Source organism: Podarcis vaucheri (assembly GCF_965113315.1).
Source record: "Podarcis vaucheri genome assembly, chromosome: 11".
NCBI lineage: Eukaryota > Metazoa > Chordata > Lepidosauria > Squamata > Lacertidae > Podarcis > Podarcis vaucheri.
Window position 1 is genome coordinate 32,522,632 of NC_138749.1, and position 144,179 is coordinate 32,666,810.

The following is a 144,179-nucleotide window of genomic DNA, read 5'->3' on the forward strand; positions in this document are numbered from 1 at the left end:
TGTGTAATAGTTTTTCTGTTGCTCTGCAACCATATAGTCTGGAATATTATATACTGGCAAGTACCCCCAAACAGTTGTGTTAATATTTTTGCTAATGAGTTCTGACCTCTATAGGTAGTGCCTGATAATGTCTGTAATTAAAAGTCTTACAAGCCTCATCAACTAAATCCTTTTCTCCCTTGAGGCGTCTTCTAAATTGTTATTTGCATTTGGTTTTGTATTCCTACCCCCACCCCAAAGTTTTTAGGTCAAGGTGCTTGCCAGGCTTTTCAGACAATCTGCAGAAAATCAAGGAAGTATTTAAGTCAGACAACAACCCACTATGCATCTACCCCAGAGCAATCTCATGATGTTAGGTGGTACTACTCTAGTATTGTGGTATTTGTGTATTTTTCATTTGCTACTCTTCTAACTTTCTTATTTACTTGTTTGCACAATATTTTCATGGTCATCCCGGGCTGCTAACATTCAGCTTTAATCCAACTGAGTAGATTGGCTGCAGAATGAATTGATAGTTGGGTCAAGATATTAGCTAAATGTGTTTGGGCTTGCCATTAGGAAAGCTTGCCAACAATTTGTGAATAGCTATTCGAAGCCCTAGGAGACTTTAGAAGTGGCAAAAATAGATATCATTTTATTACATAGGATAAATTGCTCTGTATGTACTATAGATTCATCAGATTAATGTGAACTGTAGGAAACTTGTGTTGTGGGTATGTAAAACTAAAGAGAAATTTATTTCAGTAATGTAATATTTATTGAATCAGTGACTTTACAATAATACAAATAAAAATATATGGACTGGAAAAAACAGATTTGCTGTATTTTAAGATTTAAAAGCAACTTTCTGATGAAAAGAACCTGAAGCAGTGTACAGTCGAAGCACAAATGTTGCATGATGTGATGAAAGACCAAATCTGAATATAGATGGACTCTGCCACAAACTCTGCTGGACCTCCACATCTAGCGGGAAATTACAGCTTTCAGAGACAGGAAGCTAACTACTCTCTGACAGCAACAAAAGTGAAGTCTAAGCCAGTGAATTAAACGTTCTTGAAAATGTGATGGGCAGTCCTATTGTCATATTATGCTGGGGTGAAGATACATTGCCACTAACACCAGCAGAACAGTTGCCAAAGCCTATACTCACCCTGTGGGGGTAGGGGATCTAAAAGTGAAGGGAAAAACACCCACCTCATCCCTGGAAACTTTGCCAGTCCACTCCAGCAAGGGGCACAGTCAGAAATGATGCCTACATGCCACACAGACGAGGCGAGAGTCAATCTGTACAAACCAATCTGAGCAAATGGCTTTATGTCACAGCATTCCTAACACTCAAGAAACGCAGAGAATCAGGCAGAGGCAGCAGCTGTAGCCAAGGAAACTCTGTGGCATGCTGTGCTAAATCACAAATATGCAAGCACGCTCCAAGGATGGCTTGTTCAGATCTTACCATGGTTGAAATATTTAACTTCACCCCTCTCCCTACAGAACAAAATACATGGATGGCTCCAGTCAGCCAGCCTGGTTGCCTTTGGGCCGTCAATCTGGCCCTACCAGCTGACTCCTGCTCATCCCTCAATCTCATGATAATATAGCTTTGGGTGAGCAACACAGGAAAAATGGTGACCTTGGAAGCCAGCCAGCCTCTGTTGAGGCAGGGGCACATGCTCTTTGGGCAATTATGGACCCAAGTGGTACCATGCAGGCAGCAGAGCTTCCTCTGGTACATGCAAGTCCAGCCGCACTCTGTGATCATTGAGTGCCATAGGGCAAGGGTACCAGCTGTGACATCCAGGACCTTGGACTGGAATGGGCATTGTGCAGTGCTAGCCTAATGTGTGGCTGTGTGCTACTAGGTGGACTTTATCCTGCAGCTTCGGAGGGTGGCTTGTGGAAAGCAAAGGGAGACATACAGAGAGAGCAAGCAGTAAACAACTATCAGCGGCTAGTAGGCTCCAGAGCTGGATACACAATAGATATTTCTAAGTGAGGGAACAGGGGCAAGAGGAAGCGGTGTCACCTGAGAGATCAGTCAGTATCTAAGCATCCTCATATCTAAGCATCCTTCCTTTGGAGGGGAGAGGCTCCAGTCCCCCCCCCCTTGGAGGATGAAATTTGACTCTAGTAGCAGCTTGCTCTGCTCCATTCTCTTGTCCTGTGATGCTGTAATCTAACAGACCCTCAGCCATCAATCTTCAGTATAGGATTGCATCCTGACAGACTTTGCTATCGGAGATGGTCTTCAGCAAGCTACTTCCTGTTAACTGTGCTCTCTCTCTCTCTCTCTGTCTGTCACTCCCTATATGCAGAGACTAAACAGTAACCTATTTCACAGGGCTGTGGATGCTCAGATCTCTATTTAGTTAGGGACTTGTAGGATGACCTTGGGCAAGTCATTATCTCCGCTTGTATTTTGTATGAAATCATAATTACTTACTTTAGTCTTTCCAAGTGGAAGACTAAAAATAAAACAAAACTATACAGCACATTTACAAGACTGATGTGATTATAGCTATGCAATTCCGTTATGAAAATGGCTCCCTTTTTCTAGAAAGAAATAAAGTGGGCTCATTTTAATTTGGCCAGAGTTTTTCAGCATGACTGAGATAAGTACTGGTAATCTTGAGGCTTTGGGCATGGTGGTTCTGCTGTCCTGTGACCAACATTTTGTGAGATAAGCAGCCCCATATAACCAACATGCTTAAGTCTAATTAACACATAAAAGGGGTTAAAACTATAGTGTAAGCTGTCCTGCCACACTTAGCTATGTTCACTACCTCTCACATTGGAAGGCAATAGGACATGATGCCTTTGTTTTCTCTTCAGTTGACCTGAGAAGCTCAGTGTGTGAAGAACAACCAGCTTAGCCACAGGGCTCTCACAAGCTATGCTTGAGTTCCTATACCAATAATTTAGAAAATTTCACCACTGCAACTAAGCCTAGTTTTACTGCATTTGCAAGCTTTTCTGAATGCTGTATGGGAAAAGCACATGAATCTGATCTTTAGAGAATTTGTTAGTAAACCATTTTTAACTTAACAAATGTGGTCTTTTTCTATGCTGGGGAAGTGGAAACGTTGGAAAGAAACATTTTAAGAGGACATTTTGGAAATCATTTTAAAGGGCACATTTTTAGGTTTTACTGTTGATATTTCCACGGTTTACTTTGCTGCATATTTTGTAATTTTAAATCTCTGCTGGATTTCTCTCACTGAGTGCTTGCCCCAAACTTGGATCTTGGCATCCAGGAATTCTCCTTTTATACCTATTTTCCCCCTTGAACCAACACATTTCATGTGTATGTATTTGCTTGCCATCTGCTCAGTAGACACAGCACAAATCTCCTGTCTTTTTCCAACAGAAATTGCCTTATAGTTGTTGACTCACTGGTTTCCCTCTGCTCAGTAAAGGATGTCAAAACAATAAAAATGACATTTGATTCCAGGTGTAGGAGAGGATCAAGGACCACTCTAAATACCCTCAATGCTTTGTATACAGACTTTTCCTCTTAAATAGATGATGCCTACTCACAGAATGTACACCTACTGTTAGACAAGGGGTCGGCAAGGTTTTACCTGCCTGGGCTGGTCAAGAGATCTCTCTTTGGGCTGGATCACGCATGTGTGTGCGATTTCCGGTGTCTGGGCATGCACAGACACAATTTCTGGCATCCGGGAATGTGCAGACGCGATTTCCGGTGTCTGCGCGTGCACACACACGATTTCCGGCGCCGCAGAAGCAAGTCCCTACACTGTGCTGGTTTAGTGCAGTGCGCAAGGACTTGCTGAGTGGGTGGTTTGGTTCAGTGGCGGCTGGTTAAACTGCCCCTGTGGGCTGCTTACGGCCCATGGGCCGCAGGTTGCCGACCCGTGTTAGATAAACTGTGAATGGTAAATTGGTCCTGTTACACCTTTCCTCTAGGAAGATTATCAGATCTTCACACACACAACTGTAAAATAGTATGCTCAAGTTTTCAGCACTGATTTATTGAATAATTATCATTGAGGATTCCATTAACAATTATTGAGGATTTCAGTCATTTCCGCATGACTTGTAGACAAGGGATAAAACATTCATTCAGATTACCGTATGTGCGTTTTTTTAATTTAGGAAATTTGTATTTTGTACCCCAGCAAGAGATCTCAATGTGTTTTTCATAAAAAGTACACTAAAAATTATGACGTATTTAACTACAGTATTGGAAAACAACAACAGGTAATGTAGGTAAAATCCCACAAAGATGAATGTGAACCATGTGGAGAAAACATTTTTATTTCAAGTTTCATTGGGGGGGGGGTCTCACCCACATCACATGTTTTAAGTACTTTTATACCACTTTAACTGTCATGGCTCCACCAAGAATATTGGAAACTGTAGTTTGTTATGGGTGCTGAAAGTTATTAGGAGACCCTTCACATAGCTACAATTTTCATCATCCTCAACAAATTACAGTTTTCAGGATTATTGAGGGGAAGCCATGACAGTTAAAGTGGTCTAAGAGTGCTTTTACCATATGGTGTTGATGGGATTGACAACAGCTGGATTTTGGCTAAGCATTTCACTTAAGTGTGTGTGTGTGTGTGTGTGTGTGTGTGTGTGTGTAATTAAAGTGGGTTGAAAAAGTCAGCTCTATCTTTCTCTACAGAGTTGGCAAGAAGTGAAAAATGAAACGGCTAATATTTAGGAACAAATCATATATCCAGACAAAGTCAGTGATGCAGAGGAATTTAGCCAACTCTACATCATTTATTTGACAGTACCACATGGCAAGCAATGGCAGAGTTGGCTTTAAAAGCTGAAGACAGATTGTTTCTTTAGTTTGTACTTTGGGTGAAGTATAACTGCGGCATAGTAAAGTATCAAACAGATAAAACATTCTGGGTATAATTACATAGTCAGCAACTTGTGATATCCACTGTAATGGAGTTGGTCTTAGAGAGGTCACTACGAAAGCTTATAACAAATGTTATGAAGCCTGATGATCAACAACCTCTTGGATCATGTTAAATTTACTTCCTTTTTGGCTTGAATATGTCACTAAATTTAGCTGTGCTTGTCGGTCATTGTTAACAAAAATCTTCTTCAAAATGCCCCACTGTGGGAGGGATTATGTCCAGCACCTTGAAAGAGGCAGTGGTGCAGACCTTCCTGAAGATCCTCCTTGGATCTAGAGGTTTTAGAAAACTACCACCTAGTCTTTAATATTCCCTTCCTGAGCAACATCATTGTGTGTGTGCGCGTGGCCAGTAAGTGGCAGAAAGGAAGCAGATTGTCTACACACTCTGGTTTTAGCATCAAAACATCTTTGGTTACTCTGATAGATGACTTTTATTGGGAGAGACAAGAGGGAGTGTGGCCATGTTGGTTCTTCTCAGCCTCTCAGCAGTTTTCAGCATCATTGATCAGGATGTCCTTCTGGACTCAGTCAGTGTGGTTAGAGCTGGTGGTGTCACTCCTATTTGCATGGTTGGTACCAGAAAGTAATACTAGGCAACTGTTGCTTAGATCTGTGGCTTTTGAGCTGTGGGGTCCTGCAAGAGTATTTTCTGTTATTTCTGCTATTCAACATCTGTATTAAAGTATTGAGAGCTGTCACCTGGGGATTTCAAGCACAGTACCATCAGTATGCTGATGACATGCAGCTCTCTCTCCCCATCTGAATCAGTCCCTTAACACTATATTTTCCCATATATTTGAAATGCTTTCCTTGTATGTCCTTTGTACAATATGGCCAGTATTGTACTCAACACATAACTTAATTAATTCCAACAATAGGCACTATTTATAAGGTAGCTTGTAACAGCATTTTTCATCTTTGTGTCCTTATATTTATTTCCCATGATAGTGTTTGAATTTCCAAATATTACTTATAAAGTTACTTTACCATCTCCATTTAGTATACAATTATATAATCAATAATTATTTTAACAAATGGTGAAGAAAGGGTTATATATTCTATTTTGTAGTTTTGTATTATTATTTTTTAATAGAAGGGGTAGCAAATGGAATGTTGCAGCCACACCATACATTTAAAGCACTCTTAAACCACTTTAACAGTCGTCTCTCTCTCTCCCCCCCAATTCTAGGAACACCCATTAAAACTACTGTTGAGAGTTGTTAGGAGACCCCTAACAAGACCTACAATTTCAAGCATCTGTAACAAACCAGTTCCCATTATTCTTTGGAGGAAGTCACAACCTGTGGGTCCCCAGATGTTGTTGAACTACAACTCCCATCACGCCTAGCTAGCAAGGCCAGAGCTCAGGGTTGATGGGAGTTGTAGTGCAACATCTGGGGACCCATAAGTTGAGAATCGCTGGAAGGGGTCTTTAAACAGCCTTTAAAATTGTATAAGTTGTCTTTAAACTGAATTCAAATAATTTCCCCTTTGAATGGAGCTTCTTTCCGAACTATCCTATGCAATGCCCACACTATGTGCAAGATTGGTTCCCCTCTGAAGTACAGACAACTCCCCATTTACATGGGGGTTACATTTTGAGGCACCATACATTTAAGTGAAGTCGTTTCTATTGGGAACACCATTGGAAAAAGCCTGCAAACACCCTCCCTTTGGAAACGCTTGGGGGTGGGGGAACCCCCCAAACTCCACCACAGTTGCTCTCTCCAGGCTTCCTTGCTCAAACTCCAACTCTCCCCAGGCCTCAAAGGTCAGTGCAAAGGCTTGTGGGATTGCTATGTGCTATTTTTACAGTATTTTCGTGCTCTTTTAGGGCTCTACTTCACTCTGCCTCATGGCCCCCAGAAAGTTACTTCGCTTCAAGGTTATTGGAACGAGGAAGGCTGCCTTCTGCCAAGTTCTCACCAAGACTAAGAGATTTCAGCAAAACATTTTACAATTCTGGATGAGGTGAGTCAGAGCAACAAACTGCAGGGACTGGCAACGTTCCCGCCAACTCTCAGAACTTTATCTCGCCTCATCGCTTTGGTGAAGTTAGCCAGCGCTCATTTTTTTTGCAGGCTGCTAGGAGAGGGAGCAGCAGGTTGTGTACTGTGAACCCTTATTTGCTCCAACAGAAGGTAGGAATTTTGGGAAGGAAAAATATTGCCACTTTGTAAACGCGGAAATCAAGCGGGAACAATTCCAGCTGCCTCATCGTTAGCAACACACTTTTTTTTTTTAAAGGGAAAAAGGTGGACTTGGGAGGACCTTCACGTTAAACGCTGCCAACCCTGAAACAACGCGTATCACCCGTTCCCAACACAACACTTTCCCTCTTTAACCGCCCCCCTTGCATACAGACGCGCATGCGTCGGACTAGCACATGCGCTTTCGAGGTGCGGGTCCCGAGACTCTTCCCGGAGCCCGAGAGCGGAGAGAGGGACAGGAAAGGAAACCGCGCGGGTGCTTCTGCGCTTGCGCTCCTCCGCGCGCTTCCCCCCCTCCCCCGAGCTCCTCCCACAAGAAAGGAAGAGACGGAGCCTTGTGCGCATCCGTCAGAAATTGGCGGGAGGCGGAGAAGGTGAGCGAAGGGGGGAGCCGAGGCGATGAGGGAGGATGGAAAGGAAGAGGCGGTCGCAGGGCGCTCGGGTGCCGCCGGCAGCCTCAGCCTGGCAGAAGGCGCCGAGGCTGTTTCCCCCCCGAGGGGCTTCCCGTCGCTCTTTGCCAGCCAGCTTCGCCTCAGAGGCGCGGTTTGGAAACTCCCGCCCTGGTCACCGGCCTCCGTTTGAAACTGCCATTGCCCACAGCCCCCTCAGTGTACGCTGTTTCTCCCCCCCCCCAACCGTAAACAGGAATGCCATAGGGGTGTGTGTGTAATGATAAACCTTTATTGTCACTACACCACCTGTGTGCAGTGAAATTAAACGGGGGGGGGGAATTGTTGTGCTGCCTTACTGCTTGTTTTTCAGGGGGATTTCCACCCCACAGTACACAGATCTCTTCTTGTCCATACAAACATGCCGAAAGCAGGAGTGGTTTTACAGGCGAGGAGGAAGGGCGCTGGTGGCGCTGTGGGTTAAACCACAGAGCCTAGGACTTGCAGAACAGAAGGTTGGCAGTTCGAATTCCCTCGACGGGGTGAGCTCCCGTTGCTCGGTCCCTGCTCCTGCCAACCTAGCAGTTCGAAAGCACGTTAGAAAGTGCAAGTAGATAAATAGGTACCGCTCCAGTGGGAAGGTAAACGGCATTCCTGTGTGCTGCTGTGGTTCGCCAGAAGCGGCTTAGTCATGCTAGCCACATGACCCGGAAGCTGTACACTGCTCCCTCGGCCAATAAAGCGAGATGAGTGCCGCAACCCCAGAGTCGGTCACGACTGGACCAAATGGTCAGGGGTCCCTTTACCTTTACCTAGGAAGGAGAAACAGGCTTGCAATTTGAATGGCAAACTGTGCCTTGGCACAGCCTGGTCCCCTGGGACAACAAGTTTCAGGCCATTTGAAAACAACAACAACAAGGCACGTTTTCATTTGGGAGCCCTGCTACCTCCCCGTTGCTCCTGGCTCAGCCAAATGAGGGAAATGTGAGCTGTGGAAAGGTGCACATGTTTGTGCTGGTCATTGGTCACCACAGCAGCCCATTTGGGTAGTTGGAACTAAGCAGCATCTGAAACGTAGGGAGCGGAGAGGTTTGTAAACACAGCAAAAGACACCTGTGCTTTCTGAAACTTAGAGCCAGTTGGAGATGTACTAAATATTCCTGGCCAGTGTTCTCTGGTGTGTGCATAAGGAGGAACCCTGCTGGCTCAGATCAGTGGTTCATCTAGTCCAGCATCCTGTTTCTTACAGTAACCAATCAGGAGCCTATGTAGCCCTGAAGGGGGATGCTGCTTGTTATTCTGCAGCAATTGGTGTTCAGAGGCACAGGCAGGATCTACAATGAAAGGTTCCAGTGCTTAATGTTCCTGCTCACTGTTCCATTCAGTCAATCATGCCCTCTTCCATGATACTGTAACTTATTAGGTGCTGGGCGAAAATGTTATATGAGATGACCATCAGGGTCCTTTCCAACCCTACAATTCTTTGATTCTAACAAGGCCTTCGGCTGACTGAACAATTTATGGCCTTTTAATTGTGTTTGTGAGAAGGGCATTATCAGTTTGTTTTTTGGTGTGTATTTTGTGTTCTCATTTTGTATTTTTATGCTGTAAATTTCCTAATAATACTAATAATACTAATAATAATAATAATAAAAATAAAATTTATACCCCACCTATCTGGCTGGTTTTCCCCAGCCACTCTGGGTGGCTCCCAACAGAATTAATGCTGATGATGCTGATGATAGTAATAATGATAATAATAATAATTAATAATACAGTGGTACCTCTGGATGTGAACGGGATCCGTTCCGGAGCCCCATTCGCATCTTGAGCAGAACGCTACCCGCCTCTGCACGGGTCGCGATTCGCCGTTTCTGCGCATGCACTGACATCATTTTTAGTGCATGCGCGAGCGGCGAAACCCGGAAGTAACCCATTCCGTTACTTCCAGGTCACCGCGGAACGCAACCTGAAAATGCTCAGTTTGAAGCATATTTAACCCAAGGTAGGACTGTAAAGCGATAAAACATCAGACATTAAAAACTTCCCTGAACTCTGTGATCATATCTATCTATTCCATCCCCCTTCCTAGCTGATCTTCTGTTTCCACCTCATCTTTCAGCACTGCAGCTTCTGAGTATTCCTAGTCCTCACTGCTTTTGGAGTTTCTTTAGGCTATTTTTTTTATAAAAAAGGTTTTTTTGTACTGTATTTACGAAATTTGAGGATACCTCTGTCCCTCTTGTATGTGGGTGCTGGTGTTTTTGCTACAAAAGCAATGACACTGATATCTGAACAATGAAGATAAAGGAAACAATGTTATGTGTTTCTGGGGGAAGCCTTTGAAAGTCTCACTTAGGCAGGATACATTGAGACTTTTGTGATGTTTTGGGGTCATTTCCAGGTTTGATGTGATGTGTATATGTGCAGTCACACACATATTGAACATGTGTAAGTGGGGGTTGTCTGTACTTTAAATGCATCAGTTAAAGCTTGCATATTACACCAAGATGAATCTGAAAACAATAATGTATTTTGGATTTTCAGGCACTCTGTCTCTCCCCTCCCCACTCCCTCAATTTTTAAGTCTAAGGCAGGTATTAGACTGGAAAGATCTACCAAGTGTTTGGTAAAATACCACACTTGTCTCATGGGCTTCATTCAACATGAGAGACAAGTTGTGCAGCACTGCTATAGGATCCTTAATTCTGAAAACCAAACATAAAGGAAGATTGGTACTGTTACAAGGTATAAGAGCAGACTAAATTCTCATGGGTGCTTCAGAATTTAGCAAGCTTCTTATATGTGCATTTAATAAAATAACTGGCCAATTATTTCCTCTTATAATGATTTTATTGTACGAGTATGGGGAAAGAAGCAATACTGCATTATAATTTTCACTTTCTCTGTTATGCCTACATCTGCTCATTTGCTAAAAACAGGTGGTTCTATTTAAAGTGTGTGTGAAGACTACAGTATTTTTACCTGCACTGTGTTGATTACAATTTCACATCTGATAACTGCATCGGGAGATGTAGTAATTACTGACATTTTCCCCAAACTTGGAAACTTCCCAGTTCCTTGTAATCCAGAGTGGTGGTGATATTTGATCCTACTCATACTGTCAATAATCCATGTAAAACTGAGAGATACAAATGGCAGAATGTTCACCTATATCAGCATTTCAATCCTTGAAAGTGGTCTGCTTGTCCAAGCTCTGCTCATTTTATTAAAGCATATTGTCTGACAGAATGCATTACAGGTTGAAGTGTAAAAAACAGTACCCATTCTGGAGAGGCTTCTGCCTTTGGAAAAGTATACTAGAATTGTAGAATTAGAAGGGACCCTGAAAGTCATGTAGGTCAACCCCCTGCAATTCAGGAATCGTTAGCTCAGGGATGGGAAGTCTTTAGCTTTCCAGATGTTATTAGATTATAGCTACCAACCACTGGTCATGTTGGTTTAGGCTGATGGCAGTTGGAGTCCAGCAACATCTGAAGGGATGTAGATTTGAAATTCCTGCATTAGCTTAATGGCCCATCAAACTGTCCAGGGAATAAGTTACTATAGAAATATTATACCATCAAGTAATGACATGAAATCATTGTCCATAAGTAGAAAGTTCATCTGAAAGCAAGGGATTGGGCAGTAGCCCAATTCCTATTGTTTGTTGATCTCTTGTATTGCTTCCTGTTCCTTTGGGAGAGCTATATATTCTATTTAAACAATATCTGCCAATACTAACACTTTGTTTTTTTTAAATAGATGTCACTTAACTTGTGTGGTGAAGATTTCTTTCTGGAAGAGAATAAATTCAAGCAATATTGTGCAGAATTTATCAAACATTCTCAACAAGTAGGAGACAATTGGCAGTGGAGGATTGTAAAGGTATGTGCCAGATTTTAATCTCTAGCCAAAACACTGTGTTGCTAGTTTTGTCTCAAATTTTATAGGCCAGGGATGTTTTTTAATGTCCAGGAAGGCTTGCCTAGTGCCTTCATTGCATATCTTTAAATGCCAGGCAAAAACATTCATTTTCTTCCAGGCCTTTCTTTTGGCCAATTAAACAATCTATGACCTTTTAAACTGGGTGGTGGATGGTTTTGATGCTATGTTATGTATTTTTGTGTTTTTTATATTGCAAATTACTTGTGATATTTGGATGAAGGGCAGAATAGAAATTTAATAATAATGAATGAATCTGTACTTCTGTTTTACTTTGTTACCTTTTCTACACTATGGTTCCTTCAAATCGAAAAGTAGTTTGGGGATTCAATGTGTGTTTAAATATTTTTTCAGGTGTTTTTAAAACATGGAATTATCAGAAATATTGTATAGTTTTGGAAATATTTACAAAAGTTACCAATACACACACACACACACACACACACACACACACACACTTTTGTGTTCACAACTGGCATTAGTATTTATAGAACATAAATTGTGCTTTGAATGATATTCTGATTAACAACAGTTTTCCTACCTAATTGCTGAGAGGGGAGTCTTTTTTGCCACAATTGACCAAGAAAATGGCTGTTTGTAGTCTGACCATAAAAATGAGGTAAATTGACAATTTTGAATTAAAATAAAGATTGTTTTTTCTGCACATGTGGTGTTCTATTTAAAAGTATCTTAGAAAAATATATGTCACATAAGTAATATTTTGTGGCAAAAATAGTCAGGTTTGGGAGTTAAATGTCAAGGCTAAGTGATTGTTGTGTGTGAGGGTTTTGTTTCATAGCGAATCTGATCTTGATTGCAAAATTTCAGTGCTATAGTCGATTGTTCTACTAATTTATTTTACTCCTTCCCTTCCTCAAATGTGGTCAGGGTATTGTATATGGTTGTGTCTCCCTCTCCCCATCCAATTTTGTCTTTACAACAACTTGGTAACATATCAGGTTGAGCTTGGGACCGGATTACCTATGAGATCACCTTATCGCATATGTGCCCACTCAGCCATTTTGATTGGTGGAATTGGCACTACTACAGGTGCCACATAATATCCGTGGCACATTTGTAAGAACTCAGTTGTTTAGTATGAGAGCAACAGCACTTTGGAATTCCCTGCCTATTGAGATCAAGCAGGTGATTTCACTCTACTCTTTCTGGCACCTACTAAAAACACGCTTGGTTAGGCAAGCCTACCCAGATGCTTGGAAAGTTGAGGTAATTTTAATTTGTGTTAGTATTTTAACTTTTGTATGTTTTTAAGTATGGCTGTGAATTTTTTCTTGTTTTCACATTTTATAAACTGCTTTAAGGTTGTTTTTTTTAAAAAACAACAACAACCAATAACAATCAAGTGGGACAGGGATTTGACCTTAGGTTTCCTTGGTCCTGGGCAGACCCTAGGCCTCTGTGCAGTATTATGCTACTATAGGAAACTGGAACCTGTCTATACAGATTATGTTGAGCATAGCTCATGGCTTTAGTTTCAGTTCGCGTGCCTTGCCTGCAAACAGTGCCAGGTTAAATCCCTGGCATCTCCAGCAGGGCTTGGGAACTATCTCATTTTTAAATCCTGAACAACCACTACCAACCATAGGCAATACTGAGCTAGATGGACCAGTGATTTGACTTGGTATTGGGCTGCTTCCTATGGTTTTGTGATCATACTTTAGTTCCATTAAAATTACAGAGGCATACAGATGAAGGGTAGTATGCAAATTTATTTAATAATAATAACAATAAGTGCATGTTGCATGAGAGTCGCAGTGGATACAATGCTATGCAGTAAGCCCTGCTATGATCAGTGGGATTTACCTACATGAAAATGTGACAAGAATTGCACCCAAATCCATTAATTTCAATTTGATTTGAGAATACCCCACTTCTGAATTGTAGCTAGCATTTAAGTTCAGAATTCCATAGCTACTGAATATGCTACTGAGATCTTTCTCTTCCTGGTAGATCCTAACCCCCCCTCCCCAATTGCTTAGATTTGAGTTCAGTTATTGTTCCTCATTGAACATTACAGCTGCATACGCAAAAAGAATTGGTTTGTTCTAGCACAGGTACGTTCTGAAATTGGCTCATTGTGTCTTAGTGGGAATATAAATAAAGCATCGCCACAAAAGCAACTCTAAGAACAAGGTAATTTTCTCTAAACTGATCTGTTCTGTGTTCAAATGTTTACTGACAGAAGCACACACTGATTTGTTTTAGGAGCAAACTTGATAAAAAGAAAGCGCTACAATAGCCCATGGCACTAGCCATACATAACACACACAGAGAGATATATGTATATATGTAATGCTACTTAAAAGACAGAACTAATGTGCTGGAGTTAGACACACATTGATTTAAAGATCAGAGCAAATGAAATAAACTCTGTCAGAAATGATAGATTAGTCAAAGAGTTAAATTTATAGTTAAATTTGCAGCCTTGTTGAGTAATTTAATGCTACATTAATGGGTTCTGTACAGAGACTTGTTTTGAATAGAATCCTTTTATATCAGATGTTGCACATATGCTTTCTGTGTGTGTTTGTCTAAAATAAAACTTAATGAAACAGCTAATAAAACCCCAATTTGTTTGTGCTTCCTTTGAGAAATAAGCTCTTAATATGCAGCTACCATTCATTATCAACTATGCAGTTTGGTTCCCTTTCAGCAGATATTCTTCCCAGCTATGCTTGCCACGTGATTCAATCAGTACTTAAACTTTTTTGGCAAGACTTATTTGTTGAGGACAGCATGCTTAATTTGCTTATTGGAGCTAGTATGGAGGAGGTTTATAATAAAGTTGGGGGTGACAGGGCACCTGCTTCAGGTGCAGTCTTTGCAGGGATGCAAAATGGACCCCAAAGGTTTTTTAATATATTTACAGTTAATAAATAAGGTTAAATTATGCAACATTTTCTGTTTGGGATAATTGGATATGTTTTCAAAGAGGTAGATGAAAAGCCAGATAATGGGTTTTCAGGAGGTTTTGTGAAGGCAGCAGCTATGGAGGGAGGCACACTTGCATATTCTTGCTGGCTCTGCGCCTGCTACCTAGCACTTACAGCTATTGGATATTGCTGGGAGGAGAAAGTGTTTCAGAGAAAGGAGATTCTGCTCAGTTAACTGTTGATTGGAAAGCAGCAACTGGCAGGTTTTGTACAAAGCCTTCCGAGCTGTCTTGATCTAGAGCCACAAACAGCAGGAATCTGTGCACTGAAAACCGAGCAGCATCCTTAAAGGTATGCAGCTGTTCTAGACTCACTTTAGATTTTATTAACCATTCACCTCAGGCACCAGGCCAAAAATAATTCCTGTTTTATTCTTTTGTACATATGTGCAAATATACATCTCCCATAGAAAAGGATGCTTCTTTAAATTTATGTGGTGCCAAGTATGAGGAAGGGGTCTGTCTGAGGTGCAAGGAGTCCCTTGAGAGAAAAATAGCATATTCAGGCAAAGTAATTTAGCATAGTTTAATTAAACTTGATGTTACAAGAGATTGGTTCAAAACAAAAATTTTGTATCACATCCCTATTTGACATGAAAATTACTTAAAGTTGAAGAAATGAAACATCTGGTTTTCTTCTGTGAAATTTCAATGAAGCTATATTCCCAAAGAGGTAAACAGTTTTGCTGAAAAATATTGATGTTCCTTTCAGTCTCCCCCAGGAACAAATGTTTTCTCTAAAAGTCGTCCATGTTGCCATCTAGCTAACAAAAAGTTGTTGGTGTGAACAGCTTACATTTAGTTAATAAAATGTTGTTGGAGTGATCTGAACAAGAAAGAGACATTTATAGACTAATTCAGTTCATTCCAGGTGAACATAATAATTGGAAAATAATACTTAATATATAATATTGCATATGTCTGCACATTTGCAGATATGGTTAACCTGGTAGCTTCTTAGCTTCTTGCTAGTGGGAGGAAGGCAGTGTAAGCTTTCAGAGACGGAGAATGACACACTGGGGTGGGGGTGCATCTCCTTGGGGTTTCATTGTAAGGTAGCAGGTTTGCTGATTGCTGGGAGTTCATAAGCTGCTTGCCTCAATTTGTGCTCTACTATATCTGTAAATAAACCAAATATTACAAAATATTTCCTCAAAGGAAAACCAAACCCTGAGTAGCACTGTCCTTAGAACTTATTACTTCTTGAAATACTGTATATTGGTGAGGGCACTATAATACATTTCCTTCTGTTAAACTTCCCTGGCTAGCTTTGATTAGCTAAGATGGGCAAGAGTTGAGAGTGCATGTGGATGGTTGCATGCTAGCAAGCAGCTTGTCTGTGTCCTTGGGCTACATCAACCAAAAATGATCTCAGAAAACTCAGTTAGATGCAACATTGATGCCCTCATCTGGACTTGCTGTAATAACAGTATCAAGGTCACTGTGGAGACAAGCAATTTTACCCTCAACATGCTTTGCAGACAAGTTACAGTGGGCAACCAAAGAATCAGTCACATAGAATAATGTTGGAAGGGACCACGAGGATCATCTAGTCAAACCCCCTGCAATACAGGAATGTGCAGCTGTCCTGTATGGGGATTGAACCTGCAACCTTGGTGTTATCAGCACCATTCTCTAACCAACCGAGCTAAAGCTTGATTAACTGAATGAAGGTTTCAGAGGCAGCTTTGCCTCTCAATACCAGTGATTGCTTGGAACAAGAGAAGATGGCTCTTGTTTTTATGTTCTGCCTTGGGCTTCGCAGAGGCCTCTGACTGGTTGCTGTGAGTGACACGATGCTGGCGAGTCCCTTTGGTCTGATCCATTAAGGCTCTTCTTAATCTGCAAGAAAGAAGATGTAAAGCAGCCATCCCCAGTCTGGGTCCTCATACAGACTACAGACTATAACTGCTGTCAGTCCCAGCCAACATTGCCAATGGTTGGGTGATGGGAGTTGCAGAGGATGCATGAGCTGAGGAAAGGAAAATAGGCAGGATCAGCTTAGTGGAGTACCAGAGTATAGGAAACAGGACAAGGGAATGGGGTGAGCAAGCTATTCCTAGGAAGGATAAAATAATGTACAGTATATTATAAGAAGGTGCCAGGAAAGATGAAGAATTAGAGACCAGGGAAAGGAAGTTGGAGAAAAGCCACCTGGGAACAAGAAAGCAAAGTTGCAGCTTACATTTGTCCACCTACCAGGTATCATCTACCTTTGCATCATTGATTCTGTACACATTTCACCAGTTGCTGCGGATCTGGCATTTTAAAAATCAAAAGCTTGTGTAGAAAGATTTAAAATATTTACTAATGAACTTCAGCTAATATTTGGCTGGTGAATATATTTATATATATATATTCCCACACACTGTCAGCAGACCTATCTCTTATGTGTCTTATTTTGTGTTGGCATTAATTTCCCTTTTTACCTTTATTTGCCCTGATAGCATCAGGTGGACTCTCTCACAGTGAACAAGTAGTCCTCACCACCATTCATCCCCCAAAATGTGTGAAAAGACCCACAGTGCTGCATTATTATACATCCGACTTTGTTTATACAACCTCTCATCACTTGTTTATTTTTGTGCCCATCTTGATTTTTTTCCTCTTCCAGCTTCCTAATGCATATATTATTTATGGTATGGCTTCATTGTCACAAGCATAGTAGATCATAAGATACATATTTGTTGTATCAATATCGTAATGGCCGTATAACTCCTATAAATGTAAACATATATTTGGGATCACATTTGCAAGAAATTTATTTATTTTCATAATTGATGTCATTTTAATATGTATCCATTACTTTTGTTCACTTGTTCTCTCACATGAAGTGCTCTTTTTCTGATTTGCATGCTTTCCTAGGTCTTAGGAATAATGTACAGTATTTTAGTTTTGTGATGTGAAATATGCAGGATTTTCTAACTTTCACAGACCTTAAATTTTGAAATTTAAGTTAGTGATTTCTAATGCTTTTGTTCTTACATGGCTCTTTAGTGTGAGTTTTCTGGGTGTGCATACTTTTAATGTTTAATTTTAGAAAGTGCTACTTCACATTTCCCTGATTTACAGATGGTAAATTTTCAACCACATTTTCAATGGCATATGGGAAGGATACATCCTCAATGCATCTATTGAAATATCTATTGAACGTTTGTGCCTTTTTGTCAGTATTTACAGGTTTACCGTATGTATCTAACTGAAAGTAGGTCAGCTGTTATGGCTTAAGGAATACCACCTTGTTTTATTTGGATTTTCCGATGTTTTTGAGATCTCTTTTCTGAATTTTACAGGTTATCTGTTGATCTATATTCATGGCCATTCCTCTGCCCCATATCTATTTTTATTTTCTCTCATTAACGCATACAGCTAATATAATATAAACATATATAATATTAAAAAGTATGTTAAAGGTGATTTTTTCCCCTTTTATTATGTGAAAATCATTCTTTCAATTCCTTTTGCAAATGATGCATTCCCTCCACCCTTACATTTTTGTGTATCCAATGATGTGTTCTTAGGATAAATCTCCATTCACCATCAACATTATTTATTTCAAAATTTTGTTTTTAGTTAGGTATGTTGACGACTATTTTAAGTATTTTAAAGTTTCATCCTTTTGTTTTTGAAAGAAATTGGCTGCCAGATCATGAACATGTCCTAATTAACTTATTTTCTATTTATTTCTCCTGGCCTATGTCTTATACATTACTCATTGCTATTGTAACTATTAATAAAGTGTATTTCTGTTGTACTAGATCCTGTAGTACTTGTCTTAACTTCAAAATATGAAAGTGAATTAGTATGCAATCCTATGGTTCCTAGGAGGACATCCTAGGAGCTATAGTTCAGAATGAATCTCTCCATGCAAAGGAGGGGTAAAGCTCCCCCTCTCTCCCCTCCAAAAAAAGAAAGAAGGGGGAAAGCAGAAACACTTTCTCCTACTCTCAATTTCTTGGTGTGAGCCTGGCAGGGCTTTGGACTTGATAGTTCTCTCTCTTTCCCCTGTAAGGTTGTCCTTGACTTGATAATGGCAGCTACTGTATTGGTAGCCCATTTTGTTTGGAAGTTGGGGAATAGAAATTCTGCTGGTGAGCCTATAAAATAAAAATGTTGATCTGAAAGGCTTAAATATAACTCCTGTAATGCAGTCTAGGGAAGGAAAGAGGTTGCATGTTGAGAATATAGAAATGATGGATAATTCTTTTAATATTGGGAAAGGAATGATGTACAAGATCAATAATTATATATTTTTTAAATAATTTTTTTATTTTTATTTTCTAATGCACAAAAAAGAAATAATAATAGGTGAAAGAGAGGAGATAAAAGCAAGACAGGAAAATAAAAGAAAGTATATGAGGAATATAGCAGTATGATTCCAGACAATTGACCTTCATAGGCATTTTACCCAAGAATGTTTTTCAAAAGGCGCCCATGAGAGCAGGGCAGCTGCCAATCATATTCCTTAACTTTAATGTATTCAGTAATCAGTCATTAGATTTAATAATTAACTGAGAAGCTACAGGATAGGCATGACATGAAGTATGCCTATGACATAATGAGTATGACTTGACATAAGTATGACATGACATAATGAGAAGTGCACTAGATTGAGGAACTAATGAAGGAAAACCAAAGGGTTAAATAATATACTTGTATTAGTATTTTAAATTTACCTTTGTTTGAGTAACCACAATAGCCTTCAGGTATAATTTTCTAGGTGAATTTATTTAAGATGAGTTGTGCCTTTTCGGTTTATTTTCTATTTTGATCATAAAACAAAACAAAAGTACCCCTGCTACTTGTTTCCATCAATCAAGAATAGTCTTTTTTCCATAAAGTTTGGGCATTTATATATATAGTCATATAAACAAAATACCTGGTGGAAAGAGGAGGAGGAAAAAGGGGAGAAACAGTAAAGGCAAAGGGATTTTTTATTTATTTAACAGTTTAAAAGGCAGAAGAGAGAAAGTAATACTAAATGGATCTTAAATTATTTTCATGGAATGTAAATGGACTTCATAATAAAATGAAGAGAAATATCACACATTGGCTAAATAGAAGTAGATAGGTAGCCGTGTTGGTCTGCCATAGTCAAAATAAAAACAATATCTGAAGAAGTGTGCATGCACACGAAAGCTCATACCAAGAACTAACTTAGTTGGTCTTTAAGGTGCTACTGGAAGGAATTTTTTTATTTTGGCTAAATAGAAATTAGATATTATTTGTTTGCAAGAGACACACATAAAAAGACAATATAGAAAATTACTAATAAATAAAGGACTAGGACAAGAGTTTATATCTTCAGATAAAACCAAAAAGAGAGTGGTAATAATGTGCGTCAATCCTAAATTGGATCCAAAATTAATCTTTAAAGATGAAGAGGACAGAATTATTGCCATCAAAGTGGAGGAGGGTTTCCACCACTGCCTGAGCCTCGAGGTAGTTCCACGAGTTTGTGTTCCATGTGATGGAAAACTTCAGCACAGCCTCTTTCTGGTCTTTCCGAAGCTTCAGGAGGTTCTTTTCTAAATCTTTTCCATTAGCCTCCTTAAGAATAGCAGGTCCAACTGCTTCCTCTGATCCCGTATCCAACTCCTGAAGCCCGTGCAAGCTCGACAGGGTGGTGGCTTCTTATTCGGTTTGGCGGCTGGCAGAGGCTGCCCCTCCACGGGTTTTTCAGCCCTGGCCATCGAGGTGGAGAAGGGGAAAGGGAAAGCGGGCACCGGTTGGGACGTGCTGGGGCTGGGCGCCACCATAGTGCACGCAAAGTATGCTGGGCCAGAAGGGGCTCGCCCATTCGAGGGGGAAGAAAAAAGAGGCTGAGAGTGGTTGTCAATGGCAACTCCAGTAGGCCGCTTCCTCTTTTCCTGTTTCCGCTGGAGTCCTCTTTTGCTTGCCACGCCTGCGGGCTCTCTTCCGGCCAACTCTGCCAATGACAGATCTTAAAAACTTGGGGTTGGTGAGATTCGGCAATCGCAGCAACTTGCGCCTGCTGGACCTCCTGAGTGGAGCGGGTTGTGTCTTGCTCCTCGTGAAGTAGGGTGAAATGTGAGGAGTGTTGCAAGCCGGTGTAGAGGCAGAAGGTTTGGCTGAGATGGTAGAGCATGGCTTCTCCGTCAGGGGCTTCTTCCTAACCCAGTAGAACACCAGCATCATACGCCTCTTAGATGGGTTGGACATGCTGAAGAAGGTGCTGGAGGCCCAAAGACCAGGGTGACTTCAAAGCGGAGGACGCAGAAGGCAGTTTCCTATCAATGGTGCCAAATCCAAGCAAATGTTAGCTCTGGTCCTGTTAAATCGATCCAGCAATTATGAACGTTAAATAAGCAATTAATTCCTCAGGCAGTATGAAAAGACTTTATGTGGCTTTTTAATAGCTGGGAGCCCCCAACTACTGCCACTGTTGACAGCCTCTTGCCCCTTCACTCTGCTTGAATGGGTTATGTCACAGTGGTTCCTTAAGCCTTCATCAGGAGTTTGTGAGCATGAAAATGCTGTTGGGAGTTTCAGCAATGAAAGCTCAGGCATAACATACTGTTTGAAAGTCTGAACATTTCCTCTTTTTTATTTAATAAAATTTATATACCACTTTTATAATTTATATACGAATTATTAGGAGAGTAAGTTAAAAATATACTGTAGTTTATTCACTTATAGGCTAGTTTACATACTTTATTTATAGGGCCATAGCTCAGTGGTAGAACATCTGCTTAGCATGCAGAAGGCATCTGGTTCAGTCCCCAGCATCTCCTCGTGGGACTGGGAGAGATCCTGCTTGAAATCTTTTATTATTATTATTATTATTTTATTAAAGATTTTCTTGTTTTACAGAAGTATGTGTAATGTCGTATTTTTTCCATGTAACATTTTTACAAATCAGTTTCATTTGTTGAGACATTAGGAGGGGAAAAAAGGTGTGCGTGGGGGGAAGATGGGTGGGGGTGGGATTGGGTGGCAATGTTTCTATTTTGCTTAATGTATGTAGGGTTTCGTGTCAGTGTTGCTCGTGCAGGTTCTCTGCTGTTCATTTGTGTTTCTTTGGTGGCGAGAGAGGTTGGGGTTGGCCTAGGGTATGGTTGTTTGTTTGTGATTGGCTGTGGTGATCTTTGTTTTCGTGTGTGAGTGGGGTGGGTGGGTGTTTTGGATCAGGTTAACCATATTGAGGCTCCTTTTTCTTTTTCTTTCTTTCTTTTTCTTCCTCTTTCCCTCTTTCTTTCTCCCTCTTCGCGTTAGCTCCACTGTCCTGGTTTTGGAGCTCCTCTGCGCTGTTGGGTGGGTGGCCGGGTGCCTTCCCGTCTCAATCAAGGTTGTGGGGGGGGCGCGTTTTGGCTCTTCTGATAGACGCACCGGGCACCCCCGATTCCTCTCCACTGATGGTGCTGACGGCAGCAGTCCTGGGAGCCCAGGAGTCAGCCGTTTACTCTGGCAGGCTTCAGGAGCTGTTTTCTGCCATTGCAGCCACCATGATGCCTCCATAAAAATGGTTTTTTTAAAACAACAACTGCACCACAATACCTGGTGGAAAGTATTGTGCAGGACACCGTTTGCAAGTAAAAAATACATAAAATAGAGTATTGAAGAATAATTGTGAATTCTGCTGAACATTTTTAACCATATCTCTTAAGAAATATATATAGGTTAAAGGTAAAGGGACCCCTGACCATTAGGTCCAGTCGTGGCTGACTCTGGGGTTGCGGTGCTCATCTCGCTTTATTGGCCGAGGGAGCCGGTGTACAGCTTCCGGGTCATGTGGCCTGCATGACTAAGCCGCTTCTGGCGAACCAGAACAGCACACGGAAACGCCGTTTACCTTCCCGCCAGAACGGTACCTGTTTATCTACTTGCACTTGACATGCTTTCGAACTGCTAGGTTGGCAGGAGCAGGGACCGAGCAATGGAAGCTCACCCCGTCGCGGGGATTCAAACCGCCGACCTTCTGATCGGCAAGTCCTAGGCTCTGTGGTTTAACCCACAGCGCCACCCGCATCCCTAATATAATATATTATATCGGTTACTAGTATATCGGTTAGGTAAAGGTAAAGGTACCCCTGCCCGAACGGGCCAGTCTTGACAGACTCTGGGGTTTGTGCGCCCATCTCACTCTATAGGCCGGGGGCCAGCGCTGTCCGGAGACACTTCCGGGTCACGTGGCCAGCGTGACAAAGCTGCATCTGGCGAGCCAGCGCAGCACACGGAACGCCGTTTACCTTCCCGTTGGTAAGCGGTACCTATTTATCTACTTGCACCCGGGGGTGCTTTCGAACTGCTAGGTTGGCAGGCGCTGGGACCGAGCAGCGGGAGCGCACCCCGCCACAGGGATTCGAACCGCCGACCTTTCGATCGGCAAGCCCAAGTATATCGGTTACTGAGACCTAAATGTTTCATTTATTGAATTGCTGAGGTTTCTGGTGAAAAGATAGCAATGCCATTTATTTCTTTTAAACACAGGACTCTGTTGATGATGGCTATATGACTAAAACACACTTTCAAGTGAAGGGTGGAAGTCTCACAGCAGACATAGAGGATATGGCTAGTGAGCGTGATGAAATAACCTTTGCACATATTGGGGTAAGTACAACCTAGACGATAAGTACCTATGTTATTGAAAACATTTTGATATTTTGCTGTTGAGCTCTGTGACAGTTCAGCAACTATTATCAGCAAGTTGCATAATCTTCATTGAAGTATATTTGCACTTTGAAGAGAGTCTAGAACTAGTTACACAAGAAGAGATATACACACATTGGAAGGGTTGCTGTTTATATCTGATACCAAAGTCAGGTCCGCAGCTAGTTTTGAAAAGTGAGTTGCTTCTGTTCTGCTTCTTGGTAGTCCTGTGTTGTCAGGGGATGATTAGCTGCTTGTGCTTAAAATTGTGCCCCTTCAGAGTTTGTGCGGCCCCACAAACCTCTGTGTGTGACAGAGCTCCTCAGACATGTCTGCTCTAGTCACTAGTAGAGTCTGACAGTGGCTGCCTGCGGAAGCGCTTCCAGCAAAGAAGTTCCTTAACGGAAATGCGTCTCCTGGACTCACGACGTGGCAGCTTCCGGCGAAGCATGGGTCTCCCTGCAGTTGCTTCTGACACCTCCCCGCTATTTTCGCTGGATGTGTCTCTCACCCCTTTCTCTCCCCTGCTGTTTCCTGCCTGGGCTGCTGCGTCTCTCTCAGCATTACTGAGATCCTCCTCCAGAGACCCCTCGCTCCCCCTCCTTGTCCCTGCTTTAGCTGCTGACTCTCTCCCAGTCTCTGGGAGCCCTACCAACTCCCTTTCCTCTGATGTCAGTTCCCTGACATCCACCTCCCCTCCAGGGCCCCCTTCTCCCCCGCCCCTACTCTCTCCTCTGGGCGGTGAGGAGCTGAAACCCCGAAAAGAATCCTCTTCATCTTCAGACGTCTCGAACATTTCCCTCCATCGGTCTTCGTTCCGACTCGCTGAATCCTCCTCCACCTCGGAATCAGAGAACCCCTCCAACTCTTCTTCTTCGTCGGTGGTGGCGAAGTATTCCCTCCGGAACCTCGCCACTGGCTGGGGTTTACGAGGGAATCTCTGATGAAAAGTTTCAATCAAAACCTCGTCATCTACATCCTCTGCCCTGACCCAGGTGTTTTCCGACTCCGGCTCCCCTTCCCACATTACCAAATACTCTACTTGCTCTCCCTTCCACCTGGAATCGAGAATCTCCGCTACATGGTAGCTGTGTTCTTTTTCCTCCATAGCTGGTCCCCTATTGACCCTCCCCTCTCTGTCCCCTATATACGGTGACAGCAACGACCTGTGGAACACTGGGTGCAACTTCATGTGGTTCGGTAACCGGAGTCTGAAAGCCACTGGGTTGACCTGTTGCGTGACTTCAAATGGGCCCAGCCTTTTGGGTCTTAACTTCTTACAACCTCCTTTGAATGGTAACCCTTGGGTGGACAGCCACACCTGGTCCCCCACCCTAATGCTTTCCCCTTCCCTTCTGGTTTTGTCTGCCTGCCTCTTATATTCCTCCTTCGCCCTGTTTAAATTAAGTTGGAGCTGGCGATGGATCGCTTCCATTTCTTCAACGAACTGTTCTGCGGCTGGAACGCTCCAGTTCTCCCCTTCCCCCCCTGGGAAGGCTCGGGGATGACACCCGTGATTAGCCAAAAAAGGGCTCATCCCCGTGGACACGTTCTCTGCATTGTTGTAGGCAAATTCTGCCAACGCCAGCTTCTCCACCCAATCATTCTCTCTGTCATTCACATAACACCTCAAATATTGCTGGAGGACACCATTAGCTCTTTCCGCCTGCCCGTTGGTTTCTGGATGACGGGCAGTAGAGAAATTCACCTCTACATGCAATAAGCTCATGAGCTTCCTCCAGAACCTGGAAGTAAATTGTTTCCCTCGGTCAGAAACCACCCTCAAGGGGGCGCCATGCAGCCTAAACACATTTTCCACAAACAATTTAGCGGTTTCTTCCGCTGTGACCGCATGTGAGCAGGCTATAAAGTGGGCCATCTTGGTTAACAGGTCTACCACAACCATGATGGCTGTTTTCCCTTTGGACCTGGGCAGATCAGTCATGAAATCTATTGCCACTGCCTCCCATGGCCTTTCCGGCGTGGGTAGTGGTTCTAATAAACCTGCCGGTGCCCGCCTCTCCCCCTTGGCTCGTTGGCATTGGTCACACCCTCTCACATATTCCCGCACATCTTCCCTGACCTTGGGCCACCAGAATTCCCTGGTAACCAGCCACATGGTTTTGTGTTGCCCAAAATGCCCTGCTGTGGGGCTATCGTGCAGTTGCTTGAGTACCTTTTCCCTCAATTCCCCTTCAGGTATGTATAACGCTCCCTTGTAGTACAACGCCCCGTTTCTCTCCTCAAAACCCCCGGGTTTGTCTCCCTCCCTCCTGAGACCCCTGAGTTTGTCCTGGGCGTATTCATCCTGCACCGTTCCCTCTACCAGTTCCCTTTGCCCCACCAATGCCGCCCCACACACCCAGCGGTCCTCGGGAATGACATGGGTCTCTTCGGGTGCACCCTCTCCCTCCAAATATTCAGGTTTGCGTGAGAGAGCGTCCGCCCTAACGTTCTCCGGGCCTGGTACGTAACAAATCTCAAAGTTAAATTTGGAGAACTCCTGGGCCCATCTCAACTGCCGTTGGTTGAGCACTCGCGCAGTTCTCCAATACTCTAGATTCTTATGGTCCGTGCACACTTGCACCTTCTGTTGTGCACCAATTAGCAGGTGCCTCCATCTCCGGAAGGCCACATGAATCGCAAGAAGTTCCCGGTCGTACACCGTGTAGTTCCTCTCAGATTTGTTCAGCTTTCGCGAAAAGAAGGCACACGGTCGCCACTCTGACCCCTCCTTCCCCGGCTGCAGAAGAAGCACCGCCCCTATGGCTCTGTCAGAAGCGTCTGTTTCGACCCTCAGCTTTTTTTGTAAATCCACATGTAGAAGTTGTTCATCAGAGGCGAAGGCCCTTTTCAGTTCCTCAAACGCTCGCTCCGCCTCCCCCGTCCCAACAAACTTCTTTTTACTGCTGAGACAGTCCGTGATGGGCGCCGTCAGGTGGGCGAAGTTTCGGATGAACTTACGATAAAAGTTTCCAAACCCTAGGAACCTCTGCACATCCTTCTTGGTCTTGGGTGTTTTCCATTCCAGCACCGCTTGAACCTTGCCGGGGTCCATGGCCAACCCCTTGTCTGACAAGCGGTACCCCAGGAATTCCACCTCCTTGGTATGAAACTGACACTTCTCCAGTTTCACCCACAGTCTGTTGGCTTGCAGCCTGCTCAACACTTCTCTGACGTCTCTCACATGTTGCTCCTCATTCTCCGAATACACCAACACGTCATCTAAGAAGGCCACGCAATTCTTGTAGAGCAAAGGCCCCAGTACGTGGTTCATGAAGGCTTGAAAACACGCGGAGCCTGTTTGTAATCCAAAAGGCATAACGAGGTATTCAAATGCCCCCAAAGGGGTGAACATGGTGGTCTTCCATTCATCCCCTTTCCTTATACGTATCAGGTTGTACGCCCCCCTTAGGTCCAGCTTTGTAAAAATCTTTCCTTTTCGCACCCTGGTCAAAATATCATCAATCCTGGGCATAGGAAAAGCCGCCGGCTCTGTCACTGCATTTAACCGCCGAAAGTCACATACCAGCCTCGGCTTGTCCGTGTTTTTTTTATCCACAAAAAACACTGGGCTACCCCCCGCTGCCTTGGACTCTCTGATGAAGCCTCTCTTCAGGTTCTTGTCAATGAACGCTCGCAACTCCTGCATTTCCCTGTCTGACATGGCATACAACTTGCCTACAGGAAGCTGTGCTCCAGGGAGTAAATTGATCTGGCAATCAAAGGGCCTATGCGGGGGTAGTTGGTCAGCTTCCTTCTCGCTGAACACGTCGCTGAGATCAGCATACTGTGGTGGCACCTTCCCCTTCCCCATTACTTCAGTCCCTGCCAGGGTGGCTTGGGCCCCTGCTGACCCCTTTTCCCCCCTGCAGTGTTCTAAGCAATGTGCTGAACCGAAGGAAACCACTCTTTGATGCCAGCCCACCAGCGGATCATGTAAGGCTAGCCAGCTCATTCCCAAAATAATGGGAGCGCCTCCCAAGGTGGCCACATTAAACGCTATCAGTTCTGTGTGCCTTGCCACCCTCATTATCATTGGGACGGTCTGCAAGCTAACTCCTCCTCCCAACAGTTCCCTGCCATCGATCGTGGTCACCTGCAGGGGGTTGCTTAAAGGGATAGTCTGTATCTGATGTTCAGCAGCAAACTCCTTGCTCATAAAATTGCAGGAGCTGCCTGAGTCCAACAGCGCCTTTATTTTTAGGGGGTGTCCATTTTGCAGCTCTAGCGACACTTCAATCACTAGAGCAGGTCGAGGAGCTTCTGGCACGGGCACTTTCACTGCTCTTTGGCCTGGCTGCAGTGCCCTGACGTTGGCAACCAGGCGTTGGCTTTTACCTGCTCCGTTTCTCCCTGCTCTCCCCCCTCAACTGCTCCCACCATCCCTTGCCATTCCTTCCTCTGGGGGCAGACTCTGGCAAAGTGGCCTGGCTGTTGGCAGAGATAGCATTTCCGGGCTCCCTTTCCCTCCTTCTTCGCCCCCTCACTGGGCTTTGAAACTGCGCGCGCGCGGGCTGTTCCGATTTCCATCGGCTCTGCCGGCGGGAAAGCTGGCTCAGGAATGTCTGGAATGCGTAACTCCTTCCAACGTTCCCCTCTCCCTTCCCGCCTCTCCAAGGCTCTTGCCTCCTGGCGCGCTCCAATGGTCAGCGCAGATTTGGTCAGCTGATCCATAGACACCGCCCTGGGGCTCCTGGACAGCTCGTCTTTCACAGCCGAAGAAAGACCTTCTTCAAATAGCATCTGAATGGGTGCTGCCGATAAATCCCACCCCAATCTGTGAATCAGCATGGTAAATTCAGTCCAGTACTCACGGACAGATCTGCTTCCCTGCTTGCAAGCCATTAGCTGTCTGCGCACCACCCCTTCCTCAATATCGCTGGAAAACATGATATCCATTGCACGAAAGAATTTCATAGTGTCCTTTAGGATATCGTTGTGCGTTGCCATCAGGGGTCGAACCCAGTCCCGCGCCCCCTTCTCAAGATGCCCAATTACGAAAGCAACTCGCGATTCCTCATCAGGGAACTCATCAAACTGCACATTCAGGGCATATTGCATCTCTGTCCTAAAGGCATGGTAATCCTTGGGGTCCCCCCCAAACTTCTGCACCAATCCTGGTACCTTTCTGGGGAACTGAGTGGTTCTCCCCTTCTTGTCAGCATCCTGAGCCCTTCTCTCCTCGAGCCTCGCCGTCTGCAGCGCAAGTTGGACCTCCAGAGCTTGATACCTTTCTTCCAAGCTTGGACCAGCTCCAACCCCTGCCTCTCCGGTTCCGGCTGGGTTGCTCATGATGCTTTCTCCTGCACAGGCAGCGTACAAAGACTGTCAGACTGCTGTCAGGGGATGATTAGCTGCTAGTGCTTAAAATTGTGCCCCTTCAGAGTTTGTGCGGCCCCACAAACCTCTGTGTGTGACAGAGCTCCTCAGACATGTCTGCTCTAGTCACTAGTAGAGTCTGACAGTGGCTGCCTGCGGAAGCGCTTCCAGCAAAGAAGTTCCTTAACGGAAATGCGTCTCCTGGACTCACGACGTGGCAGCTTCCGGCGAAGCATGGGTCTCCCTGCAGTTGCTTCTGACACCTCCCCGCTATTTTCGCTGGATGTGTCTCTCACCCCTTTCTCTCCCCTGCTGTTTCCTGCCTGGGCTGCTGCGTCTCTCTCAGCATTACTGAGATCCTCCTCCAGAGACCCCTCGCTCCCCCTCCTTGTCCCTGCTTTAGCTGCTGACTCTCTCCCAGTCTCTGGGAGCCCTACCAACTCCCTTTCCTCTGATGTCAGTTCCCTGACATGTGTACTTGTGTGTGCTTACAGTTAAGTGTAGCCTGCACAATTCAAGTAGATGTTGATTCTCAAGAAGGTGGTGGGAAGTACAGTAGCAGCCTGTGGGGTAGGGTGGAGCTTAGAGCTGCCCTCTTGACTGGTGTTGCCACTCCCCTCCACCCCAGCCCTATTAAAGTAAGCTGCAGTGACACTCAGGGTGGATTTGATTTAAATCAAATCAATTTAAATCACTACTCAGTAAGACTTGATTTAAATCACTAGTCAGTAAGACTTGATTTAAATCATTTTTTTTACAGAAAGAGTCATTCTTGCTGGTATAATCTTAATATTTACAACCAGATGAAGGTTTCATTTTTGGAATAATAAATTTTCAGAGTAGTTATATCAAAAATTACTGATTTGGTTTTACTGTTAGAAATACATAGACAGATAATTATGAAATTATTGTGAAGTTTAATAAGTTAACTGTTTATATTTGGACAACTTTTCTGCTGTACTTTATTGGAAGTAGAAAAATAATCATTAGTAACAATTTATTTAACTAAAACAATAACATCATAGCATATGTATCTGTGTTTGTTAACTGATGTGGTTAAACAATTTTTTTTATTATAAACAGACTGAGTTTTACCTCACATGAAAAACTTAAAAGAAATCCTTATTTCCTCATGAATAGCCTTTGGACTATAATGCTGCACAGGCTGCTACAAGTCCTTTTAGCTACTGGAGGAAAGTGAGTAGCATAGCAGTATGACTGAGGCTGGCCACTGTTTTGCCTATAGCTCAGCTGATGCCTTTGCACCAAAATGAAAAACTTGCACTCAGCATGAAGAAGTTTAGATCTCAAAATCATCTAGATTTCACTCCCTGCACATCAATGAATTTTTAAAATCCAAAGCACAGTGTGCTACACACAAATCAGGAGCAAACAAGGTACTGCAAGGTAACTCATGCAATTTTAGTGAAACTGTGCTGCAGTGAAGCTGAGCAAGGCTTGGGCTACTCAAAGAAAGCTACCCTGCAACTAAAGAGAATTAGTTTATAATTCTAAAACAAAATTGTTCCTTTTTTTGGACATTATAGGGAGTAAGTTGGAAAACAAACTGGTTGAGCAGCTAAGTAACAGTGATTGCTAAAACTTACAGGGCTGATCACACTGAGAAGGATCATTGTATTACTAAACCTAAATAACTTCAAAAATTAGGATATTAATTAGGAGCAGCCTGGAGGGAAAAGTTAGGAAATTAAAGTCCATACAATTGGCACGAAGGCTGCTGAGGAATACCTTATTAGAGAAACTGAATTTATGCATAGCCCTGGAACAAAGAAGGGAAAAGGCAAGGAAGAAACCTGCTATGGCTGCTTGACAGGGTAGAAGACTATATTCACACTACAAAGGGATTCTCTATATAATGGGAATTCAATCTAATAGTTTCTAATAGAACAAAACACAAATTTTTGGCAGACAAGATGAAATATTAAGGAGGCATTTGAAAAGCAAATGTAATTCACTAAGACAGAAGAAAATATGAAGTTCTCAGGTACATCACTGGTGCATTACTGTAGTCACTGAAATTAAAATAAATATTGCATCAGAAGTGAAATAACATTAATTGGATTAGTTTTTATGCTAATGAAGGAGCTCCATGAAATGGTGGGCTGTGTGAAGGATATGACTTGTCAACAACTAGCATTCTGATCCTGAATGTCTGTCTGCACTATTGGAATAATACCATATTTTGTGAAGTTGTTGCAAATTGCTTTCTTTCAGGAAAATGAAGAGCATATAATCATATGCAACCATTTCAGCCATTCAAATGAATTAGCTTAATATTAAGTGCAAACCAGCAGTAACAACGTAATGTCTGTATTAGGACCAATCAGTAGTCCCAAAACAGAAAGCTAACTTTCATGTTTCGCAAGACTCTTCCCTAGACTGGATATTAAACGAAAAGTGGGAAGAATGGGAGAGGCGATTTTAAAATGTTGCTGGTAAAAAGGCAGAAGCACTGTCTGTGATAAGATGGTGAATTGGGAAACTTTTTCAAATTAAGTAGAGTCACATTATGTAAAGTGCAAAGTGTTTTTGCTATGCAAAGTTTTTCACAGTTCATTGTCTTAGGGCCAAACTATATGTGACACAGTATATTTGTAAATGGATCTCTTGACTACTTCTTCTTTTTTTAAAGCAGCAATGTTGTACTGGGGCTGTTGTGTGTTGGGAGGGGGGACGGGTTTTAACTTTTCCTTTGCATGCCATTTCTCCAATTCAACTGTTCCCTGTCATATTGCTGTTAGCCAAAGAGCTGGAAAAAGCAAATACTTTGATTTGAGGGTTTTTTTTAAAAAAAGCTGAGTCCAGTTTTTAGCTCTCCGTTTTTATTTATTTATTATTCTACTTAATGTTTTGGATTTTATTGCTGTAATTTAAAGATTGTAACCTACTATCTCGGTATTTCTAGGTATCTCTCTCTGGAAATACTTAGATAGATGTATTGTGCTAGTCTTTCCATCCCTCTCTTCACAGTTGCAGTGTGGGGAGCAGTATGCAGGAAATAGATTTCACATACCTTTTATCCCTGCTACATGCCTCTGCTCTATCCCCGCCACCTGTGTCCTGCATAACGGGCCCTCAAAATGTTTTTCACTTGTGCACTTAATAACACGTAAAAAATAAGAAGGCCCCTGACAGACCCCAAAGTTCTGAATCCTGATGTCACAGTTGCCAACAGGTGCTTATGTGAAGCCCACAAGAAGGACCTGAATGGAGCAGCGCTCTCTGTAACTGTGATTCCCAGCAACTGATATTCAGAGGCAAACTGACTTTATTAATTATTTTGTTTTTGACAGTGGAGGTGGAACATAGCTGTCTTGGCTAGGACCCATTGATAACCTCATCTTGCATGAATTTATCTGATCCTCTTTTAAAGCCATCAGAGTTGGTGGCTATCACAACAACTTGTGGGAGCAAATTCCATAGTTTAACTATGCACAGTTTAAAGAAGTACATTCTTTTGTCTGTCATAAATCTTTCAATACTCAGTTTCATTGAATAACCCTTGGTTCCAGTACTAAGGATGCAGGAGATTCCCCCCCTCCAGTTTTTCCACATTATGCACAATCTTATTATACGCTTCCATCCTGTCCCCCCCTTACTCTACTCTTTTTCTAAACTAAAAAGTGCCACATATTGTACTCCAGCCCTTGGTCATTTTGGTTGCTGTTTTCTGAACCTTTTTCAGCTCTGCAATAACCTTTTGGACATAAATGACATAGCCATTGTAATCTGTGCTTTGGTAATTTCCAGAGTGGAGTTATTTTTAGTACTTACTGTACTCTATTTGTATGTGTGCTTGTAAGTTATTTTAAACGGTTTTTAATGAATTTTAAATTGTTGTAACCTACCCTGAGACTTTAGGGAGAAGAGTGGGTAATAAATTTATTTATTCTTACTATTTTTAATAATACTACTACTACTAATAAGAATAATAATTGTACCCTGCCCATCTGACTGAATTGCCCTGAGTGCTAGCCATGAGTGCTGGTTTGCATGTGATGCTAAGCAGCTACTCAGTGATTTGTTTTCTGCCTCTGGAAAAGGAGCAGTGAAGTGAGTAAGATTGAGTAGCAGGCACTAGCATGGTAAGCCATGGTTTATTTCAGACAAGGCTTACCATTCCCTGTGAATGAAACCACTGTGTTGTAGGTTGAGGTAGTTATTGTTAATTAAAGAGGAAAATGTGACAATAGTTTTCAAGATAATAAATCCCATTGCTTTCTGGCTTTTTACTTTGTTAACGCTTGGTAGCCCAACTAGTGCATGCTAATAAAGTAAATGTGTTAAATATGAGCATGACCTCTCTCTGTCTAACTATTTCAGACAGATCAGAGATCCCTTAACATAGATGTTAATAATGAAAACATTGTTTTTGTTTGCTTGATTAACATTATTCGGAAAATGTGATTACTGCTAAATAGTGAGGCATAAGCAAATCATCCTAAATTGTTGGCTATATAATTACTAAAATGAAGCAATGTTTACTTTAACTCAAACCATTCCTTGCTGAACATCAAATTTTAGAATATTTTTAGTTGAAAACAACAACAACAACAAAAAACTCATATTGTTTGCTCTGGGAAATAATTCCCACCCATCTATATCTCATATACATAGATGGGATAGGAAAATTGCTTTTCTAGAGAAAGCTGTGCAATGGATAACTTTCTTGATATTTGTGAAAATTTTACAGATTTCTCCCCCTGTAGCTAATTTCTAGGATATTTTTTTTAAAGCTTTGGTTTATTAATTGCATTTACTAATCAGTTAGAAAGAGGTTGAATCCTATGGCTCTGATCACATATCATGCTAAATTATAGTTAAATATCAACTGTGGTTTAATGAGAACAAGCAGCATGTTGTTGCATGCTCCTCAAGAATCATAGAATAGAATCATAGAAGTTGGAAGGGACCCTGGTTTGCATCTCCCCCACCTGGCCATGTTGTGCCAAGAGCAACAACTCAAAAGCCTTGCCTTGCTGTGTTGTCTGAACCTTGGCTCATGATTTGTTCTCCCCCCACCCACCCAAATAAAACACAAGCCCAGATTTGGACGGACAACTCTTTTCGTTGGTTGCTTTTGTCACGGCCAGGTACTACATACTGCTTTGCATTAGACCATATTTCACTACTAACCATGTTTTAGTGTGACATGTGACCCATGCCTATGTGTTAGTAATAGGTTTAGCATTTTACAAAGCCCAAAATGAGTGCAGTCCTTCTCCAAATAATTTATCACCTGTAGGATGAAGGCAGTGATGATTTCCTGTAAAACTCTTGAGGATTTACTTAGTTTTAATGTAACTTGATCTATCTATAGTGTTCTGCATGCTTTGCTGCTTGTGGCTACTGCAGATGGCATGACTCAATGTGGAATACGTTCTGAGGATACAAAGATATCTGCTGGATGAATCAGCTGGCAAGTTGTGGGTGCTGAACATGATCTCTTCATTTGAAAGCGAAACACCAGCCTGCTTAAATTTGTGTACTTCCAGTAAAGGACATCTTCTTACACATCTATGTAGGCACAAATTGCTGCATCTTAAATATCTATGTAGGCACAGATTTCTGTATAGTCACAAGTACTGTCCATGTGAAAAATCTGGGACTTAGGCCATTTTGCCCATCAAATTAATTGTGACAGCAATATTGTTTTGCATACATCATTGCAGATGAAAATATTCCAATTCTTAGGGTTTATTAAATCTTCCCCCCTAAACAAACCAGTGGATTGGGAATTAAAAACCAAACCATTCTCATTTTTGTGTTGAAATAAATAGCATGAACAAAAATGTAAATATTTGCAAAACCAAAGTATTTGCTAGAGGGCAAAAAACCTGAAGTAAAAACTTAACAAACATTACTTAAGAAAAAAAATGTAAACAAATTTAATGAAACCCAGCATTCAGTAGGAATGTCAAACTGGTTCCAAGGAAAAATAATTGTATTCTAGAACTAAACCAGGAATTAACTGTTGGTTTTGTCAGAAACCCAAGGCAAGGATCAAGCCAAAAATCTAGACAGACCAGCTTTCTCATCTCAAAAAAAGCATCTAGTAGCCTATAGGAAGTATACCAACAGGACACAAGCACAACAGCATTATCCCTGTGTGTGCTCCCTAGCAACTGGTATAAATTATGGTATAATCAAAATAGTAGTTGGAGAAATAAATTGCACTATGGATTGCAGGTCATATTTTTGAACATTAATTAGAATTTGTAGCTTGTACCAACCTTGATGCCATTTCCTTTAGGTGATCATTCCATATGTTTCCCTCATTCAGAGATGTTCTGTAGGCCATGGCTAGGTCTCCTACCGCCTGTTTTAAATATTTCCTGGCCCTTTTACCAGGATTGGGTGAGGAAGGGGAATATATTCAGGTTGCCTAGAAATCAGCATGTGGCGCTTCTTTGGGTCTGTTAAAATAGATAAGGGCAGAACAGTGTGTGGATGAAAGAGAAGGAAGAGTAAAGATGGAGGTGGGAGAATAAAAGGCTAAAGGCTTAACTTGCATTACTGGAACATTGGTGGATAAGATGTGTAGAGTCCCGGTTATCTGTCCTCCCACAGTCCCCCACCCCTTGCGTTCTTGTTGGCATCTGTCTGTCTCAAGAGACAATGGAGTGCGCCTCCAAAAGTGAAATCAAATTGGTGCATTAGCAGCAGTGAAGTAACCTCTCCAGGATGCAAGTCTGGGCAGTGTATACAAAGATCCTGGGCTGTCCAGATGACAAGACTCCCCTCTTGGCGTCTCTGATGTGATCCAAAGGAAAGCAGAGCAATACATTTGCCACCAGCTTGGCTGCAAGAGTTGCTAGAAGGAGGCGTACAAGGCACCATACAACTGCCTTAGGGACTCCACTCTAGATTTGTGTAGTGTCCAGTCCTTAGCCTTTTCTTCTCCTGAAGATATCCTGCAAGGCAGTGGAGATTTAGGATCAGAATTTTCCATCTAGTTAGGATATCTTCCCAGATTGACAAGCTGCATTTGCCTCTCACTTTCCTCTGCAACACATGCAGAAATGGCCTTCTTGACTGTTGGATCAAAGTATATCTGCTCAATCCGCTGGAGTCTGCTTTGCATGCAACAGGGATTTGAGACCTATTGGCTACCCTCACTTGGTTTATTCAGCCAGTCAAAGCCGGTTTCTTAGTTCATCATTAATTTCCTTGTGCAGAACTCCCTACCACAGCCAATCCCTCACTTGCATTAAAAACAGAAAAAAATATCATTCATGATTTCAGGAGGTGGACACTAACTATTTCCACTATAGGTTTTCAGCAGAAATATTCAAGTGCAGTTTGTCCTAGTTTCTTAGATCTCCCCAGCCTTTTTTTTTGTCCTAAAATGGAACCTTTTAACTGTGGGGGCAGCATCTATGTCAAGATGGATACAAGCGGCTTTATCCACAGATTGTTCCCAATGAGACATTGAGCTGTCCTCCTTTCCACTCTGATATCTAAAAGCCATCTGATGACTCAGAACAACTCAACCAACGGACCATGACCAGATGCAATGGTGGTGGAAAAGAAAGATTAATTTGTTGTTATCACCACAGAATAACCTCTAAAACAGGGGTTCTCAAACTTTTTAAACAGGGGGCCAGTTCACTGTCCCTCAGACACTGTTGGGGGCCAGACTATTGTTTGAAAAAAAAAATGTGAACGAATTCCTATGCACACTGCACATATTTTTTTCTTTAATTTTTTGCCCCCCCCCCCCAGCAGAGTGGGGCCCTAAGCTATAGCTTGTTTAGCTTATACGTAAATCCAGCACTGGTAGGGTGTGTTGTGCCTTGCTCTGGTGCACCTGCGGGGTGAAATAAGAAAAAGCGATTTGGGCGGGTGGGCGTGAAGAGAGGTCGGAAGCACCTGTGGCAATGCTGAGAATGGCAAGAAGGGGATTAACGGAGACGCTCAGATGGCAACAGAAGTGCAGGGAGGTGCCTCTGCCCGAGTTCATGAAATGCAAAGGCAGCCCTTGGCATGTATATCATGCATGTAAATCTCTCCCTGCTCTGGGCAGCGGGAAGTTTGGGGAGAGGGGAGGGGGCGATGGAGGGAGGCAGCCTGTGAGAGGAGGGCCATAGGCCCGTTAGACAGCAGTGGGTTCAGCAATTGCCAGGTGGGCTGGGTTCAGGACCCTGGCAGGCGATCCGGTCTGAGGACCATAGTTTGAGGACCCCTGCTCTAAAAAGTTCAAGTCTTCCACCATTGTTGATCTAGTTGTCCACCTAGTCATTTCATTACTGTCAACCCCTTGGGTCACAAGGCAAGGAGAAGGAATTGTATCAGAAGGGTCCTTTCCCCATTCCGGAGGCCAAACAGAATATCAACAGGATTGAGTGTCATGGAAATTCCCAAGAGATCCATTAGAAAACCACTTGGATCCATCAGTCTTCTGGGGCAGGAACTGAAATAGGTTTACATCCACACCTCATCCAACCAGTTCTCTGTGATAACACTCAGGATCAGTACTAGACCACTCAGCAATTGCACTTGCTAAGACTTGAAATATTATTTTGCCTTCTGGTTCAGCACTGTCCAGATGAATAATACATCCCATTAATCTGCAGAAATATCCCAGAAATAAACAAAGATAAATAAACTAATTGCAGAGTATATAAACAACTGTAGGAACAAACCAAATGATCTCTAACCATGACATCCGCCTGTTAAGATGCTTATGTAGAGTGGTTCTGTTTTTTAAAAATCTGCCATTATGGCATGTAGAGCTGTCAATTATTTACAAAAGAATGTTCACACTGAGCAAATTAAAAACAGCTCTAATTCAATTTTTTTGTGTCAGCTCAGTTTGAGTCACAGGGATAGAAGACAAGGTGTAATCCCAACAGCAAACCTCCCTTGATCACCTTGGTAAATATGTTTCATTCTTTGTATAGAATAAGTATCGCTCAGTCAGAGTGTAAATGAAGGAAATTTTCACAGTACTTGTACATTGAAAGCCCAATAATTTCCTGCTAACAGTAAGGTGTTTCAAATCTCTTGGGTTTGGTGCAGTGTTTCTGCATAGAGCGAGCTAATGCAGAAATATAGCAGCTGTAATTTAGTGAGTGTTCAGTGTTATTTCTCATGGCATCTAAAATGCTTACAGTGTGAAAAATGAACAGTGAACTCAATGGGTGCTTTGTCATTGGCTTTTGTCAGTGACCTTCATAAAACCCAGTCTCAGTAAAGATCACCATTCTGATCTCCTGTTATTTAATGACAGGCCTGTCCTACTCTGCTGTGTTCAGTAAAAATCCTCAAACTCTATGTAGACTTACATAAGAGTGGGTTCAGGAAACAATAGCTTTTGCTTAAGGAAGGAAGAAATTCTCCACTGTGTATGTGTTTTGTAGCATAAAATTTTGTTGCATATTTTTGAAACCGGGAAATTGGATGCATTATTATTATTATTATTATTTATTTCATTTATCAAATGTCTCAGATTGACTTTAAATCCATAAAATACAACAAAGCTTACTAACATGTAAAAATAAATACACCCCAAAATGCAATAACCTTCAGATTTTATGAGAGTGAAATGAAAAATGAGGCTGTAGCTAGTAACAGACAGTAGCCAGGCATAGTGTGTGATAATTTTAAATAAATTTATTTATATCACAAAATTTATATACTGCTTGATTGTAAAACAAAAACCCTTAAAGGGGTTTATAAAAAGAATTTTAAGAGTGTAATGATTTTTAATGTTTTGTACCAGTATCAGTCTTTAAGCTCCAGTACAATTCTAATCAAATAAATAACTTAAGTAATGCAATTCTTTCATTTTTTAGCAGGCTTTGGGTCAGGGAGCTACTTGGGAGTAGTTTGAAATAACCACATTGGATAAATTGTCCGTTATACCAGATTAGTGTTTTATGCTCTCAGTACAGGATTGCACAGAATTTGAAGTTAAGATATATTTTTGTAGAAGAACTTCAAGATAAGAGGCCCTAAGCACGTGGTTTAGGAGCTTAGGAAAGCATGTAAAAAATATTTATAACTTACAATTTTAATAGCCTACTTCATTTCCAGATAATATTCCATTTATATGAGGTTAAGTGTTCTTTCATCATTCTCTTAAACTGTATGTTATTTCTTCCATGTTATAATTTTCTTCCATTTCATTGAGGTTATTGTAGTTTTCTAATTACTTCAAACCTGGATAATATACTTTAGAATTCAGCAGTACATGTAAAAAAAAATGTTGAAAAAAATCTCTTAACGTTTTAACAATGCTTTTATTGAGATTTGGAAGATATAACGAGAGTGCTTTCCAAATACATAAAATAAAATTGGCACAGTGATGTCAGATGTCATAAGCATAGGATTAATGTTCAAATACAAACAAGTGTAACACTGTACTATACGTTCTTCTCTTTACTAACACCAGGAATTTTCTATATTTAACTGAGCAACAGGAAAATTTGGAATGATTATATATATATGGCATACTTGTAATGTGTTCTGTATATCATTCAGAAAAAGGAGCCTCTGTTATTTCTCAGCTACTTAGGTTCCCTTTTCAAGAAGAAAGTTGTCTGTAACACCCCTGGATAGTGATCCTACCGGCACAGTAAGTCCACTTTCTGCTGTATGCCCTGGGTTATGTTTGATATTTTAATAATCTATAGGATAACCAAAGACTCTTCACCTTTCATGATAAAAGCCTGCTCCTGCTCAGTAATCTGAACACCCATGCTTGCTTTTGTTGTAGCCATGCCTGCGTTTGGCTGCTGAGTTCTGAATTGACTTTGGGCCAATCTGCACCATCTCAAAAACTGCCTTGCTTTGGACTTACTTGCTCATTATTTTCAGACGAACTATTTGATGTTATTGTGGATCAGAGCAAATTTTGATTTTTGCGTGGCTAAAATCCAACTTCCTACTAGCTGGCAGTAAAGAGGTAGAGTTTCAGAATCGATTGTGTATCACACAATTTCCCAGGCTATGGGTGTTTGCCATTTCATGGTTTTTGGGTTATCCCATTTTCTTCTGCCTCTTAACTCTGTGCTGCTGCACAAGCCCTCCAGCCGATCTCAGCCCTCCTTGCTTCATTTCTTTTTAGTTGTTGCTGTGGTTGATTTCTGTCCTTTCTGTGCAGAAACACAGACTGGATTTCCCTCTACTCATTTGTAAGATTCCTAATAGTTCTAAGGGCATTTAGTTTGGTGTTTGCTTGGGATGCTGATCAGTGAAATGCATTGTTAGTGGAAGTGGAAATGAAGTTTAGTTGAAGGATTGTTGCAATCTAATGATGTCCTGAAATATATGAAAAAAGAGAAGCAAGCAAAGCAATCCATTTTCCTGATTTCCACTGGAAGCAGTAGTAGAGTCAGTGGGTTTTATGGGTTGCATACAAAGGGTCCATGGGCGGTTATTTAAAATGGGCAGAGCTTGTGGTTCTTGTACAATGATTTGTGGATACAATGAAAAAACTGAAGAGATTGGAACTTCGGAGTGCTTCATCAGAGAAAATGGATTTATAAAATGTGCATTTTCAGCTGTGATGTGGACAAGCCCTTTGCTTATTTCCTACCTTCATGATACCATCTCCCTTCATCCCAATGGTTCAGATCATGACACAGTTTAGGAACTGATTACAATGCATTACACTAGACCTATTCGAAGGAAATTTTACTCACACTAGTGAAAAGGTGGCACTTTAAGAATGAAAATATTTCTGCTTAGATATGATAGTTATGTGATAGAATTCATCCATAAATGTCTATTGCAGATGGTTTTCTAACATGTATTGTCCGCTAGTGTAAGAAGTTTAAGCATTCCACTTGATGACTACCCCTAAGCTGATTCTGCAAACTGATTTCTAGCTTTTGGTGAAAGGGGAGATTTGAGTTGGTGTCTGCTGCCCCTTCTGCTACCTCAGTCCCTTCCACCACTTTTATGTCACTAACTATTCCCACCAGTGGGAAAATGTGTGTGCAAAGGATAATGAGAGAAAGGAGTTTGGAAGTCAAATAGTATAACAAATAGGCTGTTGAACTTAATTCAAGGAGTCAGATTCAGTTTGGCCAATTGGTTCTCAACTACATTTCTTCATCTGTAAAATTATAATCACAAAGACCTGGTATACTAAAATTAGTTTAGCAACTATATAAAGGCAGTGTGGGGCTTGTGTCTCTTTATGGATAAATTCTGGTGTGTGCATAGGGACAGAGCAGGCACATAGTTTTTTTTTAACAGCTCTCTCAGTTAGCCTTTCTGGATTGGGATGGGTAGCCTCAGGGAGCCAATCTTTAGAGCAAGGATGAAGACCTGTGGCCTTGCAAATGTTGTTGGACTCTCCATGTTTATGCAAGATACAAATAATTCAATGTTAAACACAGAATGAATAGTAGAAATGATGCTAATGCTTCTCACTCTCAAAGGGTGAGAATAGTAATAGTAACATCTGGGAGACTTTGTGGGGAGGGGAGTATGTGGCCCAATTTTGGCCATAAGTATTTTGTGACTGTCATGCCTAAGGGGTAGAATAATTGGCCCTCTAGATGTTGTTGAACTCCAGCTCCCATCAGCCCAACAAGTATGGTTTAGAGCTATAGTTGCTGCCTGAGAGAGAGCTTTCTCTTCCACTCACTATTTGACAAATAGTCATTAGTCCATTTGTGTTCAATGTTTTGGGTACAGCTAGGAGTTGGAAAGGCAGCAGATCCAGGAACAAGACCAGGTAATTTGGGACTTTGAAACCAGGGGCAAAATTCAGACGAGAATTTCATAACACACCCCTGCTCCCAATGGAAGCGCCATATGGCAGCAAAAAAGGTGAAAGGAATAATAAACTTTCTATTTTGTTGGTTTCTGTTTTCGTTGAAATAACGCAAAGCCATGTGCTTGTATTATGTCTGAGAAAATAAGATAAAAAGACCAAGATCTTTATTGTGATGAGAAGACTAACCTATAGCTACCAAAAGGCTGACAGGATGCAAAATGGGGAGAGCAACAGCTTTAGTGTCAAAGGAAAAAACACATTTATGCCAAAATGTCTTGCCACTTAGAAAGTAATATTTTCATACACAAGCTTTATAACTATGTAGTGATATTTTGCAATGTGTAGTTAACTTTCCATTCTGTTATAATTTGCCAGTGAAAATTTGTTTGCCAGACAACTGATCTATCAGATAAACTGTCAGGGGAATGCAAACTTAAAAAGAAGACACATTAAATCGCTTAGAAATAGTCAGAAAGCTTTAACAGCTCTCTTGGCTGTTGCACAATGGGATGCAGAAATCGCAATAATGTTCTCCTTCCATCTGGTGCCTTCAAACGTGTTGCATTCATTATTCCAAGCTTGTGTGTTCACATGTGGCTGGCCAGTATTTTCTTAGGAAATCCTTTGATAGGAATAGCCTTTTGAAAAAAGGATTGTGGTTATTTCATGAAATTCCTGTTGGAAAGAGGATGATGGGCTAGCTAGATGAATCTTTAGTCTGTTCCAGCAGGGCTCTTATACTAATATTCACAGGTATAAGACAGTGATAAACTAATAATCAGAATCTGCAAGAGCTTTGGAATTCAATGTCTGACCATATAAATCCAGTTTGTAGTTCTCTTGGACTGTGTCTCATGCATCCATTTTGTGCTGAAGAGGTCCTAGGTGACTTGGTGGGTCTTTATCATAGAATAAAAACCTGCAGAAAGGATGCTTTCAAGTACATTTGGAACTTTTCCTTCACTCCTTTCCTTGTCTACTCCGATGTCACAGTGGGCAAGACATCAAGAAGTGTCAGAGCTGTCAACAACTTGGCTGCTTTGATGTCACAGAGCCACCTGAGGCCAGCTTTAGGCTTCAGAAGCTTCAACAAAGGCATTCATAAGTCTAAACATCATACGGAAGCCATTTAAATCAGGGTGGGGCATGATTAGGGATTATGTTGGATGAGTTTGTTACTCAAAAGTGCTTTTGCATCTTAAGTTTTGGATTGTTCCTAAATATCAGAAGGACTCTAAAATTTTTGCTACTTATTAAGATGAAATCCGACTTGAGTTCTTTAATATAAGTAACAAGTGGGTTATGGGGTAGGCAGAATTAAATACTCTGATGCTTCTCACTCCTTCCCCCAAATGAAATTCTCTTTTTGTTCTGATGTTCCTCTTGTGTCTCTGCATTCATTTATGCCCCCCCTCCATTTAAAAATAAATGGTTTGTGGAAAGTGAAGACTAAATTATCTAGGACCCAATTTAGTCTTATGGATAATTAGGGAGGTTTAGAAAACCCTAGCTCTGTACCTGATGGACTGGAAATGCTGCAAGGGAGCTTTAGTGCTACACAAGTAGCGTATAGTCCTTTATGAAGGAAATGTTTTAAAAAACCTCTCTTAAAATTACTTTGCACTAGCACTATGCAGCACTTAAACTATAATGTGTTGGCTAATTTTTATGATAGAGGGATTCTACGGGCATTTAAATGTTAAATTTGTAGCTTAACTTTAGGTCTGCATTTTTAAAATTACTGGTTCATTGAGAAAATCTGGTATTGAGCTCAACTTTAATGATAACATGCTTGATTAGATGACCTAGTCTCTGAGAATAATTAGATTAAAATAATAAGAAATAAAGCTGGATAATAGTTATCTGATACAGAAGGTATTTTTCTATCTAATTTACCCAATAACCTAAATTTTCAGATTATATTATGATAAATCTTGGGGTGTATATTTATATAATATTACATTTTGCTTTCACTAGGCATAACTGTCATAATTGGTTGAACCTGTAAATTGACTGACTGATTCATTGAAATGTTTAAGTTCTAAAAAAAATAATAATTGGGAAAAAGGTAAAGGCAGGTGCTAAAAACAGTTATCTCTTGCAAAGACCTATTAGTGCATTTGTTACCTTAACATAAATGTCTCTCTATTAGCAGTTTCCTGTTTAAATAGCCTATTTTTTCAATGGAGCTCTGGCACAGAAAAGTGATATTTAATAGCATATGTAAGATAGTTCACAGAATAACCAGGCAGTGCTGTCTACATTTATCTGTTTGTTTTGACATCTCTGCTTCTTGCAGACAATACGAGGGTACATTACTGGACATGAAGTTGATTCATATCTGAAAGGCCTTGTTGGTCTAACAATTTGCTTATGTGAAAGTACACTTAACAGCCCCTGGAGCTGTATATTGCAAAGAATGGTTGGTAGTAGCAGACATGCTGTGTTTCAGGCAACATGTCTTCCATTTACAGATCAGCATGTCACACAGTTCTTTTTTCCTGGGGATATTCAAGGGTACACAGTACTGGCACCTTTTTAAAAAAATGTTAAAAGTGTGGCACTTACTGTAACAACTTCATGGTGTGTACCGGCACCTTTTTTCTTTTCTTTTTTTTTAAAAAGCACTGATGTCACGTAACCCCTAATACACAACTACAAGTTTGCAAATTTGTGGAATATATTTATACCTATTAAAAATATTTTTTGGCCACTTTTCTGCATAAATGCTAGTCCAAAGCCGCTTATAAGCATAGCAAAAGATAAAAATGATAAAAAATTAAGAAATAATTTTTATTATAATTAAATAATTAAATAAACAACTTTTAAATTAACACTTAACATAAAAAATACAGAACCAGAGAGATCATAGACAAGTCAAACCATCACCGTCCAAACAAGCCTCTTGCCTGAAAGGCCTGTTGAAAAAGTCAATCTTCAGAGCCTTATTAGAAGCCCACAGTGTAGAGATTTGGTGTATATCCAACAGAAGGATGTGGAGCCACCACAAAGAAGGACCTCTCATTTAATCCCCCGTAAAAAGAGTCCTTCAGGATCAGACCAAGGTCCATCTAGTCTAGCACTGAGTTGTTGCAGTGGCCAATCAGAACCAAGTGCCTATGGGAAATCTGCAAGCAGGACCTGAGTGCAACAGTGCTCTCTTCAATTTGAATTTCCAGCCATTGCTCTTCAGAGGGTGTCCAAAGCACCCTCATACCAACCTGTAGGGTGAGCACACTAGGACATACACCTTATTGACATACGGGGTGGGCAAAGCAGGAGAGCTTCCAGAGCAGGTGATATTAATCTGTGGGCATGATAGTATCAAGGTGGTTCAGTAGATAGCTGGGACTCAGACTGTTTAGCTGGGGCACTGCTCCAAAACTTCTCAACATTCAATATTTGTGTGTCTCTCTGTGTTTTTTAAACAAAACAGTACACAACTTTCATTTGCATTATTTGTTTTCAACACAGTTGAAAACAGTTTTATAGACACAGTTTTATAGACAAAGTTCTCTGCTAGGGCAAAAATGTGCAAGAAAAGTGAAAAAAGCAAATAAAAAGGGCACTTCTCTTTTGATGGTGCTAATTTATGGAAAACCAGCTAGTACCCTTCAGTTTCTTCACTGTCTTTGTAAATTAGATAACTACATGTGTAATATTTCTTTTTTGTAAGTAGATAAGTAGTAGTTAAATCTCTAGATATTGGGAGGAATGCAGAGAGCCTTACAGCCCATCCCTCTAAAAATAGTTTAGAAAACTGTTTTCATAATAGAAGTTGACATTGGCTCTGGCAGATTCACAGCTTTTAGGCAGCAACAATACTAACTCAGAAAAAGATGTTTCTTATCTTTATGCAGTGCCTAAGCAATTCAACAAAATTCTGTTCACCTAGTTATCCGAAATATTTTACTAGGCAATTAAAAACTGTGGGGGGGGGGAGAGATCCAGGTGTGTCTGTGGTCAGCATGTGTGTGGTGAGTGCATGTACTTTGTGGGCATGCAAGAGACTGTTTGGTGTGGCCACATTGTATATTTTCCTTGGTACCATAGAATACTCCCTTTTGTTGCTAGACAAGTGCAGCATCATTGAGTGTATGGAGAATCAATTTGTGTGACTGCCACAAACAACACCAGCATGAGATAGCACTGACTTCCAATGGTAAGCAAGTTGTGGGGCATGGACAAGCAGTAATGGCTCTTTCTAACTTTGTGCTATGCTACACACCCCACCACAGACATCTTGGCTACGCCATGCATCCAGCAGTGACCATATTGTGATTGGTGCCCTTTAAAATTCTTTATAACTCAATAAGCCCTGTAGCCAAATCCAGCATAAAGAATAAGGTGTACCCAAGTCTACTGAAATCAATAGACTTTAAGCATGCTGAGTTTTGCATTGTATTGAGCCGTTAGTGTAATATTCATTGTTTGCTAATTTCTCGTGCACAAACAAATCTTTTTTTCAAAATTGACTAGAATCCACCCCCCCCCCCCATACAGCTATTTCCATGCACTTCAGGGGGCTTTGGTTTTTTAAAAAGCAGTTTGCTAGGCCATGTGGAAACGGAGGTGATTTTCAAACTGTGGTTTGCTTCTCAAAGAAAATAAGTAAAAACCATCTGGGCATAAGCAAGCTTTTGGGGCTTGCATAACATAGAGCCTTTTGGATTTTTGCCATTGTAAACTTAACACTAGATATTTTATACCAAATGTAATAATTTTTAATAGTGTGTTTGTATTTTTTCCCCAAAGAGCTCCTTTTAAATGTTGCTAAAATTGTAGAGGTTCTAACACATTTGGATTAATCTTTTTGAGACTGTTTGCATATGTATACTGTTGTGATTTAAGATGGTTTCAGGCTTATTCTAAACCTTTTTATGTAATGTGAGTGACTTTTTGGATTAAATTGGAATAATTATGAAAAGGGATTTTTAAACTGTTTAATATTTTGCTACCAAATAATCACAGCTTGAGGTGTTTACATTTGATTTCAGAATATTTGGTTTGGCAGCCGTCATACTTTTTCAACAGTACTGTTTAAAAATACACATCAGTTTACTGCACATTTATGCCCCTGGAGAGTTTTTTCCCTGTCAACCTCACAGTTTATGCATCATCCATGTCCAAATTCAAGGACATAAATTTGTCTTTGACATTCATTTCTAAAGCTTGCTTTTCTTAAATATACATGCACACACATACCCCAAACCATCCTGTGCTTATACTTCCAGCTCTCTGGTCTGCTATACTGCTTCTGTTCATGCCCCTTCTTTCATCTACAGGCAGGCTATCCATTTCTTCTGTTGTTGGTCTGTTTGTTATTATACCGCCCATACCGCTCATATTTTATTTTGTTGTACTTATAGTTCACCCTTATTCCCAACAGAAGCGAAGGGCAGCTAAGAATTCAACATTGCATACATATCAGCACACAACACTATTATATTGTTAGCATCACATCATAACGGGATATGAAAGCAGAATAGAGCAGCAGTAGTAGAGACATCAGAAATGATAGAATATTAAAAATAAAAAGCCAATTACATCTCAGAGGTTTGGACAAGGTAAGAACAGGTTTTAGCTTGTGCCTATGCCTAGTCTCTGTGTGGGATTGCTGAATGTTATTAGGAAGGGAGTTCTACAATTAGGGATCTACCACTGAGAAATAACTTCCTCTTCATCCCATGGCACAGCAGAGCATCATTTCCCTAACTACTTGCATGCACTGGAAGTCTGCTCCTCTAGTCCACTTTTTCCTTCTAGTCCACCTCAATACATTTTCCTGATTTCATTATATGTTGTTACCTCAACAGTCCATTCATTTCCACTATGTTTCCAGGCCCAGTTTCAAGTAGATGATACTGGCTTACACATGGATATCTTGAAGCCTGGGATTCACCCATAACCATAGGCTGTGCCTCTTGCTATATGGAAACTGCTAACCAGTTTACAGAGGCTCACAGGAGAGATTCTGAGAAGATTCAGTAGTAGCATGTGAAATAAGACCTTACCCTAGTTCAGGGGTAGGCAACCCGCGGCTCCGGAGCCGCATGTGGCTCTTTTACACCTTTGCCGCGGCTCTGGGGCGGATACTAGCGAGGGGAGGAGGCGCATTGTGCGCCCCGACACTCCTCACTGTGGCGGGCGCTGTACTGGCTGTGACGCCGCATGGGGGCGGTGCGTGCATTAGTCACGCACCGTCCAGACGTCACCTTCCCGTCCGCTGTCAGATCGCGGCTCCGGAGATATATTTGTTTTAAATATCGCAATAGTTTTGTGGCTCCCAGTTTTTTTTTCTTCGGAAACAGGTCCAAGTGGCTGTTTTTGTCTTAAAGGTTGCAGACCCCTGCCCTAGTTCCTTAAGAATCCAACTAGATACAATGATGATTTTATTTATACCCCTCCCATCTGGCTCTGTTGCCCCAGTCACTCTCGGTGGCTTCCCACACAAGTAAAAACATAATGCAACATCAGATATTTAAAAAGATCCCAATACAGGGCTGCCTAAACTTGTGTTATATTTCTTTTGTGTTCTGAATTTGTCTGTTTCACTTTCCATTCCCTTCTTTCAATGTATAGGATTATGTACAAACTAATTAAGTATATTTTAATATGTACTCTATAATCCAAGTTAAAGTTTAGTTTCATTTAGATGATAGATTTTTGAAGACTTAGGTTGTCTTTTCTTTGTTCTCTAAGCATAATATTGTGGACGTGAATAGGCTTCTACAGCAGCCAACACAACCACTAATCCTGCAACATTCTGAAAAAGGGCAACTGCAGTCCAAATATGCTTTATTTTGTTGGTCAACCAGCAAAAATCTTTAATCTTTTTGTATCTAAATTCCAATCAGCTTCTTTCTGTCTTTCTAGCCTTCCTGCAATATTCTGATGGGAGTCACAAACCAAGGGCTGGAACTTTCTACTTACTTGTTAAATTTCAGATTACCTGTTGTTCAGTAGGCAAACCTACAGTTATTAGTCACAGTAACGAAAGCTTCCAAGCAGATAACAACATAACTCTTTCCTATCCTCACGCCCATTTCAGCATCTTGTATCTTATTCTTGAAAAAACAGTTGGTAAAGGAAATTATCATACAGTTCCACAGTGCATTCCTGAAACAAGCAAGGTACCTGAAGAAGACTATAGAAATCACCCTTTCTACAGCTAGAAAGCAACAAATACTAGATGTTCATAATTATGCTGCTTGGCTCCACGCCCCACTGTTTCAGAGGATATGCATGCCATAATTTTAATACATGTGTGTGAGATGGTGGGTTGTTTCAAGGTTGCATAATTATAATCAAATTAGCATTTGTAAGATAAATTCAGCCACTTAAGTTCTGAAAAACCTGCATAGATACAATCACTCCATCTATGAAAGTGTTAAGAGAATATGTAATGTCTGATTATATACTATGCTTTATCATTTTTAATTTTTAATTTGCAACAAAATGTTAATGAATGTTGAATGAGAGGTAAGACAGGTGCCTTCAAGTTGAAAGAAATTGCATTATTTTGGACACAAGGTAAGTCATAACTGACTTCAGTATTGTTATCTAGTTTCTGCATTCTGAAAACACCCAAAAAGAACATGATTTGTTTGTTGTATGTGGGCTTTTATGAGATTTCCTAATTGCTTCTTGTTAGTTTAGTTAGTAATTGCATTTTCAGTTTGAATGCTTAATAATTTGCATTGCATTTACTCTTACATATTACTTTGGGTCACCTAGTTTAGCTCTCCCAAGAACCAGACTAAATATTGGCTTAACTGTTCAAAATCCAAAAGTTATGAATTTTATTTGCTGTAAAAACAATAAAGAGTGCTGTGTTATGTCTTGTGGCTTGTCAGCAGATAAAATTTTGATAGTTAACATTTCCCTTATTGAATACATTGATAACTGATAGTATAAATGTTCATTTCTAAAATATGAAAAGCAAATAAATATTTTCTATTTGAAACTGAACAGAGCAACATGTAAAGTTTAGCTTAAAACGATTAACAACTATGCTTCTGGAGTTTTCGTGTAGACAGCCCCCCCTTTTTTTCTTTTGCAAAAGCGACAAGTAAATCTGACTGACAAGCAGTACTTCTTTTAAACATATTGTACAAATTCTGTGTTTTGGCACATGAATAACATCCACAGACTGCTCAGAAAAGTAGCTTTATAAGGACACAACACAGAGATTTAAAAGTGCTTTTTTAAATAGCTGTTTTCACTTAATGTTACTTGCTTTACTTTTATAAAACATTTTAGAATGTAATTTCTATGTGTCTTCAAAGTATATATATTTTGAGCTGACAGTAATGTCATATTTGAATATGCCTTTTAATTTACTACTCAAACCATTTTTTATTTTTTGTGTGGGTTTGAGTATGTTGGAACAATTCTGGAATATCCCAGGAGATGCCAGTTCACTTTTTATGGACCTTGTGAGATTCGGTTAACAATTAGGCTTAACGTGGGCTTTCCATGTCCACTCAAACTCATTTAGGCAATATGTTATGGTATCCTATGCTGAACATCCAAGGTTCACTACTACCTTGACTGTCAGTGGTTGAGGGGTGGACTTAAGTCTCAAGATTTGTCTGTTCACTGGAAAAGACACATGGAATTTATGTGACTGAAGTGATCATTCCTTGTCACAAGTGTTCAACTGGTAAATTATACCATCCACATAGAATGATAGAGCTGGAAGGAACCTTGCTGGTCATCTAGTCCCCCCCCCCCAACAGGTAAAGTATCTTTCCTTTTAGCTACTTTAGGGAATGAACAGGACAGAGATTAATGCTATGCTTTTTGCACACCACAATGTCCTGCAAGTATGTAGCACAACCTCACATTTGGCATGGGCTACCCTCAAACACACCTCTTCTACATTGCCAAGTTTCAAATCAATTCGCTGAGACTTTTTCTAACAGCCGTAGAATGTAGTACCTACTTTTATAATGGCAGAATGCAATTCACCTGACTTGCTCATAACCCAAGACCACAACTGTGGCCCTATAATGTTCTCAATAAATTATTAGGACAACATATCTTAGTCTTGCATTGTTAAAGAGACAAGGCTAAGTGGCATTAATGCTGAGAAACCTGTGGTACTTGAGATGTTGGACAGCTCCCATCAGCCCTAGCCAGCAGTGCCTAGAGCCAGGGATAATTGGAGTTATGGTTAAACAACATTTTGAGGACCATAGATTTCTTACCCTGTGTCTTGGGGAGAATTTATGTCAAGGTTTTTCAGAATCTATCAAGCTGAACTGCAGTAGTGCCTGGGGTTTTCAGGTTTCCTGCAATGTGGTTAGTCAAAAGTTTCAGTTGAGCTGAAGGCATAGGAGAGCAACAGGGAAAAGAATACATGGTGGTTGCTACAGTCATGGTAGTCATATTTGCTCTTGTATAGGGTCAGAATGCTGGAGTCACACATATTGTGTGGCACGAATCCTGTTCCCCAACCCTGCAAGAAAAGCCATAGAGGTGTGTAATGAGGGAGGATTTGAGGCTGGCTTTCAAAACATCTGTTGAGATTTCGTTCTGCCCTTGGGGCTTTCCTGCATACCTGAGAGTTGATGGTGTTCTTTAGCTCATTGAGGGAGGGACACCCAGCTTTTCCAAGACAGGCAGAGTCAGGGTGCTGTCAACTGCTGTGTTGAAGACAGTATTTTCCTATGAATATTTTCCCAGTTTTTCATAGTGCCCTGCCCATCGCTTCATATGCTGCTGTCTGATGGTCTCTCCAGGCAAGGTTTTTAGTGGTGCAGTTTTTCTGATTGTTGTTCCAAAGGCTTTCTTCATGCCTTCATACATTTTGTAAGTATTGCCACTGTCAGCCGTAAGTTGAATGCTCTGACACAACTTTAGCCATTAGTCATTGGCATAGCATCTGGTAATCCTCTGGGCATCATCGCTTCTTACCTTTCTGAGAGCTGCAAGTTTCTTATCGCGGGGTGATTCTTGTCGTTCACAAGAGCCTTACACTTTGCAGCAATAACAGGCTCCATGTCCTTAATGTCAGCCTCAAACCAGTTGGGGATCTCCTGCTGTCTTTTGCCAAAAGAGGACATAGCTGTATTGTAGGTTACCTCTTTGATGTGGTTCCACCTTACTTCAATGCTCTCTGTAGGGCAATTCAGTAGTGTTTGATTGACAGAATCAGAGAAGTGCATGGAGTTCAGGTAGGACTGTGGTCACACTGTTGATTTGATGCCACACTTTCTACTTTGTGCTATTGGTACTCTTTGGCTGGAGAGGGATCTTGCTTACCACCAGGGACTGATCCATGTCACAGTCAGCACTGTGATAGCTCTCTGCACGAGAGATTTATGGATAGTGTAAATTCCAAGTTTTCATTGGATTAATTTTGGAAGATTACAATGTTCAGTGTGAAAATGTTGGTCAAGTGATTTTCAAAATGCTATTCTACCACAAATAGTTCTAAAGTTATTAGGAACGCTACATTCATTATGCAGCAGCAACTCTGCTATATACTTACCTATTTCTATATTTCCCACAATCAGCCATGCACCCAAACTGGTTGTGAATTTAGGCTGAATTTAGCCACTGAATAGTCTAAGAAATGGTTTATGGCAAGGAGTGAGGAGGCACTTAAAAGAAACTTTTTCCAGATTTAAGGTTATTTCTGACAGCTGAAATAGAAGGCAGAGGAGTTTGTTTCATTGAATGATTTAGTTTTGAATCTTACTCTTGATAAAAAGTTGACTTGACCTCATAACTTGTAAACAGCCTGGTAGCTCAGTGGAATTTTGGAAGCTACAACTGTTAGAATTCCTGCTCCATGATTCCTGTTCCATGGGATTGTTGTCTATCACGTGATGGTGTATGTTTTGAATCCACAGAGTGGGAAGTGACAGAGACAGGATGTTTGTGTTACTGTGTTCCGTGAAGTGGGACTATTGTCCTTTGTTCTTTCTCTTTGCTGTCTGATGCTAGAGAGAGAGGGAGCCATGTTGCAGTGCTCCGCATTTGTTTATATGTAAATAAAGTAGATTAGCCAAAATGCTGAGTTGCTGAGGTCTGTTATGCAAGCTGCGAAGACACTGCGGATCCCTAAGTGTGCCGATGTCTGTTGGCATCGGTTGCTGTGATGTTCAGGCAGAAGAAAACTTGAAGCTCCCGAACTATCGACCAGGAGGGAGAGAACATGCCAGTCGGGCATGTGCCTCTGCCAGGGTCCTTGAAGACTGACAATCTGATTTGCACAGTTAAGCAGCCGTTTCTTGATGCAGGCTATACAAAGTTTTGAGTTGAGCTGAAAAAGTGAGTAGGGTACAGCCAACACATAATGAGGTAATTAGGATGTCTGGGGTTTTGTATTGGCCCAAAGCCAGTTGCGGCGGTATGGTTAAGGAAGTCTGTGGAATCATCAGACCAGTGTTAAAGATCTGTGGGACTTGTGTGCAAAACATTTTTAAAATATCTTTAGAAATCAGTTTCTTAAATCTGGACTATGTTAATATGTTCATTGGTATCCTTTCCTTTGTTGCTGTTTACACATCTGTTAACAAGTGAGGCTTGATGGAAGTGACTGCATTCCCTTGTTAGAGTATAAGACTCCTTTTCTTATGTGTCACAAAGTTCCATTGTAGAATTTGTGTTCTTGTACAAAAGCAATGAAACTTTTTACCAATGACTCAGATATTTTCTCGTTGGTTAACTTTCAAATGTTTTTGGTCTGCTCCATGTTACAGTGAATTCTAAGTGTGTTACATTAAAAGATGCATATGTATTTGTGAGAGAGAGAGAGTAAACAACAGAATATCATTTTACGTGTATTCATATTTGTAACAAAATCATAGAAAAAATGCTTGCTAAAAAGAAGTGTCATGCAGGTCTTTAGAAAGGCTGATGAGGTCACAGTTTGGCATTCCTTCGAAGGCTTTGTAGTCTGACATCATTAGAAAGCAAAGTTGTACTGAAAGCAAGAGGGAGCATGCGTCTCTTCCCCAGTAAGAAAGCTTCAAGGTAGCAAGTGTATTAGGTACCTGTGTAAGGAGAGCGTTAATATCATCTTGTCTATCTGTCTGTGCTCTATCAAACTATCAGCTAAAATCAATAAGGGTAGGAGCTGTATCCCAGTGGGATAAATCTTTGGTTTAATAAGACCATAGGTTTTTTTAATTTTATCCTACAGGACAACATTGAGGGACCACAGTAAGCCGACCTAACTACTGGAAAAGTCATAGTAGATCTCAGTCCAATTTAAGCTTCAACTTTAATTCAGTTAAAAACTAGGCCAGTTTTAATAAACTAGAGTGCAAGTTACAATTCAAACCAGATGATTTCAAGGTAAATAAATATAATTAATTGAACTTATTGATGAATTAAATCAGTGTGTCTGAATTTGTCCTAATACATTTTATATGTACTGAAGGCAGCCCTGTTTAGGGAAGCTTTTAATGTTTAACAGACCACTGTATTTTAATATTTTGTCGGAAGCCGCCCAGAGTGGCTAGGGAAACCCAGCCAGATGGGCGGGGTATAAATAATATATTACTACTACTACTACTACTACTACTTTTGACTAGTTGCACATTTTTGTGTACTGTTCCCCTAGTATAGTACATTTTTGAAAAATTTCACTAATGGCTTTATGCACACCTTTCCATAAAATAAGCATTTTTGTAAACATTGGTTGAAGGATTGCATCATAAATTCTAGATAAGTGTAAATTTCTAAGGGTAGCTGGTTTTGATTTGCATTTTGTTTAAGTGTGAATTTAATAGATTTGGCTTTAAATGTATTCTGAATTGAATTTCTCCTCTGTTCCTACTTATAAGCGATTAGTTAAATGAGGACACTGCCTCTATTTTAGATACAAAGCAATAAACTGAGATAGGGGCTTCTTAGAAATGAATTGGTAATACATGCAGGACAGGTTTTTTTTAAAACTGCTGCCCAGTTTCCATCTATTCTGAATAAATGGATCATTGCTCAATGGATCTAGGACTGTCTATGGGCTGTTGGATAGCAACTAGGCTATATTCTTCCCGTTAGGTAGAAAACTGTGTAGTTTCTTTAATTGAGCCCTGCCCACCCACCAACCTTCTCAGGCATGAGAAGCTGATTCTACATCTCAGTGCTGGATAGGAGCAGTTCTGTAAGCAGCTCCCTGTCTGTTATACAGCAGAGTGAGTGACCTCAATGCTCTCACTACTGTGCAGGAGGACCAATGGAACCCATCCCACATGTCTCTAGTCTGGTTGAGTAGAGGAACTCTATAGAGAGGCATCGTTCTCTTTTCGGCCTTGAACTGCTGCATATGGGAGATCTTGCTTGTGTGTGTATTCCTTGGCTCATTACCAGACTAGATGACTAATCCCTAGGGTAAAATCACATTCTGATCTCCAAAATTGTGTGTGAAACAGACTTTAGAACTATGTGGCTAGTTGTAAGAATGCATTTTGAAACATTGTCATCACTTTTGCTCAGAGAATGTTTGAGTATATAAGATGATAATTAAACTTACAAGACTGTGCTGAGCTTGCAAACTAGTAGATTGGCTTTTAACTTGGTTTGTTAAATGGTATTTTATTACTTTACCTCGGTGTAACATGCTCACATTAATGTATTGATAAAGTATATAGTCCTGATTTTTAAAATAAAATTTGCAAAATATATGAATACAGTGTTCGAACTGACCAAAGGTGTCAGTTTATAGTGTCATTACCTAGCTTTAAAGACTGAGTTACAGCAATGCTTTTATTAGCAATGCTGGTTAAATAGAAGACGTGGCTCAGGAAAACTTGAGAATAACAGATTTTTTACATACCTGGAAGATGACCCATCTGCAGTTCAGTAAGAAAAAAATCTGAAAACTGATCATTGAAGCAGTGATCCATGAACTTCTCCAAATGGATAAAACTTCCATAACAGCTAAACATTTTAAGAGAATGATCTTGCATTTATTCATAATTTTGACTGCAGGAATTTTACTTCATTTATATGCTACTGTTCAAAATATACTGTTTTTGCACAGTGGCTTACAAAATATAAAACTTATTTTTAAATCATATAAAGTATAAAGCAAGAGAATAATAGCAATAGTAGCAGTAGAAATTTCACTTATTCTAATCCAATTCCCAATAAAATCAAGAATAAAAAAATAGCCCCACAAATTTCTTTCTAGAAATCATATTATTAGCAGCAGATTTTTTTCTGCATTGTTCTAATCCAGGCATTTAAAAAACAACAACAACTAGTTTTTCATCCTATAACTTTGTGTTTTAGTCCTACTGCACCACTGAGTAGTAAACTGTTTCCTTTTATCCACCACACCCCCACCAGATTCTGATTATGGGTGTTAAATTGATCTTTTACCTAATAAGGAGGAATTAAATAGGAAACTTGTTTTTCTTTTTTCCAGCACTGCATTTAGTCTGCATGTGGTAGCGTGCAGAACAAGAAAAAAATCTTTCAGCAAGTGTTTAGGAAAATACTTTCCAAAAGATCTGCATGAGATTAGAATAGCTGAGTGTTCCTCTTTCTGGCTTCCTGTTTTGGAATTAAATGCCTTGAAGGTTCTCAGAATATCTCAGTTGAGAAAAAACAAGACTAGTTAACCTTTTCAGTACTTCATCCTTTCATATATGATTAATTATAAATATAAAAAGAAAAGATCAAAGTATTCTTAAAGCAACTTCATTAAATCTTGCAATAGTACAGTTGTACTTTCTCTTCTGTCCTTAGTGTAGGAGTAGTTCCAAGACAAAAATGTAGTTGTAATCATACAGAGAGTGTCATCTTTATTCAAGTGAAGATAAAGTTCAGTTAGAATTCAGGCATATTCTTGAGGGAAATGCCCTGTCTTTTCCCCTCTCCCACACCAAATCTGTGCTCTGAAAGTTTCATTGTTTGTTTGTTTTGTAAATACATCAGAAAGAATAAAGGAAGAAACTAGACCAGGTCATATTAATTATAAGCATCAGCCATCATTCCTAATTTAAACATATATATTAATATTAGTAGTCCATATATCTAGATAGCCTAATGAGATTGATGATTGATGATTACAGTGGTACCTCGGGTTAAGAACTTAATTCGTTCTGGAGGTTCGTTCTTAACCTGAAACTGTTCTTAACCTGAAGTACCACTTTAGCTAATGGGGCCTCCCGCTGCTGCCGCGCCACCACCGTGCGATTTCTGTTCTCATCCTGAAGCCAAGTTCTTAACCCAAGGTACTATTTCTGGGTTAGTGGAGTCTGTAACCTGAAGCGACTGTAACCCGAGGTACCACTGTATAAGATACATGTTCAGTCAAGGAGAGTCAAGATCCTTCAGACCATTGAGTAATGAGTGGTGGGTATTTTGGTCTCTTTGCAACCACAAGGGCTTGCATGATCCACTTTCGTTGGCCATCTGTTGGTCTACACATTACAGTACAGCAATATAAATTAAAAGTACCCAGAGATTCCCCCCCCCAAAAAAAAAACAAAGTTAATACATACAGTAAATTCTGGCCAAAAAGAAGACGCCACAGGACATGCCCCGTTTTATGACTCAAGCACCTATCTGAAGCAACCAGTTCCTTTATTTTAATATGCTGTGACATGCAATATACCCCAAACCTGATTTTTGTTGAATCAATATCAGTTTGAAACAGTACACATGGATGCTAAACGCAAGTTTCCATTGATTAGGATGTATGGAACACACTTGATTATTCCATTTGTCTCCAAAATCCTGAACATTTGCAACATGCCAATAAATATTTATAAACTACTGTTAAAAGTTTAACTTTCTTCAAATATCCATTTCCCCCCGGCAGCAATAGAGGAGATGCCAATGCACTCAAAGCTGATGGCCCATAGACAGACAAAGGTGCTGTAATTGAATATACTGGCATTTAGCACCAGTGGTGTCTAAATTGCAATATTGCAAATGATAGAAATTCTCCACCCAGTCCTGTTAAGTAATCTAATGAATAAATCCTACTATTAGCCCATTTCTTCCATAAAAGGACTGCCTCTTTATCTTCAAATCTAATGCCATGCATGCATGCATCCATAAATCCATAAAAGGGTGCTAAGTAAGTCCTCTCTAATGATTACTTATGCAGGAATATTTGCAGAAAAAGAAGCATGGCAATCCCTCATGAGTTAAAAAAAATATGCCTTGTGATATAGACTAAGATCTGGAAAATTAAATTCTCCTTCCAGTATTGACAGCTGCATTTTTTCAAATAGAAAAATTTCAGGTAGGTGCCATTGCCATTATAAGAGAACAAGGGAAGCATTCATGGTGAGTTCCGGCCCCTCTTTTTCTAGAAAAATAATACTGGATAACTGTAATCCGAACTAGCCCCACAGTTCTTATTTAGAGCCACTAAACATGAAAAGAGGAAGCAGCTTTCTAGGGCCCTGTCTGGGCTGGAGGGTGGTGATCTCAGGGAGTCTGAGGCTCTTGGCTATATGTGATTTTGCAAATGCATGCTTTGCCCGGAACCCAAGCCTCAAGTAAGATGTGATCCCATTGTTCCACAAAGCAAAACATTCATCTTTAAGTGTACTAACTTTGCACCAAATACTAAGTAATGCCCATCTTTCCAAATTGAAAGATAAAATTGTTATCAATCTGTTTAAAATTCAGTATAACCATTTGAGAAATGTCTCTTAAGAACCAAAATATCTAAATATGTTATAACTTCTGTGTACCAACAGAATTGCAAATTGCATATAAACTTGATAACTTAATAGTGCCCACTGACTTATTTGTGCTTACTAATAAATCATAATAAATCAGCCACATATAAAACTATTTAGAATTTTGTGTACAAAACCTTGACTCTCTCTGTATTGTTCACTTCAGCGGCTCCCAATATAAATCAAATATCAAAGGAGAAAGAGAACGGTTTTAGTACTTGATTCTCAAACTAGAACAAAGTTGCTGCCTGGTCAGCATACCAAGGTTGCCCCGAGTTTTGTTATGGGAAGATGCTTTGAGCAATTTTGCTTTGCTCTTAGTAGAACTGGAAAGGTGAAAAGTTATTGATTCTGAAACCTGAGCACCCTTCACTCACAGTAATGTTTTTAGAGGGGATTATTTGCTGTAGCAATGGTACTTCTCATAGGAAAAAGGAACAATTGATTTGTTTGAGATATATCTTGTTATCTAGTAATCATCTTAGTTTTAATACAAGTAATTCTTAGCAAATAAGTTGAAAATTAGATTCAAATTCAAACTATAGAATACAGTATTGGATTCAGGTAAACTTTTGTACAGCTATATCTAACTCTTGTACAGCTATATCTAAATTATGGTATTTGCTGAACTGAAACTCTTGTACAACTATATCTAAATTATGGTATTTGCTGAACTGATTTCTGCCCTATAATCCAAGTTACTAGGTGGTGCACATAAGGCAGTACTGTTGATTAAACAATAACATTAAATGCAAACTGGTATTGCTTATTTCTTAAGCTGAACATTAAAATTAAAAGCCTAACAAGGTCCCCAGACTTTGGAGATGTTACACTTAACAGGGCACTTACATTAATCTGTGGTGGGAGTGTCCACAGAAATTGCGATGTTGGAATGAGATACTCAAGGAAATCTATACCATAACAGAGCAAACAATCATTAAAACACCAGAATTAATGCAGCTTTCACTGTCTGACTTTTTTGGGCATGGGGAATTAGTATTGGGACCAATTCGGATGGTCCGCCCCCGCCACTTAATGGATCCAAATGGTTTCCAGAGAGTGGTAGGGGATGCTTTATCCCATGTTGATGGCCTTTCAGCTGATTCCCTGGTGGCCCGCTGGAATGTGGAGTTAACCAGGGCTATTGACTGTTTGGCTCCGAAGCGCCCTCTCCAATTGCATGGAGCCCGGACAGCCCCGTGGTTTTCCATGGATCTGAGGGCAATGAAACAATCGTTGAGACGGCTAGAGCGCCGGTGGCGGATAACTCATTCCGAATCTGACCGGACACAGGTTAGAGCTCAACGTCGAGCCTACCAAGTGGCGATAGCGACGGCGAAGAAGAATTTCTTCACCGCCTCTATTGCATCTGCAGAAAACAGCAGCAGGAGACTTTTTCAGGTGGTTCACAATTTAGCGGAACCACCTGCAACATCGGGGCCCAGTACGGGCCACATGTTCTCCTGCAATGATTTTGCAAAGTTTTTTGCAGATAAAATCGCTCAGATTCGGGAAGAAGTAGACTCCACCGTGGGAGCAGGGCCGGGGCGGGAGAGTGCTAGAGTTCTGTCTAGTCAAGTTGAGTGGGATCAATTCCAATCTGTTACCTCCGAGGATGTGGACAGGCTGCTTGGACGAGTGAAACCAACCACCTGTCTCCTGGATCCTTGCCCATCCTGGCTTATAAAAGCCAGCCGGGAAGGACTGGGCGATGGGCTTCGTGGGGTGGTGAATGCTTCCCTCCGTGAGGGAGCCTTCCCAGACCCGCTGAAAGAGGCGGTTATTAAACCGCTTCTTAAAAAACCATCTTTAGATGCGGCCACGATGGCCAACTATCGCCCAGTCTCAAATCTTCCATTCCTGGGCAAGGTGATTGAGCGAGCGGCTGCCGAACAACTCCAGGCACGCCTGGAAGAAGCGGACCATTTGGATCCCTTCCAGTCGGGATTCAGGCCTCATCATGGGACTGAAACTGCCTTGGTCGCACTGGTTGATGATCTCCTGCGGGCTAGGGACAAAGGTGAGAGCTGTTTCCTAGTTCTGCTGGATCTCTCAGCGGCGTTTGATACCATCGACCATAGCATCTTTCTGGACCGTCTTGAGGGGCTGGGAGCTGGGGGCACTGTTATACAGTGGTTCCGCTCCTTCCTCCTGGGCCGTGTTCAGAAAGTGGTGGTGGGGGATGAGTGTTCAGACCCCTGGGCTCTCACTTGTGGGGTGCCTCAGGGTTCTGTCCTCTCCCCCATGCTTTTCAACATTTACATGCGGCCGCTGGGAGAGATCATCAGGAGGTTTGGGCTGGGTGTTCATCAGTATGCGGATGATACCCAGCTCTACCTCTCTTTTAAATCAGAACCAGTGAAGGCGGTGAAGGTCCTGTATGAGTGTCTGGAGGCGGTTGGAGGATGGATGGCGGCTAACAGATTGAGGTTGAATCCTGACAAGACAGAAGTACTGTTTTTGGGGGACAGGAGGCGGGCAGGTGTGGAGGATTCCCTGGTCCTGAATGGGGTAACTGTGCCCCTGAAGGACCAGGTGCACAGCCTGGGAGTCATTTTGGACTCACAGCTGTCCATGGAGGCACAGGTCAAATCTGTGTCCAGGGCAGCTGTTTACCAGCTCCATCTGGTACGTAGGCCGAGATCCTATCTGCCTGCGGACTGTCTCGCCAGAGTGGTGCATGCTCTGGTTATCTCCCGCTTGGACTACTGCAATGCACTCTACGTGGGGCTACCTTTGAAGGTGACTCGGAAACTACAACTAATCCAGAATGCGGCAGCTAGACTGGTGACTGGGAGCGGCCGCCAAGACCATATAACACCGGTGTTGAAAGACCTGCATTGGCTCCCAGTACGTTTCCGAGCACAATTCAAAGTGTTGGTGCTGACCTTTAAAGCCCTAAACGGCCTCGGTCCAGTATACCTGAAGGAGCGTCTCCACCCCCATCATTCTGCCCGGACGCTGAGGTCCAGTGCCGAGGGCCTTCTGGCGGTTCCCTCATTGCGAGAAGCAAAGCTACAGGGAACCAGGCAGAGGGCCTTCTCGGTAGTGGCGCCTGCCCTGTGGAACGCCCTTCCAGCAGATGTCAAAGCGATAAACAACTACCTGACATTCAGGGAAGTTTTTAATGTGTGATATTTTATTGTATTTTTGGTTTTATGGAAGCCGCCCAGAGTGGCTGGGGAGGCCCAGCCAGATGGGCGGGGTATAAATAATAAATTATTATTATTATTATTATTATTATTATTATTATTATTATGAACTTGATTAGATGTAAGTTGCTGCCAGGCTTCTGTTGGTAAAACTTTGGAAGAGTAATAGGACTCTTGCTATTAATCTATGGTACAGTAAGCTTCAGGAAATTGCTATTGTGAATTGTATGCATTAGATCCATGTCATCAAGAGATAGGTAAAACAGAATGCCTTTTTTTTTGCAGAATGGTAGTTTTATTTTTTATATTAATAAACCTGATATTGCAAAGATGCTTCTAGCTCAATATGCAATACATTGTAAAAATAATAAATGATGCAAGTATTTGGGGACTTAACAGTTAATGATGTATTGACTCCCTCATGCTTATGATAATAGTGATTGTCATCTTCTATATTCAACATATAATAAGAGAGAATATTAGGTAAAGCTGTCACACCTTTTCTCTGGTCCAGAGTCTTTATTTGGGGTTTTCTTTTTTGGGGGGGGAGGTTGTTTGATATACCGTATTTGTACATTTTTTAAAATAGAAAAATCCCAATAACTTTACAGCCTGGTGCATATGGTCTAACTGTGGAGAGGGGAATAACTTAAGAATTGATCATCTTATTTTTTCAGATGCAAAGACTTCCTGTATTTTAATCTGATCATCTTTAGTAGCAAAACTTATTTTTTTCTCAGCCCTGAGCAAAGGCACTGGAATCATTGTAGGCAAATCAAACATAAAGGTAAAGGTACCCCTGCCCGTATGGGCCAGCCATGTCCGACTCTAGGGTTGTGTGCCCATCTCACTTAAGAGGCCGGGGGCCAGCGCTGTCCGGAGACACGTCCGGGTCACATGGCCAGCGTGACGAAGCTGCTCTGGCGACCCAGCACCAGCGCAGCACACGGAAACGCCGTTTACCTTCCCGCTATAAAGCGGTACCTATTTATCTACTTGCACTTAGGGGTGCTTTCGAACTGCTCGGTGGGCAGGAACTGGGACCGAAAGACAGGAGCTCACCCCGCTGTGGGGATTCGAACCGCCGGTCATGCGATCGGCAAGCCCTAGGCGCTGAGGTTTTACCCACAGCGCCACCCGCGACCCATATTTTCTCCAAAAATCACTTTGAAAAGTTTCTGGCTCAATTTGAAATATTCCAAATTAATTTCTAATTATAATGAAAAGTATTTTGCTGTAACAACTCTAACTGATTATAATTCTCCTCCACCATAAATTCTTGTCAGTCTTAATTAGCTGATTTTTTTTTTTTGGCTTTTATTAAGACAGTCAAAATATGTTTTGTTCAACTATTTTGATGTTAGACGTAGATTAGAAAAAGTAGAGATCTGTTTGGTTGATTAAATTATTAATTCACCAGCTGTCTGAAATGCTGTAAGATCCAAAATGTTAATATTAGTTTGAATAGAGTTAAATACTGTAATTTAAAACTCCAGGTAAATTATGAAATTTAAGAGCCAGGATGAGCAACTCTATACATGTTTTACTCAGAATCAAGCCCCACTGTGGTGAATGGGTAAGAAGTCTCTCCTTGCGTGTTAGGTATTACATTGTCATATGTTGAAAAAGAGGTGTTCTTAACAGCGGAAGTGCACATGTAAAGTTGAAGTATGGCACTCTTGGTGATGGCACTCAAAATTGTACCTTGCCCTGAAGGACCACTTGGAGCCAAGTGATGGAGGTTTTCAGCCATCAGTATAAAACATGATTTTCCTTTAGGGAGGCTTTCTGATAATGCTTATATGTTACATGGACTCATGTTTGTTTCAAATATTTTACTTGCTGTTGACTAAGAAATACAATATTTGTATTTCATTATTAAGTAATTTGATTAGTGTTTTTGCAAATTACCTATAACAGATTTTTCTCCTGAAAGCAGGATAGAGAACTTGAAACATGTGAATAAAAAAATTAAATTAAAAAGAGAACAAGTGATGAAGACTTCCTCCTTTCCTTGTTTATTAAAAATAATTTGTTAAGGTCTCTATTTTAGCCAGTTCTTCCATTAGCTCTAATGTATACATGGATTTCTCTAAGGGAAAACAATAATTGGGGATCAATAGTTGTCTTTTTGAGTCTGCACCATAATTGTTCTCTATCTACTGAGTTAAAGCAGGTTTCAGGTCAATAAATGCTCCAAAGAGTTTTGCTTTGTCTGACAACAGACTATGCAAATACTGAACAATTAAGAATAAAACAGTTCCTCAGTACAGAACATCCTTCTTTTTGACCAGCTTGCTCTTCATTAAAAACATTCCCCTTTTATACAAATCTAAAAGTTTATTCAAGGGTTGTTTAGCATAAATGTGGACCAGTCTGTTTATAGTTGGAACACAGAGGTAGTCGACAACAGCTGTGAAATTACGTAAAAAGACATTCATAATCCCCTTGCACTCAGTCATTTAGCAAAATAAGCCAAAAAGCTGAAAACTGTTTTAGATATTTGTCTTTTGCATTACAACAAATGTCCGTTTAGAACTTAGAGAGAGAACTAGTATGCAGAAAATATTATAATTTGTTAAAAGCTACAAAGTGTAGTACTTAGTATTCATGTTTTTTTTGCAAGTGCTACTATGTTCAGTGTGGTTTGCTTCCTTAGTTGCAGCCTTACTTAAGCAGCATTCTATGAACAAGCACTCTAGTACACAGCCTTGGGTGCGGAAGATTTAAATTAATTGCTCTCCAAATGACATTTTTAGTACTGTCTATCTTTGAACATTTAGCCAAGTGTCACAAATCTGCTTGTTAATATTTCCGTAGGTGATTTTACTGATGACAGTTAAAATATAGCAATTTGATGCACTTACTATTTGCTCTTCAGAACAGAGAGGGAGGACACTTTATATTCTTCAGGCAGGACAGCTGATGACTTCCAAAAATGGAGGTGCTGTAAGTCCTATGCATCATGTGTAAAAGGTAAAGGTAAAGGTACCCCTGCCTGTACGGGCCAGTCTTGCCAGACTCTAGGGTTGTGCGCCCATCTCACTTAAGAGGCCGGGAGCCAGCGCTGTCCGGAGACACTTCCGGGTCACGTGGCCAGCGTGACAAGCTGCATCTGGAGAGCCAGCGCAGCACACGGAACGCCGTTTACCTTCCCGCTAGTAAGCGGTCCCTATTTATCTACTTGCACCCGGGGGTGCTTTCGAACTGCTAGGTTGGCAGGCGCTGGGACCGAGCGACGGGAGAGCATCCCACCGCAGGAATTCGAACCGCCGACCATGCGATCGGCAAGTCCTAGGCGCTGAGGTTTTACCCACAGGGCCACCCGCGTCCCATAGACTCCTTCTATCTGTGATTCCGCGCCCCCCTGCCAAAACTACATGTTCAGTGTAATGGTTCTAGGGGTTGCTCGTGCGTAAGCCGGTGCCAACCTCTGGCTGGGTTGCCGGAGTGAACCTTTCCTGTCCGGACAGCCACTCACCCGTGGCTGTCTCAATCGCTGGCAGAATCCGTCAGTGGGCGTTTCTTAAACTTCTTCCAACATAGAAGTTCTTTCACACCCAGTCTCCTCCTACTCTCCCTGCGTGGAAGCCTTCTGCACAAGGAGGGCGTAGGCAGCGGAGGACCCTTCCTCCCCCCGCTGGTTCCTGGCAAGGAGTCATGTGACTCCCTCTCAGATTCCCCCATCTGCCCCCCTTCTCCACTGGAGCTGAGCTGATTCCCTTCCCCAGAAGATGGGCTGCCTCTCCCAATCCCGGGGCGCTCTCTGGGATCCCTCTGGAGCTCTCTCTCTCCCTCCGGCGCTGATGGCAGTTCCCTGACATTCAGCTTCTTCAGATTAGATTTACGTACACACAAAAACTTTGTGTTCAGTTGGAACGCATATGATGCTCCTCCTGTCAGCTATGAGAACTAAATGGAATCTCCATGCTCCTTTAATAGTGAACTCAGGTAGTGAGTAGTGCTAATAGAACTAGAGCTGAAAAGGTGTCATTGAGAAACAAGAAGGAGCATTATTCACATATTTGGGAGATTCCTAGACTTTGCAGAAATGCAACACATCTTTTCTTAAAACAAAAAACAAAAGGAATAGAATAGGGTGGAGATGCGGAGCTGGACCTTCTTGGCTGGCCAGATCTTTCTCTCTCCTCCCCATTGCTGGTCACATTTGGGCAGGTCAACCCACATTTCAATCATCTGATACAACTGGGATGGCTGATGATGGGCACATTGAAGTCCTGACAATTGGACTATCAGCTTGCCAGCTTGAATAACAACAACAATTTTATTATTTATTCCCTGCCCATCTGGCTGGGTTTCACCAGCCACTCTGGGCGGCTCACAGCACATATCAGAACATCAAAACATCAAACATTAAAAACCTCCTGATACAGGGCAGCCTTCAGATGTCTTCTAAAAGTCAGTTGTTTATTTCCTTGATATATGATGGGAGGGTGTTCCACAGGGTGGGCCCTCTGCCTGCTTCCCTGTAACCTCACTTCTCGCAGGGAGGGAACCAGCAGAAGACCCTCGGAGGAGGAACTCAGCATACAGGCTGAACGATGGGGGAGGAGAGGCTCCTTCAGGTATACTGGGCCAAGGCCATTTAGGGCACTTTGAATTGTGCTCAGAAACGCACTGGGAGCCAATGAAGATCCTTTAGGACTGGTTTATATGATCCCAGTGGCCACTCCCAGTCACCAGTCTAGCTGCCACATTCTGGATTAGTTGTAGTTTCCAGGTCACCTTCAAAGGTAGCCCCGCGTAGAGCACATTGCAGTAGTCCAAGCAGGAGATAACTAGAGCTTGGTGAGATAGTCTACAGACAGGGAGGGTCTCAGCCTGCATACCAGATGGAGCTGGTAGACAGCTGCCCTGGACACAGAATTGACCTGCACCTCCATGGACAGCTGAGTCCAAAATGGCTCCCAGGCTGCACACCTGGTCCTTCTGGTCCTTCTGGGGCACAGTTACCACGTTCAGGACCGGTGAGTCCCCCAGCCTGCCTGCCCCCTGCCCCCCAAAAGCAGTACTTCTGTCTTGTCAGGATTCAGCCTCAATCTGTTAGTCGCCATCCATTCTCTAATTGCCTCCAGACACTTAACAGGACCTTCACTGCCTTCACTGGTTCAGATCTGAAGGAGAGGTAGAGCTGGGTATCATCTGCATACTGGTGAATGTCAAGCCCCAACTCCCTGATGTTTTCTCCCAGCATCTTCATATAGATGTTAAAAAGCATGGAGAAGAGGGTGGAGCTCTGAAGCACCCCACAAGTGAGAGCCCAGGGGTCTGAACACTCATCCCCCAACAACACTTTCTGGACACAGCTCAGGAGGAATGATCCCCTCCCTCATGTATTGTTCTAGGGTGACAAACATGGTTCCCCCCCTCCCAATTTTATCCATGCAACAACCATTTTAGGAAGGGTTGGCAATAACTGACCAAGCTCACTCAGCGAAATTTATAGCTGAGTCTTACATACTTGGATCAGAATGAATGGATCAGATAAAGAGGGCTGGGTGTGTCCAAGTCTAATTGAATTTAATCATATAGTTGAACACTTTATATCAGTGTTCCATTTATAAATATTTCAGGATTCATTTTGCTTATGTACTTTCATTCCTTTTTATGCTCTCTGTGTAGTCATTCATTTTGGTTCTGCACAGAGCAGGATTTCAAGCTTCTAAACCTACTGAAACTAGGAGCTAAGCTTTCTCCCTGGCTTACTTAGATTGTTCATGCTTACATATTATTAACTATCTTTATTATAATGTTTCCCATTCCCTAAATGGTTTTTCAGCAACATATTTGCAGACTTGAGGAGCCATTGAGCATAAATGGGATCCAAAACGGTTGCATTTATGCAACCATTTAACATAAATCTAGTTATATTTATATATAGAATAAATGTTATTGCTCCTGCTTACAGTGAACAATTATTTCAGCCAGCCCAAGAGCTTCATATATGTGATAGGAATTCATATAAAGAACAATTAGTTATTTGACTTTCTCCTGTTTGTTAAAATCACCCACAGTAAAATAGTTTCAAAAAGATTATATTCTTATCCAGGGCTGGCAGTATCCCAGGAAATAATAGTTTGGACAGGGCACTGTTAGATAATTGCTTTTGTCAATTGGGAAAACTGTAAAATGAAATTGGAACTGTAGAAGATACACATTTTATAAAACTAGTGATGCAAATGCAGTGTGTTTAGTAAGTATAGAATTACTATTTTTCAAATTTGAACTCATTTATTCAAAAGGTCTGGTCTCACTACTGGAAGTGATATTTTGTTATACAGTGTTGAACAACCATTTGGACCTGGCTGAAATGGAAAAGTTAGACTGCAGATGGCTTTCCAAGGCCACACACAATCCTTCATACAGGTTGATTCTCCATATATTAGACCACACTTGCTCATATAGTTGTTTGACCCAGACAGTTCACTTTTTAAATCAATGGCTACAAACATATTTCTTAAACCTCTCCTTCACAATTTAAAAGTGAAGCTCAATGTGTGATAGTCTGTATTGCTCCTTGTCATGAAACATTTGTAATAATAGAAGACACTGAAGAGGACTGAATGCCTTAAACTGAGACGAATTAATTTTTCCCATAGTGGAAAAAAGCACACATTAACATATCAGTAAATGCCATGTCAACTCTGTTATCATATTTTTATGTTAGTTGTGTATTCCTTGTCCATAGTTCATATAAAGCAGCTACTCTTGTTTTCACTCTATCAGTTTTACATTTTGCCACCTACCATTGAGATACTACTATTGGATTATTTTATTCTTCATTAATTGTCTTTCAGACTTTCTGTCAGGAAGCAAAAATGTCCCCAAGACAAAGATTTTAGCTGATTCATTGTGCCCAGGAACACTTCAGATGCTGCATTTAAATTTTGAACATGACCTTGTAGCAACAGTGAGGAAAAAAATCTAATGCCACAGAATAGAAAATTTTAGGCATATTTGGTTATCATAAGGTATATTTGTATTTAATGTTTCAGAGTGTTCAAATTTGTGTGGGTGTGGGTGAGATATATATATACTCAACAGATTTATTTTAATTTCAGTATTAAAAATGCATGTCCTGAGGTGTTGTAACAGTTTAACAGTAGAGCTTTTTAACTGTAAGAATAATTATTCACGTAAAACACTGTGTGAATAATATAAATTGCATCAACCATTCCATTGTGAGGGCTTTTTGTGTTGGCTTTGTTGGGAGTATCATGCTGACCTGTAGTATGTAACCAAGAAATTTGTGAAAAATAATGGTTTTAATTACAAACTTTGATTTTAATTTAATTTATTTTTCACCCTAAAGGCTTAGTGATGAATGCAAATTTACTGCTGATAACTTTCTTTTCCCCCAATATAAAGTTCAATATAGCCATATTATGACCTCCAACTTTCCTTTAGTGAATCATTGTATGAAGGAACAGATTTGGGGTGGGATTCAGATTGGGCATTCAACTTTTCCCAATGGGGTTTTATAGGCACTTGAGCGAAGGACTGTGGTTCCACTGGGTATCTATTCCCACTCAAGGTAGAAGGTTGACAATTTAGATTTCGATGGACACCTGACCTTGCCCAAACAAGGGGGGGGGGTTTACTTAGAGGGGAGGTTAAAATGGGGTTCAGGTTGACATTTGATCATTCCCAAATGATGCTTGACTTTAGATTCAAATGAGTATTTAATAGGGTCTGAGAGGTGTGGTGGTATTGTGGGCTCAGATCATAATCTGGTCTTCCCTAAATGAAAGATAGGAGTTTAGGTACACCGTTGGGCAGCTTGTTTTACCAGAAACAGAGTGATAATTTGGTGAACATGGTGGGTGCCTTGGGTTGTCCAATGGAGAAACTGATTTTTGGGATTGGGATGCATTTTTGAGATGAGTGTCTGGCACCCAAATTAAAATGAATGACCTGTTTGCAGATCAGACTTTGGGGGTTTAGATGAAAATGTGGCAATCACAAAAGGACTGGCAGAACTTTTGAGGTTCAAAAAGGGTTTTGAAGAACTCTGGCACTGCATAAAAGACAGAGGGGTAAGTTTTAGAATTCATTTGACTGTTTGGCTTTTTCCAAATTGTGGGTGACGTGGAGTTAAGGAAGTGCTAGACTTAGAGGAATGAAGTTGTGGTGGATCATCATATGGCACCTTCAGTAGTATAACTTTAGGGCTGAGTGGGAGCTATTTCAAAATAATAGGGTGAGATTTGTATTGAATATAAGTGTAGTTCTTGTTTTGGACAAAAGAAAGGGGAATTTTGGTTATTTGGCTCGGTCCAAAGGATTCAGGTAAGTTTTAGATAGATAGATAGATAGATTCTTTATTGTCATTACACAAGTGCAACATTGCACAAAGTGCAACGAAATTGGATGCCATCCCTTAAAACAACAAAAGCAAGACAACAACAACAACCAAACAAACCACATTCCAGCCACACCCACACCACACCCATCAAACTCCCAGGTCACACTAACGAGTTACAGCATTCAAAAGGGCCACAGCTCTTGGATAGAAACTGTTTTTCAGTCTATTTGTTTTTGACTTGATGTTTCTATATCTTCTGCCAGAAGGCAGTAGTGCAAACAGACAGTGTCCCGGGTGAGATGAATCCTGCAGGATGTTATTTGCTTTCCTAAGACAACGGGAACCGTACAGTTCTTCCAAAGATGGGAGAGGATGACCAATAATCCTTTGGGCTGTGGTTATGACCTTCTGGAGCACCTTCCTCTCCCTAGCTGTACAACTGGAGAACCAAGCACAAATACAGTATGTAAGAATGCTCTCTATGGAGCCTTGGTAGAAGGACACCAGCAGTCTCTCACTCAGATTGTTCTTCTTTAAAAGTCTGAGGAAATAAATTCTCTGCTGGGCCTTCTTCACCAGAGCAGTGGTATGTGCGCTCCAAGCTATCCCTGATCGATAGCTACTCCCAAAAACCTGAATTCCGCCACCCTCTCCACCCGTTCCCCGTTGATATACAAGGGCTGAATGTCCGCCTTTTTTTTCCTGTAATCCACCACCAATTCCTTGGTCTTAGCCGTATTAAGAGCCAGATTGTTCTCTCCACACCAAACACAGAGCCGCTCCACCTCGTCCCGATAGGCGGACTCATCCCCTCCTGAAATGAGCCCTACCACCGTAGTGTCATCAGCAAACTTGATGATTTTGTTGCTGGAGTAGATGGCTGTACAGTCATACGTATAGATAGTGTAGAGCAGGGGACTCAACACACAACCCTGTGGTGAGCCGGTGTTAAGGCTAAGGGCTGTGGACATGTGTGACCCTACTCTAACCCTCTGGGAACGTTCTGACAAAAAATCCAAAACCCAGAGACAGGTGGAGTTGGAGAGTCCAATCGCCTCTAGCTTGGACACCAGTCTATGGGGGAGGATAGTGTTAAAAGCAGAGCTAAAATCCACAAACAGCAGCCTCACATAACTCCCCGGCTGCTCCAGATGGGACAGAGCAGCATGGAGAGTGGTAGGGTCAAGTGTCTAGATTCTCCCAGATTTGAGAAGTAACTTTTGAGGTTTGGTTGGGACTTTGGGAAATCCAGAGATGTGAACTAACTTATGGAAGCTGCCTTCATGAGAGAAATGATTTTTGGGTCCCTTATTAATCTTGTTTTAGCTGAAGTGGGAAGAGGACATTCCCAACCCTAAAAACAGTAAACAAGCAAACAGACTCCCAGAGTACATTAATCAAAACACCTGTCAGTTCAGAGTAAAAATATAAGCTGCAGCTTCTAATTCACATTGGCAAATTGCAGTCGCTTTTTAAAAAGCTGAGTTGCAATTAAATTTACACTCAACTAGTACTGGATCACATCACAGCCCAGCCAGGGCAGTGTTTATGTGGTAGCAGAGTGCTGTGAATGACTTTCCAAGTGCTGCATGTATCCTTGAAATGCTTGCTTCATTATTTTTGTAGTAATGGTACATCATCTTGTTTAATGAAGTCATGCTAGGTTTATGTAGATTCACCCTGTCCTAAGTTCTTACTTGCTGATGCAGGAGGCTTTAGATTTTGAAGTATCATTAGGGTTAATCATCTACTTTTAGATTTAAGTTGTTGTTGAGATAATGCTACTTTCCCAAGATCACCCTCAGATTTTATGCCCAAATTGAGATTGGGCCAGTGTTCTTTCCCCAATCTACTCTACCCTCTGGACATTACTGGATAACCAACACTTAAATAATTAATCAATAATTTCTATTTAATATTTTCATATAAATGTAAGTGGAAATTTTAGTCTTTGACGTAGCCACCTAGAAGATCTACCTATCACATTCTAATTTAGCATGAGTGATTTGTAGATGGATTGTGTCCAGTATGGTATGTGCTCCAGAGGGCAGGACCTGAACCAGTGAATTCAAATTACAAGAAAGGAGATTCTGACTAAAAATTAGGAAGAACTCTCTTGATAGTAAGAGCTGTTGAACAGCGGAATGGGCTGCCTTGGAAAGTAGTAGACTCTCCTTCATTGGAGGTTCTAGAAGAGAGGTTGAGTGTCCATCAGTGTCAGGGATTCTTTAGCTATGATTCCTGCATTGCAGGGGGTTGGACTTGAAGACCCTTGTGGTCCCTTCCAACTCTACAATTCTGATTCTTCAATTCTTGTATGAAGCAATGGGGAGAAAATTCAGACTGTGGTGGTGGTTTTGAACCTCCACTGGTGCCACTGAAGAGTTGGTTCTGATGGCTCTGATAGCTTGGGGTTAGAAAGGGCTGGTTCCAAGCTCCAAACTAGAAAGTTACAGCATTGTCAATAACCTAACCACGCATTTGTGGGTGAATTTGTCGTGCATAATGACTGCTGTGTCTTACGCTTTCTCGGCTGACATTACTGATTGCTCTGGCCTAGCTGAAAATAAGGCAAAAACATAGAAAGCAACCAACATGTTCTGCTCATGTTCTAACATGCATTATTTGGCAAAGATCTTTTTAAATGTTACATGTTAAGGGTGACTATGGCAGCCTAGAGTGTATTGACACCCCTTACATTGCAGAGATACGTTCAACAAAAATTAAATCCATATTCAGCTATCAGCTTAATATTTGAGTTATTCTCAAACATTTAGTAGTTTCTGGCATCACTTCAGAAAGCTCCCTAAAAGTGAGTTTGAAATGTAAGACAATATTGTTGAGTCTAGGAGAGGGGAAGAAGTGCCTTGAGAGTGCCTGTTGGTTCGGTGACTCATGGAAGCCTTTTCCTTGTTAGCATTCAGTTTTTCTCCATGCATAAAAGATGCATTTTGGCTGTTCATAGAATTTGCTTTTTAGTGTGGCTTAATTTGGCAGTTGGATGCCCTCATACAACACTTCCAATCCCAACAGACTCTGTGTTGTATAAGATAGAAACTGCACTGCTGGTAAGATGATTGCAGGATCAATGTGAGCTGTGACATCAGCATGCCAAGCTTCGCTCTGACAACATAGGGGTATTCCTTTTCCTGGGATCATTTTTTGCATTAATTTTTAGGTATTGAATCATGGAGCACAGGCAAACAAACACCCTGTTGACAGCCTCTCAGGGTTCATGGCAGTGTGTCTCATGATCTAAACTTTTGCACTGTATTGCAACCTGTTGCGTATAGAAATACTGCAGTGAAGGCCAAAGGCAACACAAAATATTGTTCAGAGAGATAAAGGCAATTAGAAAAAGAAACAGTTGCTTGTGATCACTGCTCATCATCCTTTTGCCTCTGATAAACAGGTTTTGTAAGACTGTGTTGTTTCAAAACTGGTTTGTTGTTGTTTTTACCAGATTTGGCAGTAGAAAAAATAGAGTATACACCAAGGGAAAGAAAGTGTCTCTCAGACCACTTTCAGTTCTCTTAGTAGCTATTATGTGCTTCCATATTCCTCTAGAAAAGTTATTGTTGATTTATTCTTATTATTGTTTTGCTTATTTATATCCCATCCTTATAGAAACTAAAGGCAGCTTTACAGAGAAAATAGTAACAGCTAAAAAGGGAATCATAGAATCATATAATTATAGAGTTAGAAGGGACCATGCAGGTCATCTAGTCCAACCCCCTGCAGTGCAGGGGTCTTGTGCCCAATGTGGGTCTCGAACCCACAATCCTGATATTAATAGTATCATGTTCTACCTAGTGAGCTATCCCAAAAAATTAAAAACAAATAAACATTAATAGAAAAATATTTTTAAATAGAAGGGCTGGTGCTATGATCTGTATGTTTTAATAGATCATATATCTGTATGTGTTATGATCTATTAAAACATAGAGATAACTAAATAAAAACATCACTGTATCAGCCCTTTCCTTACAAAAAGTTCCCAAAAGCCTGTTGGAATAAGAAAGTCTTCACTTGCTCATGGAAGGACAAGGAGCCAGACAGTCTTAACTTTTCTAGCAAGGGAGTACTACTGTCTGGGAACAGATTTATCAGAGTACACAACTGACTTCACACAGTTTCCTCTTGCTCTAATAAAATGGTTCTATGCAGATTACAGTTTCAGATCTTTTTTATACCACCAGTCCCTCATATTTCTCCCCTCATTTGGCAAAATGAATAATCTTTGACCAAGGACTGCTTCTTCCCTGACCCGTGCCCCCAATTTTGAGAGATTTACTTTTGTCTTATTTACAGTTTTAATCACATTAATCATCATAGAGCAATGGTTGGATAGAGGACTGACTTAATAGTGTAAGAATGACTTGAAGGTAGCTTCTGGTAGCATTTTGGAGAACATCTTGCAGACCTGAAGAGAACATTCAGAGGCTCAATGTGTCAATAGCCATCCTTGTAGTTTATCCCTATGATGATTGCAGAGGGACTAAGCTCCAGTTCATGCCAAACAAGAACAAATATTGTGCCCACACATTCCCTTGTCTGCTTCTCTTCTATGCCATAATAGAAAACTCCCATTATTAAACCACACTGTCCTTTTAAACCACAGTTTCCCATTAATCTGAATTGTGGTTTGATATGTTGGTTTATAGCCAGATATTAAATTACTGTGTCATGGTTAAGATGTAACAGGAAGTGGTTGTTTAATATGCATTGGGAGTTTTTTTGTTACACAAATGAGGAGGGAGTGCATATGTGCAAGGCTCATTCTTGGTCTAGTAAATTGTGGTTTATTGGACCAAGAACCTTTCATCTGAACCAAGTTATTTATTATAAGGCTGCACCACGAAGTCCCAGATTTAGAACTGAATCATCCCTTTAGGAAGCAGATCATGGTTTCCTATTATTTCACAATCATTGGCATGCTCCCATGAGGCTGCATATAATATGGTGTGGCTAAGATTACATGCTGTGAATCAGAAAGTATGTAGTTCAAAAGTCATGTAAGGCATGATTTCTGACATTCATTTGTTGAAACTAGCCACGGGTATGTTGTTGTTTAGTCATGTCCGACTCTTCGTGACCCCATGGACCAGAGCATGCCAGGCACTCCTGTCTTTCACTGCCTCCCGCAGTTTGGTCAAAGCCATGTGTATAGTTAACCACAAACCCAGGACAACACTGCAAACTGGTTAACTGAAGCCTGAACCAAAAGCATCTGAACTCTCCTCAGGCACCTCTTAGGAGGAGAAAACATGTGAGCCTTACTGCAGCTTGTGCACATTGCACTAAACCATGGTATAGCCATACACTTTTTGTGTGAATGCGGGCAAACAGGCTTATCCTGAAGATGTTATTGCAGTAGGACCAGAGACAGTAAGAACATAAGAAGAGTCTACTGGGTCAGTCCAATGGCCCATCTTGCACAGCATCCTGTTCTCACACTGGCCAACCAGGTTCCAGGAAGCAGGACCCAAGCTTAAGAGCACTTGCCCCTCCTATGGCTTCCAGCAACTGGTATTCAGAAGTGTTACTGCCTCCGACCATGTAGGAAGATCATAGCCATTATGACTAGGAGCCCTTATCTTCCATGAATTTGTCCAATTCTCTTCTAAAGCCATTCAAGTTGGTGGCCATCACTATCTCCTGCGGAAACAAGTTCCATAATTTAACTATGAGCTGCATGAAGAAGTACTTTTTAAAAATCTGTCCTGAATCTGCCAACATTCAGCTTCATTGGATGTCCATGAGTTCTAGTGTTAGGAGAGAGGAAGGTCACCTCTTACTTGCCTTTTCTGTAAGCTAAAAAATCCCGAACATTGCAGCCTTTCTTCATATGGGAAACACTCCACCTCCTTGATCATATCGGTTGTCCTTTTCTGAACCTTTTCCAACTCTACAGTATCCTTTTCGAGGTAAGGCGAACAGAATGGTATACAGTATTTCAAATGCTGTTGCACCATAGATTTGTAGTACAAATGTAATATTAAGTGAAATTCATTTTCCTACAATGAAGATTCTGTATAGCTCCCTTAAAACACTAAAGCTTTTGTCTTCTGCGTAGCAACCAACTGAGCCTCAAAGAATATGCCAGACCTGCCCTCGAACTTGCTGGAGAGAACATAGTTCCCTCTGTGTCCCCACCCTGACTTTATGCTAGGTAAAGTTGCAAGCTATTCTGAAAGAAATATTTTGTTGAAATTACATTTGCCACAAAAATTAACCGCAGCCAATTGTTTCTGCAAAACATTTATGTTTAGAACTTATTTAAGGCAAAGCATTCCTCTCACTGGATCATCTATAAGTTGTCAGTGAAACATTTTCTTTTATTTTTTAATGTGGAGGGGGTGCGATTAATGCTTACCATAATATTATCCAGAATTTGGTTAGGATTTCCCATAAAGCTGTTAAATTGTAGAAGAACGATTATGGTGAATTCATGCAGATGCTCATGTTTGTAATTAGTATAAAGCTCCCTTGCTTCTTTCCACTTATTGTCATAGGAGTACATAGAAATTTAAGATGCAGTCTTATTTCTTTGGCAAAGGAAAAATAGAAGCTTTTACAGGAAGCTTGAGGATTTTGGAAATGTCAGGCTTTCAACGTTCCATATTTCTTTTTTGTTACAGGAAGGTTTTTTCCCCTTATTATGGAGCTCTGTTTCCACTTCTCAAATAATTTTAAGCATTATTTGGTGTTGAGAGAGAATTTTCTCTCATATCAATTTGGGGTAAGGCGTTGTCTTTCTTTATAGCATGTTTGCCTTATTTGCTTGAGCCATTTGGATTTGTTTTACCAAACTATTCCTTGCCTGCAGGGTTTTTCATTCTCGCTCTGTGTTTGTGGCATACTGTAATGTGGTATGTGGTCTGGATGTGGATTAATATCTGGTAGAAGATCCTGCCTTAAAGTATGATTTGGGGCTTTGAGTTCCTTCCAGTCTCATGATTTCATGTTTTGGAGCTGAAACTGAACTGTAATCGTCATTGCCTTCCTGGCCTATGTGGTCTAGTGGTTATTCAGTCTGAAGGAAACTCTGTTCACATGCCAAGAATTGCTGTTCTCCCAATGCCATTCTCCATGTGTTTTGACAGCCGTAAGTGTTGGGGGGTAGGTGGTATTGTGAGGTGGTCTGATCCTAGAAAATTATATGTAATTGACCATATATGTTTAACTGCTGGATTCCATAGGGGAGGATTAGACACAACTCAGTAAGTTATGCCAAAAAGCCAAAGTAAGCTTGAATATATTAGACTCGTGGGGACTTCAAGCAACAAGGGTGAATTCAGGATTAATAAAGAACACCTGGGAGGTGGAAACTTATGGTAGAGATAAAATCAAACCAAGCAGACAAGCCCCAGCAGCACCCTTACATTAAACTAATTTCAGTTCTTTATTTGTTTAACTTTGTACTGATGTAGTCTTCCATGTTCGTTTGATCTGGTACTCCATTTGCCCAAGGTGAAGCGCACCTTTGTAATTGTATAATTTGGGGTGTAAAAAGGGCAATATTTCACACAGAAGTTTAAAATATGCAAAGCCTTGTGGGAAGTCATTGTTGGTAACACAAAATTACTGATTTGTGCTCTCCAGAGTAGGAAACCTAAAATAAAAGCATGCAGCCTATTTACTGGATGCATCTTCTTCTTGAGACTTTCCTAGACAATTATTTATTGCATGGGGATTGCGCCATACTCCACATTAAGGAACTTGGAGTTTAGGGATCCAATACTTATCTTCCTAAAACATAACAGATTAGTGCTACTTTAGTGTTCCCAGGTTGTTGTTGTTTAGTCGTTTAGTCGTGTCCGACTCTTCGTGATCCCATGGCCCAAAGCACATCAGGCACTCCTGTCTTCCACTGCCTCCTGCAGTTTGGTGAAACTCATGCTGGTAGCTTCGAGAACACTATCCAGCCATCTCATCCTCCGTCGTCCCCTTTTCCTTGTGCCCTCCATCTTTCCCAACGTCAGGGTCTTTTCCAGGGAGTCTTCTCTTCTCATAAGGTGGTCAAAGTACTGGAGTCTCATTAGCACTAAATGGTTTGCATTTACTTTTTTTTACATCTTTCAGATCCAATAGCTTTTCAGATAATCATACTAGAAACTTTGTGCCTCTCCTGACTTTCTGTTGATGGGATCAAGACTTGACTCTGCAATATGAATTTTGAAGGGAGTTACAGTTAGCAGCAGTAGAGCAAGGGAGTTTGTTGAAGAGGTGTAGGAAGGACTGCAGTCTTGCAAATACATCCATGCCATATCACCCTATTCCACTATCACTTTTTCATACTGTTAAAATGCCTGCAAGCTGGATCTGCAATGCTGGAGAATCTTGCTTCAGAAAGGATCTGGACCAAGCTTTGTGTGACATTTGAGGATGGGGAAGAAAAGTTGCAGCCTCTTTTTTGTAACAGTTGCCTTCCTTGTTTGACCACAACATCTGTCGGCCTACCTCTTCCTCAAGAATAGCCTTTGCTCACTTTGTGTTCTGCCTAGACCTGGACCAGTCAATGCCAAAGTCAAGTTAACGACTTCTGCTAACAGTTGAACTTTGTGTGAAGGGTATTGTTGGAAGAGCTTTTTGAGAAGACAAAAATCCTTTGTTTGCAAAAAGAGAAATGTATATGTTGTATTAACTTTTCTCTCTCAACCCCCCCCCCAACAATTCTAATATAGTGTTAAAGGGAACAGAACTGATAACATTTTGGAAGCAGGCATAATACTTTTTTAAAAAAACAACCCACCCGATGATTGACAAATTTTGCTTGTGAGAATGCATTTGTAAAGCAACTTGTATCATTAATTAGATGGCAACTACTTGTCTTTTTATTATTAAGCATTTATTGCACTAGGTATAGTGCTTTAAAGCATCTGCTCAGTACTCCATTATGATAGCACAAAAATGCATTTACGTGAGTGTAATAAAATAACAGATGCTTACTGATGACAACTTCCCAATTTGTTTAGGAAACATTCAGTCCCAGATTCAGTTTTCCTATGCAGTGTGGCAGCCATGCAAGTGAAATTATCATGGAGAAGAAAATAAGTGGGGGAAATCAAGTGATTGTGTGCTGTTTTTCTAGAAAAATATTAGTTCCTGTTGAATTAAATTAAGTTAAATCCTGTTTTGAAACAGTTGAATATAATAACATTCTACTCACCATTCTGCAAGCAAATCTTTTGATAACAGACTTTAGTTCTGCCTTCATAAAACCAGTCAAAAACAGTGCAAGTTACATTAATGCAACCAGCATAATGCAAAATGAATTGAGCAGTAATAGAACTATTTTTTTTTGTACTGCATTGTTTCAGTTGCATTTATTAGAGTAGTTAATTGTTTGTTATGACACATCCATTTATTTATACTATTTCAGTTTCAATATTTTAGACTGCCTTTCAGGGGTACCCTTTCAAAGGCAGCACACAATATTAAATACCATTTAAAAACAAACCATAAAATTATCAAAAATTAAGGTGACCTCCAGTTATGATTACTCAGTTGCCTAACACACTTCACTTGCACAACAGAGTTTCCCTTTCCTTTCCTCCGCGGTAACTCATCACAAGTCTCCATAAACTGCTCGAGAAGATGGGGAAGGAGAGGTTCCATTATGCAAGTGGAAGTTGATACACATGGTGGTGGATGTTACCCATATTCTAAACACACTAGTGCATCTAAAAGAATTATAGGAGCAGCACAAAAACTATAACAGCATAATAAACCAATTCACATACAGTGGTACCTCAGGTTAAGTACTTAATTCGTTCCGGAGGTCTGTATTTAACCTGAAACCGTTCTTAACCTGAAGCACCACTTTAGCTAATGGGGCCTCCTGCTGCTGCCGTGCTGCTGGAGCACGATTTCTGTTCTCATCCTGAAGCAAAATTCTTAACCTGAAGCACTATTTCTGGGTTAGCGGAGTCTGTAACCTGAAGCGTATGTAACCCGAGGTACCACTGTATATAATAAAATGACTTTTTTTTTTAATCCGCAGCAGTAAATCCTAAGACTAAATATCACTTGGAATCATTTCAGAATAAACTGAATGCTGAGGATAAAATTGCTAGTCTGCCTGTGGTGCATGTCTGTCTATGGCCCTATTTGGGCATTCTGCTTGTGTGTAAAATCAGTACCTTAAAAAGTGAGAACAGGAATAAATCTCCTAAGATCTGCCCTTCCTGTAGCCCCCCTCAAATCATGAAGGGCAAAAGACTGAAGTCTCTGCTGAGGAAGGCCTCCCATGCTGTTTGGAATGCTCAACTTCCTTATTGAATCCAACTTTGTCATCTCAGTGGACTTAAGTTAGTCAAGCCTATTGATTTCATTGGATCTGCCCTAAGGCTGACTTAGCTGAATTAAACACCATGAGTTCAATTCAATGATGCACTATTAACAATAAAAACAGATTGCATTGTCTTTCAAAATTAAAATATTCTGCTGTGTCAGCATTGGTGAAGAGGACTGAGGGGTTCCTCATAGGAATGTTTTGTAATTGTGGACTATCACTCCTGCTCCAAGTAGTTTGCACAGCAGGAGAGATTAAAAAGCAGAAACTAGTTGGTATAATATACCTGAAGGCATGGTGCAAGAGGGACTTGGTTTACCATAACCAGTTGGTCACTTTTATGTGCACCTGGCACAGCTGTGGTGTGCCAGCATGGAAGGAAAAGGAAGGGCTATTTTAATTACCAAATAGGGCCTCTTTATACTTTGCTTTTAGGACATGAGGCAGAATCATGTCCAAAGAAATGTATCCTATGGTGTATTATACATTTCTTAGTGATGAGAAAAAAAATTCCTTGTTTCTTTGCTACTTAATGTGATTGCTAATCATTATAGCTAAAGCTAGGATAATTTGTTTTAAAAGCACAATTTATTTTCCTTTGCACATAATACTAAACAGAATAATCTCTCAGATTTTGTGGTCTTTTCATTCACAGGGAGCGTCAAATACTGTAAAGGGTGTATTAAGGTGACTTAAAATGAACTTCAGTTAGAACATGGCTCAGCTTCAGAAAATGATGCTATCAACATTTACAGAGACCAAAGTTGACTTCCCCTTGGTAAATTCTTTTCATCCACCCTATTGGAAGTACAGAGAAAAATATTACACATGAGTACTCAAGCCTTTACGTCATGCATCCTGTTACTACTGTTTACCAAATAAAAAGGGATTAGAGCTGGCCTTAAGAAGGATTCAGAAGTCCTTGTATGTTTATAGATCACAGATATAGCAAGCCATCATATATCTAGAAACAAGGCAGGCAAAAATGAGAGCTCTGAATATCTAGTAAAAACCAGGTATGTTTTCTCTATAAAAAGGCATGTTGTGTTATAGTTGTCTATTGAACAGGTTTTCATCTTTTTAAAAATTGCTTCAGAATCATTCTAGAAAATACTGCTGTTCTGTTTTTCCAATAATTATCTTGACTATTTTAAATCATATACTGGTTTTATTTTCTGAATAAGATCAGGCTGTTGGCTACTACCAAGTTGGAACATAATGTTAAGTGTTTAGTCAAGTTTAACACAAGTCTACCATCTTTAACATGATCCGTTCTGGCATTTTTCTAATGTAGGAGGAAGAATTAAAGTTCATTAACAACCTGAGAGGCATATGATACCGCCAACTGTGTTCTTAGGGAAGCTGTTTTTTAGCCATTCAGCCATTCAGTACTTCACCCAGAAAAATCAGTAAAGTGAATTTTGAACTCACAGCTGGTTGTCACCAAGTGCACCTACAAATTCTATGGCTGTATAAGGCATGAGTTTGGAAGCATGCCATTACTCAGCTTGTGCGCACATATGCACGTTTTTCTGGCAGGCATGCTGCCTTTATACTGTGAATGCATCAGTTGTGTTATCTTGACAAATATGTTCCAGTATTTCCTTTTAGTTCACTCCATGAAGCGTGTTTTTTAAAAAGAAAAAAGAGAAGTTAATGGCCTCATTTCCAAAGCCTTTGAACACCAGTACTTGCCAGTAAATTAATTTGTTAATTGTGATCTTTTGGGAGGGTTTAATAAACACCTCTGCATTAGGCTCCACCTCCCTTGTAGCTTAGATATTTTCACCATATCATTATTTACTCCTACTTCAGTAATGGTCTCCTTTTAGTCAGTTTAAGAGCTCTGTTTTCAATAACATGGTTGCAAAGGTTTATAAACTACCCAAAAATAAATAAGAAATCGGTTGTGCAATATAGTAGCAAGAACAGAATTGGAGGGATTGTGTGGATTTTTCTTCTCTTCAAAATTTCACCAAGCTGTTTATTTTGTATATGAACGATGATAGCAGTGCTCAAACGTTTTCTGTGAAATATGCTAATATTTGGAATTTTTAGTATCTTTTTGGCTTTAAGTGAAAATATCATAGCTTGAGCACAATATTGTGTTACTTATAAATAAAGCATTTTTTAAAAAAGTTATTACCCCAACACACCAATACCCCCCCAGATTGTGAATTAAACAACCCACGTTTATTTATTTTTGGGATGGGGGATGTTAAATTTCATTTTCTTTCAGTTGTGTTGCTTTTCTTTATTTTTGTATGACATTGAAGTATATGTTCTTTAATAATAATTTTTTTAAAATAAAAAAAGCATCAAGCCTACTGTCTCTTTCAATCTTGACATTGGCATTTGTTCCACATAAATTGAATTATATAGGAAATTATCTGAGCTTAGTTTACAATTCAAATTGACTGGAAGATCGTCAGCAGTAACTGTAATATTTCACAGAACTAAATTGGTATGTTGACAAAATGGGTGGAATGTAACCATGCAGAATATAGACAGTGGTAAAGCTGTTTGATAATAACTTGTCCATCTACCCAGCCTAATTCACCATGCCACCGCAAAGTTGCTTAAACCAGGTTTAGTAGCAAAACATGGTGGAAGCTGGAAGTGTCATAAAAATCATACAATTGCTTCAACATCTGTTGATTTCTGTGTGGGTTTGCCTGTGTGAATTGACCCAGGCTAGATTTATATAACAGTTCCCTCAGCTGGTGCATTTGCACTGCACTGACCTTACCACCACCTCTTCCTCTCCATCCCAGTATGCAGCAGCAGCAGCATCATAGGCAACTGGGGAGGTTAGTGCTGGCACCCTCCCTGCCATCTGCAAGTGCTTACAGTAAAGTACATCGATTATCCTTTCTTGGGTTAGAAAGAACATTATAGGTGAAACAGACATAATAGGGAATTGGTGTAGCATCATGGCTAAGAAACTGAACTTTGAATCAGGAAGTCCCATATTTAAATCTCAGCTCTGGTACGAGCTCACTAGGCAGTCTTGGGCAAGCCGTTCTGTCTTAGCTTCAGTCGTCCTGTCTGCATTCTGGGAGATAATAATAATGAATTTCTCCTACAATTTTGTTGTAAGGGGTGCAATTAGATAATGCACATGAATCACTCTGGATGCCTGAATGTGTTTAACAATTGCAGATTATTAATTTGGAAGTGACCTGCTCAGTTCATACATGCCCTTTCCATAGTTGAGTTCTGAAGGGCGGAGTAAGTTTTAGAAGTTTTCTCTAGGAACTTGTCTATGATACCATTAAGAAACCTTTCTCTCATTAAAAAATATTGTATTTTAATTAATAAGTCAACAAGTAAAAAGATAAAGATACATGTGAAAGTTTTAAAAAGGAAGGCAGCCTGAAGAATGTGAAGTGATTGCTAAAATTATAATCTTATGATAAGGCAGGTGACAGCATGGTGATAGCATTTATGATTATTTAAGGTATTTATTCATTTGTATTTCATTCCCATTCTCTCTGGTTGTGTCCACTGTTAATGTTTGTTTCAGGAATGTCTAGATGACTCTCAAGTGGCTGGAAACTCTGCAGCATCTGAAGTGATTCGCTATGAATATCATGTTTTGTACTCCTGCAGCTATCAAGCTCCTGTACTTTATTTCAGGGCATGTTTTTTAGGTAAGATGTCCTCTTCATGAAACAATTATTAAAAAGAAAAACGTGCACATGGAGTATTTATGAGACATAGAAGTTGTATTGGATTAGCAGGAAAATAAAAGGATGAAAAAATATTAGCGTATGGTGGTTGCTGTTGTATATATTTCAGATTCTGTAAATATCAGTATCCTGGGGCAGATGATATCATCTCAGCCTGAATAAGTTTGATCTTAAGAGTCCTGGCAGCAAGCCTATGGTTAACTAAACCTGCTGGCAATTTCTTTTAAAAAAAGAAAAGAAAAATCTACTGTGTCAGACTCAGAAATGGGGCCAACTTCTGAAAAGATGCCCTTGAATATGTACTTATCCAGAATTTTCATTTTAAATTAATAATGTATTCTGGCTGAGAATGATTAAATAGAGAACACCCCTTACTTTATCATGTTTCAACAATTACAATAATAATTTTAAAGCTCTTTGTGCCAAAAGTTAGCTGTATGTATTTTCATTGGCATACATTGCTTTTGGTATTTTCTTTTCAATCTTTGTTGCAACCAATGTTCCACTGCTGCTTCCCTTACTTTGTCAGGAAGGTGGAACACTGCCTCCTCCAAGGCCACTGTTAGTAATGCTTACTTAATTAGCAGGCATAGAGTGATCATACTTGTAGCAGTGTCTATATGCTACTCTGCTCTGCCCAAGGAGTCTGTACCTGAGGCCAGGGAGTTGGAATCCTGAGGTCATTTTCTAAACTTAGTCTCCTGTATAGCAGTATCAGTAGCTTTTGTGTTTGGAATGATCTGTTAGCTTTATCTAGATGAACACATCTGAATGTTGCTAGTGATATCTTTTTCTTTTTAATTAAAAAGTAGCTTAAGCTGCTTTGAATGTGTTTGGTAGATTTAATCACTCGCTGCCTTATATTGTTTAATGGCTTTTAATTTTGCCATGTTAGCATTTTAACCAGCTCTTTGGATGTAAAATGGAAGAACAAATTCTCTGACTCCTCTGGTAAAAGGGATTTTAATCTGAGGTTCATTTTCACGCAAATGACAATTCAGGGTATATTTTCAAGTTAGGATGTAGGGAATTGGGGACATATATCAGGCTCCATTCCTAGTAATAGTTCCCTAATTCACACATACCACACTGCAATTATATACGTGCTTGTGGTTATTGCAAACATTTAACGAAGTAGCAATACACTGTTGTTTAACTTGTCTGCAAATGGCAGGATAAAGAAAATCTTGCTGCCCAAGTCACTTAGTGTTTTCAAAATATACAGTAGGCACATTAATTTTTTTGTAGTGTGATATAATGTCATCATATTTGTATTAGATGGAACAATAGCATATACCTCTTAGAAGCAAGTGGGGAGTTTGGGAATGGTGATGCTGCAGGTAAAGGAAGTAGGGCAGTTCTCCCCCCACCTTTTTTTTTTTTTACAGTACTGTATTTTCACATAATTAGTATTCACTATAAGCAGTTAATCACCAGAGAAGAGCTCCCAGAGACAAAACAAGTTGTTTAGCTTGTCAGCATCAGGGAATCGGAGGTGTTGAAACATGACTCCTTATAGCTGGAAGTGGATATTACAGAAGCTGATGGATGATCTAATGCACAATCTTTGTATTGTGTGCCAACAGCTCCCCTTGCAGTACAGAGTTTTAATTGTTCCTGCAAGTATAATTATACATTTTAGCACTCTTCTTGGGAGTTTTTCACAATAGAAAATAATGACTTTTGGAGGATTTCTACAATAAACTAGGGCCTCCTTATATCTTTTTAGCAGCCCCCTTCTGACCTAAATAGTGTAGCATATCCCAATTTAACAGATCTTTCCAACCAATCTTAGGTGTCCTTTATATGTAGCAGCAGTGGTGTTGGAGCTGCCTTACCATGGGCAAAAATTCCGCCTTGAGCACCATTAGGTGGGGCACAAATACACACACGTGCCGCACACACACACACGTCACATCACATATCAGCAGAGTGAGTTGTGCAGATTGTTTCCTTGAAGACACTGCCTGACTGAGATCAGGGTCAACCATTATTTGTTACAATTTTGCAAGGCACTTTAGGGATAGATTTGGACAGAGCTGGACACCATGATTAGAGCAAGTCCTACAGTTCTATCTGTAAATCAGTTTTGATTATTGCACTACTTAAAGGGACCTCCCTGGATCCAAAAATATCACTGAGTGGCAAGTATCCCATTTGGGGGCAATTTAGTTAAGAGGGAGATGGTTGTCCAGTTTCAGAGGAGGAAACTGATTAACTAGACCCATTTCAGTTCAAACTCTGACCCAGTCATGATACTGAAATTGTGTTGGTTGCCCCGGTTGATTATATTTGCTAGGAGGAGGAGTGTGACCCTGCTTGTTCTCTTTAGCCTGTTGGTGACTTCAGTACTGTTGACCACAGTATCCTTCTGAAACGGCTCTGAGAAGTGGTGGTTAGAGGTACCAAGTTATGATAGTTCCACTAGCACGTTTGAGGCCATTCCCAGAAAGTAGTTATGAAGGACTCTTGTTCAGTGCCACTGAAGTCCTCTGCTGTCCCACAGAGTTCCGTGTTGCCCCCTCCCCATTTAGTATCTGTTTGAAGCTTCTGGGAGCTGTCATCGGGAAATTGGGAATGAGCTGTCACCAATATGCAGATGACACCCAGATTTCTCTTTCTGTTCCACCTGCATCAGGAAATATTATTTACTTGCACCCCAATCCTGTGTATGTTGGTGTGTCAGACTTGAGTCATTAGTATAAAATTGTGGTGTGTGACATTGCAAAAGCCAGGTTTAGGATTGTGTTGTTATTGTATAGTGTATATTAAAACTCACACACACAAAACACACACACATTTTGGAGCATTTCTAAAACATATACTTCAATCATTAATGTTAAACAATAAATAAAACCAACAGAAAAAATAATATTTAAAATTTTAAACATTTTGGAATGTGTCTATGCTAGAGAGAAAACAATACATTATTTTTCTCTTGGTTGTATTTTTACCACTTGCATACATAATTCTGCTTCTGGTTGCATGATTCATGTTGCATCATCTGTATGGTTGTGATTTTCTGGCAGCAGTGTCCTATGAGCAATTTCTGGTGAAGTGTATCGGCTTAGCTGCTGACAACAGATAAATTAGAAATGTGATACTGGTAGTGTATCAAGAGGCAATCCTAGTTTTAACAAGGAAGCATGTTTAGCAGGGCGACATGCATAGCATTTCATCCTAAGTTCATTTGGCATAAGATGAGCTTTCTGTGTAGACTTCCCTGCACCTGTCCATTTTTGTGACTCTTCAGCTCATGTATATGCACCAAAATAGAAGTGTATGTAAACATCATGTCTAAATTTCCAACATAGAAAACATAGCATGTGAGGATTCATAATCTTCAAAACTATTGTTGCTGGAACATTTGCCTCTGTATTACCCTCTGTATTACCCTCTGAGGAAGGGTAATAGTCAATGAGAATATTATTTTATAACAACTTCAGTAAGTGCAATCACATCTCTGTGAAATGCTAAGTGATAAAGCTTTGATCTCTGAAAGAGGCTTTTGCCCAAATTCACCCCAAATTCACACTATTCTTTATAAATTAAAAACCTAAATGAAGCTTAATTCTTAGTGAGAATTCAGAAGCCTGAAATTTTCCCTTTTATATTTATAGATAAAATGATTTTTTTTCTTTTTACCATTTATTTGTGTCATGGTAGTGTTGCTGGTGTGACCCATTTTAAGTCCAACACAGCAATCCAGGTGTGGATGTCAGCCTAGTAGAGTAAGACCTTCTGATCTAGATATTATTATGGGATTAGAGGAAACAACATAAAGTGCAATTTGTGGTTTCTGAGGACCAGCAAATTGAATTTAAGACATGGTCAGGTATGTATATTACAGCATAGATTATTTTATGTATCTACGTGTGGTTATATCTATAAGTGAACATTTGAAAGAATAGCAATTCAAATATGAAATTTAAATTATGTGTTGACAAATTAATATAGTAATAATAGATTGTCATACTTATCTAAGCAAAAAATCCTTACATAACATCCAGAAGCAGCAGACATATGGAGGAGGGGAATTCCACAGCAGGAATCTGCTTGCTCTTTGTGTGCTCTCCAGTACTAAAAACCACACAAAGGAGATCACCAGGAACCTTTTCAATTGCATTTCCTCTATGTGTGGTAACTTAGGGCATGCTCCAACCGCCTCATTAGTAGTTGTGGCTTGTGTATCATTTTATCACATAATGCAATAAAATCCTATTTCCCTACATAGATATAGTTAACTTTGCTTGCTCACCATTTTATTTTCCTACATTGAAGTTACCACTGGTAAGATGTCAACAGAGAAGTTTGTCTTCCATTTTGAGTGTGCTCAACAAAAATAAGATAAAACTGAATCTGATGGCAACAGGATTTCGGATTGTATCTAAACATGACATTCAAATGTTAATTGGACGAATAAATCTTGTTTATTTCACGGACATGAAAATGTCAGTGGAATAAAACTATTTATCACAGGATAATGGCCTCCTGACACCTGATAAATGCCAAGATAATGATACTTATTGAAAAAGCATCAAAATAGTCTCTCATTTGTCAAAAACAAATACTTGGGCAAAGATCATATGTTTCTTTTCAATGCAGCAACTTCATTCTGTTATAAAACCTCAGCAGCTATCCAGGATACAAGAGTAAGCACCAATCAATATTGCATGGTGAGGACTCTGAAGAGGGCAGTTATTCTGCTACGTGGACATGACAGCTACAAAACACTCAGCAGGGTTGGGCCGTGTTCCATCACACACACACACACACACACAGCCACATACACAAACATCGCAGATGTTGTTGTGGCATCTTTTAAAGGAAATAGAATTTTCTCTGTGTTTTCTGTTTTTGCTTTTGAATTATCTGCATTTCGTGTGTGTATGTGGAGATACATATATTACAATTATTATTTTTTTCCAGATGGAAGACCTTTAACTCTGGATGAAATATGGAAAGGTGTACATGAATGCTACAGGGAGCAGCTCTGGCAGGGCCCCTGGGATACCATTACACAACAGGTTAGAGGCTTCTTCCCCCTATTACTTCATTACAGCATGGAATTAATTTAGTTGAATAACGGATATCAGTATCCCAAACTACACCTTTATTAGTCCAGAAAAAGGGATCAACCCTAAAAAGCCCATTTGCTAAATGTGAGAGATATTAATAGCAATAAAATATGAAATAATTATACCGTCTTTTTTACATGGGTTTTAAGCACAACTAGCTATAGATGATTCCTATTTTTTTGTTACTACTGAAAATCTTTCTGCAGACCAGATGGAGGTGAAGTTCTGAAATAGATAATTCACCTCTTTCTATGAGCCAATGTAAGTGGAACAATTCCCAGTTCCATTTTGAATAAAAATAGTCGTTCAGGAGAAGCATTTCTAATGCTATATTTAAAGGGACAAGAAATGTGTGTCACAGGCTCACTCTGGACCTGCCCTTCTATATAATAGAAATTCAGATTAATTTCTGTTGTACTTGACAAGCACCTACAATTGTGTTGCTGTAAATAGAACTTTTCAACTAACTGAAAAAGAAGGGGGAACAAATTCTGGCTGAGGCCATTGCTGTGGTATAATAAGCATGCATTAATCCAGCCTTACTTGGTTCTATTAGAACAGTGGTTTTCAACCAGTGTGCTGTGGCACCCTAGGGTGCCTTGAATGATGGTCATAAGTGCCGCAGGCAACACTGGCCTCTGTCCCTCCTTCTTTCCCTCCCTCCTCTGATGTCCTCTCGTGTCTCTGCCTCTCAAAGCTTTGCACAGCTGTTTGTTGCCTCAGCCCTGGCTACAAGCTCCACAGGTGAATGGTGCCTCTGGGGCTGGCCAGGGGGTGCTGGTTGTCAAGAACTGAGGAGCCTCGGAGTAAGCAAGCAAGGGAGCCCAGCCAGCTAGTCCACCAGCCCTTGCTCTTCGGGATGGATGGACAAATGGGAGGCTAGGCACTGACCACTGGTCTTCTTTGTGCTAGCTGTGTGAAATGACTGCCTGGTATCTGAGTGTCCAAAACTGAAGGGAAGCCTTTCCACAGTGGTGCCCACTGCTGCCTCCCAAGGGGAGTAAGATGGTGGCCTCATGTTCACCTTTGGCCAGTCTCTATTGGGCCACTAAGGCTGGGGGCATCCTCTGTGAGAGGAGGCACCTCTCTTTGGAGTGGGGGGGGCAGCTCAGAGACCAAGGGTGGCAGCAGTGGCTGCCCAGAGGACTCCCAAGGACAGGGGAGAGGAGGCTGAGGGAACACTCCACAAGGGAGGGTGTTCAAAAAAGGGTGAGAGCTGCCAGCTCTGCAGGCAAGGGGTGACATAACTGGGCTCCTGAGCCCCACAGGGGCACTGCAGAAAGAATGTAGTTGGTCAAGGGAGCCGTGGACTCAGAAAGGTTGAAAACCTCTGTATTAGAAGGTAACCGTTATCATAAATGCAGAATTTTCCTTTGTAGAAGTTCTGTAAAATTAAGATGCAATTATTCTAAGATATATATGTATTTTGCAAAACTTGGAAACTAGGGCATTTTCAGACTGTCACTGTTTTGTGAATGGGATTCAGTTATATAGCAGCACATTCAGGCTGCGCAGTTGGTGAATTTTGCACGCTTGCGCAACTAACCCCCCCCCCCGCCCAAACTTGGATCTTTTTTTCTTCAGTAAGGAAAATGATGGGGCAATACACTGTAAAGTGTGGATAATTACTCAACACAATGTCAACACAATGTCATATAACCTCCCCAGAAACAAAAATCAGTTCATCAGACAGTTGACATCAAAGAACATCCCTGCACATTTGTGCAACCAAATCAGGATAAATGTTCAGTTAGCAAGTCATCTGGAAGCAACCATAGACATATTTAAAGGACTTTGTTGGAAAGATTGGAGAGACATTGATTCAAGCGTAGGGTAAAAGGTATAATCCTTAATGAGCCTCCTTCTCACCCCCCCTTCCTCTCATTTGCCTCTGAAAAGCTTGTCTTGGAAGGGAGTCTACAGCAGGCTTTACCACAAGTAGTGGGGGAGAAATTCTCCTGGCTGAGTTTAATCACATCCTGTCGAAAGTGCTTATATGCTAAAATCAGGTGCTTGCCTATTCTTTGACTTGGAAAACTTCCCCTTGAACTTTGTGTAGGGGGTGGTTGTATTTTCTCAGTGTGGAGAAAATACTTCTCTCTGATTGGTGGAAATTGATGGTGCTGCCATAGACATTGGGCAGGTTTTTGGAAGTGCTGCAACATTCTGCATGGTTTGGTATTCTCCCATTGCTTTCTTTGCTTGGTGCCTGATAGTGCACAAATAAGCTTGGTTGAGGTTATTCCAGCATGCACTAGCTGGTGTGGTGGCGCAATTGAATCGCCACTATTAAGAAGCATGGGGAGAAGACACAGATTTCATAGGGAATTTATAAGATGGGTAACCTCAAAATGAATATTACCTTGAGGGTGGGGATATGGAAGATGCAGAATTGAAGATATGTTGAATAAAATGAAAACAGTTGATTTGAGGAAGGCATCTCTTAATTATGTCAAGTGTTCACCGTGATATAGGCAGTAACCAATTTGACACATTTAGCTTTGTAATGTGTTGTCAAAATGGATCAGCGCAGTTTTGAGGAGAGAGAGGCACCATGAGATATCTATATTTATGAGCTGAAATCACCAATTTGCTCTACACAGATTCAGAAACTATTCAGATAATAAAAAACCTAGATGTAAATTAAAACTAATTCTAGATAATCCAGCCTTTGTAAAAAAGATTTCTGTGGTTAAAATTTACAATAATGTAATAAATAATAATGCAATAAAAATACAAAATATGTCTGCTTTCATTTGGCAACTAGAAAACCTATTTGATTTCTTTTTCATTCACTTTCATATAGATACAGAATAAATGCCCTGGTACCCCTGGTTTCTACACCTAAGAATAGTTGTAATAAACTTTTCCTTGAGTAAATAGAGTTCTGAGCAAATGAGCTCATACTCACTAAGGCTTAATCAATAATGGGATATATAATTGAATATACAAAGCTAGTGGTTGAGTAAGCTAATGAGAATGAACAGCTTGAGCCTTTAAATCATCAAGTTGCCAAGAAAAAAAATATAGAATCATAGAACCATTTCACATCTTTGACAAGACTATTGAATTCCTTCAGTGTGATCATCCTTAGACTTATATGTGCCCTCAGTTGCATAGAAATAATACAGTATGTGAATCAGACACACAACCTGGTTATATAAGATAGGTACAAAGGGAACTGTATTCTGTAATAGTTAATTATTATAGGTTTATAATATACCTTCCTTTTTCCCTTTCTCCCCACATTTTCACTTTTTATTTTTATTCTATATTGTTTGTTTTAAGTGTTGTTTAAAAAATGAAATAAAAAGAAAAGTAATACATACACAACCTGGATTAGCCTGGTCCAGGCTAATACTTGGAAATATACATCCCTAACTTGATGGCTACATTCTGAAAAGTAAGGGTGTTTAGGATTATAGCCCAAGTTTAAGGACTGTGGATTATGTGATCTTGGTAGCCTTCTTTTGAGCCTCTAAGAACATGAATTTCTGCAGTCCTGTATATATTCTTCTAATTCATACCAGGGTACTTTCAGGTGGTCACAGGTATAAGCAACCTATAAGGTAGTATTTTAGTGAGAATTTGGTGGTGGCATCAAATGTTTGTTCTAGATGGAAGTATTTGTGCATAGGTAGTCTGTCTGTCTAAGGAAGTGGTGTGTTCTAATGTTCCAATGTTACATAGGGTTATATTTCCTTTAAGGAATAGGTTTGCATTTGAGGGATCCATTTCTATCACTTTGAGTCCTTTTGTGTGGTGTACACTTCACTGGCTTAGGCAAGTATACCAGATGAGTATGTATAATTATTTCACCCCAGAAACTCCCAATTTTCTTGTATGTATGTCAACCATACATGCATGGTTTATGATGCTGGCTTGTTTTAAATCAACCATTAAGATTCACCATGGTTCATTCTCATTTGAAAGTAGCTAGAATCACCAATACCCCTAAGTTTATGATAGCCTCTACTTGTATGAACAATATGTATAATAATTGTTAGAATTAGCTTTTAAAGCACCTTATGATCCTTAAAATTGATTGTACAAAAGGATTATGCCTAACAAGTGATTTTTCTAAATGATTTAACAGATCTGTTGAGCGTATATAATTCCAAGCAGAATCACTTTTTATATTGCCTGATCTAGTTAAGCTGAGGTACATGGACTCAAATGTGATTTAGTCCATAATGTGTAGGTTTCAGTGGCATGCATCCAAATACTTTGGCTGAAAGTATTTTGCATTATGCATTGCAAATAGCATAATAATTGAAGTAGCAATGGGGGGGGGGGAAAGATGCACAGTTTATATATGATGGTGTTTAGACTTCTGTGGGATGGTTCTACTGGTAAGCTGTGTTAAAGGGATTTATAGAACCCTTTTTCTGTTCTCTAATTCTTTGATTGTAACTCTTACCCTGGCAGTAGCTGCAATCCTTAAATGGAGCGGGAGGAATCAACTGAATCAAGAATGATCAGTGATGAACCCAGACTGCAAGACTGAGCCATGTGCCCCTTAAACTGGGGCTGTCAGTGGAACCATTTAACAGAACCATTTAACATACCTGAATTTTAAGAGAATTTGCAGAATATGTATAGTATTTCCATACACATACCACATACCGAGAGAAAAAGTTAGGTTGTAGAATCATAGAATTGTAGAGTTGGAAAGGGTCATCTAGTCCAATCCCCTGCAATGCAGGAATCTCAACTAAAGCATCCATGACAGATGGATCCAAAGTCTACTTAAAAGCATCCAATGAAGGAGAGTTCACCACCTCCTGAGGGAGTCCGTTCCACTGTCAAAACAGGTCTTGCTGTTCGAAAGTTTTTAGTCAGAAACTCCTTTCTTGTATCTTGAAGCCATTGGTACAGGTCCTATCCTCCACAGCAGGAGAAAGTAAATTTGCTCCATCTTTCATGTGACAGCCCTTTAGATATTTGAAGTTGGCTGCATCTGGCTGTTAACCAGAAAGTTGGTGTTTTGAGCCCACCCAGGGATGGCTGTGGACAGGATTCCTGCATTGCAGGGGGCTGAACCTGAGGGTCCCTGTCAACTCTATGATTCTTTGATTCTGTCTCCTCTCCCCACTTTTCCAGGCTAAATATACCCAATTCTCTCAACTGTTCCTCAAAAGGCTTGGCTTCCAGACTGTTTATCATCTTGGTCGCTCTCCTTTGCACACATTCCAGCTTGTATCCTTCTTAAATTGTGGTAGAACTGGACACAGTATTCTAGTATGGTTTGATTTTGACATTTATTTTGTAGCCAAGAGGGCAACAGCATTATTACACAGAAAAGGCTTGCTTACATTAGAAGTGCTTGAGGATTTCATTTGGCCAACATTTTTTTAGTGAACTAGCTTGATTCACATCACATCTAATATGTACAGTTTTACTTGTACTTTTTGTACTTCTCTGTGTCACACTACTTACCTTAAAAAAGTACCAAAATGTGTACAAAATAAATAGGTTGATAAATAGGTTCAAAATGTCAGTTTTCATGCAATTACTTTTAAAAATCACAGATAGAGAAGCAGGACAAAATGGATGTATGAATGAACATGTGTGAAACTGATATGGATCATAAATTAATCAATCAATCAATCAATCAATCAGTCAATTCCTAATTCATATACTTACCAAACTTGCTGACTCTAGCCCAGCTTTTCTCAAACTTGGGTCCCCAGATGTTGTTGAACTACAACTCCCATCACCCCCAGCTAGCAAGGCCAGAGCTCAGGGATGATGGGAGTTGTAGTCCAACAACATCTGGGGACCCACAGGTTGAGAACCGCTGTTCTAGCCCTTTGTGTAATTTATTTAGTAAAATGTGTGACGCTAGATTAGTGGCCCTGTTCATGTATATCCTTGATGAAAGTGTTTATACATAAGTAAATAAATAAATAAATAAATTGGCCTAGTTCAGAAAGGTTTTAGTGATAATTCACATTGGGAAAACGGCAATGTGATTTCATGTGTGCCAGCAGCTTAAAATTCCTGGCATCTCCAGGATTTCTGCCATCAGGGTTGTAAAAGTTCTCTTCCTTAGAACCACATCATTGTAGGCTTAGTTCCCTCCCTACGAACTCTGAAGATATTTCAGTGCTGTGTCATGTCTTTCATGTGAACAGTTACCATCTTGTCCACACCTCTGCAATATCAGCATCAAGTTGCACTATTTTTACATTAATCCAGCTGTTATTCTTTTCACTGTGTGGTTAAGAACCCAAAAGACATGTTCTTTATAGTACAGCAGTAATTCTGTCCATTGCATCACTTAATTTATGGCAGTTTTAACACAAAAATCAATAAACATTATTTCTAAAATGACCAAGTATGTTAATGGTGTGATTTTTTTTCTTAAAGGAAAGAGATTCTTAACTGTTTCTGGAGGGCTTTGATGTAGTGGTGCTGAGGCACAGCAAAGTGACATTGTTGTAGGGAAGTTTTATATCTTAATACTTGACTCATGTGTGGGTAGCTATTCTTAGACATATTCGAGAATTCTGTTAAACGGAAGAGGTTGCATTCAGTATAGTTTAACAGAAGGCTGCTAAATTTTTTTCCTGTGAAATTTCTTTGAGCTATATCAACAGTTGCTATAGAACACTGGCTAGAACTTCTGAAAAAGCTTTTGTAGTATCAATAGAGAAGATCATAAGCGCCATTATTGGTGAACATGTTTTGCCCTCAAAGTTCTTGTTTCCATCATAAGGCAGTTCCGCCGAGTTTGGAAGTATTCAGGTCTAGAGATGGTCATTGGCACCCAGAAGTCTAAAGTCACACCATTCTGCTCTTTTGATGTAAGTTCCATTCTACTACTGCTTCAGGGGATAAACACAGCTACTTGTTCCCACCACTTTATATGACCACAGAATTTTCAGTGGTGCGCGTTGAGTGTTTCAATTTGTGTGGAGACTTGGAATAAGAGTCTGAGTAACAGCCCTTTCCTGGGTATCTGCCTACCACCTTTAAAAAAAAAAGATGAAAGGAAGAGGTACACAATCCTCAGGTGCAGACAATCCTAGTGCAACTCTTCTTTTTAACTGGTAGGGTTTTGATATGTCCAGTGACATAACATGCTGGTGAATATTTTGCTGCTCAATACACCTTTGCTATTACCTTTTCAATTGTCACAATTTTAGCACATTTATTGCTTTTTAGAATTTTAGATTACTGCTAAAGACCTTTTCCTTTTTATATTAAAATGTTAGCACTTAAATGAAAGAGTTGTAAAAGCATAGTGAAAAACTTTATTTTTTCACATTTCTTGGACAGCTCTTTTTAAAAGAAGCAAACGCTTAGCACTAATTAAAAAGGTTTTTTTAAGGGGGCACAGATTTATTAGATTTTTTTTATAAAAAAAGATTTCACAGGTATATTGGGCCTTCTTCACTCAAAGCATCTGTGTCACACCATCAGGCCTAGATGATGAAACATAGCAGGATGTATACACAGATAAGGGCACAATACATACCCCTTGATAGTGTGGAAAGTATTCTGCAATTCTGGTAATTTACAGCAGGAGAGCAGTGATTAGTAGTACTAGGAATCATCTGTCTGGTAGTGGCCTAAGATATTTGTTAACGTGTCAACTTTTCTTGATTTAACAGGATTTTAAAATTTTGCAGGCATCCTAAAACATGTTTTGAAAGATTTTGAAACTTTTACATTTTCTTTTATCAGGTTGTGTTTATACCAAATTCTGCTCCAATATCATTCGTTTCATCCGTACACAGCTTGTTGGATTGTCTTCTTATACCTTAAAAAAACCCCACAACTTCAGAACATATTTTAAGGAGTCATTTAATAAAATGACATGTAAGATACTAAAAGTTGATGGCTAAATTAATTTTATTTTGGCAAGTATTGAAAAATATGTCATCTGTTTATTTTCATGAAAGAATGAGTGATGTGCCAGTTCTGAGAACAAGAGCTAGTCTGCCAATTTTCCAGTATAAACTTTTTTAAAAGTGTTTAATCAGTTATAAACTTAACTGTAACTGAATAGACTGTGTTTCATAGTTGGTTTTGTTGCTGTTGTTGAATTTATGCAGCATCTTCATTGTACTTCTCCATTAAGAATAGAGATCCTTGTTCTTAGGAGTGAAACAGAAAACTAAACAGGAGGGCAAAGAAAAGGGCAATGCCAGTAACAGTTAAGGCTTATCAACAGGGCTATAGTCTACAGATATCAGAGAACTATAACTCCCATCATCCTTGAATATTGGTGAAGTTGGCTAGGACTAATAGCAGTCCAGCAACCTTCGGGAGCAGCACCAGTTTGCCACTCCAACTTACAGAGGAAAGTTATTATTCTATACATGCTAGAAGCAGGTAGTTTTTCAGGGTTTTTGTGTTAATATCTGAAATGCAATTATCACTTTAACAAAATAGCCACTGACATGTATCTCCTGGAGGTGCAAGAAAACTGAGATAGATTGTATGTTGTCATCTTTTTCTTACCAAGTGTCGTGTACTAGCGAAGGGAAGGAGGGTCATAGTCAGCTTGCTATATGGTACCCCAAACAACTGAGTATAGCTCAGTGTTTTCTTCTTTCCACATGCAAGTTGACCATGTTCGCTACAGTCTCATTAATTTTGATACGGATAAATACTCATTTTACAAATATGGTGCATAGGCAATATGAGATCAATGCACTAAGCACTGTTGGATACAGAACGGGATTTAGATCCAATATCACTTTTGCTTGAACCTGGGGAATAAAGATGGGAAAAGAAGGATGGCCACTGTTTCATAAGCACCTCACAGGAAGACCCTGATGAGATCATTTTGTTACAGTAAGTATTGAAAAATAACCAGGTTGCATTTCCCTAGTCCTTGAAAGGTTATCACATAATAAATCTGTTAGTCTTTAAGGTGCCACAAGACTCATTGTTTTTGCTGCAACAGACTAACACGGAATGATGGTACCTTAAAGTTCTGTGCACATGTAGATAACAACAAATGACTTCTATTGCTGAACAAAAGCTCCATCACAGAGTAGTTGGCAATTTGTCATTGTATAAATTTGAATTACAAGTCGGGGGGGGCACAAAGAGAGAGGAGAGAGGCCTCACTGTTTCTATGGCAGCTTCTGATATATTTGCCTTCACTTGATTATCCAGTAGCATTTCAAGTGATGTCTTGCTAGTCTCACTTTTCTAGGTGCAACAATCACAGCAGGGAAATGCGTCTCTATTTTATTAAATCTAATAAAGTGTAGAACAGAAATAGCCAACATGGTACCACATTAGCTCCTTCTTGATAGAGGATAATGTTAAATATTGAGGAGAGACTGTATCTCAGTGCAGAGCACATGTTTTGCATGTACAAGGTCTTAAGTTTGCAACTCCAGTTACAATAAGCTCAGGAGGAGAGCTTCAAAAGTCATCAACCTGAGACCCTGGAGAGTTGCCAGTCAGAATGGGTAATCCTGGGCTAGTTGTAGTCTAAATCAGTATAGGGCAGCTTCATATTTTCAACATGTCTTATCTGAAAAGCAGGATTCTCAAAACAATTTCCTTAGGAATGTGTGCTCCATATATAGTGGCCTTAAATTGAAGCACTCTATTCTGTGTCTTTATACTGCGCTTAGCTTTTCTCCAAAATAAGTATTATAAATATTGTTCAATGTGCACAACATTGTTCCATATGGAAGGAATATGTTATCGCCTCTGGCTGAGACTGTGGCTGCCTTGTTTCTTGAAAACTTAAACAGTTCCTTTCTTTCAAACCTCAGTATTTGATTCAGAGAACATATACAAGGGCAAGGTAGTGAGTCAACAGAGGACTGTTGCCAGAAGCTCTTGATTCGAAGAAGAGCAAAAATGTGCTACCAATCTAATTTGTAATTAAAAAATAAGTTTATGGAGAAAATGAAATAAAGTTTCCCAATTTGCACTTCATTTCCCATTGCAGAAGGATTTGGACTTGGTAGTTTATTATTATTATTATTATTATTTTGTAATGGCTGAAATAGTGAGAGTTCCAGTTTCTTTTCAAAAACAAGCTTCCAAATGATTGAGTGCCGTATTGTGAGGCTAGGCTCTGGTTAAAAAATGAAGCATTCTCCCCTAGTAACAGCAGGGCAGCCTGACTAATGGGAATTGAACATTTCCTTTCCTGTCATGATCCGAACAGAGAGAGGCCTTATTAAGGGTGTCTACTTCCTTTTTTTTTTTAAAGGGATTGTTTAGAAATCTTTATTATTTAAGCAATGTATAGGCAAACATGGCCCTTGTTGGGGTTCTGCTGTTTACCCATCTACTTTAGCAGTCGCTGTGAACTCAGCATTATTGTACTGACTTTGTCTCCTCACTATCTTGGAGCGTTACTTGGAGCATAAGTATTACTATTTGAAATCCCTTCGCTAAATCAAAATTCCATTGCTTTTTTAGACCCCAGCTGAGTGGCGTACCTTAAGCAAACATGTATCAAATTGTATATATGGGTTCTAGAATGATGTGTTGGTGCGGGTTTGAGGGAATATCTGCAGGGGGATGTTTTGGTGGTCAGGCGCATCTAGTCTTTATAGCCAAGCCTTTCCCTACCTGGGCCCTCCAGATGTTGGACCTAAATTCTTAGCAGCCCTAGTCAACAGGACCAATGATAAGGACCAAAACATCTGAAGGGCACCCGATTGGCTATGGCTGCTGTAGTCCATGAATTAGTTCATTTCAACCTTCACTAGTCCAATGTCTATCTGGATGGCAGAATACTGGACACAAACCTGTGTATTTTAATTGCATGTCAATCATCCACTTCTCAGAGTTTTCAGGAAGTAAAGTTTATTATTATTTCCTCCTCTTAGTCTGAAGAATGGCTGAAGTCTCAGGTGGTATTGAAAAAAAATGTTCAGTTACAAACGTTTTCCGCTGCCCTTGATAAAAGTCTTGCCATCCCTCTATGAATGATTTTCATCAAAGCTATATCATGCAAACTGGATGTGACAGAGGATGTTTTGGACAACAATCCCTTTCCACTATAGGAGAAATGGAGAGCCCATAAAGGCTATGATGGATGCTCCAAGGCAGTTTAATGTAGCACTAGAGAAAATAGAAGCCATTACTACTGGAGGAGCTCCAGTTATGACAGGGAAAATAAATGGTGCTGTTACAGGAAATGTACCAACAACAAAATACCTGCTGTTTGGGGGAAGGGAAGTAAAACACACAGTACCAGCTATCCAGAACTAATTACCTTGCTGTAATGCCCAAAAGTGACATTCGTTGTTAATTGAAATTTGACATGGATAATATTTCACATATTATTTTAGGCATTATCTCACTGTGTGCTTAAAGTTATATAACACAGGCTGAAAGTTTTGTTTTGTCAGTGCTAGAACTTAGGCATGGTTTGCTTTCTCTTGGGATGAAAAGAGAGTATTTCATATTTTTCCCCCCATTGAGATCTAGTAGAAATGACATTTTATTTGGTCAATGATAAAAGAAGCATAAGGGACTTGAAACCAGAAAGATTTGTCTTTATTGAATGCTGCTGTTGCACATGCTGGAAAAAGAAGCTTGCCCCATAATGTAATGGCTTTTGGGGCCATCAAACTCCTAGTGTAGGACTGCATTCCTATTTTCAGATTGCAAAACAAAAAGCTTTTTAAAAATATCACAGCTGCTATCTTCCTGTTTTCGCTCTGAATTGCTCTACAGCAGAAGATAAAACTAATTATCATTAGGTTCAATGTGTCATTAAGCATTTCCTGGCTTTCCTTCATAATAAGATCTTTTGAAAAAGAGAGTCAAGCAGAATCTTCTGTCTGACAATCCATGATACAGAAAATGGTGGGAAATCAATTTGCCTGGTAGGTTGGTGGAGGGGAAATTCTAGTAGATCCTTTGTTTCATGTCTATGATTCTGTCACATTCTTTGCAGGGAAATAATGCTTTAAGTTTCAGAAAAGTATTTTCACTTTTTGATGCTTTGTTCCTGTCCAGAAGACGCTTTTGCTCCTGTAAATGTCAGGTTGCCTCCTGCAAAATTCCAACACACATTAATCAGGAAATGTCTACTGCAGTAGCAGTTTCACCCACAAAAGATTAATTTATAACTAAACTAAGTTGATTTTTCATTTAAATAGGTTTGTGCTTGCAAAACTCAGTGTGATTCATGTTTCTTTTCATCACTGATATATAAGCCTGACATCTGGAAACTAAATGCTACTTCGCCTTTGTGGAGAGGATTTCCAGACACGAAAATTAAGGAAACTTCATATAGTAGAAAGTTTTTCAACATATGTATTTTGGCCTTCTTTCTTTGTTTATACAGTCCTCTTTCTATGTCTCTATACTATTTTCTATATCTCAATCCCAGTTGGTGGCTTGGACAAAGAAAGGGGAAGCAGTAGCTTTGGAAACTGCTCTAGGAACTACACGAGCAGCGAGTTTTCCATTATCAATTCCCCAAGCTGCTAACTCTTTCGATAACCTTCATTGCATTGGCAACTATCCACAGCTTGCTTTAGTGTGCCTCCATTTCATTGGTTTAACCTTGGATGTACATCAGACTTTTTAACAACTCACAAACAAAAGGACATGGTTGAGCTTATCATATAAAAGTCTTAGCACAAAAGTTTGAAAAATATAGCTTTCTTCCAAACTACTTGAGTGTTGAGTGTAAACTAAAGTAGCAACTTTGAGGGATTGATATAGTCAGTCAAAAGTAAAAATCTGCATTTTTTTGTTTCAGAATAGTCTTGATTCAAAGGCAATCATGTTTACATGTACCAAAGGGAGGGTAGGCTTGCTGCTGAATGAGGTAAATTATCTGTATGATGTGTCTGATGTGTGCTCCAGAGTGCACAATAGGGATCACTCAGCCTATAAAGAGAAGACTTACCTGGATCTGAAATATATTTCATTTATGAATCATTTCCTGTGAAACATCCCAAAGTGATTCAACAATTTTAACAGTAAAAATGTATCTAAAAGCAATTTCAAGCCTAATACAGAGACTGGGGAAAGAATCTCCACTTAAAAGTGTTGTTGGAAAAAGAAGTTATTTAATAGGTGCCGGAAATATAATAGAGGTACCAGCTCTTTGATACATAACAGGAGAGAGTTTCAAAAAGCAGGTATTTCCATACTAGAGGTCTGATTCCTACATTTGTATGGGCTCTCTTGCAGAGTGCAGTCATCATTTGATTATATAAGTAGTTAAGTGATCTTCTAGGTAAAGGTAAAGGTAAAGGTACCCCTGCCCGAACGGGCCAGTCTTGACAGACTCTGGGGTTTGTGCGCCCATCTCACTCAAGAGGCCGGGGGCCAGCGCTGTCCGGAGACACTTCCGGGTCACGTGGCCAGCGTGACAAAGCTGCATCTGGCGAGCCAGCGCAGCACACGGAACGCCGTTTACCTTCCCGCTGGTAAGCGGTCCCTATTTATCTACTTGCACCCGGGGGTGCTTTCGAACTGCTAGGTTGGCAGGCGCTGGGACCGAGCAGCGGGAGCGCACCCCGCCGCGGGGATTCGAACCGCCGACCTTTCGATCGGCAAGCCCTAGGCGCTGAGGCTTTTACCCACAGCGCCACCCGCGTCCCTGTGATCTTCTAGGTAGTGTGGTGTAATTATTAGAGTGCCTGACTAGGATCTGGGAAACCAGGGCTCAAATCTCCACTTGGCCATGAATCTCACTGGGTGGCAGTGAGCCACTAACTCGACTCTCAGGTTGTTGTGAGGATAAAATGGGAAGGAAGAGAACTATGTATGGCACCTTGAGCTCCTTGGGGGAAAGGGGGGCTATAAATGTGATACATAATTAAATAACTAGATATCTAAACTGGGTCTCAAACTGTATAGGCCTTTGTACACCAGTACCAACACCTTATACTTAGCCTGGTAGCTAATTGGTTGCCAGTGCAATTCTTTTAGTGGTGGCGTAACATGGTGGCAGTATTCTGCCCTAGTGAGCGGTCAAACTGCTGCATTTTGCACTAGCTGCAGCTTCCAAGCCAACCTCAGGGGCAGCCCCACATAGAGTGCATTGCAACAATCCAATCTGGAGGTTGCCAATTCATGGTGTTGCAGTCCAAAAATTGCCATAACTAGTTTTTTAAAAAATAAAAATCAGCCAGAGCTCATAAAAGGCACTCAGGTCACCTGGGCATGTCACTTTACAGAGATGAATTGAACCTACTCCTTCAGGGGCAATTGGCAGTAATTGACCCCAAGACTTTGAACCTACTCCTTCAGGAGTGATTTACAATAATTTACAATAATTGATAAAATTGCAAGGTAAGTAGGTGTGTATGTGTGTGAATGAGGGGGAGAGGGAAAGAACTTGAAGAAGAGTTGATGTGTTCATATTCACAGCGCAACAAGACATGGGCAAGACATAACTGGAATGTGTGCATAAGTAGGGACACAGTGTTATTATTTAATACCGTTGATGTCATGCACACTATCCAATAGATTTCTGTGACTTTTGTTCCATCCTTTTCTAGACAGCATTCCATATTCCAGCGACCCTGCTAGTTCAGGAGAAAATCTTATTTTCCCAGTAACAATATATTTAGTTTGAACTGTGGGAAAATGCAATATCCTTGACACAGAAAATGGTGTATAATAGCAGGATGACCTTCATTATATCAGAGCCATTATCTGATGAAACAAGATAAAGACACTATGCTGGGTACAGATACTCAAGATGTAGGTCAAAGAAAATGTTTGGGGAAAGGTTGTCAGTTCATTGTTTTAGTGCAACAGTGTTCTGACTGTTGGTAGCCTAGAATTAGATTAACAACAACATGTTAAAACAACAACAACAAAGTATCTAAATATACATACTGTAAAACTAAGGAGATTATATTATTTTTTGTTGTGTGAATAGTCTTAATGTTACATTTTTGTGAAAATTCAGCATGTGAAATTGCTTTTGTGTCTAGATGGAAAATCAGGAATTCTAACAAAAATCTGAATGTGCATGTTATTGGTTAAGCTGATCATGGTGTTTGTGTGTGTAATTAATATTCAGTATCTTCAGCAAAACATTGCTAACAAAGTAGTGTGTATTGTATGTCAGTAAGCATCCTATATTGAGGGAAAGAACCCATCACATCAGTGATGGCGTTCCAACTTTACAGAGTGTAGGAGGGCAAGTACCTGCCTCAGCAGCTTATAACCTGCAATTCAGTAGAGCTGGAAGGGGCAGGAAGTGTATGCAAGTTGAGTTAACTGTAAGGAATGGGAACAAGGTGGTTGTGCCAAAGGCATTATAGAAATTATCCGCAAAGCTGTTAGCTGCCTAGGACAAAGGTGCTTCTCTTTGTGGCATCCCATCAGTAATGCTAATGAAGCCAGTGAGACCACAATATTTGTGTCTCTCTGATATTAGAGCATATTAGCCAGTGTCCTCGAGAGAAGAGACAAGCAGAGAGGAAAGATGAGAGAGGCGAGATCTAGAAGCACATGGGAAGTATAAATAGATTATATAGGGGAACTGGAAAGCCACCAGGAGAGAGAATTGATGGCACCATGGCTTCTCAGGCTGACTTTCTAGTTTGAAGATAGGATAGCTACCTGCTAGCTGTGTTATAATTTGTGTTTGTTAATTTTTTGTCATTGGTAAAACTCTTGTTGCCAGTTCCAGGACATAGTCTTTTTCAGAAATCTGTCTTTGCTAGAAGTATTTTCATACATTTCAGATTCAGTCTAACAGCTGAGTGAAATAATATATTTTCATTCAGATTGGCATTTACTTCATAATACAGAATGGCATCAGTTCACTAGCATGGATAGCAGATGGTAGCATACTTGCATGAATTGGTAGTTTGGGCTGTCTTCAGGATTAAAATAAAAGGAGCACCAACAATTTTTAGTGTTCTTCTACATAAATTTTGTTGAATTAATAAATTTTGTGAATTTCCATTGACAAAAGGCTCTTTGATCCAGTGGAGATTTATGTGAGTGAAAAGGGGGGTGGAGTATTTTCCACAGATCCTCCCTTTCTCCTACAGTCTTCCCCACACTACTTCCCAAATTGTTCTCAATCCTCTGGAGTAGATTTGTTTGGGGCAGGACAGAGATACAAAGGGAAGGGGAAATTAGCAACAAAGTCCATTTTAGTATTTCGGGTCTAAACATGGGATTACATGTTTGCAGAATTCCAGTTTCTGGCTGGCAAGTCAGTCTTGAAGGTTGGCACTTGCTGCATTTTGTTTCATTGTGTAATCAGACATGGAAATCAGTCCTGGGTCTACAAAAGTGTAGCTGGTAAACTGAGATCTGTAGCAGTGCAGATGTAGGCTGTGCTTTAATGTGAAAGAACATTCATTGGTTTCAATGTACATGTAAGTTGGTGAATAGAGAAAGCATTAGTATTCAATCTTACAGATGGCCAGATAATTTACTTTCCAGCCTTCCTTAACCGGGTGGCTGTGCTGGCTGGGTCTGATGGGAGTTGTAGTCCCAAACACCCATATGGCATGGGTTGGAGTGCTGGGAGGCTGGTCTAGACTGTAGTCGTATTTGACATTCTTGTTATTTGTTTGGAATGTATTTTTTTAGGCTTGAAGTATGCTAGGCTCCAGTTTAAAATCATTACATTTGATGTGTGTGTGTGGAGGGGGCAGGTCACTGTGGAGCATAAAGGTAGCCTCAAAATGTCTTTCTAGGGAATATTGTTGTACTGCAGGAATGCATTAAAAAATAACTCTTGTTGTGAACCAAATGCAAATTCTTGAAATCCAACAGTGACTAATATTCTTAGACAACTCTCATACTGCTGTAGAAGAGTTCAGTGGATCCAGCATGGAACAGACCAAATTATGGAAATAAACATGGAATTTGTGGTACCTCTATAATTCCCTCTCCATACCTTCAAGAGAATAAGTTCTTTAAGGATTACATGTTTTTATTTATCCAGCAATTCTAATCCCTTATTTAATCCCTTTAATTTGTGTTTTCCCCAATAGCTTATTTTCTCTTGTATAGTCTTTATAAAGTGATACTCTAACATGAGCTGGTGTTCTTAAATATCTTCAGGGTGTTCTCAAAGTGTACTCATCGTACTATTTTTAATATAGACTATCTATTTAATCATCTGGCCTAATATCCAGATGATTCACTACTGTGATTGCACATAGTTATAATTCGTTGGCACACTGAATCCCTGAGGCCTAAGGCTGCTTTCTGCATGTACATACTAGACTTGGGAACTGCTAAAATATTAACAAATGGCAGAAAACCTGCATACCCAGAGAACCCAGTAGAGGTCTTAGATAGCTTGATACTGTGTAAATTCATGTTTAGTAATAAATTAATAAAGTTTATTGTGCTTCTTTAAAAATGTTTATATCATTCATAGCTTTGTATAATTGGTATCTCTCTTCCTGTGTCAATATGCTAAATTGTGTTGGATTATAGCTTGATTATATAAATTTAGTTTTAACATAGGTCACTTTGATCACTGTTCAAAGTCTAATGAGGATACTCAAAGGACTGTCTCCTTCCATACATTCCTGTCTGCTCAGTGAGATCAACTGGTGAGATACATCCAAAGTGCCATTGGCAAGAACGTGTAAAAGTGCCTTCTCTGTTATTGTGGAACTCTTTGCCCTGGAAGATCTAGCTTACCATCATCACTATGATGCTATTCCAGTGCTGTTTGAAGATGTTTTTGTTTCAGCAGACTTTCAACCTGGCTGGAGTCTGATTATGCCTGGATTTCTCACTTTTGGTGCTTTTATCTACTGGACCTTTGTGTTCTAACTTGTTTGTGTTTTGTTGTTAAGTTTAAAATGTTTATTTTTTTTAAAAAAGAATGTTAATTGCCTTGGGTGTTTCCGTTATTAATATTTCTGTAGAGAAGTGAATATGACACATAAATAAATGAGTGTAATCTATCAGAAAGAATATTGGTCTTGGATTTAGAAGTCCTAGTCTAAAGTCTTAGATTTAGATTTATTGGTGTTTTGCAAGTTGCTATCGCTTAACCTTCCATTCCTCATCTGTAAAATGAGAACCTTAAGAACTTAACATTACAAATGCAATAATGATTATAAACTACTTTGGATACTGAAAGTGCTATATAAATAATATAAGCATGGCTGATCTTTTTCAGGAGCATCCCTTGCTTGGACAGCCTTTCTTTGTTCTTCATCCTTGCCGGACAAATGAATTTATGTCTGCGGTGTTATCCAGTTCGTATAAACAAAGCAGGCAAGTAGTATCAGTGTGAGGTTTATTAGGTTCCCATATTCACCCTAAATAACCAAGTAAAAGTGTACTGTTGTAGCCAGACAAACTCAGGTTAGAAATAAGGCACAATTCTTTAAACTTGTTCTTTATCTTATACTGTAGTAAACCTGGGGGTGTTGCTGATAGTCCTTGGACATTTTAGGAGGTGTTTCTCAAATTTCATGTTCATAATATTTACTTGGTCTTCTTTGTTATTAATGTGTGGACTAGGCTCCTCTGGAATTTCTATGATTAAAAGACTTGAGTGGAAAATATAATCTGCTGGGGCTTCTTATGGCCTCTGGCTACTCATGTATGACCCAGGGAATTCTGAGAATTTGTTTTCATTTCTTCTTCTTCAAAAGAATTGTTTGACTGTATGGTTTCAAAGATAAATGTGTGATGGGAGACAAGATTACAAGCAAGGTCTGATCTTCTAGCTTCCATGATTTGGAACTCGAGATACCCTTTCCCTAATTACTTCAGTGATTTAGAGGGACTCTGCTTAGAATATGCTAATATTTTGCAATGCTGTACCCACTGAACCCAACCTTGCAGGTCTTCAGAAGATTGTGTAAAATGTTCTTGTTTAAACAGGCTTTATGCTAGACCTAGTAGATTTGATTTGGGAGTATGTTTTTTAGATCTGTTGAGATGATTCATTGACAGTTCATTGTGTTGTTCTTTGTTTCATTTCTTTGGTTGCAGCTTTTATTATGTATAGATATTCTTTGTTTATAAGGAAAATCATTTTTTCTGGATTTTTACGACCTTAAAGTTGGCGGTTTCAGATTATTGTTACACAAAACTTGGAATGTCAGAACTTCCGTTTAGGGCATTTTGGGATTTCCCCCTCCTCCATAGTAATGATGTGTGCAATGTTGTATCAATTTTATAAAAATTGGTAGCCATTTAAAATTATATCCAAGCTTTTAAAGACAGCTGGAGTGTAAAAAAAGCTATTTTCTTTTTGCTTTGTAGGAATACAAACTATATTATTTCATGGCTGAGTATCGTAGGCCCAATGGTGGGTCTCAATCTGCCTCTGAGTTATGCAAATGCCAATTCTGAGCAGACTACAAGTGCTGACTAAAGAGGTAAAAAAATATTACTTAAAATTTCATATTTAAAAGCCATGTTACTCTTTTCCAATTTGTTAAATATTCTTCCGGATCCGATTATCAATGCTTAAAATATAACACTGTTTTTGTTTGTTAATATCTTCATCATCACCTTAAACCTTAAACTTGTGCATCCTTTTTATTTCTGAAGTTAGCAATTGCAGATTATTATAGTACAAGTACTTCGCATCTACCAGCTAAGATGTCTGTGATGGTGATTGGCATTCTGGCTTAGGATACTTCATCTCACACACACCCTCCCCCATGCATATTTTATCACCATTTTAAAAAAAATTGTATTTTTCTTCTTCTGTAACTTTTGTTGTACACCACCCTGATACTTTGTACAAGAGTGAACACACACACACACACACACATGTAAAACCTATGGGGAACATGTGGTTATCCAGAAATTGCAGGTCTTCAGCCGCTATCCTTTGTGGTCATTTGCCATGTTGGCTGGGGCTAATGATGGTTAGAAACCAATGCTACTTTTCATGTAAAAATGGTGCCCAGAGTGTCATTTGCTTTTCCTTTGGTTGTATGACTTGTGCAATTGGTTCTGTAGACATTCCTCAACTGTAAAACGCATTAAATATACAGTGGTACCTTGAGTTAAGAACTTAATTTGTTCTGGAGGTCCGTTCTTAACCTGAAACTGTTCTTAACCTGAGGTACCACTTTAGCTAATGGGGCCTCCCACTTCTGTTCTCATCCTGAAGCAAAGTTCTTAACCTGAGGTACTATTTCTGGGTTAGCGGAGTCTGTAACCTGAAGCGTCTGTAACCCGAGGTACCACTGTATATTGAAGGGCATTCTCTTTAGTTGTGCTGCTTCTGTGGAATCCCATCCCCCTGTAACAACAACTGGCATTTTGGGAATTTGATTATGTGGGGTGGGGCTTACTTGCCTCCCCTAATATTTTATTCAAGTTGGCACCCCTGCTACTTATACCCGAGCACTTTTTCTCTGCAGTGAAGCAGTATATTGAAACACTGCCAATAACCATTCTAGTAGCTGAAGGAGAGGTCACCAAAAAAATCATTTAAAAAAAATCAAAATCAGGAGTGACTTAATTTAAGCAAGTCTAGTGCATGCTGATATATCCATCCTGTTCCAGTTCCCAACCTTTGATTCTGCTTTTCATTATTTCTGTTTCAGATTCTGAACAGGAGCATGGGTATTGGCGAAGCATAAAGATGTCCCACCAGTCCTGTAGCTCAGCTCAGACAGGAAACTGAGGATAACATCAACATCACCACAAGAAGCCTAAGCAGAGGCTATGGTTCATTAACATCCATGTGTTAATTATAACCAAGTCTTAGGAAGCAATTCTAATTGCAACAAGTATGTTACATGGTCTTGGCAGGAAAGAAATGTCTGTTCTCTTTTCCCAAACCTGATACAGTAACTATTTTGGGGTAACTTATTTCTGAAGTAATTCACAAAGTATATCCACAAAAAGACAACATTGGTGATTGTCAAAGGAATTTAAAGTTTCTACCTACCTTAGCTTCTTCTGTTGCTTTCAGCTGCTTCTATGAAAAGGAATAATTTTGTAGGAAATGGTTCCCTTGCTGCTGTTTTGCCTTGGCTTAGACCCATTAGCGACATTTATAAGTTACCAATACACAGATTGCGTCACACATTACAGAAAACACTTTCCTTGAAGAATCAGCATGAAACTGCTGCTGCGCTCTTCGTGTGTTAGGATCAGACATGGTGTTTATAGGCTTCATACACATGAACATCTAGAACTGGCTGTGAGTTCTCACGTAGTCTGTACACACAGTCATATGCACGTAGCAATGCACACATTTGACTTGGGACCAAACTGGGTATGATGTGGCAGTCACAATTGTTGTTTATGTGTCTTCCCTGAGTAAAGGTGTGTAATTTTTTACCTCAGAGGTGCTGTGCAGTATGAGCACTTCCTTTTTATTACCTTTTCACAGTCACCTAAACACTTTAGCCCTCAGATTTGTTCCAATACCAGAAGTGAGCCAGGCTGTTGGGACGGGACTGGGGTGTGTGTGGATTGGCATGAAGGCAGTTTCACCTTTGTACCTCTCTGATACTACAATTAAACTTCACCACCGGCCTGTCATTATATGTGAAACAGGAAACATGGCTGCTGGTTTCCCACCTAGTTTGTTTCATGTTATTTCTACAGTGAAGCATTTTCCATGTAGGAAAAATGTAATGTTAAAAGTTGACCCTAAATTAAGCTGTCTTGGCTTTAAAATGGCCCTCAATGTTTTGCGTCACTTCCCCCCTGCCTTCTCTTTGTGCTGCCTTTCTCCTCAGAGTAGGCTTCGTAAAAAGTACAGCTGCATTGAGAACCTGTTTAATACCAAGTATCTTCAATTAGGACTCTGCTAAATGCCCAATAATAGTCTTCATGTTACATATGTTTATCTGGCTTATCCATTCAAGAGGTTAATTAACAGTTAATATATGAAATCAATTAGCAAAAAACGTCCAGATATTAATTTCACTTCCATTTAAATCAGTCACTGCTCTATTAATGTCAGTCACGTTGCTGAGATGCATCATAGCAGAGATATACCTCTTAGTTTCCCTCCCACTGTCCTGGACAGACTACACACAATGTGTATTTGTTACTGCATTGAGTGGGTGTTATTTAAAAGAATAAGGAATATAAAGATGACTAACAATTCCAGTGTTGCATTGTTGAAGTTAAAAGTAAAGACTCCAAAGTTCACTAACTGGTAATATATGGCAGCAGCTTTCTTCGTAATATTAAAAAAATGGTTTAGCTTCCACTTAAGGTAGTTTAGTGGGTTTTATGTTAACTTCGGCTTGTACTGGTCTTTGGTTCATGAATAAAGACTACACCTTACGTTACCTAGGTAAGTCTCCACTATTATTAAGTGGATTCCACATGAATAATTATAGCCACCACAGTGAGAAGTGTTACTCTGGCCCAGTTTGCATGTGACTTTAAACCATACACTTCAATTTATTGTCAATGAACAGGAAGTTTGTGTGTGCTGTTCAAACGTTTGTGCTTCACTCCTCTCCTGCTCCTGATGCCAGGAAACAAGCCACAGACTGGCATGTGAACCAGAGGCGTAGCGTGGGGGGTGCTGTGGGGGCCATGGCCCCAAGCGCAATTTTGAGAGGGGGCGCAAACAGGTGCCCCCACAGCAGGCTCCTTCAACAGAGCCTGGCTCTGCGCCAGAAGGAGCTGCGCCTTGACTGCGATGCTTGTGCCTGGTGCAGCTCTGCTCCCTGGGTCAGGTCTGACCTGGTGGCAGAGAGCAGGAGGGTAGTGGGCAGCAACTTCCCTACCACTCTCCTACCCTGAACTGTGGTGCAAGGGAGGGTGCCCTCCGTGCCTTGCCCCCCCCCCATGGGTGTGCCCACCCCGGACTGCACTGACCGATGTGAACCCAGGCTTCTGGTCTGTTTCAACCAAACAAACCACCAGTAGAAGCCAGGGTTTGGTCTTGGCTACCTGCTTGTGGTGTGTTTGGGGAAGAACAACTGCTCCGTGCAAGAATAGTAGGAGCTGTGTTTCCCTGTGGCTCCCTCCAGATGTTGTGAACTCAAGTGACTCTTGGACATTTTGACTCGGCCTGGTGGGAGTTGGAGTCCCAGACATCCAGAGGGCACCAAATTGAGGAGGGCTATATTAGAGGATATGAACATGAGCAGCTGACCTAAACCAGTTGATGAAGCTAGGGATACTGCATCTGAACTTTGCCTTAGTCCAAGTAGCCCAGCATAGTATACGCTTAGTGGTAGTGACTTTCCATGGTATCAGAAAAAGAGGAGTCTTCTCATGGCGCCTGTTAAAACAACAATTTTAAAAAAATAAAATAAAATGGAGAAGCTGGGACCTTCTGCATGCAAAGCATATGTTCCAGCATTAACTTTTGATGTCTCAACCAAAGAGAACAGGATTGCAAGCTACGCAATGAAGTGTTTTGTACAGTTCCTTCCTCTCACATCTAAAAGCAAAATAAATTACACAAAGCAAGCAAATAAACGATTTGTATTATTTGTGGGAGTAACACAATTTGGTTTCATGCAAATTTTGGATTTGTTTTTTGTTTTAGTCTAAAGTATGCACAGCCTTCTATTTTGCCAATATTTTTCACTTTTAAAGGAGTGCTATTTCTCAAGAAAATGATACAGTTTTATATGTTCCATTTATGAGGGCAAGATGTTTGGCACAGTTCCACTACCCTTCTCCTGGTTCAATAGAGTTCAGACAGTCACCTGGGATTTTCCTTAAGTATGAGGAATTTAACCAGTGGCCTAATGCCAGTGTTTTCAGATTAAGAAGTTCTAGTTTGCTTATAGCCATCAGTGAAAATGTAGAACTTCTGCTTACATATTTTAGGATTACTATTTAATTCTTTTTCCATTCTGATGCAAAAGGATCTAGCTTGTCAGACTATCTAACAATAAGTCAGCCGTTCAATGGTGTATCTTCATCACTGGCAACAACCAACAAAACCCATTTTCGGAACTTTATACTAGTGATTCAAGCCATTTGAGTGCCTTTTTATTCATGTTAGGTCACAATTCAACTAGTCAGTCATGGCTGCGAAGCAAGAATTGAGACAAAGAAAACATTTCTTCTATGGCTTCTTCATTTTCCTCCCTCCCAGAGAAGTTTCTTTAGCAAAGCTAATTTGTATCTCTTTTCAAGATTTTATCTTTTAACACAAAACTAAAAAAAAAGAAAAGAAAAGAAAAGAGGAATGTCACGGACTGGAAGGAAACATAAGGATGCTATTCCATGCTGTGCAAACATTTCCCCCTGTTTCGTTCATTACTGCAGACACCCAGGTTGCCTTGCTGAAAGCATGGCATTTTGCCTTTGAAACCACATTGCCTTTTGCAGTGCATATGGCAAATGGGTAGCTGCACAGAGGGCTACTTAAATGCTTTCTCCCCAACATAACTCCAGAGGTTCTCTCAACTGACAGTGTTCCCTGCCTGCCCTTGTTTTGAGAAGCAAACTTGAATGTTCAAGTTGTCATCTGCCTCTGCAGCCGATAGACCTGTTTTCAGTGTCTGCTCAATATTGACAAGCATCCTAGCTTAACTTCTAGCAATAGAAAATGATAAGATAAACAAGAAGCATTTTGAAACAGAGAAAGTAGGGACCTTACCAAGACAAGGTTTTTCCAGATGAGAAATATGCAGTGTTCCAGCTATAATACATACACCTCTGTGGAATACATCTTCCCCCACCTTGTGCAGTGGAAAGATTAAACCATTCTGAATATTTTAAAGTACATAAACCCAGCTATTAATCAGCAACAAACCCATGACTGGTATTGGATGGGGCAAGGTACAAAGTAAAATATGTGGATATTGCAATTTGGGAGTACCTAAGAGTGTAGGCATCCTATTTTAAAATTGTGGTTGCAGTGAGCTAGAGATATTGTTTATTTTTTAAACAACAGCAACACATGCAATTTTATGAATATGTAAATATCCACAAAACACATTTAAATGGTTATTTACATCAGTAAAAATGACTTATGAATAATCCTTTTAAACTAACAGCTGAAATACTTCAGAAACAACCCAGTATTTGCAGAAAGAAAGCATTTACAAGTTCTATTCTTTGTGTACTTTTAATTAGTTTATTGCCAAATTCACTACTTCAGAACTTGTATAGTTAGACCAGGTAGGTTTCTCTGTTATTCCTACTTGGCAGTAACAATGGAACAATGTAACCTGTAAATGATGGTTTGCCAACTCTCAATTTTCTCAGAAGAGCAGAAAAAGATAATATAGATTCTGATGTGTGTGTATATTTGTACCCCACACTATCTTGCAAACTGAAAAGAAGAAGCATTCCAAAAAGCAGTTAAGATACCAAGTATATACAGTATAGTCAGTAAAACACTAACAGCTTCAGCTCCAGTGACCAAATTCTAGTCCAGACAGAAAGGTTGCTTAGGCCAGTGTTTCCCAACCTTTTTTTGGGCAAAGGCACACTTGTTTCATGAAAAAAATCTCGAGGCACACCACCATTAGAAAATGTTTAAAAAATTAACTCTGTGCCTATATTGACTATATATAAAGTAATTCTCTTTAATAGGAATCAAATAAACACAAAGAAAGTATTTTATAATTACTTTATTATGAAATAGTAAGTAAACAGAAATATGAAAAATTATAAAATACTTTATTCAGTGCGCAACCTGGGCCTGTTTGGCTGAACACAAAGCTGATATTCTGGCTGGAATCGAAGAAAGACACACACGTAGCTCTTCGTCAACAGCTCTCAGTCTCTCTCTGTATTTAGTTTTTATAGCAAATGAAGGAAGAGTAAGCAGGCTGGGGGTGGGTTAAGTAAGGGCTGAAAGTGCCTAGATGAAGTGGGGGAAGCTAGAGAGGAGGTACATTCTGACGTTTGAGGATAGACTAGGTTCTTTATGTGAATGATAGGTGAGTTATTTGACAGATCGAACTGAGAGCAAGGTGTGGCTTGTGTAGCTGGGGTTGACATGAATGTTTGGGGTGCAAACCCCAGGCCGGCCAGGTCCGAGGGGGGGCAGGGAGAGACGGGCCTGCCTGCCTCTGCCTGCGCTGTGGTGTGTTTTGCCCCGACGGACGGACCGACCGACCTGCCAGCTGTCTCCGCAGTAGCAGTGCGGACTGGAGCTCCGTCATTCTCCCCGCCAGTGCCCGGGGAGGGGAGTGTGGGGCGGCCGCTGTGGAAGCGACGGCGTGCTCCTCCTCCTCCTCCTCCACTTGCCGGGCTAGAGCCAGCCGGCTAGCGCTCGCCCCTCCTTGCTCGAGCCGACCCCGCCGCCGGGGGCCTTCCCGTCCTCTCAGCGGCGCCGCCTCGCGTCCCTCCGGGGGTTGGGAGGGGGCTGGGGGGGAGGAAGGGGGCGAGGGGGAGCAGCCGCCGCCGCTCCTGAGGAGATTCTGAGGCGGTGGCAGGCGGCGCGTGGCGGAAGAGGAGGGGTCCCGCCAGCCCCGCGTTTCTCTCTCTCCCTCACGGAAACCTTCCCCTCAGCTTCTGCCGCTTTTTCTCTTCTTTCCCTCTTCCTTTTTTTTTTTTAAATGAAAAATCTTTCCTTTCTCTCTTTTCCAGCCCCCCCTCCCCTCTTCACGGAATTTCACTACACTCGGGCGCCGCGGCGCGCAGGCGCACTGCTCGCTCCTCTTTCCGCGCAGGCGCCTTCTCTCGCTCTTTCGCCTCCTTTTCTTTCTCTCTTGGTGGTCCGCCTACAAAGGAGCGAGGGAGGCGCCCGCCATGTTTGGATTTGCATCCAGCAGGAGATACCGCCGCCACCCCGGCTCTCGCCGCCCGACTCACCCGCCTCCCTCCCACGGCACACCAGGCAACGTCTCGCGGCACACTAGTGTGCCGCGGAACACCGGTTGGGAAACACTGGCTTAGGCTGCATACAAACCATGGATTTAAAGCACAGTCGTCCCCCCTCCCCAAGAATCATGGGATGTGTAATTCACCCCCACAGAGCTATGATTCCCAGTAGCCTTAACAAATTACTGTTCTCAATATTATTTGTGTAGGGTGTGTATCTTAAAAGTATGGTGATTATTGCAACCATACCTCCTAGAAAATATTCCTTCTCAACTTTTGGCAGACCTCCAGAGCCAAAGATTTCATCATTGTGGGGTAGCCACCAATAATATTTCAACATTTTCTTGACAGCACACTCCTCATGAGTAATTTAAGATTTTTCATTATAACCTAACAGTAAACACTGAAAGAAAATGAGGAAAAAACGGAGCTAAAATAAGAAAATAGTAAAGTTTTGAAAAGCACATGTTATGCATTTTGGTGGTACAAAACGGGAAGAAAAGAAGCTATTCTAATCATTAAATAATGTCATTTGTCTTGGGCTTCTGCAGCGGTTATTGAAAAGTCAGTATTCTGTTTTTAAACACAAAAGCAGGAAGCTGAGGAACAATATAGAAGAAGATGAAGAGGGAAGCAAGATGTTATGAAATGCAATGAAAAGGGAAACCATCAAGCGTACCAGGTTGTAGCAGGTGCAGCTTTGGGGCAATATGGCTGTAATCAAAGTGCTGGTACTAAATGGGATAAGAGGCAAAGGAAAACGTGGCCTAATTTTTAATAACCTGCAAGTGCTCCCAAATGCAGTTGTTGTTTTTACATATGTAACAGTACTGCTAAGAGGGTGCATTTGGGATAGTTCCAGGTGACAAGAAGTCAGGAAAGTTGCACTTCCAGGGAAAAATACCCAAAGCGCTACAATTGCACTATTTGAAGGTTCCAAATGCATATTGCTTATATGTGAGCATTCAGGAACTGAGGTTGCAGCTGTATAAATTGGAGCTCTCTTCCATTTGGAACAATTTTTTTTAGCATTTTGATTGTTTTATTTGTATCTTTATAATTGTATCTTCTGATGTTGTAACCCACCCTGGGTCCTTATGGTAAAGAGTGTATAAGAAAGCATATCAGTAAGTACACAACTAATCATTCACTGCACTAGAATCATCGATAAAACTTTGTACCAGAAAGAGGCAATGATAACCTTCCCTGGTCATTGTTACCACCTGATTTTAATTGAAGGAAAACCCTCAAAAAGTCAGGTGCACATTACTAGGGGAGGCTGGAGCTCCTCTATGACACACTGCCCAAATGACAGGACACGCCGATGATTGAGATTAGCAAAATCACATAAGTTCTTGCTGTACAGTAACTCTTCCTTCTGTGTTTTGGGGGCTCAGTGAAACATAGATGGACAGGAAGGAATCACTGCCACTTATTTCACAGCAGGAATTACGACATTATCTCCTGGCCAGTCCTCTGCTTGCCAACAAATTTGTTTTCAGAGAGAAGCCCAGCAAATAAGCTAAGCAGAGGGAGAGAGACAAACTGCCACTCTTATTTTGAAAAATCCTCAAATGCCTTATGACCAAGCAAAACATAGAAACCAGGGGAAAAATTTTTTAGTTCAGCTAGTCAGATATTAAGCAAGGTAGTGGTATGGTTTATACGTGAAAGGACCATGAGCTCAGCTGTTCTATGGAAAATGAAGTCCTAGGTTGAAATGGGAGCACTCTTTTCATTAATGTTATGTCTGTCCTCCCTTTTCAAGGCACTATTTTGCACTTGTCCCCTGTTGGTGGACCTGGTGGGTTCTGGGGGTGGGGTAAAATATTCCATAAAACTAAACCTGCGTGGTGTGGAGCAACCTCCCAGGCAGAAGCCTGAATGAAGTGGTGATGCCCTGTGCATGTGGTTATAGGGAAAGTGTGTCTCACTGCTAGAGGTGCTTTTCCACAGGGAGTCTGGGCTCATACCTGAGTGTTCATAACAAAAAGCACATGGAGAGTTCCTGGGATATCCTGAGTTAATTAACTGTCATGCCACAGGGTGAAAGCCCAGCAATAGTGGCATCTCTTCTCATCTGGTCTATTTTTAGCAAGATGTTCTTGCCTTTGCTGAAAGGGGTGAACATGGAAGTTCTCGGAAATGCAGAAAAAGGAATACTCTTGACCTAATTAACACAGTCTATTAGCAATGTGCCCTCATTCTTGCTGAGAAAGGGACAGGCTTGGGCTTCTCAAGAAGTGTGAAAGGGTGCTTAATTTAATTAGGTGTGTGCTTGCTGGTTGATACTCATTTATTACTAATGGGAGATTATTGGCTGAATTAAGGGTTTAGCTTGCATGTAGAAGCGGTACTGGATTCTGGATTTAATTGGGGCAAGGTCAGATTGTTGCTTATGAATGGCATGTGTCTGTGAGGGGATTATCATTGGCTCAAGGCACAAGGGCTTTCCCTCTCCACCACAGCGATACTTTCACCACTGAGAACCAAACAAATTACATAGGCTTGGGTCATGTACAGAGTTCAAACTGAACACAGCTTTTTATTTAACAGCCCAGTACTGTTAAGCTTTCTGTTATCACGTAGCTAATCTAGGCTAGCCACTTACACACCAGCCCTGCTCCATCCCCCACGAAAAGAAAAGGATATGCATCATCAAATAGTAGCGGAAAAGAAGACTGCAATTTGCATAAAACTTGCAAGCACCAATTTATGTGTACAGATGCAAATCTAGAAAATGTTTACTATAATTGCGATTGAAATATGCTACACATTGTCATAATAGGGCAGGCTGACCAGGAACCTGTGTGCATTCTCTCTGCTATGCAGGTGCTGCTGAAGGGCAATTTCAAGACCCCTGCTCCCCTTTTTCATGGTTTATTGTATTCATACTGGACTTGCCTTTCAAGTAGAGGACTGTCCTCTATAAAATAGGACACACGAGCTTCTTAGGCTCAACTCGGTGTTGTTTTGATTGAGTTTCAATCAATACCCGCATACAAATCCCAAAAATTGCTAGATACAGTTGTTGCTGTTTTTAAAAAACTTGAGGTCATAGTACTAGGTTGGAAACTAGACTGGCAGACTTCCAGCTCCAACCTCTTGTTCATATTTATACACCTGGCCTACAAATCAGGAATTTTGATGAGTGTTAGGAGGAGTTAGACAGAAAAATAAAATAAATACGTTGTCGTTTTCATTCCGTTCTCTCCTTTTAAATCCCTTTGTTTTATAATCTTACATGTAGGGATGGGGGCTACATAAAAATTAATAGCAGAGGAGCTATTTATTAGGTGTAAAACCATTTTTATATTAAGGTCAAGCAACTGGATCATTTTTAAACATTTATTTTGGCTTCAAAGGCCCTACTTTGGCTTCCTTGAGGCAACATTTATTTTCCACCCAGTAAAAAGTGTGAACTTGACTCAGCTGGCAGGAAGTAATGCAAAGGTACACAAATGCTCTCATTGGCAGACTCTAGGTGATCTCTGTTGGGCAAAAGAGGGTTTTGCTTGAAGTGTAGCATTAGCTGTTTCAGTTTAACAAGTGGAGACCCCTGCCTTTTCTTTTTAAAAACAACAACAGGGAATCTCTCTTATTCCTGCCCACTCTTTTTCACACACGCTCTGCTGCCAGCCAGTTCTTTCTCTTGCCTGAACAGAACACAGCAGTCAGTTTACATTCACAGAAGAAGAGTCCCAATAGGTCAGACCATAGGCCCGTCAATTCAACAGCCTTTTCTCATAGTGACCAAGTGGGTGCCTCTGCAAAGCCAGCAAACAGGACCTGAGTGCAACAGCAGTTTTCCCACAGAGATGACAGAAATCAGTGGTTAGCTTTTGTGCACAGGATAAGTAATTGTAGGGAGCAGCCTTGCTCCCATTTTCAGCTCATAGCTGGAGAGCAGCTGGAGCTTGTTCTTACCCCAAAGATCCACATCTCTCTCCAGCTTAATTATGGAGCTGGAGAAAGGAGCAGAGAATTGCTCCTGGCCTATGCTGTGCTTTAGAGGTATGGTACAAGACCAGGGACAAGGCCAGTCAAAAACAGGTCCCCTCTTCAGACTTGCCTCCTTAAGACAGTTTAAGATAACAGCCCAGTTGTGTTTCTCAGCTTTGCAAGGGTATGTTGAAAGTTGGCCTAGTCAGGAGGCACTTTCTCTGATGACCCTCCTCTCCCACTACTGCTCTGCCCTGTACCATATTCTATGTGGACTTGAGAGTGCACAGTACGTGCTTTGGGTTTGGCTCCATAATCCCTGACAACAAATGGGCAGGTGGGGGACCAAACACTGGAAAGAAAGCAATTAACGACGATGCTTCAAGCTACTGTAGTGTGTGCAGAGAGGGTTTTTCTTCTTTTTTCCTGGCCAGCAGCCATGTAAGTGGCCTAATAGCTTATATGCACGCCGGACTTTTATTTGCAAATTATGTATATAAAGTGCTCCCATCCATTTAAGATGTAACCTAATACCACAGATAGTCAACAGCGAGCACTTTGATATGTGACTCGTTTTATCTAATGGAAGTTAGATGATGGAAGTTGTAAGCCGATGAGTACAAGAAGTATGTCCAGTATAAATGAAATGCACACACCCAGAAACACTAGGAGTGAGGATGGAGGAGGTAAAGCTATTTATTTCAAATGGTTATATCCAATCTTTGCATTCATGAGGATCTGCAGGGTGCCTTAGCAAGAATGAAAAAAGCTCATGTGAAACAATCATGCAGCAATATAGCAAAATGTAATTGATAATTATCCCAAATAATATGTAAAATAGGAGGGGTTTTAAACTTGTGCTCTAAAGCTGACTAGTGAGGGGGCATGTGAGTCCTTGAGAGGGTGTTCTATAGTCTAGGTGCCACAACTGAGAAAGGCCCTGCATTGTGTGATATGCACTGTACATTAGAATGCCTGGGGAATATGCCGCAGAGTCTCTGAGGACAATCTAAGTGAGTGGATAGGTTCATACAGAATAAAATGGTCCATAAAACATTAAGGCCTCAGATAATTTAGGACTTCATAGATAAAAAACAAAACAATTCAAAATGGGCTTGAATTGTGAGGAACAGCAGCTGAACAAATGGGCGTTAAATGAGCAGTTGTAGATCGTGGTGTATTTGCTTCCTGATTCCAAATGCTGGTTTCTGCAACTGCAGTGAAGTGGATAGATTCTGTTGTTTGGAAGCCCAAGAGACACAGGCAAGTGCTAGAAGCAGCTTCATACTGCAGTCCTGTGAACACTTATCAGGGACTAAGCCCCATTGAACATAGTGGTTTTTCCTTCTGTTTAACTGTGTAAACAGGATTGCACTACCAGGGGCTTGCTCTGCATTCTTCATGAAAGAAGAAAAAGCTCTACTCACTCTAGCTGAGTGAGATTCAAAGTGAGGTGCCAAAGGGTCAGGGATGGGGCCCTTGGTTTTCCTAACATGTCTGCATTGTTTAGCCTTAGGATCCCCTTCCGCTCCTTATTGTGAAATTCCTTCCAATTTGCAAGTAGCAGAATAGAACAGGAGGTTTATGTAAACAAATTATGTGGACCTTAAATGAACTTCCTCCTAAGGTTTGAATTACCATTATCTCCTTTTTGGGGAAATTTTGATTTGTGCCACTAATTTGTGAGTCCAATTTTTGTATGTTTTCATGTTAAGACTATTGCTATGTCTTTTTTTTGGTTAAACATACTTGCTGTTGACTGATAATTCCCCTCCTTCCCTTGTTCCAAGTAAACTTTTTTCCATGCCATTAAACAATAAACCTGTTGTCTTAACTACTTCCTTTAGCTCACTGAATACCTCCCTGAAGTCCCCTTTTCTGATTTGTTGTTGCCTTCAGCAGCATTGGGAAAACCCCACTCTCTGTTGAGTGAATGTGTCTGAACGAGCCTCTCTACAGTTCTTTCCAAAATATGTATCTCTCAATTGTTCTTCCATTCTGTGTATTTTCTTGCGGGGAAGCAAAAAAATAAAATAAAATCTTACAAATCCTTCAAGACCCAGCAGGAGCAGTCTTCCCTTCTAGAGACAGAAGCAGTTTGGCATGCCTTGAAGTAAATGGGAGACATTTAGTCCTTCAATGCATCAAGCTTGATCAATTCAACCCCTTACATCAAACAATTCCAAGGGATTTTCCACTAAAGAAGCTCTGAACGTTTTACAGTCAACAGCCCATACGCCGCCTCCGAATTTTTCTCAGCATCTTAAGAGTGGCATCTAGTGGCAGAACGCCCTCATATCCCTAACTGCCATTGTGAAGCAACCTTAGCTGCAGATGTATGCAAGCACATTTCAGAACAGGAGCCATGTTAGTCTTAGTCTATAAGGGCAAAACACACTGTAGCACTTTAGAAGCAAATTTATTAGGAATCTGCAATTCATTCAGTGTTTATGAAATACCTTCTTTTTGTTCATTTCTAGAGGGTGTGTGCATACAGCACCCAAGACAAGAAAGCCTAAAACGTGAGGAGGCCTCCAAATGGTACTGAGGAGAACAATAAGTACATTTTAAAAAATATTAAGCTGGCCAGTGCACATCAGTGAAGATCTTCCTTTCAAGATGCTAAAAGACAAGTCATATAATAAATTAAAAAATAGCTCTCCTAATGCAGAATTATATTGCTATATACATAGTCACTAATTATAATTAAACACTCCATATTAAAAAGGCTTATTATGTATAATGAAATAGATTATAAACCGTTACCTTAAGCAATCAATACAAACAATGGATCTATTACAGCTTAGGTGCTTCTTTTTCCACTACAGAACTTAAATGCTCAATCCCTTCTCATAACTAAAGCACTAATGTTGTCATCATAAATCCCTTCATAAGCATAAATTCCTGAAAAAACTTAAATAATCACTAGCAAGTCTAAGATATTGTTATGAGTTGTGGGTGCAAGACACCCTAAGTTCTGAATTAAGCTAGTGTTAGAATTTAATTAAGGCTTGTGTGTTAAAACTGTGCCAGACTCCCACGTATTAAAATCTAATCAAGACATTTGTGTATTATGCTGCATCCGACACCTCTTTAGTCCTAGGAAACTGGCAAGTGTCAAAAGCTAAATTAGTCAGGCTAATTAAGACAATGCAGAGCATCACGGGCAAAACTCATATGCAAATGAGTGGGCTCCATCCATCAACTGAGAGATAGGAGACAGCTACATTAGGAAAAACAAAAAAACCTGTGTTTTTAATGCGTTATAAACATACACCACCACATGGCAATGGAGAGCAAAATAAAATTTCTAAGCAATTTTCCATAGTGTTTTTTTCCCTTTTGTTATAACAATTTAATTTCTAACTTATTTATATCAGGTTTTTCCTGTGTGTAGGTCCACCCTTAGCTTAAAAGACAATGCTGTGTTTTAGGTTAGAGAGTTTAGGACTGTAGTTAGGAGTTATGCAACAGAGTTTGTAAGCAGTCAGAGAGCAACTTTTGAGAGCAATGTTTAAGTCTGTTTAAGTCCAAGGCTGCTGTGGCTATGGGAGAAGCCAGGACCTCTTGGGGTGTTAATGCTGGGTTCTCTTCCATTGTAAGCTCAGGTTGTATATATGTGTAAATAAACATATATTTTCCAAAAGCAAACACAGGGAAAAGCCTGCCTTGAACCCCTAGAATTTTGTACTGCTCAGATTGAGGTGGCGTACAACACTATTGATATTCTTGAGCCATTTCCAGACCATTGGTCTCTTGCAGAGGAGCTTTGATTGCTTCCTGGCAAATACAGATCACATAATTCAAGTAAATTTGGCACTCATATATATGTACACACACACACACAAATCCAAAAAAGAAGAAAAAGCTCCAGACTTTTTGCACTAAGGAAAGTGCTGGTAAAAGGCACTGGCAAATGTGGGTAACAGTTATTTGGTGTGTCATCATATAACATCTCCACAAATATATCAGAACGAATTCTCAAAAAACCAGTTGTTTTCTTTTTATTGCTGTTCTCTATTGTGTTTCTTCCCCACTTGTCAACAGAAGGCCCCAGGGGCAGGTTACAGCATATAAAAGCACAACTAAAACAGTAAAATAACAGCAGCAAACCTGCTAAAAACCAAGTCGCTTTCCAGGGAGAAAGTCACACTGAACTTAGTGGGACTTACTAATGAGTAGACAAATGCTGTAAAGCTGATTGTTGAATGGCTAGGCCTTCAGATGTTTTGGACTACAACTATCATCGGCTCCAGCTAGCATGGACAATAGTCAGGGATGAAGGGAGTTGTGGTCCAAAAAACATTTGGAGGGTGTCATGTTGGCTATCCCTTGCCTGCATTATGAAGCCAAATAACCGTGAATTCATCGCTCACAGACTTAACACACAACTTCCCCCTCTTTTGTTTTCCAAATTTTCCATTCTGTAAAGACTAAAACCTTCCCAATTTTGGTAAGAATTCATCAACCACCATAAAACAAATGCCACATCTAAGCCACATAAAATTACTCAAGTTGTGGTATTGCTACTGCTGGCTGAGGAAGAAGTGTCTGCCAGCTTGCATGCAGATTCAAAACACCTGGCATGGAATGATATAAGGAGAGTAGCTTTTAAGAGACAGGCCAAGTGGAGGGATTTCCCATGCAGCTGCCAAGGCTGAGCCGAAAAGCAAGCCCTTACTGGAACAGATCGTCTGTTACCTTCAGGTACATATCTGAGGTGGCATAGCCCCCTCATCTTCTCCAAGAGCATCTCTAGAGCCATAGTGCCTCCAGTGTGGAACACGTCTGACCCCCTCTTCTGCTAGCATTGTGTCATAATCGAGAGCAGTCTGAAAGGCGGCTCTCTGGCATTTGCAGACAATCCTTTGGGGTTGTATTCTGATAAGTGAGCAGTTTCCAACAGCAATGGTGCTCCTCTTTTGGCTAAGGATTGATGAAGAAAAGGATAACGAAAGAAACGATTCCCACTACTACGCCTTATATAGCAGCAGTAAGAGCAGCATCTTCATAAATTGCATTAGAAGATGCATTTACTCGAGAGACTGAAAGCGTAAGCTGATTTACTCTGTTCTTTGGAAGTGTACTAACTCTTGCCATCAATACAGTGATTGAATCCGAGAAGCAAGACAGCTTTAGCTTCACATATTTACATTTCCTCCGCAGCGTTGCCAAATCTGTGAAACAACATGGTTTTCTCTTATTTCCAGCACCCTGTTAAAACTCCCCATTGCTTTTTGCTAGAAACATGGGTGCTGGGGAATCCTAAAATTTGTATGTCGAGATATGCACACATCCAGGTAATCAGCAAGAGGTTTAGAGTAATCTTTTGAGACTACTATTAAAATTGGTTGCCAGGCTCAGACTCCCTGCACTTTTCTGAAGCAAAGGCTTCCTGGGCCAGCTGGCAGCTCACATAAATGCTACTTGTTATGATCTAATGGTTTTGCTTCTGCAAATGTTGCAAGATTTGGAAACCCCAAAATGCAGTAATATAAACAGGAGTTTTGGTGCCTTTTATTATTAGAGGAGTTTGGGGGTGCTTTTTCAGGGCAGCTGGTTGTGGTGGCAAAGAATAGAAACCTGAAGCTACCTAACAGACTAGAAACCAAGAGCTGACAAGGGTCTCCGAAAATGGATAGCAAAAATCCTTTTATGGCAGGGGTGGGTGGGGAGGGGACTTGGCACTTCTGTTTTGATTGGTTGATGGTTGAAAGGCACAAGGGTTTTCTATATGTTTGCTAGAGAATCAGAGCTGTTTCCATTTATCCATGGACATCTGCTGCTACATCGAAACACAGAAGACTGGTAGCAAGTCCCAGATGCTACTTCATCTATAAAGATATTACTTTATCTGCAAGTATCATCCCCAAAAGACACAGAACATATTATGGCTTCAGGCATGATAGTATGGATCCAAACAAATTTCACTATGCATAGGTTCTTCTTAAAACGCTCTCCTTGGTTAGCATACTGTTTTAAAAATGGCCTGTGCCATTACTGCATTTCCCCAGCTAGCAGTTTGAGGGGTACATTGCTCTCTGGCTTATGGGATTCCCCATACGCACCTGGTTGGTCACTGTGAGAACAGGATACTGGACTATAGGTCTTTGGTCTGATCATGCAGGACTTTTGTGTTAAGTGAAAAACTTGTTGAGATATTTGTTTTGGAGACCTGGGAAGAGCCAACAAATGGAAATATCTGTGGCAGAGTAAATAAAGCAATTCCTTTCATTTGACCGAACAGTGAAAACGAATGCCAGATACATGAGATCTTAAAAAGTTACCTATAACTTTATTCAAATGCAGGTGTGCAAAGCAAGTGAAAAATGTAATCACAAGTGTTCCCATAGTGGTAAGTTGACTTGTCATCTGAGTGTGCTTAAAGTGAAGTAGTTAGAAACTGGAAGCTTAACTAGATAGACCCATTGTCTGGTCATCACTGATGCTCAGAATTAAACAGGAGCTATGTTATTTGGAATACAAACTTTATGGCAGTAATTAATCAAGTCAAGCCTCCTACCATAAAACAAATGCCTCAAACCCTAGAACTAGAGAGATAAAAAATTTGTTTTGGAAATAAAACGTATTTCCAAATATGTTTTATTACGTATAAAATATGTTTAAATACGTTGGGAGCTGGGGGCACTGTTATACGGTGGTTCCGCTCCTTTCTCCTGGGCCGTGTTCAGAAAGTGGTGGTGGGGGATGAGTGTTCAGACCCCTGGGCTCTCAGTTGTGGGGTGCCTCAGGGTTCTGTCCTCTCCCCCATGCTTTTTAATATCTATATGAAGCTGCTGGGAGAGATCATCAGGGGGGTTGGGCTGGGTGTTCATCAGTATGCAGATGACACCCAGCACTACCTCTCCTTTAAATCAGAACCAGTGAAGGCGGTGAAGGTCCTGTGTGAGTGCCCGGAGGCTGTTGGAGGATGGATGGCGGCTAACAGATTGAGGTTGAATCCTGACAAGACAGAAGTACTGTTTTTGGGGGACGGGGCGGGCGGGTGTGGGGGATTCCCTGGTCCTGAATGGGGTAACTGTGCCCCAGAAGGAACAGGTGCGCAGCCTGGGAGTCATTTTGGACTCACAGCTGTCCATGGAGGCACAGGTTAATTCTGTGTCCAGGGCAGCTGTCTACCAGCTCCACCTGGTACGCAGGCTAAGACCCTACCTGCCCGCGGACTGTCTTGCCAGAGTGGTGCATGCTCTAGTTATCTCCCGCTTGGACTACTGCAACGCGCTCTACGTGGGGCTACCTTTGAAGGTGACCCAGAAACTGCAATTAATTCAGAATGCGGCAGCTAGACTGGTGACTGGGAGTGGCCGCTGGGACCACATAACACCGGTTCTGAGAGATCTGTATTGGCTCCCAGTACATTTCCGAGCACAATTCAAAGTGTTGGTGCTGACCTTTAAAGCCCTAAATGGCCTCGGTCCAGTATACCTGAAGGAGCGTCTCCACCCCCATCGTTCAGCCCGGACACTGAGATCCAGCACCGAGGGCCTTCTGGCGGTTCCCTCATTGCGAGAAGTAAGGTTACAGGGAACCACGCAGAGGGCCTTCTCAGTAGTGGCGCCTGCCCTGTGGAACGCCCTCCCAGCAGATGTCAAAGCAATAAACAACTATTTTACTTTTAAAAGGCATCTGAAGGCAGCCCTCTTTAGGGAAGTTTTAATGTTTGAAGCTGTACTGTTTTTAATATTCAGTTGGAAGCTGCCCAGAGTGGCTGGGGATACCCAGCCAGATGGGCGGGGTATAAATAATAAATTATTATTATATTCTTATTATTATTTCAAGACCATCTTTCTTAAGCTCTGCTAAACAAAACCTGGGACCCTTGCAGGATGTACCTACCCATAGCCCAATAATGACTTCCTTAATTAAAGAAAAGGTATTAGAGATGTTGAACTTTCATTTCTAAACAATCTACGTATAATGCCAATACCACTTTTTTAAAAACCACAAAGGTATTTCTTAGAAGAAAACTTTATTGATCATCTTGATAACAACATAACTTTATGACCGGGGTCTCTCCTTTTTGCCTTTGTACAAGGCTAACAGAGAAACATTTGCTACTTTGACGACCTTGAAACGAACTCCTGGAATGTCACCAACAGCGTGACCTTTCCGACCAAAGCCAGCAACCAGGACTTCATCGTTCTCCTGGAATTAAAACAAAACAAATCAATTATTTTCTCGCTGCGAATAAGGAGTTTGCAAATCTCAAACATTATAGCCAACCAAATTCTCCTCCACCCTGTTTACTGGCAAAGCCAGATATTAGCAATATCTACCCTGAATAGGGGTATCTCTTTTCCTGAACTGCTGAGATGCATTTATCACCATTCTTAAGAAAAGTGTGGATTCTTAGAAACCAAGTTCAAGTGCGAAATATTATCCTAGTCACCACCATAAAATTAAATTACAAAGCTTTAAATCACAATATTGAAATATCGTCCCTGTTTCTACTACACAGAGCAGCAATACATACTAGTAAAAACTGGGTGGAGTATTTTTTTGCATATTGTTTTATTAGGGTGTTTTTTTGGATACATTACCTCAATGAAGTTCAAACAACCATCGTTAGGAACAAATGCTGTTATTTTTTTGCCATTCTTGATCAGCTGGACTCGGACACACTTCCTGATGGCAGAATTTGGCTGCTTAGCCTCCACGCCACTAACACAGAAAAAGGAAGAAATAGACACTGTATATTTAGTACAACTGTCTCACCTAGTACAGTAAAAACACTACATTCATCAGAACTTTGACTCTAAGCAGATATATTTCACAAAAGTCCCTCAAACTAAATAGAGCCATTGAAAGTATCAATTGTTTTTGTATGAACAGCTTGAATTCACTGTGTTTAGATGAGAACAAGATATTAATAGGATTGTGCTGTTAATCTTTCAATAAAAGGTAAAGGACCCTTGACAGTTAAGTCCAGTCACAGACGACTCTGAGGTTGCGGTGCTCATCTTGCTTTACAGGCCAAGGGAGCCGGTGTTTGTCCGCAGAAAGTTTTTCTGGGTCATGTGGCCAGCATGACTAAGCCGCTTCTGGTGCAACGGAACACCAAAACCAGAGCAGCATACGGAAATGCCGTTTACCTTCCCGCCAGAGCGGCACCTATTTATCTACTTGCACTTTGATATGCTTTCGAACTGCTAGGTTGGCAGGAGCTGGGACCGAGCAACGGGAGCTAACCCCGTCGTGGGGATTCGAACCACTGACCTTCTGATCGGCAAGCCCAAGAGGCTCAGTAGTTTAGACCACAGCACCACCCGCGTCAGTAGATGACCCAAACTGGCAACTCTACTTCAAGCTTTGTAAGTTTTATATCTTACTTTTTTCCTTAAGACTTAAAATACCTAAATGGAATATGTTTGAAATGAAAAGACTAACTAAACAGTCGAGTATTTGTTATTTGTAGAAACACCTACTACTGACTTAAATCAGTTAATCCCTGGACTGGCTCAAGCTTGAAATTTCTTAAGGGCCAGAATAAATTAAATCACTAATTTCCAGATGCAAGAAATAGGCAATAGTGCTCCCCTGTCTTGTGTATCAATTTAGATTGTATTTATGTCACCAGTACTGCTCCGCAGTATGAAATTCTTTACAGGAAATCTGGCGGATGCAAATGAACACACTATACATGTTTTTGATGAAACTCACACTTTTTCCAGGACAATCCCTTTGGCATGGGAAGCTCCCCCAAAAGGGTTGGCTTTCAAAGCAGTGCCCAGATGGGCCTTCTTGTATTGTTTGTCATGCCATTTCTGATCACGTCGGTGACTGCGCAACTTCCTGGCAGTACGAAGTCCGCGACACTTGCCTAGAAAACAGTACATTAGAGGTTAGTGAAGACATGCGCCTAAGTTCATACAACTACCAACCACCATGTACCTCAATTCACTCTAGTACCCCTATCTGCAGTGTGACAGAATTCACAATACCCATTTTTTGTCTTTAGATTTGGAACCACACTGTAAACTTATGGTACACTTTCTAATACCAAATCTTTTTTTTCTTGCACAATCGTTTTTAAAGCCTTGATGGTAGCCAATAAAACCTGGAAACAGGGTGGTCTGTGATTAACACCTTATATACCACATACTTATGGATGGATATTTCTCCTGGTCAATGAGAGTAGTTCACATTACTGCATAGTGACCCTCAAAACCCTATATGCATGTGTAGTGATCCTTAGTACTTTTGGAGTTCCATCCTGACTTCCTTCTGCAATATATTCTGGCCCTAAGTATTCAAAATTCAAGGAAGAAAATAACTCCAAACAACTTTAGAACCAAATATCTGCATGTAAACCACACACAACATTTCTAGATTCATTCTGATCACAACATGAGTTTTTGAACTGCAGGACCTGGAACTTGGTGCCCATCTTGCAAACTATCTATAGTTAGCTGAGCTGCAAATCTCAGCTTCCCAATAGTTCATCCAGGATACTCCATGCAGTAACACATGTAATCCTGGTGGAAGTTTATATGGCATTTCGCAGATATGTCTGCTGCACACCTCTTCCATTCAAATAATAATTCGCAGGCATGACAGTTTAACGATTGGCACTTCCCCTGCAAAGAAATATTTCCTATTCTTTTATTTTTATACTTTGATTCATACAGCCATGCACTTCAACGGGGGGCTGATCCCTCAAGCCTTAAATTATTCCACTGCCTTATTCCTTACAGTGGACAACTAGATTTCACTGAGTTGAAGCATTCCCCAGCCTTCCTCCTAGCCGCTGACCGACCTTTCTACGCGCACTTTATAATTAGCAGGCAACGCCGCATCTTGCGGCAGCGAGTTCCACCGGTCATCACAAGCCGCGTGCGCGACTTCCGAGGCCTGCGCCTGCCGTGCGCCTAACATCTCAAAGGATCGGGCGGCGACAGCTCTAGAAAGGGCTGAAGGGGGAGGGGCACCATTCCCCCTGCATATCAGGGGCCCGCGGGGTCTCCTCTCTCTCCCCGCCGCTCCCACTGGGATAACGTGGCGCCCCCGACTCGGAGCCACTCACCCATCGTGCCGTCCGACGATCCCGAGGAGGAAAGAGAAAGGCCCACAATCCACCGCGGCAAAGAGACCCCGCTCCGAGGACCTCGGGAACGGGCTGCCTAAGCCGGTGCCTAACCGGGGAAGGAAAAGTTTGAGCGGGTTGGCAAAAGATGGCGGCTGCCGCGCGATGCGTTGTGGGAGTCGTAGTTCTCAGGCTGCGCCATCTCTGCCGCCCCCTCCCCTCAGATATTAAAAGGAAAAGACCACACACACCGTTCTTTTCTGTGCTTGCTTATACGTAATAGTGTGTGTGTGTGTATATTACACGACTTTGCAGCCGGTGTTCTGGTCGCGACTTCCGCTATTCCTTCACGCCTTTATTTCTCGCGCGTGGTACCGTGCGGCCTCTTCCACCACGGAGAAGCTACGGCTAGAGCGCCTCTTAGGCCATCCAATATGGCGGCTTTTATTTAAAGCCGGAAGTTCACTCTCACCCTCCCTCCCCCCACAACCTGCGATTTCCTAATTTATTAGTAAAGCTTCAAGTTTTTTCTTGACACGCATACACACACCCTTCAGCTTTCGGCACCCGCTCGGCGCTTCGTTTTCACAGCCACCTCTTTCACCTCAGTGAGGCGTTTCGGAAGGAAGGGAGACAGGCGCGAAAGTAGACGCCCCGCGTGAGGTCCTCGGCGAGAAGCTGTCGCGGTGGCTTGTGGGTCATCCTCGCTCTCTCCCTCTCTCAGGCTCCTTCGGGCGAACCGGCAGCAGCTGCAGCAGGAGGAGGAAGATGGGTGAGCGGAGCGGGGCGTTTTGGATTTGGGAACGCGCGAGTTGCCCCTTCCCTGGGCTGCCTCGTTAAGAGGTTCTCAGTAACGTGGTCGAGCTGGCTTGAGACCAGAAATGGCATGGCAAACGCGTGTTTTCCGTGCAGACGTGACGTTTCAGTTTGCGGGCTGCTCTCTTTTATTGGGGGGGGGGCAGAAACAAATCGTTATGGCAGGGGTATGTTTCTCCAAGTTATCTACTTTGCTACTTTTTACACCTCAGGTTAAAGCTCCCGCGCCTCCCCGCCCCCAATGTTCCTGGACTGTTTAACTTTTCAAACTTCGTAGTACCATTCTATGCATTTTCTGCTGCCCACTATTCTATTATTGAATTTACTTTATTATTATTATTACTATTTTACTGGAAATATTGATGCACACCCTCGCTTGTAGGGATCCAGCAGAAATTATTAGGTGGAGGAAGGGTGATGGCATATTTTGCTGATGACCCTCAGAGCCATCTCCATCCCACTGCTGCAGCTTTTGTGGGGGCTGCAGCAAAAAGGAGGGTTTGGTGCAAATCACTCGCACCTCCCACTTCCTCCAAGCATGTAGGGAACACTGCTGATTTCGGGTCTGAATACAAACGACTGAAGGATATTTTTGTAATAAAATAGCATATATTTAAGCTCAAGCATCAGAAGCTACAGCAGTGCTGTTTAAATGAAGTCCTTTAAAGACAAGCTTAGGGACGTTGTCATTACTTGGTTCGTAAAGATGAAAGGCTTTCTCAATTTGTTTTGTCCTTTCAGGCAAGTGCCGTGGGCTTCGGACAGCCAGGAAGCTGCGCAGTCATCGCCGAGACCAGAAATGGCATGACAAACAATACAAGAAGGCACATCTGGGTACTGCTTTGAAAGCCAACCCTTTTGGGGGAGCTTCCCATGCCAAAGGAATTGTCTTGGAAAAAGTGTGAGTGAAGCTTCTTAGTGGGACTAATGAGAGAGAAACTCTGAATGGTTTGTTTGCTTGTTTTGTCCTAGCACCAAAGAGGATATTGAAACATTTCTGTAGCATATAGTAAAACATTTGTGTATTACACCAGTTGTTCTAAATCTGTACAGACTTGGGCATATCTAAGATCATTTATAACAGTGGACTTAGGAGACTATCAGTACTGTTTTGTGGAGGGAAATGTAAACATTCAGGCCAGACGTTCATGAAATTCAGGAAAGTATAGATTGAGAATCCTTACGTTATTTAACCATGCTCATTCACACACAAAAAAAGCTTTGTTGATAACACATATATCATAGCATTGGTTTATTCTAAAACTGCAGGATAAAATTTCTGTGTAAACGTTTTACAGTTAAAAGTCCTAAAGGATTCACTTTCTGGAGAGTTTTTTTTTAATTCTTGTCACTCTGTTCTTATTACTAAAGGTAGAAAATATTGGGTAACTTTTCCCCTTTAAAAATTGTGATTAGCATATGGGGTGATCGTCAGTTATGTTTTACTCACAGCAGACCCAATAAAATGAATGAACATGGCTAAGTAAGGTCCATTAATTTTAGTAGGTCTATTGTTGAGTAAAACTTAGTTGAACAAAACCCACTGTCTACAAAATTGTGTTCCACTTCATTATTTTTTAAAATTAGTTTAAGTAGTCTAGGATCAGTTACTGTTATGTCTTCTGACTGCCAGCAGAATCCTATAAATGTTTAAGTAAAAAATTAGTAAATTTGAATTAAATATAACTAGCAATGGAACTTAGAAATTTATTGCTCAAATCATTTCTGTTGTCCACTTCATGTTTCAGTGGTGTTGAAGCTAAGCAGCCAAATTCTGCCATCAGGAAGTGTGTCCGAGTTCAGCTCATCAAGAATGGAAAGAAAATAACAGCCTTTGTTCCTAATGATGGTTGTCTGAACTTCATTGAGGTAATCATATTCCAGAAACCGTTATTTATTGTATTTATTTATTTATTTATTTTCTTGTATAAATAAACCCACTTTTCATCATATTAATCAAGGGTAGGTTACAACAAATTCCTGAGCCAAACAGGCCAGTACCAACATAAAATAGCACAAAACATTTTAGAAATATGAAGCTAAAGGACCCCTGGACAGTTAAGTCCAGTCAAAGGTTACTATGGGATGTGGTACTCATCTCGCTTCAGGCTGAGGAAGCCGGCATTTGTCCTCAGACAGCTTTCCGGGTCATGTGGCCAGCGTCTTCTCGTGCAATGGGACACTGTGCCAGCGCGCACGGAAACTCCATTTACTTTCTTGCCACAGTGGTACCTATTTATCTACTCTGGCTGGTATGCTTTTGAACTACTTGGTTCAAGGAGCTGGGACAAAGCAAAGGGAACTCATCCCAACACTCAGATTTGAACTTCCAACTTTATGATTGGCAAGGCCAAGAGGCTCAGTGGCTTAGACCACAGCGCCACCGCTTCCTGTTTTAGAAATATACACAGCTCTAGAAATAGTTCTTTATACAGCAAATGGTACAATCACAGCAACTAGCCACAGTACCTACCCCTTTAAAAGTTTGAGCAAAGTGGTGCTGTTGGTGAAAATAATATGCAGTTCAACTGAGAAAAAGAATGAATTAATTGAACCAAACTACTTTATTACAGCTGCTTGTAGTTATAAAAGCTTTAAAAAATGTATGCATGTGTATTTGTTGTGAACAAACACTTCTTGCTTTCTCATTTTATCTGTAGGAGAACGATGAAGTCCTGGTTGCTGGCTTTGGTCGGAAAGGGCATGCTGTTGGTGACATTCCAGGAGTTCGTTTCAAGGTCGTCAAAGTAGCAAATGTTTCTCTGTTAGCATTGTACAAAGGCAAGAAAGAGAGACCAAGATCATAATATCTGTGATGCTGCATTCAGCTATAATAAAACTTCTCATTTGACAATATGTTTCTGAGGAATCTTTTCATAGTAGTTCAGCTTTTTGTAGTATGGAAGTAATTTCACAACAGAATTCTCTCTTGTACAAGTTGGGTTGTTTTAACTTTTACATGGCTTTTCTGTGCAAATGTGGTTTCTAGTTGGTCTGTATATGATTGTAGCCTCAGTTGCAGAAGAATTTGGTTCCATTCTGAACCACAGAAATGAAAGCAGTGTAAAGGAATGTCTACATATTAGCGACACTTTAAAATTCATTCATGCAGCAGTGTGTCACTTTCTTTTAAGTATTGACATAACTAAAAGTTAAATGACAATTTTTGCTTGATGCTTATGTTGCTGGGCTTGCTTATTAAAAAAGGGAGAAAACTAGCCTTTTAAGGAAAAGTGGATTTTTGGCAGAACACAATAGTCCATATTTGTTTTTAGATAATGGCCTTTTGCTTGGAGTCTTAAAATGACTTACTTTGACATGCTGCCATTGATTGGTTGAAGGCTACAAGGCTTTGTGCACTTAGTAAGAAATAAGCCTATTAAAACCAGTGGGACAGAGTTCTGAGTAAATTGGATAGATTTATGAAATTTCCTTTAAATTATCAATTGAAGCTTGCATAGGAGACTGAAACCAACCTATTTTAATTACTGATATGCTGAGACAATTTAATGCAGGTTTATTTGACTCTTCAGAGGTAAACTGCAATGACAGTAAAGTATTCTGTTCCACATTTATCCTTGGATTCTCAGCAGCATCTTGCTGTGGCCTTTCACTCGTGTACATATCAAACCAAGATTAATATTCTGATGTTCCATTCCTGTCTAATGTCAAGGAGTCGCTGACCTGCCTTAGATGCCATCTGCTGTATATCCCAGCCCAAGGTGCAGCTATACCTGTGCAATGGTAAAGCTGCAGTATCAGAGAGATTAAGCAGACAGAAACTGTGATATACAGTAGGTGTGCTCTGTCCACAATGTCATGTTTTGCATGCATGCAGTGCACTCCAAAACCATTATCGGAACACAAACACAAGTTGGATTATAGTACACAGGCCCATGAGCCTAGCAGCACAGATGTTCTGCTCTACACGCTCAAGTGGCTGGTGTCTTAACGACACCATAAACCATAAGATGTTGCCTGGCACATGGCTGCCTGTTTGCACTCTTGAATTATCCTTGTGCCTAAACAGGGGAGCAGCTCTCCCAACCATAATAAATTGAGAAGTTCAAGGGCTACCATGGCCAGAGAAGCATAACATGTTGAAAAGAGACTACACAAAGTGAGAGGACAGAATTGCAACTAGGCAGGATGGAGGATAGGATACAGATTTCATTGCACATTTCAGAGCAGGATTGCACAGAAGCTGTCTTAGAGCACAGGAGCAGAATGCTAGTCTGGCTCAAATGGAACTATTCCCTCTGTAGTATGGGGAAGGGAGATCCTGAACAGGTGTAAGATTTGGATAAGTAGCTAAGTCTGAGTGTGCTATTTAGCTCAAACTTAGGGAATTTTGCTCGGCTTTTTTCTCAATTGTACATAGATTATGCCTACAAAATGCTGTTGCATAGTAGAATATAACATTTACAAAGCTTTGTTATGGTTGAGAATGTCGTACTTGTTCTGTGCTGTTACCTAAGCTCTTAAGGGCCTCTGCATTATAACTCAAGAACCAGATGAGAGGGAGTGATCAGAGTGGAAGAGGAACACACAGACCTTTCATTGTGTGTGCGCGCGTGCCTGTGCCAGCTGGGAAAATGGGTGTAACGGGTTTCTATTGCTCCCTATGCCAATCTTTTCATACAATACTTACGTTAGGATGGGTTGTGTCTTGGGTTTTTTAAGTACTGATTTCGATCAAATACTAGTAATATCATTAGACTGCTGCTTTAAGCCCTGCTATCCTCAAAACATCCCTAGATTTACTTAAGCTGTTTTCCAATGTTTAAAATTGTTCAAAAGACTGCTTATGTTTGTTCAGAGACACATTTACTCTATTGGTTCTTGGCTCAGATAGCTTGTGGCCTGGTTTAAATTTTTCTCCACCTGGCAATGGGGGCCAGAGATAATTTTTAAAACAAGGGGAAAGAGCTTGTGTTTGGCATGCCGAAGGTCCCAGTTCCAATCTCTCAGCTTCAGGTAGTACTTGGAAAAACCTGTCTTTCAACAGAACTTACATCTGAGTAGAAATTGTTAGGATTGTGCTGTATGTATCTATGTAAGTCGTAACACCAGGAACTGACCTGACAGTATTTTACGGCTACTTATGGAAACACAAGTGGTCAGAAAACAATATTCTATCAAGAAGGGGGGAATATTGGAGGTGTGATGGCTTTGTAGTGTGTGCCCAAAAAACGATTCAGTAAGTATGTGCAGGTATGAAAATGACAGCCACATTAAAAGGACGTGTACCTGTTTCATCTTCAAGCAGCTGTGATGTGTGAAGGCTACTGCACTTCACAAAGTGTTTAGCATGAAGGGATCTTCAGTCCTGATGTGTCACCAGCTATCTCTGTTCAGAACTTTTCTCACCTCTGCTTGCCTGAGGAGGTGCTAGTCGCATGTATGAATTATCCATGCTGAAAACCATAAAACCTGGGGCCGTTGCCATTCCCTGGATGTAAATGTAGGCTGTGTATAATTCTTCAGGCATTAGGCAGCGCAGCTGGTGTCTTCAGGTCTTCAGCAACGTTTATGTAATCCTGGCCGACACAAGGTTTGCTGAGTTGTGCAACATGTTCTGACTTCTTGTCGAATGTGTAAAACCAGAGAGGATTGGGACATTGGCTGCCTCTGTTAGGGGAGCAAAGAAGCACTACTGCCTAACCATTTTGTATCGTTCACATCCTGTTCAAATAGTGTTGTTCCCCAAACAGTTTTCTGTCAGGAGGATCTAAGAAGATACTATCTTCCCTGCCTATGCTTTTCTTTTTAATATCACATTGCGGAATTTCACACTGGCCAGCTACATGGTTTTACTGTAAACGTTCTTAGCTGATGCCAGGTAAGAGGATTCCAGGTGGGCAGGCAAAGAGATGTCAGCAAGGCAAAAGAAAAGAAGAAGAAGAGGTGGGCCATTTACCATTGCGAAGAGCCTCCATATTGAACCTGTTTGTGTGAGGTACCATGCTGCGTCGCCATTATGGCTCTGTGGCACCTCCAGGCTCAGACAACGAGTAGACTACTTTCAATGAGGTGCCCTCCAGATATTATTGGACCAGAACTCCCATCAGCCTCAGACAGCATAATGGGAGTTAAGAACCAACAAGGACCACCTCTTTCCATATGAACTGTCAGGGAACTGACATCGGAGCTAGAGGTGGAGAGAAGGCTCTCAAATGATGCTGGAGAAGGGCCCAGCAGGGAGAGAGGCAGCTCCGCAGATGGGGAAGCAAATCAGCGCAACACCAGGGATATAGAGGGGCTGATGGGGGAATCGGCGAGAGGGCTTCAGGACTCTTCACCGGACACCAGCGGGGAGAGCACGGGTCCTCCACTACCCACACCCTCCCTGCGCAGAAGACTTCTGCGCAGAGAGAGTAGGAGGAGACTGGGTGTCAAAACAACTTTTATGTTGGAAAAGATTGAAGAAACGCCCACTGACGGATTCTGCTAGCGACTGAGGCAGCCACGAAGTGAAGGGCTGCCCAGACTGAAAGGTTTAGCAAGGCAACAAAGCCTGGAGAGGCGGTAACTTACGCACGAGCAACCCATACACATTACATGAACCTACCCAAACCCTGGGATCATTGTGTGCCTCTTCCTCGAGAAGTCTGGAGGGTGGTAACATGAGAATGGGCCTTCTCTGCAGTGGCTCCCCATCTATGGAATGCTCTCCCCAGGGAAGTTTGCCTGGTGCCTTCATTATAGACCTTTAGGCACCAGACAAAAATGTTCCTTTTTAACCAGGACTTTGGCTGATTTGATTGACATCCTAGGCCCTTTTAAAATGTGGGGTTTTTTTGGGGGGGGGTTATTGGGATGTTGTTTTTATTTTGATTGTGTATTTTGTGGTCTTGTATTCTGATTTTTTGGGGGGGGGGACACGGGTGGCGCTGTGGGTTAAACCACAGAACCTAGGATATGCCGATCAGAAGGTTGGCGGTTCGAATCCCCACAACAGGGTGAGCTCCCGTTGCTCGGTGCCTGCTGCTGCCAACCTAGCAGTTCAAAAGCACATCAAGGTGCAAGTAGATTAATAGGTACCGCTCTGGTGGGAAGGTAAACAGCATTTCCGTGTGCTGCTCTGGTCCGCCAGAAACAGCTTAGTCATGCTGGCCACATGACCCGGAAGCTGTACGCCGGCTCCCTTGGCCAATAAAGCGAGATGAGCACCACAACCCCAGAGTCGGTCACAACTGGACCTAATGGTCAGAGGTCCCTTTACCTTTATATTTTGATTTTATTCTGTTATCCACCCTGAAACCTCTGGGTATAGGGTGGTTAATAATAATAATAATAATAATAATAATAATAATAATAATAATAAAATTAATGTCTGTTAGGCACCACATTGGCTACCTCATGCCTGCTGAATACCAACCATTGGATGCAGGGCAGTGACTGACCAGAAGTAAGACCTTGGGGTCATCGTGGATAACTCAAAGATGTTGACCCAGTGTGCAGCAGCAGCTTTAAGAAATCATATTCCGTGTTAGGGCTCATTAAGAAAGGGATTGAAAATAAAGCTGCCAATATCAGAGTTTCATTGTAACAAATCTATGGTGTGGTGACATTTGGTGCAGTTCTGGCTGCCTCACCTCAAGAAGGCCATTGTAGAGCAGGAAGAGGTTAAAAAAAGGGCAACCATAATGATCACTGGGCAGGAGCAACTCTCCTATGAGGTAATACAGCAACATTTCAGGTTTTTTAGTTAAGAGGTGAGTGAGACGACTTGGTAGAGGTGTATAAAATTATGCACGAAGTGGGATAGAAAAAAAAAGTGTTTCTCTTCCATAATATTAGAAAGCAAGGCGAATCTGTGAAACATGCACACTGTAACTTTAAAGCACCTCTAAAATATATTATTTCCTTCAAAGAATACCCTCACAGAGCTACTGTTCCCACCTGAAGAAGGGGAAAAAGTAGACTTTGAATGTGCTTTAAAAGTGTAGTGTGTACATTCGGTGAACGTTGGTCAACTCAAGACAGACAAAGGAGAGTACATCTTCACTCAGTACATAGTTAAACGATGGAATTTGTTCCCACAATATGCAGTGATGGCTTTAAAAGAGGTTTAGATAAATTTGTGGAAGATCAGGCCATCCATGGCTACTAGTCATGATGACTGTGTTATTAGAGGTAGTGTGCCTCTTATTAGCGTTTTCTTGGGACTCAACAGTGGGGGGAATGGAAATCCTGTTTGTGGGCTTCAGGACAGGATGTGAGGACAGGATGTTGGGCTGGATGGGTTATTGGCCTGATCCAGCCCAAGTTCTTCTTATGTTCTTCTTATGTTAGATGGTAGCTGTGCACTCAATTCTGTAAAGGCAAGACTTCTACTGATGTGCTCCTTTAAGCTTACAATGCTAGCAGGAAAAGGCCAGCCTAACCTTATCAACCCATCTCTTGTTTTTGCTTTGAGATGATGGCTGCATTACAGCTCATTTTTTCTGCACAATGCTAGCAGGTGAAGAAATGCCTGAACAGCAGTTCCCAAATTGCTTACCATGCTGGAGTCCACTTGTCTTTATTTGGATTTCAAGGAGGCTCTTAAAAATGGCTGGACTCACGCTTGCATCCGGAAAGCGGATTTTGATGATCGTTGCAGCACACCATTGGCAACATCCTTTTTGCAAGTTAAAAACCAAATACCTTTTCTAATGATAACACATTCAGTTGCAGAATCTGAAGGACGGTCAGCGTACATTTTTGGCCCAGTTACTGCTGACAACTTACATCTCGCCTACTTTGTTATTAGTAATTTTTCTTTCCCCAAGGTCTTGTCTTCTGACAAAGGAGGAGACAGATGTGGGAACTTTAAAAAGAACAGTGAAGCTGTGGAAATGTGCTGATAGATAAGGGTAAAACTTGCAAGTGTTTGCATCTTTGGTCACTGAAGCATTCATGTATGGAAGAGAGGTTTTAGTTGGAAATATTTTCATTTCTGGATTGATGGCCCCAGAAAGCTTAAGAGAGAGGGCATAAATGAGGTCCTAGGATCTTTGGGAGTTAGCCCTGGGACCTGTTTTCAGTGGAACATGTGACTAGTAAGAATAAGGCAAATCCCACTCAGCTGGGAGTGGGGAGATCATGTTCTCACAAGCATACAGTTATCATGTTATTGTACTCAGTATCATTTTGATCTAGCGTGTTTTTTAAATGCTCTCTGGAAGACACATGGCAGAGAAAAGCTTCTTTTGACCAGCCCCCCTTATAATTATAGAGGTAAAAATATTGGTGCCATATATGAATTAATGTCTTTTGAATGCTTCTAAAGTATGCAGATAGGTTCTCCTCCAGCCCTTCTTTTTATTCCCTCAATAAGGTGAGTTGAAATAATTTCAGTCCTGTCTGTTTACATCGACTGAAATTCCCCCCACCCACCCCAGTTCCCTTTCTGATCTTTATTTATCACCACAAACAAATGTTTTACTGTGGTTTCTTTTTTTCCCCCTTCAAAAAGGGGGTGTGTTTTCTGCCAATGCACTTCAGCCATTCGAGTAGTATGATTCCTCTCTTTGTTTTGTTAGGCTGGGCTTTTGTTGTAAGACCTGCATTTGGGTTTCCTGTCAAATGAAAAGTGATCTGGACGCATACGGGCTGGAGAAGGATTTGGAGATTATCGTATACTCTCTGTATCACTCGAGGAAAAAATAATTAAAGATGGTAAATCCCAAAGCCTAATGGCTGCAGATGCTAAACCCCCTGCTTAATCCTATATCTAGGTTGCATTTGACTGGCCTCCTTAATCGGTCATTTCTTCACATGATCACATCAGTAGGTATATGACACTAGCTAGTAAGCAATAAAGGCAGCATATATTCAGGGCTGCGTACATTGGACCCAAAGAACAACTAAATTCTTTCATCCAAATTTTGCAATCCAAAGAAATTCATTAAACTTTAAGATGTCACGGGACTGTTATTTTTATTGCAGCAGATGAACCTGACTAATACTGACTAAATTATTATTATTATATAATACATCATCATTATCATTACTATTATTACTATCCTCCTCCTCCCAGTGGCAGACCTTGGGATCTCAAATTTCAGAGGACCCTGTGTGATGGCAAAAATTGCCCGCCTTCTCACGCTCTATTCTAAATTTACAGAGTCTACTGTTGTTCACCTGATGCTTGGTTCCCAGTGTGACAGAAGTGGTCATACTCCCCAAAGTCCACCTCTGCTCCTCTTCCACCCTTTACCATAAGTTCACAGGGTGGAGAAACATAAAAGACAGTATTATGATCAATTAAAACAGTTAATCAGAATAATGGGGCTGTTCCTAACATCTTTATATACCTCAGGTGTCGAGGGCAAGGGTAAAGAGATATATTCACATCATATGTCAATGCAAATGTAGATGGATTTATTTTGCCCAATTTATTCGGCTTCCGTTCTTTGGATTTAGGATTTTATGAGCAAGGGCTGAAATAATGAGAAAGGGCAAATGAACTGAGAGCAGACAGTTTACAGCAATGAAGGACACTGGAGCCTATAACTCTTGAGAGTCCTTGACCATTACACGTCTCCTTGCCGGAGGTCCCTGTTTAAATACGTGCTGCCCAGATGTTTCAAGCTTCCACGCATTACCCCACACAAAGTTACATTTTGCACCAGCAGGCAGTGGGGGGCTGTGCTGCTTATCTGATTTCCTAATGCTGGGGTTACTGCTAGTTACTAGGAGGGAAAGGGTGAGGTGGCAGGGAGATTGGTTCCACCACTGCCCCTGAACCATACCCCCTGCTCCTCCTCCTCGCCCCTTCCCCTTCTTGGTAACCAGCCGTGAATCTGGTGTTGGGAAACCAGGTAAGCGGTTTAGCCCACCCTCCCTTTCCAACCATTAGTGATAGAGATCCAGAATGGTGGTGCTGGGCAAGAATGAGAGAGACTTGGGTTCAAATTCTGCTCTGCCATTAACCCTCCTCCTCCACATTTCCCCAATTTAAAGTCCAGTCCTTCATATTTCCACATCACTGTGATTTTTTTATCAATTTAAAAAAGGGTTCTTGCAAAACTTTGTCAGCATTTTAGTGTACATTCCTCCTACCACACACATTTTTCTATGCAATTTAAACGAGCACGTTTTTGCAAGCAATTTCCTCTAGTAGTATGCATTTTTTGTATATTTTCCCCCACGAATATGTGCATTTTTGTGCGCAGTATTTGCTTTGAAAACTGCATCGCAAAAATTCAAAGAACTGTGAATTTCAAAGGATACCTGCCCCCCCATCCCTAACTGCAGTCTTATCTTCCTTTAGGGAGCTTTATTACGGAAGCGCACTTGTCGAAAGACGCTTCTTAATGACCAGCTCTTTCCCTCAAGTCTTCAGTTGCGTCTCCCCCCACGCTGGCATGAATTGTAAGTCATAAAAGAAAGCTGGCTCTATTCAATAGAGAAAGAGAGCTCAGGACAGCCTCTTACTATGTATAGAGAGTCTAGAGTAGCCCATGTGGCCTCAGATGCTGCTTCCCATTGGTTGGCTGTGCTATCCATCACATGGTTCCTGAGACTACTGGCTCAGCTCTCGTTGCTACACATGAACAGATGTGCTCGGTCTGGAGGGACCGATTCATTTCTCAATGGAAAGCAACACCACCTTTAGGCTTTTACTTCTCTTTTTCTGTGTAGGAGTCTCAGCCCCTGTGGACCAAATATTTGGAAGGATGGAGAGGAGGTAAGTGATTTTGTGAATATTTGTAAATAGCACAGGGGCAGCTGATTTAATGTTGTTTATGCATGGGAGACCGCAAACATACCTTGTATTGTACATTTACAAGGTGGTTGGCTTTTTAAAAAAACACATATTTTTTAAACGTGCAATTAATGCAAAAGCAAATTGTTTCAGCCTTTAAAGATTCTGTAAGCTAGTTCCGTAAAAGCAGGCTTATGAACTTCAATAGGACTCCTCTTGAGAAACTGTATTGTCAATTGCACATTAACGGGATCCTCTTTCATGTGCTGAAGCTTGAAGATGAGAGATGAGTCTCTTTTGCATTTCTCTTTGCTTTTGTGACTTCACCTTCCTTCTGAAGTGTTAATAGCAGAGATATAAATAAAACAGCGTAGGTGTAAAACATGTTTGCAGAACACATTGTCGGTGGCATTTTTTAAATGAAAAACACACAAAAGGAAGCTTATTGTATGAATGTAGATGCAGTTTGAGCTTCATACAAAAAAGAAGACGCAACCTAATCTAAGCCCTCCTGTTTTCATCGCTGTGAACCTGTAACACACTGTTTCATTTGTGCAGTATATATGGATCTCAGACATTTCAGCAGGTGTTGGGAGTCGACTTGAGGGAAGCAACAAAGAGAAATAATCATAAAGGGGAAATAGCTAAACCGAATTCTAAGTATTTTGTCTTGCAGCCACTAATACATTTAACATATACAGGTCAGAAAACACTGATGAGGATCACACAACTACTGATGAAATCTGTGCATTTAGGGTAACAGGGGCATGTGGTGATTTGCTTAAGCTTGTATTAAGAGATCTGTGGCTTGGTTAACTGATGAATTAAAATGTGCTGTTACATTTAAGTTGTTTGCTCTGATGATGGTAGATTCTCAATTAAGAAGTGTTGCACGTCATGGAGTTAGGTGATGTAACTTTCAAAGAACTGAATTTAAAAAACAACAACTTTACAGGGTCAGCTCACAAGTTAGTTCCAGATGTCTGATTTTATGTTGATGAAAGCATGGTCATATTCTTGGTTTAACATGCATGAAACATAATTTTGAGGTGGTGGTGATTTTTAAAGCTGACATGTTCATTCCTCAACCATTAACTAGTAAGTAGGAGGTACTTAACTAGTAGTTTTACTTGATACTATTTTAAAGTTTGCCTTATCTTTCAATGTATGTTAAATTTCTGCAAAAAGCAAAGATAAAGGAGTTAGGAAAGCAAGTTAAACCTTGCAGGAGCTGAGCTCATAAGCAAAACAAAGTTCCTTGTAAGAGTAAAGGGCCTTTTTCAATTAAGTGTCTGTTGAAATTATTTATTTTATTTCATACTATCTATAGACCTCTTGACTGTAAACAAAACAAAACAAAACAAAACATTGAAAGTGGTTTAGAGTTATCAAATCAAAACTTCATAAAATGATGCGTGTCAGTGATGCTGTCCTGAATATATTGTATCTACTGCGTTGTGCCTATCAACTTTCAAGAAAAATATTTGTGGAAAATATATCTATATACTGTATGACTTGAAAGTGATCTGCACTGTTTGGAAAGCAGGGTTCTCTTTGAGTCTGGAGTCACTCTGGGATAACGACGACCAATGTCTGTGGTTTGCCAAAGGGTGTGATTCTTGATTTAGTGCCAAAGTCACTGGGGAAACTTACACCTGGAAATAAAAGCAGGAGGTCCTTAAGGGAAGAGGCTCCTCTTCTCAATGGAGGCTGAAATTATTGCTGTTGTATAAGAATATACAAC

The 144,179-nt window shown here is 40.8% G+C and overlaps 4 protein-coding genes across 7 annotated transcripts in view; 3 read left to right on the forward strand and 1 right to left on the reverse strand.

Annotated features, from left to right (window-relative positions):
* Positions 1-7,271: 7,271 nt before the first annotated feature.
* On the forward strand, positions 7,272-111,623 carry ATG10 (autophagy related 10). Of its 3 annotated transcripts, none has more exons than XM_082192031.1 (9): positions 7,272-7,484; positions 11,265-11,387; positions 22,849-22,968; positions 83,049-83,175; positions 88,144-88,241; positions 101,002-101,070; positions 106,372-106,469; positions 107,469-107,584; positions 108,770-111,623. In XM_082192031.1, exons 1-8 carry the CDS (start codon positions 7,287-7,289, stop codon positions 107,578-107,580), a joined length of 945 nt encoding a protein of 314 aa, XP_082048157.1. In that variant the 5' UTR covers positions 7,272-7,286; the 3' UTR covers positions 107,581-107,584; positions 108,770-111,623. The 3 variants fall into 3 exon arrangements, with proteins under 3 accessions (XP_082048157.1, XP_082048158.1, XP_082048159.1); XM_082192033.1 differs by lacking the exon at positions 7,272-7,484 and adding an exon at positions 10,111-10,247; XM_082192032.1 differs by lacking the exon at positions 101,002-101,070.
* A 15,227-nt stretch (positions 111,624-126,850) lies between these two features.
* On the reverse strand, positions 126,851-130,030 carry LOC309542811 (small ribosomal subunit protein uS12). The gene is made up of 4 exons (XM_082241702.1): positions 129,922-130,030; positions 128,559-128,718; positions 127,439-127,559; positions 126,851-127,043 (listed from the first exon to the last, which is right to left on the reverse strand). Exons 1-4 carry the CDS (start codon positions 129,923-129,925, stop codon positions 126,897-126,899), a joined length of 432 nt encoding a protein of 143 aa, XP_082097828.1. The 5' UTR covers positions 129,926-130,030; the 3' UTR covers positions 126,851-126,896.
* Positions 130,031-130,551: 521 nt separating this feature from the next.
* LOC309542812 (small ribosomal subunit protein uS12) lies at positions 130,552-133,591 on the forward strand. Its single transcript, XM_082241703.1, has 4 exons — positions 130,552-130,693; positions 131,479-131,638; positions 132,486-132,606; positions 133,398-133,591. The coding sequence occupies exons 1-4, from the start codon at positions 130,690-130,692 to the stop codon at positions 133,542-133,544; spliced, it is 432 nt and encodes a 143-aa protein (XP_082097829.1). The 5' UTR covers positions 130,552-130,689; the 3' UTR covers positions 133,545-133,591.
* Positions 133,592-142,242: 8,651 nt separating this feature from the next.
* LOC309514609 (V-type proton ATPase subunit S1-like protein) overlaps positions 142,243-144,179 on the forward strand; it is an 18,322-nt gene continuing 16,385 nt past the window's right edge. The window contains exon 1 of one of the 2 annotated variants that reach the window (XM_082191779.1): positions 142,243-142,417. In XM_082191779.1, the coding sequence (XP_082047905.1) occupies positions 142,323-142,417 (95 nt within the window). In that variant the 5' untranslated portion in view covers positions 142,243-142,322. The remainder of the gene's footprint in view (positions 142,418-144,179) is intronic. The other variant, XM_082191780.1, reaches the window with a different exon arrangement.

What these genes read in the sequence shown, in the direction of transcription:
- LOC309542811 (XM_082241702.1), bottom strand. An exon ending in GGGATTGTCCTGGAAAAAGT is followed by an intron (nt 127,560 to 128,558) that starts GTGAGTTTCATC and finishes TTTCTGTGTTAG; the next exon opens with TGGCGTGGAGGCTAAGCAGC. An exon ending in GTTGTTTGAACTTCATTGAG is followed by an intron (nt 127,044 to 127,438) that starts GTAATGTATCCA and finishes TTTTAATTCCAG; the next exon opens with GAGAACGATGAAGTCCTGGT.
- LOC309542812 (XM_082241703.1), top strand. An exon ending in GGAATTGTCTTGGAAAAAGT is followed by an intron (nt 131,639 to 132,485) that starts GTGAGTGAAGCT and finishes TTCATGTTTCAG; the next exon opens with TGGTGTTGAAGCTAAGCAGC. An exon ending in GTTGTCTGAACTTCATTGAG is followed by an intron (nt 132,607 to 133,397) that starts GTAATCATATTC and finishes TTTTATCTGTAG; the next exon opens with GAGAACGATGAAGTCCTGGT.
- ATG10 (XM_082192031.1), top strand. Translation starts at nt 7,287, where the DNA reads ATGCGCTTTCGAGGTGCGGGTCCCGAGACTCTTCCCGGAGCCCGAGAG. An exon ending in GGGATACCATTACACAACAG is followed by an intron (nt 88,242 to 101,001) that starts GTTAGAGGCTTC and finishes TTTTTGTTTCAG; the next exon opens with AATAGTCTTGATTCAAAGGC. An exon ending in AGTTCGTATAAACAAAGCAG is followed by an intron (nt 106,470 to 107,468) that starts GCAAGTAGTATC and finishes TTTGCTTTGTAG; the next exon opens with GAATACAAACTATATTATTT.